The sequence below is a fragment of the Melanaphis sacchari genome, unplaced genomic scaffold (assembly GCF_002803265.2).
Source record: "Melanaphis sacchari strain LSU unplaced genomic scaffold, SCAv2.0 Contig42_pilon_pilon, whole genome shotgun sequence".
Lineage (NCBI taxonomy): Eukaryota > Metazoa > Arthropoda > Insecta > Hemiptera > Aphididae > Melanaphis > Melanaphis sacchari.
Window position 1 is genome coordinate 591,456 of NW_020271275.1, and position 144,179 is coordinate 735,634.

At 27.9% G+C, this 144,179-nt stretch overlaps 6 protein-coding genes across 13 annotated transcripts; 4 read left to right on the plus strand and 2 right to left on the minus strand.

The window, feature by feature from the left end:
• The first annotated feature begins 216 nt into the window (after nucleotides 1–216).
• On the plus strand, nucleotides 217–8,831 carry LOC112597535 (SWI/SNF complex subunit SMARCC2). 2 transcript variants are annotated; one of them, XM_025343615.1, is made up of 17 exons: nucleotides 217–484; nucleotides 607–726; nucleotides 816–929; nucleotides 3,447–3,615; nucleotides 3,683–3,891; nucleotides 4,201–4,299; nucleotides 4,364–4,473; nucleotides 4,533–4,672; nucleotides 4,738–5,046; nucleotides 5,121–5,305; nucleotides 5,386–5,609; nucleotides 5,716–5,936; nucleotides 6,229–6,383; nucleotides 6,445–6,540; nucleotides 6,614–6,868; nucleotides 6,935–7,349; nucleotides 8,663–8,831. In XM_025343615.1, exons 1-16 carry the CDS (start codon nucleotides 368–370, stop codon nucleotides 7,313–7,315), a joined length of 2,904 nt encoding a protein of 967 aa, XP_025199400.1. In that variant the 5' UTR covers nucleotides 217–367; the 3' UTR covers nucleotides 7,316–7,349; nucleotides 8,663–8,831. The 2 variants fall into 2 exon arrangements, with proteins under 2 accessions (XP_025199400.1, XP_025199401.1); XM_025343616.1 differs by having other exon boundaries at nucleotides 816–920.
• Nucleotides 8,832–43,521: 34,690 nt separating this feature from the next.
• On the plus strand, nucleotides 43,522–64,863 carry LOC112597634 (dynein heavy chain, cytoplasmic). 5 transcript variants are annotated; one of them, XM_025343757.1, is made up of 65 exons: nucleotides 43,522–43,838; nucleotides 43,953–44,222; nucleotides 44,306–44,405; nucleotides 44,480–44,653; nucleotides 44,752–45,010; nucleotides 45,080–45,487; nucleotides 45,551–45,672; nucleotides 45,729–45,966; nucleotides 46,030–46,338; nucleotides 46,412–46,547; nucleotides 46,611–46,810; nucleotides 46,870–47,043; nucleotides 47,159–47,185; nucleotides 47,260–47,595; nucleotides 47,666–48,070; nucleotides 48,130–48,251; nucleotides 48,336–48,519; nucleotides 48,579–48,839; nucleotides 48,916–49,141; nucleotides 49,228–49,487; nucleotides 49,660–49,869; nucleotides 50,227–50,373; nucleotides 50,613–50,785; nucleotides 50,863–51,601; nucleotides 51,668–51,950; nucleotides 52,013–52,270; nucleotides 52,629–52,863; nucleotides 52,933–53,119; nucleotides 53,182–53,305; nucleotides 53,371–53,459; nucleotides 53,563–53,592; nucleotides 53,696–53,931; nucleotides 54,023–54,200; nucleotides 54,544–54,768; nucleotides 54,839–54,996; nucleotides 55,068–55,278; nucleotides 55,415–55,574; nucleotides 55,651–55,838; nucleotides 55,910–56,028; nucleotides 56,125–56,284; nucleotides 56,344–56,537; nucleotides 56,656–56,917; nucleotides 56,985–57,176; nucleotides 57,346–57,526; nucleotides 57,578–57,822; nucleotides 57,882–58,455; nucleotides 58,525–58,723; nucleotides 58,784–58,901; nucleotides 58,995–59,210; nucleotides 59,273–59,428; nucleotides 59,500–59,673; nucleotides 59,739–59,903; nucleotides 60,472–60,769; nucleotides 60,840–61,228; nucleotides 61,291–61,689; nucleotides 61,767–62,059; nucleotides 62,125–62,338; nucleotides 62,396–62,590; nucleotides 63,095–63,297; nucleotides 63,364–63,494; nucleotides 63,566–63,897; nucleotides 63,965–64,162; nucleotides 64,225–64,402; nucleotides 64,458–64,554; nucleotides 64,627–64,798. In XM_025343757.1, the coding sequence occupies exons 2-65, from the start codon at nucleotides 43,958–43,960 to the stop codon at nucleotides 64,796–64,798; spliced, it is 14,091 nt and encodes a 4,696-aa protein (XP_025199542.1). In that variant the 5' UTR covers nucleotides 43,522–43,838; nucleotides 43,953–43,957. The 5 variants fall into 5 exon arrangements, with proteins under 5 accessions (XP_025199542.1, XP_025199546.1, XP_025199544.1 ...); XM_025343761.1 differs by lacking the exon at nucleotides 53,563–53,592 and having other exon boundaries at nucleotides 43,523–43,838; XM_025343759.1 differs by lacking the exon at nucleotides 47,159–47,185 and having other exon boundaries at nucleotides 43,523–43,838.
• Nucleotides 64,864–65,949: 1,086 nt separating this feature from the next.
• Nucleotides 65,950–66,893, minus strand: LOC112597592. Its single transcript, XM_025343703.1, has 2 exons — nucleotides 66,435–66,893; nucleotides 65,950–66,370 (listed from the first exon to the last, which is right to left on the minus strand). The coding sequence occupies exons 1-2, from the start codon at nucleotides 66,722–66,724 to the stop codon at nucleotides 66,157–66,159; spliced, it is 504 nt and encodes a 167-aa protein (XP_025199488.1). The 5' UTR covers nucleotides 66,725–66,893; the 3' UTR covers nucleotides 65,950–66,156.
• Nucleotides 66,894–78,435: 11,542 nt separating this feature from the next.
• On the plus strand, nucleotides 78,436–91,730 carry LOC112597614. Its single transcript, XM_025343726.1, has 5 exons — nucleotides 78,436–78,869; nucleotides 83,008–83,094; nucleotides 88,119–88,346; nucleotides 90,179–90,906; nucleotides 91,313–91,730. Exons 2-5 carry the CDS (start codon nucleotides 83,050–83,052, stop codon nucleotides 91,680–91,682), a joined length of 1,371 nt encoding a protein of 456 aa, XP_025199511.1. The 5' UTR covers nucleotides 78,436–78,869; nucleotides 83,008–83,049; the 3' UTR covers nucleotides 91,683–91,730.
• LOC112597613 lies at nucleotides 91,706–94,465 on the minus strand. 2 transcript variants are annotated; one of them, XM_025343725.1, is made up of 3 exons: nucleotides 94,261–94,465; nucleotides 92,001–92,213; nucleotides 91,706–91,931 (listed from the first exon to the last, which is right to left on the minus strand). In XM_025343725.1, exons 1-3 carry the CDS (start codon nucleotides 94,268–94,270, stop codon nucleotides 91,759–91,761), a joined length of 396 nt encoding a protein of 131 aa, XP_025199510.1. In that variant the 5' UTR covers nucleotides 94,271–94,465; the 3' UTR covers nucleotides 91,706–91,758. The 2 variants fall into 2 exon arrangements, with proteins under 2 accessions (XP_025199510.1, XP_025199509.1); XM_025343724.1 differs by lacking the exon at nucleotides 94,261–94,465 and having other exon boundaries at nucleotides 92,001–92,344.
• A 593-nt stretch (nucleotides 94,466–95,058) lies between these two features.
• On the plus strand, nucleotides 95,059–104,009 carry LOC112597595 (26S proteasome non-ATPase regulatory subunit 1-like). Of its 2 annotated transcripts, XM_025343705.1 has the most exons (12): nucleotides 95,059–95,112; nucleotides 99,303–99,521; nucleotides 99,593–99,851; nucleotides 99,913–100,979; nucleotides 101,222–101,342; nucleotides 101,850–102,020; nucleotides 102,086–102,277; nucleotides 102,540–102,802; nucleotides 102,894–103,004; nucleotides 103,226–103,304; nucleotides 103,654–103,843; nucleotides 103,924–104,009. In XM_025343705.1, the coding sequence occupies exons 2-11, from the start codon at nucleotides 99,322–99,324 to the stop codon at nucleotides 103,813–103,815; spliced, it is 2,625 nt and encodes an 874-aa protein (XP_025199490.1). In that variant the 5' UTR covers nucleotides 95,059–95,112; nucleotides 99,303–99,321; the 3' UTR covers nucleotides 103,816–103,843; nucleotides 103,924–104,009. The 2 variants fall into 2 exon arrangements, with proteins under 2 accessions (XP_025199490.1, XP_025199489.1); XM_025343704.1 differs by lacking the exon at nucleotides 95,059–95,112 and having other exon boundaries at nucleotides 98,261–99,521.
• Nucleotides 104,010–144,179: the final 40,170 nt, after the last annotated feature.

Below are 144,179 nucleotides of genomic sequence, written 5' to 3' on the forward strand. Positions count from 1 at the left end.
TTAATAACTAAAAATTATTTTTTAGTATACCAACAGAATTTTGTGCCGGCGTTTTTCAATACAATTGTTAAACTGACAGTATCTATACAATAACAACTACGATTAGTCTAAGAATAAAAATATAATTTTGAATTCGGAAGATTGCATCTGGTAATTTTGGGTTGGCGTGCCGTCAGCCCTGTGCTCAAAATCCAAACAATTCGGCCATATTTATTATCGACGTTTTTTGTTATTGTTTCTGGCTTGTGTTCACCGGGTCTCGCGGGATTAGATATAAACGTCTAAAGTTTTGCCGAAAGCTCGTTTTTGGGTTTTACGACAAACCGGCCCTGTTTCGTCGTCCGATCGTCCCACACTCGACGCTACGATGTTGGCCTTGGGTCCAAAAAAGGACGGTAGTCCGAACGTTAAATTTTTTGAATCTCCTGAAACGCTAAACATGTTGGAGGGCGTTAGGACGTGGCTAATGAAAAATCACAAAAAGGTACGTATATTTTTATTTGACGACATCTAGCCGTTTATGATTTGATATGTCCACGATCCTGCCATTTGGTGTCAGATATTGAACGTGTATGTTGTGACGTGTTTGATCTGTTTCTTGCTTAGTACCTGCAAACGGATCCACCGACCAACAAAACCCTTGCAGCTTTGGTGTTGCAACTCATTCAATTTCAAGAAGACAATCTCGGTAAAAATGTCAGCAAACCACCACTCACTCGCTTGCCTGTAAGTTGGTTTGGCTAATAAATGACATTAACAGATTCACTCATCTGTGATTTTATAACCAACCGATTATTATTGTCATTCTAATGTAGATGCGCTGTTTTATGGACTTCAAACCTGGAGGTGCTTTGTGCCATTTGCTAGCTACTGTATACAAGTTTAAGGTGGAACAGGGGTGGCGAAGATTCGATTTCCAGGTCAGTAAGGTATGATTTGGCGAGACGAGCCTTCATTTCACCTCACCACTAACCACTAATCGGACGTGCACGCCTGACCTGTTGTTATAATCCCACGCTGTCAATTTGTATTGCTATAGCTCGTCTCCAATTTATTATTATTGGTATTATAATATGTGTACAAAATTTGTTCATGTTGCCCGTGTTGTGTGCTTTTTCTGTGGTGACCACAAAATTAATTACATGCCGAGCACGTACTTTCTGCACCTATCTCTCCTTATTCCTATAGGATGATGTCCTAATCCTTTACAATATGTACATCAATGGATTATACAAGTAACACAAACTACTCAAGTACTTTTTTTTGTATATGTAGATTAACAATGTAGCAGTTTATCAATAATTATGTACAGTTTATCTACCTAAGATTTATATATTTTATCAAATACATATTTATACTTAGAGTAGGTAATATGTAATTTTATACATTAAGTTAATTTTTATTTTGCATACTAAATTTACTTTTTAAAATTAAATAATATTTATTAGGTACAACTAAAACTATAATTATGAATACAGTATTTTTTATTTTTATTAATATTCATAAACCAACTTAGGACTATAGAATCATCTTGTGTTATTGATCAGGTATTGAAAGTCAAGTAATGTTACTCATTTTTCACTATTTTTGAAAATTAAATAATCTTGCATAAAATTGGCCTTAACATTACAATTGCCCCTTTCATGTTAAGCTATATTAAAAGTCTTAGATATTAGCAAATTTTATTATTAACTTGCCATTATCTCAAGTGTTAACTCTCTCATACTAACATAGAACAGTACATTTTTACTTTAAAATAGTCAGAAAATCCATTTTACTCAATTAGAACTAATTGACCTTATATTATTCAAGGTTTCATGTTATTTAAATTTATAATTTAACATTAAAGCATTTTTTTTTTTTTTAATGTGTTAAAATAAATTTTAAAATTTTTATAATTTGCTTCAAATTAGAAATCCTAGGTAATGTTCTTATTTTTAAATTTGATAACAGATCGATTTCATTTATAATTTTAATAAATTATATTCTTTTGAGTGTAAAATTTACTATGTTATATGTTACTTAGATGGAAACAAGTCTGACAACTTATATTAAAAATGATTTCCTCTTTAAGTTTCAAATAATTCTAGTTTTTAAATTTTACTTATATTTAGTTAAAAATTAATATTTTTATTATTTCAAGTCATATAGATGGTACAGGTTGTTTAATTGTTTGTATAATATAAGAAATATAATACAAATATTATTTTACACTTAAAATTATCAACAAAAATTTATTTTATGTAAATATTTTAAGCTATACGCCTGGAAAAACGCCTTTTACGCATGATTCAGTTATAAGGCATGTAAGTGATCAGTAACACTTGCTATTAAAAGTCTATTTTTTTTTTTTTACATTTGGGCCATTGAAAGAAAATAAATTTATATTCTATCTATATGATCAAAACTATCAAATAATTTTTAGTCTTATGGTATTTACATAATTACAATTATAATTAATTGTAGTTATGTTATGATGATAAATTCTACACAACACATACATACAGTTATTTTCTATTCATATATATTTGTATGGTTACTAAATGTTAATATTTTATTAATGGTTATTTATCAAAATAATATAGGAGGTATATTATCCAAATACAATGGTTGTACTAAAAAAAAATATTGTTATCAATTACGAACAAAATCTAAAATGAGTTTAAAATGATAGTTATATCAATAATTAATAATAATAAAATTGTTCACAATACACTACTTGCAAATAAATTTAATGGGAATTTATAAGTGTATATAAGTATAATTGGGAAAAGAACTGCTTTATATGTTTAAAATTATAAATATTTTGGTGTGTATAGAAATAGTTCTAACATTTGTGTGCTTGTCCACGTGAACTAATATTTTTCTTCAACGTTCTTGTACTAATTCAGTTATTAAACAACATGTTAGGGAAACACTTGTCAATATTTAATATTATGAATAATAATGTACAGAACTTAAAAATCATTATATCTACAACGTAATCAAAATTTTAAAATGTATTTTACTTACGATCAATATTATTTTATTACTATTTTTTGTTCTTAAACACTGCTATTATTTCATAATATTTTAAAGTACTGTACATATTTATTACTTTGTTTTAACTATATACTAAAATTAAATAAATATAATTTTTTAAATTATGGATAACTTGTATGAAGTATACTAAATTAAAATTCACATTCATACAAACTTTGATTTGTAAATTTGTGATGTTGGTATATTATTTTCTATGTAAAAAATGCTACTTATATATATATACTATTCTCATTACTTTTTAAATTTATTTAGTAGCATTTTTACTTAAATTGTGTATATGTGTGTTATTATTATTTTAGTATACTTCAAAAAAGTTGTTATGTATATTAATGTGTTTATTTTTAAATTTATTTAAGTAAATTTATTTTTACTTGATCATAAAAGTGGTTCTGGTTTATTCACAGAGTCCTTCTAGAATGGACAGAAGTATTGAAATGTTTATGAATGTTGAGAAGGCTTTAATTCATGCTAAATGTTTATCTATGCCTGTTATACTTATTCATCCAGACGTTGATAAAATAGTTCAAAACCGTATAAAAGATATTATAAAAAGGCATCAAGGAACACTTACTGGTATATTTACTAAGTTTATTTATCATCTCACATTTAATTAAATTATTATTTTAAAAAAAAACTTTAGAAAACGAACAAGAAGCTACTCATGTCTTGTATCCGGTTGTGGATCCATTGGATGAAGAATATGCTCGTCCTGTATACAGAAATAAAGAACGTTGGATACAAATGCACTGGTATTATTTTCCTGATTCTCATGATTCGTGGGTGACTACTGAATTGCCAGTTGAACCTCCTGAAGTATTATATGGCAATCAACATCCTACTCCATGGAGGGTAATTTAATTTAAATATTATTTTATATTAATTTTTTAATGTTCTGCCACTGATATTATAATTTTTACTCTTTCTTCAACTTATAATTATAAAATACCTTAATGTATTATAAATGTGTTATCTAATATTATTATATTGTATAATTTTACTATTTAAATATAATTAAAAATAGTTTTAGAAATCAAATTCATTTTACCTAATATTTTCTAATAACAGTTAGATGATAAAACATTTTATGTTAGATAATTATTCTGTTTAAAAAGCATAAATAAATTTATTCAAAATTAATGAACAATTATTATATTTTAGGTCACGGCTTCTTGGGTCTTAGATTTAGATACTTATAATGAATGGATGAACGAAGAAGATTATGAAGTTGATGAAACTGGCAAAAAAAAAGTTCATAAAGTAAAATAATTAAACATAAACCATATTTTATTTATTATTTAATAATGTTTTATTTTAATTCTAGTTACGTCTCTCAGTTGAAGATTTCATGAGTAATGATCCTTCTGGAGGTAAAAAAAAACCTAAAAGAAAGCGAACACCATCTCCACCTTCAAAACCAAATAAACGTAAAAGGTAAGATTATTAATGTAAATAATTTTTAAGTAACTTAATTATATTTATTAATTGTATAGTGGACGTGGAGGTTCTGTGATGAGTGTAAAAAAAAATAAAGTTGATGATGATAGTGATGATCTAACTAGAGATCTTGAAGACCCGATTTCAGAACCCAATATTTCTGAAGTTAATTTAAATATTTCTCAAATAAAAACTGGTAATTTTTAATAATGTTTTATATTATGTAAAATACTTATTAAACTAAGTATATCTTGTAAAAAGGATCATCTTCATCAAAGAAGGACAGTGATTCTCAGCCAATTAGGAGTGGTACTCTTATGGATTTAGATGAGGATTTGGATAAAAGTGAAGATAATAAAAATTATGACAATAACGCCCAGGATGGTACTAGTTGTCCTGCATCTGGAGTTTCTAGTACTGGAGGTGCTTTATCAATAATTAAAGAAGAAGGACCAGAAGATAATGCTACTGAACAAATGCATCATATTGTTATACCAAGTTATGCTGCATGGTTTGATTATAATTCAATTCATACAGTTGAGAAACGTGCCTTACCCGAGTTTTTCAATAGTATGTATCTAATAGTTTTATGTATAATATTTTTATAATTTAATATTAATCTTCCAATGGTTCTATTTTTTTAGACAAAAATAAATCAAAAACCCCTGAAATATACTTAGCATATCGAAATTTCATGATTGATACATATAGACTTAATCCAACTGAATATATGACAAGCACTGCTGCTAGGCGTAATTTGGCTGGTGATGTTTGTGCAATTATGAGAGTTCATGCTTTTTTGGAACAATGGGGTCTTATTAACTATCAAGTAAGTATTTTATTTTAATTAAATTTTGAAAGGTACAATTTTTTTTTCTATACATTAATTTACAATAATAAATAATTAAGGTTGATGCTGATAGTAGACCGACTGCAATGGGTCCACCACCTACATCTCATTTTCATATCTTATCTGATACACCCTCTGGTTTGCAACCTGTTAACCCTCCAAGAACCCAACAACCTTCAGCTGCTAAAACACTTTTAGATTTAGAGAAAAAGCCTGTAACAGCAGATAAAGATATTGGTCATCACCCAGAACCATTATCTAGTTTTGGACTTAAGTTAGATCAGTAAGTGTTCAAGTTTCTGTTTAGTATATTAAATTTATGTTTTCAAAAATATTAATATTATATTTTTCTTTTTATTAATAATTGTTTTTAATTTTATTTTTTTTAGATATGCTAAAAAACCTGGTTTATTACGAAATAAGACAGCTGCTGGAATGACAAGAGATTGGACTGAACAAGAAACTTTATTACTTCTTGAAGGATTAGAAATGTATAAAGATGATTGGAACAAAGTTTGTGAACATGTTGGCACAAGAACTCAAGATGAATGTATATTACACTTTCTTCGTTTACCCATAGAAGATCCCTACTTAGAAGATTTTGAAACTGGTATGAATATTAAACATGTTACAAAATATTTTATGTTATTATTTTATGTATATTTAAAATATTTCTAATACTATTCGGATTGGTGGTTTTTGCGGTATAGCACTTCTAATACCAGCATCTGATTTCAATAACCCTATCAAAGTTTTTCAGAATTTTAATATAATTGTATTATGGTATATCACTGGTACCTTAATAATTAATAATCTAATACAACATTATTATTATACCGTAAATATCTTATGTGTACTTAAATAATCAATTAAAATTTATTAAAATAATCTATTTTTAATAGGTGGTGCTTTGGGTCCTTTGTCTTATCAGCCAATTCCATTTAGTAAATCTGGTAATCCAATTATGTCTACTGTTGCTTTTTTGGCGTCTGTAGTGGACCCCAGAGTTGCTGCTGCAGCAGCTAAAGCTGCTATGGAAGAATTTGCTGCAATTCGAGTAAGTTATTATAATTTTACTATTTTATTAAAAGATGATTTCTAAAATAAATTTGTTCCAGGATGAAGTTCCTTCTGCATTGATGGATGCTCACGTTAAAAACATTGAAGCTGCCACTACAGATGGAAAATACGATCCAGCTGTTGGACTTTTACAGGTAAAGTGATAAAATATTACTGTATATTTAAATTGTATCAAACAATATGTATAATATTTCTACTATTGTATAGAGTGGTATTGCTGGAACTTTCCCAGAAAAAGAAGAAGAAAATGAAAAAGAAAAGAAAGAACCGGAAGATGTCAAAGATCCATCATTGACAACAGAAAATGATAAATCCATCCGAGCTGATAAAGAAGTAGTTTCTGACAAAGACAAAGAGCAACCTATGGATGTTGACAAGAAACCCTGTGAAGAAACTACCGCTAGTACACAGTCTACTACTGTTAATCGTACTGCAGAAGAAGAACCTGAACGAATTGTTAAGGTAGGTTAAAATATTAAATTTATTTTATTCAAATCAATAATATTTATTTTGATTAATTATTATTAGGATTCTGAAGTACAAGCTGCTGCTGCTGCAGCTTTAGCCGCAGCTGCTGTTAAAGCAAAACATTTAGCAGCCGTAGAAGAACGAAAAATTAAATCTCTTGTTGCATTACTAGTGGAGACACAGATGAAAAAACTAGAGATAAAGTTAAGACATTTTGAGGAATTGGAAACAACTATGGAAAGGGAACGTGAAGGGTTAGAATACCAGAGACAACAGTTAATACAAGAACGACAACAATTCCATTTAGAACAGCTTAAAGCTGCAGAATTCAGAGCTCGCCAACAGGCTCATCATAGATTACAAGCTGCAGGTGTTCCTCCTCCAGTCTCAAACCCTGAACATGTTGCTCCTGCATCACCTGCACCTCCAATGGCCACATAAAACATGCAATTCCAGAATTACAAAGCCTTATAATGTGAGTTATCTTTAGTCATTTCACCAGTAATGAAATGCTTATCATACAAATATATCTTTTAGTTGTTACCAACCTAATATTAATTCTATCTTCCTCATTGTATAAATTATTGAATATATTTCATTTTATTTTTTTTGTTTCTTAAATAATATTTTTTGTGTTTGATCATTTTAAAAATATCAATATTAATTTGAAACCATTACAATCACTTACTTATTATTTATAAATAACCATATAATAAAATCAACTATTTTGTCATCAAATATATAAATATTATTTTATATTATTATTTTTATCTTTTATTATTTTTATTTAATATTTATACCAATAATTATGTAAAATCACTTTTTTAAATGTTTTAAATCAAACTAATTTTTATTCTTGGAGTATAATTAATTCACAGTACTTTTTATGTTAATTTATCAAAGATAAAAATAAATTTTGTACTATATAAACTATCATGTCTGCAATATCATATTTTTAATAACTAATATAAATTATTTTTCTTGGTATCATTTTATATATTATGTTAACAGTGTTATAATTATTTTATAGATTGATTTTACCAAAATAAATAAGTCTAGTTTTGTTGTGTCTACTACTTGTATTAAAGTGATATTAGGCAATGATTATCTATACACAGTAGTGACTAATTTACACATCAGGAAGTATCTTAATTATTCAAGTTCCCCCTAATTTGCATTTTGGTTATATTAATGAGGTAAAGTTCTGTGGTTGATTGTCAAAAATAGATCTTGAAAATGACAACTGATATATTGAGTGGTGTCTCAACTAAATTTTAATGAATCATTGCCTAAAATCACTCTTCTATGATACTGACTATGTAGTATTTTATGCAATATCTAAATGTATTTCACATCATATTATTGCTCCTATAATTTTTTTTTCAATATTGAACTTTGACCGGTAATTCAATTACCATTGAACTTTTATGGTAATTTTGTCTTGAATTCATTGGAATTTATTTCTGATTGTTTTACTTTAGTTTTTATAAGTTTTATGTAAATTTCTGATCAAGTTATAAATTACATCATTTAATTTTACTTCTAAATGATAAGAACTATTTAAAATATAATCCTGTAATCTATAGTGTTAAATTGCAAATGGAATAAAAAATTATTATCAGAAGTTTATTAGAAATTTTTTATAAATGTATGTATTTAAAAATCATTTATTGACAGAAATGTGGTATTTAATGTTTTTTATATGAACCAATAAATCTTAATTTTGTATTAAAGTTTAAGCATTATTTTATAGTACATATTTAAACCTTAATACATTCTTGTCAACAGGTATATTATGAATAATGGCCTGTTTGAATTCTGGATTGGTCGTCGATTATTTACAATCAGTGGAAGTTCTGTAAGTACTATTGTATTCACTTGTAAATATTGATTTATTTATAGGGTCTTATTGTAATAGTTGATTTAATTAGTATGTATTAATGTATTATTAAATGTATTCTAGAAAATAATAGGTAAAAATAATTATGTTAACTTATACTGTTAGGATAAAAATACAAAATTACATAATTTATTTGTTTTTATATACAATTCAACAAAAAAAGAAAAATGTTTTATTTAATATTTTAATATTTTTTATGTATTTCATCAATCTATTACTGTTTTGCTACATTACTAATCTAATGACATTTTGTGTAGTTTCTATAACTATTTTATATAACTTAATATACGTTTGTATGGTTTAATACAACTAAAATGTAAGTAATTTTTATATAAAATAGATAGTTTTAAAAAATTTTAAGTCATGTATTTCCTTTTTTTTTTTTTGTATATTGATGGGATAAATAAATATACATACATTTATTGTATTTTGAAAGTACCCAATTATTACTACGATTTGTTGAAGATTTATATATATTTCCTCAACAATTTATTATTTTCTAGGTTGATATATGTGTTTTCTGATATTAATTATTTTGTTTATTTGAATAAACAATTAATTTCATAATCCGTTTGACTAGTAATCACATTAATTAGAAGCGGCTAGAATTTTAATAGAGTATTCATTAAATACAGATACATTCTCAAATAGATAATATATTTACAACCACAATATTTTTAGTTATCAATATAATTATAAAAGTTTTGATGAATTTTACATTTAGTAAAATGGTTTTAGTATTATATATTTTAATATTATTCAATGATTATATATACCTATCTATAAATTGATTTATTATACTGTTTTTGATCTGATATGATAACATAAAAAATATTTCTTTAACAATAAAACAAATATAAATATATGAAACTTTAAGAGTTATTAGGTTTTAAAAATATTAATCCTTTAGAATGGTTTCTTTATATTTTATCTTTTAATCAATTTTCAGAAGATTTCAGAGAAAAATTGATATTTTCAATTCCTAAATTATTGATATAAAACTTCTATGAATTTTGTCTCTTCTTAACTTGTATATTGGAACGTTATTACTAAATTATAAAAGTTTTACAAGCTGATTGTGGAAAAATTTGTTAAAATTCAAGTAAGTGAACATAATTTTCTGCTAAATTGAAAGATAATTCTTGGTAAATTTGTTCTAGGATTAACTTCTTCTACGTTAGTAAATACTTTTGTTAAAACATTAAAGCAGCTACTTTAGGTGGAAAATATAATACAACTGAAAAACTTATAGGTTTAATAAAGTGTAATATTGTAAGATTAAATTTTATCAAACATTTTGTATAATATTTTCTACTGTTGTTGTTTAAAGTAGTATTGCAGGTACGATGGTTAAATATATAAAGTTTTATTTTGCATACTTAAAGGTTTTTTGTCTATTTGGCATATTTATGCACAGGCTTAATTGTACAAATTCATTTCATTGAGCATATTTATTATGTTTTGGTCAAAATTTGATGAAAAATGAAATATTTATATTTTTGCATTCGTATAAAATATATGGGAATTTTTGTAACTATAAAATGATTAAAGCTAAAATGCAGTAGTCATTATTTCATTTGGTTAATCATTAAAATGGACCCACATTAAACAATTAGCGAAAAAAATGTTATATGAAATAATCTTATCTTCCTAATTTTTTTTTACAATGGTTTATTTTTGATTTTTAATTTATTGAAATACATATTTCTAAATGACTTTTTTGTTTAAGTTTATGTTTATTAAGACATTTTTCAGGGTTTAAGTTACAAGTCCTGCTTATTATACATATTACATATACTAATTACATGCATACATAAGATCCTCCAGCAAATAGTTATTACTAAAAAAATTATTTAACATTATTGTTTCTGCATTAAAACTTTTATATGAAATTCTTAAATCACTTTAAAAGTAAGAAATATAGCTAATTTGCTTTGAAGCTGATGACTTAACACATTTATGATTGAAAACACTTCATAAAGGATGAATACAACTACAATAAAATCACTGTTTTGTATTTAATTTAGAAATTCATTGTTAGTTTTTCATGAATCATACATTAAAATTTTTATACAATACCTGTTATTTGTGCCACATCTTTGTCTTGTTGATCTTTAATTTCTATTCGAAATGCAGCAACAATTTTTATTTATTTATAGAAGACATTTTCAATCTTTTTATACGAAATAATATTATAAGTAATTAAATTAAGAATTTGCAACAATTGCTTTATAATTATCAATAATTACTTCAAGTTCTTAAACTGATAGTTCCAACATGCATCACAAACTTTCATTACTTGATCTATATTAGACTAAGTTGTTTTTGGATATCAAGTAGTTCATAATTTATAGGTTGTCACTTGTCGAGAATAATTGACTAATATATTGAATACTTTTTGTGCACTTGGTAAAAAAAAATATTTTTCATTAGCTATAATTAATATTTACTATCATTAATTAATTATTTTTATTGGTTCGCATAAATCTAAAATACTAAATTAAGTCAATGTGCCTTTAGTATGTATATATGGCTGCTGAATATTGCTCTTGAACTTAAACTGTGTTTAAATGATCAGACATGGTACTAGTTCTATCATAAGATTGAACCATTACATGAACAGTTTCCAAATTTATATTTTGTTCTTCAAATGCATTATCACTGGATAAATTTGTATTGAATTTTGATCACTGAAACATCTATAAAACCTTGAAATCTTTTGAAAAATTTCAATCTTACAGCATATTAAGAACATTTCTTTTTATAACTCTTAAGAATATAATTAGTAGTTGCATAATAATTTAGCTAAGTATTGACAATTAATAAATATTATTTATTGGGTAATGTTATAAACGTTAACTTTTTAAGACCACAGTCCTTTTTTATTCACTCGTAAATACTTAGTTATTTATGCAGTCTTACTGTAATAATTGATTTCATTAATATGTATTTATATATTCTAGATAATGATAGATGCAATTAAATATATTGTACTGTTAGGAAAAAATGTTTCATTTAATCTTATGTTATAACCTTATACTGTTTTGCTGCATTATTAGTCTAATAAAGTTTTGTGTAGTTTTCAAAACTTCTTTGTTTAACTTAATACACGCTTGTATGATTTAAAACAACTACAATGTAAGTAATTTTTGTATTAGATGAATAGTAACAAAATATCCATGTAATTTCCTTTTTTTTATTTTGTTTGTTGATGAAATAAACAAATTTACATAAGTTTATTGTATTTTGAAAATACACAATTATTACTACTATTTATTAAACATTTATCTATATTTCCTTAACAGTTAATTACTTTCAAGGTTGATATATGTGTCTTCTGATACTAATTATACTGTTAATTTAAATAAACAATTGATTCCATAATCTGTTTAACTAGTAGTCACATTAACTAGAAGCTACCAGAATTTAAATACAAGTGTCCATAACAAACAAATTCACACTCAAATTGATGATATATATTTACAACTATAATGTTTTTAAACTAGGTATCAATACAATTATAAAAGTTTTTATGAAAAATAGTTAAGAATAACATAAAAATTTAAATTAATTAAAAGGTTGTACAATTTTATTAATTTAGTTGACGTTGATAATTATTAATTATATATATTTACTTAAATAATTTAAACTTATAGTATCTTATACCTAATTACATATTATTACAACACTTGTAGGATTTTACATTTAGTAAAATGGTTTTAGTATTATATATTTTAATATTATTCAATGACTATACCTTCCTATCTATAAATTTATTTTTCTAAAAAGTATCATATACTATAAATCTATTTATATTAATACACATTATAATATATCATATATAAAAGTGTATATTATACACAACAGTATAAACACATACTCAACACACAAAATTAATTTACTTATAGCATTATGCCACATCACAGGACGTCAACCTCGAGGCTTGAATACATACATCGATATATCTATATAATACATTATTTGCAATTTTTTTTAAAATTTATTATTCACTAAATTCTCCAGTGTTTATGGGAGTGGTAGTATTGCGATGACGATGTGACAATTTGTGTGTAAAGTCAACTTAAAATTGAAACCTCCGCCATCACATTCCCGTTATGATTTGTCTGTGGGTAGTCTCAGTCGGTCGTCGATGCGAAATGTGCATTGCAGGCTGGGTCAAGTGCAATATGAGATCGTATACGAATCGCACACGGTGATGCATTTTTAATACATATTGCAAACAACACAACCTAATTTGCTACATTCTTTGTTTTTCGTCGTCGGCGTGTACAGAATAAAAAACCGCCGACTACGTTGGTCTCGACGATTTAGGAAGAATAATCACATACAACAGCAGCCGTTGACTTTTAGCAAAATCCTCCAATTGGCCGGGACATGTGCAATATTAGTCTGATCAAAATTACACAATAGTTGCACAAATCATCGACCAACTGGTGGAACGCTTCGCAGCAATAACCAATCTTAAACGTTGACTAAAAATTTCGCGTGTGCCTGTGTCTCGAAAAAAACAAAAAAAAAAAATTAATACCATAATATTTACGCAGAGCCTTTGATCCTCGTTAAAGAAGTTACCGATTAATAACTATATTAATGTTTTTATTAATGTTATTAGTGTTATTACTTATTAGTTATTACTATAATATTATCCATAGGTACTCTACAATCGGGGGAACATACCGGAACATGAAACATTGAATAAAGAGCAGATTAAGAATGACAATAATAATTAATTTTATAAAATAGGTTTATACTCGAAGTGCGTAGGTACGTGTGGTAACAGCCAACAGGATATGCAACAGAGACATTAAGCTGTGTGTATTAAAAGCTTGTTTTTCTTTGGTTACCGGAAACCGGTAGACAATCGCTCGGTACAATTCTGATCGACGATGATGATACACCGATTGTAGTATTAAACTTGTGTCGATTATCACAGCGATCGTTGTGTCCGGCGATTGTGGGTTTCCAGTTGTGGGGGGAATTATGCCAGACTACTCGTCTGGACGCGTGTCCCATCCACGATCTTTGTATGATTATTGCTATTACCAAGGAATAATATTTGAAGAGCGAGACAAACTAAAATAAAAAAAATATATATAAAAATGAGTTAAAGTTTTTCTATTATAGGTATACATATTGTAATATCAGCGCACGCCGAACACACTAACATTGTAAACCAACAAATAATATACATTTTAGTTTTTTTTTCCAGGCGAATAACACCGTGATCGATCGCCATTGATCAGTAGAACACTCAATGTATTATTTATAATATCGCGCGGTTACGATTTTATTATAATTTTATAATAATTTATAATATGATATGATATGATATTATTGCGATTATTATAATATTATTTAAACGCGATGTATGCGCGTATCTATACATGCCACCACCACCGGGCCATCGATGAAACATTCAAACATCTGCCATCTTCCTTTTGACCACCACGCGACCAAATGTTAAATTTAAAAATACTACGACGAACAATGAATCCGATGCGTGCTCTCGTTTTGGTGCGGACGGAATAATATAAATTGTACGTACGACGTCTGTTGCACACCTATATAACGATGACTTGTGTGTACCTCTATGACAAAATTTTATTATAGCAGCGGTTTACCTATTTAATATTGTTTTATACTGAACACGATATCTGCGGGCGATAAGTTTTATACTGCACTTAGTGATTCGCGCGTTCAATTATACGATAGTCATATACACAATACGCATACTACCTACATATATATATATAAGCATACATATAAATAGTTCACCGCGACTATATCGCAAGTATATCACGCGCTCATCGTCCTTGGACGTATTTTATTATTATAGCACATTGTCACAGGAACGTCCATATGATTTGCGAGGCCCAGGGCAAAAATAATTCCAATGCCCTACGGCCTACATAATAGATATTTTTATTCATGAGACGTGTCTTTAAAATGCCCTCTTTTTAGTTAAAACATCGAGTCCATATTAAAACGATTCAAAATTAAAAACTTCGGAAAAATTGTCCATCTGTCATAAGAAGCAGTAATACAAGTAACAGTGTATTGAATTCAAAGTTATAATGAAACAGGTATGGGCATAGGATGATATAATACACATACATAAAATATTCCAGGAAGTTAATTATTCTAGGGAATGTAATTTAATAGCGTACTTTTGCGTCCCATACAATATAATATTCTCATTAAATTTTACGAACTCTATATTAAACCGATTTTTTAAAACTTAAAGTTTTAATGATTTAATGATTAAAGTGATTATCTTATTATAGTTTCAATTTTTTCTTAGATATATTTATTGAATATTTTAACTACTTTAATACTAATTATCTACAACTATTTTCTAAATTTCCTTTTGCTTAATCAAATATAACTGAAAAATATATTATTGTAGTTCTACATTAGGTGTAGGTACTCTCATTCTCATTTGTATTAAAGAAAAATCATCAATTATTAAAATTTCATTTTTGGACTTGCTATTTTGCGCTTTTAGTTAACTTCACAGTTGGTTATTGGTAAAATGTTTTGCATCTACGAAAAATTCAAACATTACACACTTTAAATTTATGTTATAAGCATAAAACAAAACTAAGCTTTATAGGGATTTTAGGGTATATATGCCCTCTTGATTTTGTTTATTTTCCTCATTATCATATGCTTGACCGCGAAAGTTATTAATTATTACTCATAAACTATTAAGTATATGGACTATACTTTATTTCTTAAAAAAACCCTTCATTATTTCCCTATGAAATATAACATTTTAAATACAATTCAATTTTATAATTTTTGAACACTAAATCTCAAATCTAAACAATAACCACGAGTATCTGTCTCCACCGTTCCTATGAATATACCAATATCGTTTAAAATTAAGATACTTTTTCGTTTTAGTTGAATAACATATTGTCTATAGCTTATGCTGCTCATGTCATTGATAGTGAGAACAATCCGATTACAATTTACAAGTAAACGACGTACAAATGTATGAAACGCGTGTTATACATTAAAAATATACTTTGAACTATTAATGGGAGAGCATATGGGAAGAAGTGTGAGAGAAGATTAAACTATATGATGGGAAGAGATTACGACTGAAAACACTGCATGTGTATTTAGGTATATACGCGATTGGACTTAGGTACTTAATCGATTTATTTAAGTACCGTACAGTATCGCGATTCGTTTAAAGATTAAATGCACTAATTTTCTCGAAAAGTATCGTTTCAGAAAATGTTTGGTGATTAGAAAATAACATTTTTAACTTCATACGTAATATTTTGGAATATCTGAAACTGCTGTATATATTTCTGAGTATTTGTAAGTATAAAAATCGAATTTTAAATAAATTTATACAGGTAAAATTATTGACATATATTGTATTTTACTGTATTTTCTGTATTATAATTTATAAATAAACAGTAAAAATACTTCGGAAAGACGAACGTTTACCTTTAAAAAACCACTTTATATAATATTATACTAGATATTATTTAGTATAAACGCGTGCGCTCGTATTATTTTACATCGGCAAGCAGTGATGAGTTTTCATCAAATGGTTGTGGTTACACACCTGAGATACGACTCGGCCGAGAGAAACTACTTGTTTTTTGAACAAAAATAATACTCAAAACCTATGGAAACCAGTTTTATTTTATTTTCGAGTAAATTTCGAATAGGCGTATTAAAATATTTATAGGTACCACGCGATCTCCCTCAATAATAGATGACTTGCTCCACCTCGTGAGTCTACAATCTTCTAATCAGTAAAACACGAGATTATTATATTGACCACGAACAAATACGTACATTTAATATCCTAACTACGGACATCATATTATTAAACATAATATATGAGCATGAAATATTTGCAAATCTTTACAGCTTTCTACCTTTTACTAGAAAACGATTGTTTTGACATGCTATTACATCGGACCGATACTGTATCAAAGATTCAAAAGATGCGTCGATGCCATACAAAACGCAAAATGATAAATGATAATCGTCTGTAGGTGTAAGGTGCAGTCGAAACAGATATTAAACATTACCCAAGGCCCGCGCAGATGCATTAGCGAACTGAGCTCGGAGCAAAAAAAACAACGTACGATGAGAAAATAATTATGTTATAATATTATCGCGGTACGCGGAGGAGATACGCACAATGTACATATTATCGTCGTGATCGCGGTAAAAACCTATTTCATTAAAGAAACGGTAATACGCGACATCGAGACGACCGAGGAGTTCGCGGCATAATCTTTTCATCGAACCGGGGATACAGTAATATAATATAATATTTAAAAACACGTGTAAAAACTGTACAGTTACATCTATTTGTACATACCTATGGGTAATAATAAAAATAATAACAACGAATGTAGAGTATCCCGCAAATTGCACGCAGTAAATTTTTAACTATTATGTACAATGTACATAATAATAGCATACAGATTATTAATACGTAAACGGTCGTCGCCACTGTTGTGGTCTGTTTTTTTTCACATGATATATATATTATATTTGTGTGCGTCTAATATGTATGTTGTGAGGCTGTGTGTTGAACTTTGCCAATCATCCGAAGAATCTCGTTCCGAACGGTAAAAACCGCTCCTATATTGTATCGTCAACAGGCTCCTGGTTACAGCCCGCAATATGTACAAGCCGCTACCGTCGCATGCACTCACTTTACGTTATTAATTATTATTATACCTATTTTGTTGCTGCTGCTGCTGTTGCCTATCTATCATTCGTCGACGTTGAGTTTTTTTTATTTATTATGAATTATTTCACACTGCCCAGTCCGCCAATCCACAAGTTTCCTCCCTTCCACGAATGAACGATTACGCGTGACATTTCCGTCCAAGTCTGATTTGCAGCGCTAAAACTTAAATATTAATTAATAATCTAATATACAACGGCGCAATTATTTTTTAGAAAAATTATATTTAAAAAAAATCAATTAGGCATTATGCAAAACGTTGCTCCACTACTCTAGCACCGCATATCTAAAAAATTGCTAAATACATAATATTAAGTTATAAGTTATTTTTTTTTCTTAAAGTTGTTTATTCGAATGAACCTATTTACGATCTGTACTAAGGCGCACAATAAGTAAGGAACTTAGCTGAACAATAAGGAAAAACGGTGAGAGACTTAAAGACGCTTCACATATTAAGAGACGCCCGAGCTCGAGTGATTTACTTAAGTTATGCTTCAGAGAGATTGAGTTATAACTAATTATCTAAACGTCCAAAATATGATTTTTATCTATTTAAATTCTCAGAATATGAAATTATAAATGTTTTGAAATCATGTGAACAAATGTTTATATTTCTAGACGAATCAACTTCGCGACCTAATACAATTTAAAAAATACGTCGGTTAGGACAACGTTTGCCAGCGATTTTTTTTTCAAATAACCATAATAATAGTAGAAATAACGACGATGAAATATGGTTTTCAGGGTCTCCGCAGCAGGGCATCGTGCGGGCTTTATGCGTGCATTTATAATTTATAATATACTGCAAATGCCAAATACATATCAAAACCATTGAATTATATTATTATTGTTATTGTGCGTATGGACGATTCCACCAAACGGACGGCGGAAATGCAAGCGCGTCGACCAGGTGAAAAAAAGAACATCTGATCGCCGGGGCGACCCGTGTCACGCGCGCGCGCTCGCGCCAGCCACCAAGCAAACCAACTAAAAACACATCTGTCGTTTTTGGAAATTATATTATTACACATCGTGTGGGCGATTGATGGAGTGTGTATGTGAGTACAAGTACGAATATCGTGTACTTTCTATATATATATATATAATTATGCCTACTAATACGCAGCACGCGATCTAAATCCACGTGTTGTTGTTATAATATACGCGTGATAACGATCATCGTAGTGTCGTCGGCGTTGTCGCCGTACCGTTTATTGCATTTAAATAATAATATGAAAGGACGGAGCGACTATTGCAGCTTATATTTACATATTTTATTATTATATTTTAGTGTCTTGTCCGGTGAAAACGTACTCGCGCGTATCTAGGGGGAGGGGAATTCTTCTATCTCATTATCCTACGGGCTACGACCCAACCATTCATCACAGGGTCATCCAGAAATGTTTTTAGATTTCATCGCGAAAATCTAAGCTGTTTTGTAGAACCATAATGATAATTTCTATGACAATCGCGATATATCGTCCACTCTACTCCACTACAGATTTAAATAAAATATCTCGATCTGCGACGTCGTAGCGTAAAAATATTTTGGTTTTCGCGGGCTTCAAAATTAGTATATTTCGTATACTTGAAAATAATAACAAATTACACCATCAATATAGGTAAGTATTAGGTTATTCGAGAACAATATACCACTACAGATTTAAACGAGAATGGAACAAAAATGTGCAATCCTAGGAATACAATTTTCCCCGCCAACAAATTGGTCTCAAAATAGACGATGAACAAACGTGAAAAACTTATGAATGCCGGTGCCCCTGACGATGATATCCAAACAAGGCTAGTTTGTATATAGATTATTCAGTTGGCGGCAAGCCGGTATATTATACAATTTTTTTTAACTTTATTTCATGAAATTTCTATAAAATTATGGTAATTAGTAATTACGAGTAGCATGTTTTGAATTTAAAACCTAGTATATCTTGGAGTATGATATATTTGTTTAAAATGTATAGTAGGTATCTATCCGATAAATAATTTGCTTTAAGTAAAGAAAAGTTGATGGAAAAAAAAATCCCAGCACTATCCGAATTACGATAAAAAAATCTCACGATGATTATTTTATAATTATTATCATAAATGTTATTTGTACATCGTGTACCGCACAAGAAATTGCTTTTGAATGACCTCATATGCTTGTCATTGTTTTTAAGCTAACGACGATAATCTTGCTCTGAGAATCGAACGCGGCGCGTATAATAAATATATACTATTGAACAAATAGTTTTAAAAAAAATGTGTGCATATTTAAGTGTGTAATATTAACTGCGGTCTATGCATAAAAATTGTTAATTTACTAATTCTAGATAAACGATTTCGAAGATAATGTCTTTCAAGTCACGCGAAAACTCAAAATGGTCGGCGGGGCGGGTACCAATTATTTGTACATAGATATACTATAATAACTTACTTAAATTATTACACACTCATCATTCAGAGCGCAATATATAATACACACACATATATATATATTTATATATACAGGGTGAATCACCAAGCATGCTCAACCCCCTTTTCTCCATTGAAATTAATTAAAACCTTATTTTTGAAATAGATATAAATATCCATTGAATGTTTTATGGTAAAAAAAGAAGTTTTCATTTGAAGATCAGAAGTTTGTATCGCCACAAGACACTCCTTAAGTACTTAGTACAAAAATATTTAATAAATTTGAAAATATGATCTTTTAACGTGCTTGAAAAGTCCGAGTATCAAATTTGGAATAACTACATTATTGAAGGAATAAAGGAGTTTTGTGAATCACACTGTATACATAATAATTTATTATAACGTGCACACGTGTGTAAGTGTGTTATAGTTACGGCTAAAACATAGTGTTATAAAGCAGTTTTTTGTTACAACTCGGCGGTGCACATGCGCGAACGCTTGCGTTATTCGCGGTCGGTCCGAGTGCGGCAAACTGGTTTATATCATTTAGGCGTGACAATATTGTTGTATATGTTTCTATAAACGCGATCGTCTTTAATTTTTTTTCATTTCCTGCTATGCCGGCCTGCAGTAATTTAATTAAGATCGGTTTAGTCTCTAGTGCGATGCTGTTCGTTTGGCACCGGTTGACCCAGGACCGTAATTTTATCGCGCTGTACGTTGTGTGTGTCATGTGTACATACGATATATCCTTGTGACCGCATAACAGGTTCCAGGTTACTCGTCCGCGCTGTTTTAGTTTATTAGATACAATATAACATATAATACAGCCGAACGCGTATTCTTTGTTGCGGGACGGTTTCCGATCTGTTTCTGTCGATATTAAATTATATCGTTGTATATATAATATAATAATTATATACGTATATAGTATGTACTCACAACTCACATGCCGCCTTGGTGTCGAGTTACGCGAGAAACAAAGCGTTATTATTATTATAATATAATGTGTACACAATAACACGATTACGTGTTTGAAGTCAAAATAGTATGTTTTTCGAACCCTGACAAAATCGAATATTTTTAAACCGAACGGGAAATAAAAACTGCTGCATAAACGCATGTAGATACTTAAATGTGCGTATTATAATATTACGCGAGAAGGAAACTGCATACCTATTTAATAAATTATAATAATACAGTCGTACTGACGAAATATCACGAGACCGAAAGACGAAAATGCGTATAATATATAGTGTAGTATACTATACACATTATACCACGTATGCATATAATATAGTACATAAATTAAAAACGAAGGGTATATAAGGGATAGTTTTTATAGAGCGCAATATATTATATGGAGAGTGACATGCGTATGTACATAAGTGTATAGGTATGATATATAATAATATATATCCCCGTACGGAACAAAACTCCAAAAGAAGAGAAGGAGGTAGAGGAGGTGTCCGGGTCTCGGCAGAAGGTTCTTGTCATCTGACACGGCCGCCCCGGTCGGGAGAAGAATTGAATGAAAGACCGCACAAAAGAGACATTAGCAGCGCAGCCCTCTGCAAGGCATACCTATAAACACAATATATTATATTATAATATATATTATACGCGTTCACTGCATGTAGGTACGTACATAGACTGTGAAGTGTGCAGTGCGATTGTGCGAAGAGTGCGCGCACGGACGGAAGATCGACTATACCGCCGGCCCACATTCTCGTTTTCGGTTCACGAAACGAGAATATTACACAATGGAAATGGTTTTTTTATCGAAAAAAAATTAATCCCCCTTTGAGTAGATTTTTTAAGACTTGCTCAGGATACGCATATACATACACACAATCACGTCGTGTACGTTATAACGCCCGGGCGCGGTCGTGGCGGTAAACAAGAGCAGCTGCCGCTGAGATTCGGCAGCGTCCGTTTCCCCCAGCACGCTGCGCAATAACAATATTCAACGGTTACCCCGACGATATCGTATAGTACCTATATATAGTGTAGTTTCAATAAAACGACGAACCTATATTTTTACTGTTATGTGCGTGTTAATGTCGTAGGTAGTTATACAGAATGAGCCACCGATGAGATTTCCTAAAAAAGGTTGTCGCGGGAAAACTGCAAGCACTGCAGGATGCATTGGGGTGCATATAAAATAATTTATATTATTCTTGAACAATATATTAATATTATACAATATATATGAGAGCGTTATCTATATATGTAGGTACGTATATGTAGCATAGATAGGTATGCATAAACGCGCTTTTATCACTCGCGCGAATATTATATTACAGCAAAATAATTATTATAAAATACATATTTTGTGCACGCGCATATTATCAAAATAATATGTGTTACACTGCAAAGTCGATTCGTTTGAACGCTGATAGAGACGCGACAGCGGCGTCGGCGGCTTTTATTTTGAAGTACTACTTATATTATATAATAAAATAATATATCATAATATACGATCTTGTTGTGTCGCGAGTATATGCGATGCAATGTCCCGCCGTATGTACTATATACACGTAAATTATTGCTGGCTGACGTTATTATTACAAGACCGATTATTATTATTATTAATTTTTTTCTCCTGACAAAAAATGTTATATAGTATGTGTCGTTATTATTATTATATTTGTCGGCAGAGTTTTTGTACTGCACTGCGCGCCCGAATGCCGAGGAAGTGAAATTAATAAAAAAAGAAGAAAACATTTTTTTTTCCAAAAACCGTCCACCGTGCATAATTTAATCAGTCATCCGAGCAATGCGCCCTGCATAGACTTGTATCGCGACCGATTTTTTTCTCAAAATCCAAGCTGTTTTTATCATATGTATACATATTATGTTTGTTCATGTCAAAACAATTTTGTGTAATGCATCGCGAGAAGAACTTTACAAAATGTATATTATGTGTAGCGAGTGTACTCGTATATGTCGAAGGCCTACGCTCCATAAAAACGTGCACTATACTCGCCTCTCAATACGCATAAATTATATATTGTTATACAGAGTGAGAGATACGTATTGATGAATTTCTAAAAATCTAACGTAAAATTCTGTTCGACCGCGAGTCCAAAAATAATATTACTTATATATCTTTACAAAACGCACGACATAGGCGAATAATGGGTGCGTTAAAATCTTCTACATCAATAAATAATAAGTATATTTATTGCGGAGTTTAGAATTTTCGCGCTAAATACACATTAAAGTAATATACGATTACACTATTACATTATTTTATATTATATATATACACGCGTGACACAAATTGACTAAAAGTTACTTAAGTTTATTCATCGTTTCCCCTTTTCCTATTTGCATATCGCAAAGTTACCGACACCAGTTTGAATGAAATAAATTAATATAATAATGTATACATGACGAAATCTCACGTGTTGCGCTGCGCAAAACCCGAAAAGCGAGAAGAGGGTTGCAGTCCACGCAGTAGTCTAGTCGTTGCCAAGCAATAATAATAATAATAATAATAATAATAACACTGCATCCTTCCCTCTAGCGAAACAGTACGTTGTTGTGTAACGACGATCGCTATTGCGTACTTAATAAATGCGTTTTCCTACATTGTGATGAAGTATTATATATTTTTACATACATAATATATACTTCACATAATACAATTTAATACGCATAATAATATCCGAGTTAAAATCATTTTTCCTACAACACTTAGCAACTTCATAAAAATAAAGCAACGTAATAAAATTCGAGTTTGTAAAACTAAAATAGTATTTTGTTTTTCATATCGTTTCGTCAAAAAAGTATATAATATATCCTCTAATTTTCCGTTCGGTAGCTGAACTTAAAAGGCTTATACCGGATCGCATGAAAAGTTGATTAAATTTTAAGGTTCAATCATGGACCACTAAATCATGTTCAAAAAGATCATTAGCTCACAATTGATTAATTAAATGTTTAATGATTGTTCATGCAACCCGGGACTATCGATATAGGTATTATAATATGTAACTATAAAATGCATAATATTATAATTAATTTAAAATAATTGTCTTACCGCCATATACGGACAATTAAAATATATAGATGAACACGAAGTGTTACAGCAACTGCGATAAGGACACAACATATCGGAAACATCATGTCTAATGCACTATGATCACTGATAAATAGATCACAAGACGGTGTAGAAAAAAATGTTAACACGACACCGGTTTTAAAATCGTTTGTTGCTAAAAGAACGCGGTTCGATGGTAAATTCATCGGAGCGACGTGGTGATGATGTTGGTGTTGCGGACGACAATCGCAGATGAAATAAAAACGGCGACAGCGCAGTGGAGCGGGTAGCGAACGATCATTGCACGCACGCACCCGCACGCCCATAACCTGGGACAACAGATCGCCGGTTGGGATGCGCGCGGCCTCTTCGTAGCAACAGCACCAGAGGGTAGTTTCGATGAGCTGTAGAAGAGTAAAATAAACGCGTATTATATAGGTATACGTGTACAATAATAATAATAATAATAATAATAATAATAATAATAATAATATTGTAAACATGAACACGCGGTGCGCAACCAAAACAACGAGTTCGCGCGGCAGTGACGGCGCTCCGGTTGCACCCCTCTCCGCGCGTGAGAAATTCGAAGGTTTTTGGTAACGCATATTATATTATACACATTCAGATAAATATAAACTAATGGTGGTGGTGGTAGTGGTTGTGGTGCCCGCCCCGGTCGACAACAACGCCGCACGTGAAACGCGTTCTCTATACCAAGCCAACCCCTCCGCGAGGCGTACGCGCCACCCCTACGAAACCGCGTGGACGAGAGAGCGCGCACACACACCCTACTACGATTTATACTGTGCACATAATATATTGTATTAGGTATGTATTATTACAGCAGCCGACTGCGAGTGCGATTTTCGTAACGGAAACAACCGCCGCCGTCCAATGGTTTCTCAAAATATTTATTTTTATATACCTAATACCTACACATATTTATATATTATATCATATAATGTATAATACCTCTCATTTTCGTGTATACAGCTGCACGGAAAGATAATAAAGTATATACGTAAAAGAAGAATAATAATTGTGACCGCGAACGCTCGGAAATTTTTTTCGCATTAAGTTTCTCCAAGTACTCACTACCTAGTACATCGCCCACTCTATATATATACATAACAAATTTTTATCTAGTGAAGGAATAAAGAGTAGGCACGTTTACGTACAGTTTTTTTTTAATATATACGAAAATGAACTATACACAGGAAATCGTAAAAATAACACGTAATATATAGTAAAGTTATTCGTGAGCTTTTTTTTGATTTATTTAGTATGACATTAAGTTCACTCATTTCGTCACTCATTTTTTTATGCAAATAAGTAAATGTGTCGTGTGTAAAGTTAATGCATTTAATTGACATTATTGAATTTTCCAAATATATACGAAATAATAATGTAGTTTTATCGATGTCGAACATGCGTCGTCGTGGGGAGGTACGTGCGTTATTGGTTATATCGGAACACCGCAGCAGCGACAAAACAAACAATCCCGCTGCAGTCGACGTGTGCACACCGCTCGGCAGATGAAATACAATAATATAATGGGAACCATCGAAAAAGCATCTGCTGCATAGTTGGACCCGAACAGTATTTTCGATTCAATTTTATTCGATTTTCGAAGCCAATACACCACGACTATGTGATTCGAGTTCCGCCCGCACCTGGACTGCGCGAATAATCTGTCATCAGTCATGATTGATCTGAGCGCGCGTGCGCGCAACGAAACCACTGACAACGTATTCTTGCTTGGGCTTAGTAAAATCCTAGGAGGGTTATTTGGCGCATAAACGATATTGCTATATTTATATATTTTCAAAAACCATAGATCATAGTATACATAATTGTATAATATAATATATCGAACAATACATAAAGTATAATATGTAATAAAATATTCTCGATCGGTAAAAAATTTAATATTATGTATATTATGCTGGGCCACCCTATGATAGAATTATCCCGAAAACTTTTTTTTATTTCGTTCATACTTCACGACCGTATAAAAATGACTTTATTGAGGGGAGGTGTAGATTTTTTTTTTTTTTAGAGAGAGCAGATTCGTCTTGATGATCGTTTCAAAACCCTCGCGACGCGCGGCTGGGCCATTAAAGGGACATTATTATACCGATAAAAGTCCATTTCGAAAATTGAAATACGGGGACTCGATTACGTGACACTGAATACTGCACAAAAGCTTTGAGGGTGAATATTTATTTGCACAACTCTTTTTTTCATTATTATTATTATTGTTGTTTTTATCAGCCAACGACAAGCGTTGCAAAATTTATCGAGAACAAAAAATACACCGCATATAAACACATAATATATATATAATATGCGAATAGGGGAAAACTCGATTCGTCATTTTGATTATGAAACACATCATGAAATTAATTTTCTTTATTAAAACATAATGGAAAAGTATTGTATTACACTAGGTTTATTTAATCGCGGTGAAATTATTATTATTTTTTGAATCAGCGGTGCAGTGTAATGTAGGTACTTACTATATATAAAACTAGAAAAACGTAATTTACCGTGTAACACCAGAAAGTAACTTTTGCACATACCGATAGGATATTCTTCTTCGAAAAACTATTTTACGTCAGCGGCATGCAAAACTATATATTTTTTTTTTTTTTTTTTTAAAGCAAAGAATTAAGTTAAAGTCAAAAAATAATAAGATTTACAAGAAAAAATTAATTTACGTACAAAATATATAATAAAAATCATATTATCTTCTATACTATAATATACACTTCACGCGTTACTAGTTAATGTAAACCTAATGTATTAATCCGCGCGATGTGGGTATGTGAAAACATACTTTTAACTATCACAATTTGTATGAGACTATCAGGTTTAATCAAGATAGCCGGTACTCGACACAACGCATACTCGTATAATTAGATAGGTAGTTTTATCGAACATACAAGCCAATTGTCGAGTGTCCAATTAGGCAATTGCATTTCTAACATCAATTCGCTCAATATTTCATTGTAAGAAAAAACTAATGATTTATATTATTGAGACTAAAATAATTATTTGTCAATTGATTTTCGCGCGAGAATCCAATCTTAAGCAGAGTTTATTGTAATAAATAAATAAATAATATTTTATTTTTGCACATGCATACCAAAAAAAAAAAAAAAATAAAAATAAAGTTTAAATATAATGTATTCCACAAGTCTTATTAATTATTCTCCAACTTTTGTATCAGCAAAATTAATTAATTTGTTGATGACTCTGACCTATAAAAGCAAATACTCGTGTGATCATTATATTCGTTTTAATAATATACTAGTTGTCCACAGCACACTTACACTAGTTTAGTGTAGTATTACAGTATACATGGTATATAATACAATTTTTTATACGGTCAACTATACGCGGTAACCACATTTCACATATAATTATAATAATATTAATAATATATTATTTATCTATCGCACACATAATAATTGTATTGATCGTTGATTTTTAATGTGTATAATATTAAAAAAAATATTGAATGAAGATGGATGAACTCTAAAGGGATGCGTATAAAAAATTATTCCTTCGGACCCGTTACCATCTGTCGCCGAGTTGTTGGCCAACCGTAGCTGATTATGAAACTCCTATACATCTGCTCCTTTTTATTATTATCGGCCTCCTGTTCATTGCATTACAAGCTTATAGTATACGTTCTTACAACACACGCTCTCCCCCTTGGTAGGAAGCAACTATTATTATTATTATTATTATATACACGTATATTTTTTATCCAAATAATACTTCCCTATTGGTCAAAACTATAAGTCCTTATACACAATTATTACTCAACTTCACCACCATAGTCAACGATCTGAGATGACAATATCAAACAATCATACAATCAATCAACTTTCAACTTGACGGTTTATAATAGATTTGGTAAAGTTATATAATAAATACAATTTTAATATTTTTATTTTATTTTTCTATAATGTTGTTAATTTAATTAATACTGAATCTTAAAAATAATTAAAAATTATAATTTTATTATACAGCTGAATTTAAATATTGTTTTTGTTTTATGTCATATTATGTCCTGCAATATGCGCCCATCTGTTATAATACCAATTAATAATTTTATACATCATTATATAGTATACCTAGGTTTCTATTCATATTAACTCACATCTCCAATGACAAGTATGATTTGGACTTAGATAACTGTATTACATCTAAAACGAATAATTCATTTATGTATATATATATCACAATATAAACAACGCACGTGTATTAATTATATAGTTTATAACCTCGATAAATTTTACAATAACACTAAAATGTATGATTTATAATGATATAATCATTTAAATGTAAACGCATAATGTTAAATCAATAAAAGTAGGTGGTTTGTACTTCATTTAAATAGAACATAATTGGTTTTTATCAGTATCCCACATAGACAATTATTATACAATGTACATGTATTTTACAGGTTAAAATCTAAAGCATTACATATTTATGTCTATAAACTATACAATTAATTAAGTAGGTACCTATATAACCTATATAATCAACACCTATAGAAGTGATATCGCTAAGACGTAGGTGAAATAGTTTTAATATTAGGTAAATATTAACATTTAAATATAAATAATAACTATTATACATTCAACATTGTCAATAATCCAACTAAATGGATAATAGAAAAATATATATAATATGAGGTTAAATTCAAATTCAACAAATAATCTTTTATAATAAAATTTTATAACGTTATTTTACATTTTAAAATGTTTTCATTACTTATATTTTTTATTGTTCATAGTTTATGTTATTATGCGTATAATATTACCTACTTCTTAAACTATTATAAAGATTATGCATTTATAAGTTTATAATTACCGAAATAATGTTACTGCAGCTGAGTAGATCTTATGTTATAAATTAAAACTTAGATTTACTTTAAATTCAAAATCTTCAATAATTGAAGGTAATAAAAAAACTCAAAAATAGAAAACTGCCACCTTTACTACATAATATAAAATAGGTCGTTTTTGACTTGTCGAATACGTTTAAAGTTTATGTAAATATTTCAGAACGTTAGACACAAAAGTTAAACAACGCTTAGATTTTTCATGACGTCAAAATTGAATAACGCTTTTATTCCAATCGTCTATACATGGGTTTATATACAGGTAGCGCCTAACTGTATGAATTTGTATTATTTATCCAATCCCAGAAACGTGTGATACTAATTCTCAAATTGTACACAAACAATATGCATTTGAAATTTGAGATCGTAAAATATGATTTATAAACTACGTACCTATGCCTAATACATAAACATACAATACGGGATAATAATAATATGTAAATTAATAAATGATGAAGGTATACACACATTTTAGGTTTAAAAACAAAATAATATCAAGTGGGTACGAATAATTCGAAAATGCTGAGAGATTGTGCCAACGACCTGTGGCGATTATGCAATGTTTTTCGTGTTGAATTCAATACTTTTCACAACATAATTTATTTATCAAATACATAGACATAAATATAAATATATATATATATATAAGTACACCCGGTCTATATACAGATATATATATATATATATATATATATATATATCGGTTATTCGGTTATTCTTTATATTATCTACCTGTTGCATAATTCAACTATAGGAAAATGCACGCAAAAAATAACGGCGATCCTCGATTGGTTTATTTTGCAATTCTCATTTTTTTAAATATGTCACCGACTCGTAGACGCAGTTTACAAACAAACAAGATATGCATGTAATCGCTTACCATATTATGTATTAGTAAATTATATACATTAATACGTAGATACTAATACTAGGGGTAACGCCATCAAAAAGGAAAAAACCATTGTTAAAATACAAGATACAGACAAGACTTCCATACACATTAGACGAATGAAAACATACGTTGAACGATGAAATATATACCGGCCAAAAATAATTTTAAAAAAAATTTTCTATATCAGATGACTGAGTTCATTATAGGTGGTTAAAGAAAAAATAGAAAACTACAATAATATAATACTTGTAAATAGCCAGTTTTTTTATGATATTTTTAAATTTGTATGACCAAGGGTAGTTTACAAGTGCATGAGTAATAACTTACGAATATGAACACATATATTATATTAGAAAACGACCTTTGTCAAACCGATGTGTCATATTAACGACATTATCGAATGTGTCCGGGCAGAGCGATTTGTACAATTTCTGGAACTCATGTCGCCAATGACCTCTACGAGTGTCATTAAACTCGCTTATATATACGTAATAATATGTATAATGTGGCATGGCGTTATCTCCCGAAAAAAGAATTGTATACATATGACCTTTCTCGTATGCTTTTTAAAAATAAAACTTTATGTAAGAAATTGAAATATCCATGGATATTGTTATTAATTATTATCCTATTATTATTATTTTGTTTTATTTTCATGTGTTCTACAAAACAACTCTCACTCGTAATCTAAAAGGAAATGTAAAGCTATCCGTTACGGGCGTTTACGTTCGGATATCATGGATTACCAATGTTATAATATATATTATAGTATTTTATTATGCATGTTATGCTCTGTAATGCCGTGGTGACTAAAAGGACATTTTTAAGAAACTATATGAAAACATTTTTTTTTTCATTTTATTTTTTGTGTGAACTCTGATGATACCGGTATAACAAGCAATATACATATTGTATTTTACCCCAATAACAAAACACGTGTTATACCTTATACCTGAATATCTGGCATTGTATTTATCTTCTTTGAACTGGAATCAGAGCAATATATTTGAAGGTTTCTTTTTCTTTCTTTTCTGCTTGGACACTGGGTTCAGGAATTTTGGACCCAGATTTTAAAATAAAGGCAGGCTACCTGCTAGCACTCACCCTTCAGACGGCATTTCCACAAACGAAGAGAAATCGCCATTCAAGAAGCCCCACATGCACCGAATGTTGTTGGCGTTAAACTCCACCATAATACACTTCTGGTCAAAATATTCATAACACCAACACACGTTTAAAGGAGAAAAAATGTTTATCTCAAATATTTTAACAAGTCAATACTTCAATTCACTGTATATTAAATGTAAGTGAACCTAAAGTCAAATGACGAAAATTATGTTTGAAGATAAATATAAATTATAAATAACCTTCTAACAGGACAGCAAAGAAAGAGTACAGTAATATAAACTTTTCTATTGACTTGTGCGATTTGAAAATATGGAAACAAATATTACCAAATATAAATAAATAAATACAACTCTTGAAGTTATCTAAAATAATGTATAAACATTATGGATATGAAAAAAACTATTTTAACGATATTGATGAGTTTTTCTTAATTACTGTTTAACGATGTACAATGTACATATTTAAAAATCATTTGATATTCGGTTTATGAAAAGCGTTAATTGAAAAAAAAACATTCACTTATTAATGAATATTGTACTGTTATTAAAGTAGTAATTTATATTTTCCAAACAAAATAAAAGAGTTATACAAATCTAAATATTTAATAGTATAAATAAGTAACGACTAACTAATAAGTACCTAGAATAAAAATATTATTGTCAAATGTCAATCCAGCAGTATTATCAATTAATTATTATTATACAATATTGTAGAATAGTATAATTACATAATTAAAACATAACAAGATACCTACTTAGAGATACTATTAATTAAAACCAGACAAAACATATTTGAAGCGTGTAAAATATATTAGTGTACCTATCCGATTAGACTGTTAGTTCAGAATAACTTCATTGGTTTAGTCCTTAAGGTAAAAAGTCGAATTTTCGATAACGTCTAGAATACTACGACACGACATACAAATGAATAACGACTGGATTTATATAATGAAAAAATATATTTTATAATTCAAACCTATAAACACTGTTATAAAAAAATTATTGATTGATAGGTATCTACTATCTAGTATCTACTATTACATTTTTTTTTGATTTGATTGTCTAATTTTTATCCCGAAATGTCAATAATATTATTATTACTATACATGACTATAAGAAATTATTTGGTGGACCCTATATGTACAGGAAATATTTGCTCGCTCGTCCGTGTTCTTGTTTTAGCTGGCAAATGAATATACGAATTAAACATAAGCCAATATTTGTTCAAGTCAAACATAATAAACAACAACTAACAGGTAAGAACATTGTTTGTTGATAGCTGTGATTTATAATACAATGCAAGGTTGAAAAGAATGATTTTCTATTATATACATAATATATACTTACTCGTGAAAACATGTTTACAACGGGTCATACCCCACAGGACAGAAAACACGTGAAATAGTAAACGTTTAATAAAAAATATGTTGTTTTCTGTTGCTATATATAGGTATTAAAATTTAAAAGGCTTATTTAAAAACAGTTTATACAAAATACTTAAAATATCTGTATCTCCCTTGATTTTGTCAAAGACCCAAACGGTCAATATTCTTGTATAATATAGTTCAAACACTTCAAACGATTAGAAAAATATGAAAACTTTATAATATTAAATTAAAATAAATAAATATCGAAATTCTCGCGTATATATATATATATATATATTATGTATAGTAGATATGAACAATGTACATGCGTAATTATTGGTTCTGATTACGTATACGTCGCTATTACGGTTAAAATCTATAATATAATATTTTTTTTCCTAATTTTACTAAGGAAAATGGGTCACCAGATATATATTATAGCGGTTTAACATTTCTCGACGACAGCCGGCAGACGTGATCCGGCAATTGAGTTTGTATAGAATGGGCGAGGTTTCCTGTACGCACGGGGCTCGCCTTGTACATGAGCTTCCTTTAAATCCTTTGTTTTTGTCATCGTCCATTGGATACACAATTTGATGTATACATAATAAACGTCCATAAAAAAAATTAGATATTAAACGTCTTGAGCCTCCCATCGACAGGTATATAATATAAACACATCACAAAACACAGCGTGTCATTATATCGAACGGTCTCGTGATTGGTATACATAAGAACACTATATTCAATAAATATACCACCCTGGTAAAGATTATGACATATTGTCGTCGAAAATAAATCGGTTATTAATAAATAGACAAGTGGGACGATATGAGGATTGTGTTTCGGGTAATCGGCTTATCTGTGTGTATGGGTACCTAATATATAATATTATATTTTTATACATATACACATAAAAACGATGAAAGTCATAATATTTTTTTTAGAAGTTAATAATATCATTGCAGCAGTATTATGACACTTACAAAGTATATATATATATGTGTGACTGACAAGTAAACTATAATGAACCCCGTGGAAATGTTCTACTTGGGTTTTACGTATGGCAATTCCTAATCTGTGCAAGAATATGGTCAATACCTCTATATGTATAGTATTACAAAGCTACTGTACACTAAGTATACATGATATACATTTATAAAATAAACAATTAACCCATAAACATTTAATACCTTTATAATTATATTTATAAAAAGTATACAGGACATAGGTACTAGATAGCATTAAACGAAAATCTAAAATCTAGTAAACAATATTGGCAAATAAGGACATTGAGGCGGTGATTTATGAATACAGAGTAAACTAAAATAATATATATTGACAAATAATAATAATTATAATTATTATATAATATAATTCATATTATACAACGGCCTAATCTAAAAGCACGATAAATGTATTATGCAAGTCGAATAATATAATGAGCAATGATGATTTTATTATGCAGATGTGCAGCCTGAAGTTTTGTCACGTCGGACATAGTAATATTAAATACGAGATTGGAGGTTGAAACGTTTTGATATTGTTATTTTTTTTTTCTAACCCAATTTCGACATTTTGTCGGAGGGGGGTTTATGTGAACATAATACACTACATATCGCGTTACGCGGGGCGGAAACGTTTGAATGGAATACTTGGGATTATTACTTTTGGGATACGAAAAAGTACGTTATCTGAAGGCGACGCTCACAAAAGATGAAGTAGCTAATACACATATATAATATACAATAATATATATTTAAATATACTGTACTAGTTTACTGTAGGGGCAGATGCGTTATGTGACCAGTTTTGGTGAGAACACCTGGTTGGTGTTATTGAGGAGAGTCTGATCTAGCATACGATTTGAGCATTATAATATGTCCGCAGCGCAATAATAATTATTAACAGTTATTAAAAAGACGAACCAATATATTATGATTATATACATTTAATATTATAATGCGCGTAATATGCGTTTACTAAACGTGCTCTGATCTTTCAGGCGAAGATAAAAAAATAAAAATATTGTCACCTGAGAAGTAAAGACATATGGACCCGACCCCTGCAAGTTTCACCTGCCAATAGAAAACACGAAAATAGTAATAAGCCCGTCGGTCTCGGACAAAAGTAACAGGAACTCTTCTACATGAATGGCAATAGTGTGGTAACATTAACATATTATTATATTTACATAATTTTTTAAGAACCATGTTAGATTTGTATAGATTTTAACTAGTTATCGAAAAGTTTAAGACAATATAAGATCATACTATTTTAGTGAATAAACCAATTTGTTAATAATAATAAATATTATACCTAGTATAAGCATTATAGTTTAGATCACTAAAGAGCCAATCATTTTGTTAAATACAAAATTAAAAGAAAATAATATCAGAGTCAGATAATGCATTTTTTTAAACGCCGTCAATTCATTATAATGTTAAATGTATACATACGGTTAACTGGTTAATGTTAATTGTTATGCAATAACTAACAAGTGTAGTAACGCGTAAGAAACATTAACCATAGATTTTGGACCGTGTTTAATGAATAATCTACAGAAACGTCAACCTTGCAACTATATATCTACTTTAAAATAATGCCACAGCCACATTTAGAAAGATAATTAATAACTTTTCTGTTCCTTTTATTTTAACACTTGTATCTATTAATATAACTATGATTTAAACAACAACGAAACGTTGTTAATATAAAAATGTAATTAAATAAGAAAGAAAAAATAAGCCAAAAATTGCCATTTATTATTTAAATTATAAGCAATAGCGTCATATCGTGTCATTTTCGTAGCACGCGACTCGATTTGGCACCGAAAGTTTTTCTATAAACATCGATTGCTAATTTAACGAATTGGATTGAATCGCTTAACACTGAACAATATTTATAAACTACACGCCACACTATTATAGTTGTAAGCATAAATTATTTTTAACGTTAATTGCAATCTGTGTTTAAAAACTCTATAATATTGTCAACAATAAATCTCAGTGATTGTCACATTGAAAAATGTATAATAAATAATAATAATGATAAAAATTAAAAATTAAAAATACGCATAACGACGTCAATCACATCATACTGTTATTTTAATTTCTGTATGAACGTACACATGAACATAGTATATAATATTATAATGTATTACTGTAATACAATAAGTGTTATCATTTTTTTTATATATTTTAATGTGTATAATAATATGTATAGAAATCGATGGTGTATAGAGAAGAAAAAAAAATCTTACCGAGATCGGAGAAGAGCTGATACCTCACAAACGACGAGACTTGACGATAATATCGCGTGCACAACTATTATATTGTAATTGTTATTATTATTTTATACTTTTAAGGCACAATCATTATTACTTATTAATATAATAAAATATATATTAGAGATGATGATAAATAGATCGGTAGTGTAAGGGTAAAGTGCGCACCGATGGGGGGGCAGCCGGCGGGGACGGGCAGACGGACGACACGAGCGGACACGTGTTCCGTAGCCGACTACTGCGGGCCGTTTGAGATTACCGAAGCCGACGACGACGACGACGACGACGACGACGACTACGGCGACGACGACGGCGATGACGAATATCAGGATCGCGTATGGAAGGACACGCCGCCGCCGCCGCCGCCGCCACATGTGTCCGCAGAGAAAAAATGTTTTCAATTGGAGGGGGAAAAAATCGTACGTTTACACATAGTATGTCGGCCGCGCGTTTCCGTCGTGTATGTGTGTAAAATAGAGAGAACTTTTTCGCCGCCCGTTCCGATTTCCAGAGATGACGCTGCGACGGATTGATATTTATGGCGAAGACGGTGGTGGTGGTGGTAGTGGAGGTAGTGGTCATTGATATTACTGTGGCAACATCTACCGCATAAAATGCACACTACGCACGTGCGTGACCTGTTAGCGGCCGGCGATCGCGTATTGTATTATTAATAATAATAATTAAATAATAAATTATATTGTACGGGACGATTTACCAAGCATTTAGCATGCTCGCCCCCATTATTTTCGTATACAGAAATTTAATTTCCAAGTCTTAAACTATACCTACTCGGAGACGAACGATCTTTCGAATTCTCGATGTATTTCGAACTATCTATTAGGCATTATAATAAGTCCTCAGTAAATATACAAACTCTGCTATACAAATTAAAAATACATACTCTTTTTTTATACTGTAAATTTTTTATCGGATAATTTTTTTGAAAACATTTATGTATCTGATTCAAAATTCGAACGTGTAGTTTCTCGGCTATTAAAATGTTTATATTAAGGATAATAGTTCTTAAAAATGGTTTTAATTTTACAAAAAATATAAAATAGATGTAATATTGGATTTTGAATTTATTATACTTGAAGTATGTTATAATAACAAATTATAAATGTTGATAGATAAATATTAATATTTCCTCATTATATTTCAAACCAATTATCACGGACTTATTACTTTTAGTAGATGCTAAAAAAAAGTTAATTAACTAAAAAATTAGATACTCGTTAAAATTTTGATTTTTGACTCGTAAACATTTTCAGAAAAATTAATTATCTAATGAATAATTTATTAAAGAAAAGATGTGTTCTCACTTGAAAACAAAAAGTTTGTATCTTAACAGGACATCATTTTATCCTTGTACAAGAAATCTCAAGAATTTAAAAATATGATCTTTAAGTATATTATTTAAAATACCAACAATCAGATTTTTAATCATTATACGTTATTAAGAAAAAAAAAAAGGTAGTTAGTATGATGGTGATTCACTTTGTATATTGTACCTATATAAGGCGTAATATTTATTAATTACGTTTGCAAATAAAATTTCTGTCTCAATGATACAACGTTTATCTATTTTTTTTTCTAAATAATTCTCACTTACATAAAACGTTACGCATACAATGAAATAACGAAAAATGACTACAATCGTCTATCATATTACTAAACAAATATCAAAGCAAAAATAATTAATGATTAATAATCGTACGATAATTTTGAAAACAAAATTCACGATAAACAATACTAACATCAGTAACATCGACATCGTTATTTAAACATGTAAATATTAATAACAAAAATATAAACAATTACAATGAATAGAATAAAATATATACCTATCTATATTTGGTATTAATAATATAATCTTATAAATTAACTTCATATTGTTCTGCAGCTTATTTTCGTATTATTAATTTAAAAATCACTAATATAATTAATTATTATATATATAGTAAATGCCATGTGCGTAAATAAATATAACATATTTTTAGAAATAGATGATGATATAATATAATGCAAATCCCTTTATTAACCTTAGCTATTAGTAGCGCCCGTGTGGCGTGTTAAGGTTGTTTTAAGTGGTAGGCTCGAAAGTGTTAATATAGTATCAAGTGTATGTGTCTACATGATTCAATAAAATCATTCTTTTACAATATAAAATTGATATCGATTTCAGTAGAATATTTTTAGTATATTAGGCAGTTAATATTAAATATATTTTTATTTGAAGAAAAACTTGAGTTCTTATTTTAATCGGTTAATATAAAAAAATTGATAATACCTAGTCATTAAGAATACTTAAAATTAATTAAATAATTAAAATACTTTTATTACCTTTTAGGTAGTTTATATAAGGTTTATAAAGGCATAAATGATAATTAGTGAAACAGAGGATAATTGTTTTAGAGATTATTTGTTTATTATTTAAAGGAAATAAATATCGTCAAATTATAGTTTTATCTTATTTTCATTCTTTGAATAATTAAAGAAACTAAATTGTTTATTATAGATACTATGTTTTTCTATTGTTTAAAAAATACAAACTACAATGCTATTATTTACTGCAGGAAGTACATTTACATGCTTAACAATCGTTATAACTTTTAAAGTAGCTGTACCTATACCTATTATAATGTGTACTGTGTACAAGATTATACATTTATAAACTGCAGTTCAGATTATATTTAAATCATATTATACTAACTCGACCAATCAATAATTTTGTTTCTAGTATAATGGAATTGGGCATGAGCCTTTCTATTCAATATTATTGATATATAATAATGGTACCTAATAATAAGTTAACAACATATAAAAACACAACGAATTGTATAATAATAATCATATAAGTATATATTATAACAATGATATTTTGAATTAATATAAATAAATTATACTGTTTTGTTTAAGCCGATTATTCATATTATATTTAATTTATTTTGCTATTTTTATTTATTAGTTATATACAGTTATCTGAGTTATCACTTATCATTCTTATCAATTACTTTTTGTTTAAATACGGATAATATCGAATTGTAGGCTATTATTAAATGTTTAAATTGAGTTCGTTGAACTTTGACAGATTTGCGATATAAAATTACAAAATATGTTATGAAATACTGTAGCCATTAAACCCCCTACCCTTATGACCATTGGAAAAATTACCCCCAAGAACAAAATTATGATGCCGCCACTGATTATTCATAGCATAAGGCATAAATATACATAAAATAAAAAATACAATACTATAGCATCGATAAAAAATATCAAGAAGTATATTGAAAGACATCGACAGGTAGGTAATATAAGTAGATAATAGATATTTATTTTTGGAACAATTTTGCTTCGACATGCTTGTAAGAAAATTAAAAAAAGAACTGTTAGAACTAGTGGTCATATAATATATCACCTAGTTAATAATGGTACAAATGTACAGTTGAAAAATGAAAATTATTAGGTACTATCGGTCTTCGTTTCAAAATCTGATGATCGCAGTAATCACATCTATAGTTGGTGTAATGGTGCGTGCCGCGTATAGATAACATTCATGCACTCAAAAGTATAGAAAATTTGCGCTAAACTTTCCAACATATTCAAAATTAAGCAAAATAAATTAAACAATATTTATTTTTATTTTTAATACCTATATGTAATCAAAATATTAAAAATAGTATAAAGTGAATTTATGTAACAATTATTGGTAAGAGTGGAAATTGCATTTTCACCCTTGCCACACATACTATTTTTTGTTACGCCTCTGCCTCCTTTATTAGCATTACGTTAATAACGAATTGTTTTAACCGTTCTCAATATCTAGATATTAGATAGGTACTGTTTTATCAAACAGTATAGGAGTAACCCACCTACTAGTAAGAAAAAACGTATTGAAATGATACGTTCATTCGAACATGTATATGTTAATTTGATTATAACAGAAACTTTAAAAAACACTTACAGCCCAACAGTCCAATGAACGGAAAAAGGTAATTTTCCAACGTTTCATTATAAATAAAACTTTCGGTGTAGGCGTGACAAAAAGCAATTACATGATGACCTAACATGTATTAAATAAATATTAATAAAAAGTAGATAATCGCTCTGCAGTAGGTACAGTAGATGTTGAGTGTGCCTCGTCATTTAGTTGGTAAATTACTGTATAATATTGTGTGTGTTAAATTTGAATTTAATAATAAATCATTGCATACATACTAAAAACGATTCTAAGTGAACACTGTCAATACATAATTGTAGGTGTCTAAGTATATTTAATATGTTTTAAAGTATTGCTATTATATTAATATAATGGTCGGCTAAATTGATTTTTGCTGAAAAAATTGCATTCATAAATTATAATATTACTTATTAATATATAATTATTATAATAGTATTTTATTATATAATTTAAAATTTATCTTTAAGTCAATACTGTGACTTTTTAACTTGTAAAATGGTGTGATTAGATTTATGATATAAATATATAATGAAATACGTAAAATTGTTATGTTCTTGTGATTAATATTTTTAAATTACAACAAAATAATTAAAATTATTATTCTTCATTTAAATATCTAATTTTGTCTAGATTTAAACAATTAAAAAAAAAAATCATACTTTTATGTTTCTAAGATATTTTGATTTTAATATAAACTTATAAACTGCTTATTAGAAACTTTTCATTACATTTTTTAATTTTTGATTAAGTAAAATATTTCTATCGATGTTTATAAAAACATAACTAAATAAAACCGGAAATATCAAGTGTCTCTAAACAGCTTAAAAAGATTCAAATTATTTTGAAAGATGTACCATATATAAAAATGTATATCAATGAATATCTGTATCTATATAATTGTTTTTCTTAGTGTAAACTATACTTAAAATGTTAAACTTATAATATTATTTTGTAAGTGTAATTACTATTTTGTTGTAGCCTGTACGTCATAGGTCATTATAATTAAAAAATAACATATTATATAAATTATAATCATATGGCACTTTAAAGTTTACAGTTGACAGCTCAGAATAATTGTAATCGAATCTTAAAAATGCACATACATTTATCAGCTATCACTGCATTCAAATACCTATTTAATTTATATGGTCAATCATTATTAATTATTTATCGAGGTGATAACAACATATAAATATTTTAATCTTTTTAGAAAAATCTTTTATACTTATTGAAAAACATTCTCTGAAGGATCCCTCTAAGGCTAACGAGTTAAATTTTATTAGCACCTGAATAATTATTCTTATCTTACTTGTTGAGAAGTGAACAGAATAATTTGGTCATTGACCATTGTCCAATTGTGATAAGTGCAAATAACTGATAAGTAAGAACTGTTATGTATGTGTACAATGGTGTCAATTTTTGGGGAAAAGAGAATAACAAATAACTAATAAGTAATAAGTAACAACCTACTTACCTACATACATTACCAATTTTGAAAAGTGTTTTACATCTATCTATTTAAATATATATTATTATTCATGATAAGTTTTGTTTAACTGTAAATTGTTCATAATTTTGTAAAGTTAATAGTGTTAAATGTTAATATGTTAGACAGTTGTCTGTTATGTATTTAAGCCCCTTTAAGGTTATATTATTTTAGTTGTATCTATTTTACTATAGGTACTAACCACAATAAAAATATAGGTAGTAGGTATCATTGATTATAATTAGGACTATTTATAATCAATGGTACCTAGTATATATATTCTAAAGCTACAGCTATCATTCTACCAGCTTATGCATCTGTACGCAAATTACGTATGTTTAATTTCAATAAAAACAATAAAATTATTTTATTTTTTTTATATATATATAATACTATTTATTTAATCTTATAATTAATACAATTGAAATTTATTATTTTTCAATAAGTATCTAACAAAAATCATTTAATAGGTTAATGTATAAATATAATTCAATACAATTAAATATAATATTATAGGTATTAATGTATTATTAAATATAAGTACCAACCATGTAGTATATTACTTTAATTATTAACTAATTGGACCTAAAATTATTAAAAATTGATATATTAAATAGTAGATAGATACACAATTTAAAGGATGCATTAAAAAAATAGTTTAAAAAGACTATTATTAGAATGGAAGAATGTGCCAAAATGTTTTTTTCAAAGAATATATGCATCAACTATACTTTAGAGTTTATTTAGCAATTTAGTATTTTAAATAAGTTTTTTATTTATTTGATTATTGACTATTGTGTAATAAGTAAATTGTTCAATATTTTAAATGCGCTTGTATACTTTGAACTTAAATATTTAAAATTATGTTTTATAAATTAGCAATATACATTGATATTATCATTTATATTTATATATAGGTAATAATGTATAGTATAAAAATGATACGATCAATATCTTTACCAAAATATAAAACTAATAGTAGTCATTTTTTAATCCAAATTAAAATGTTTAGAAATAAACTACAGTCTATAAAAGATATATTTTTTTAATTTACTCCTTTAAAGGCTAAAATACCTGTACATATATTACTATTTTTAATATCATTAACTAAAAAACACGGTGGTACGTATAGGTGTATAGGTATTTAGGTACCTATACAATATGAATTATAAAAATTAAAAATTAAATTTTGAAACTAGTTGATTATCATATGTACCTACGTCAAGTGTATAATGTATATTATAGCCATTAATAATGGCTCATTATACACTGCAGTCTCGGTGGATGTAGGATTTTTTGGGTAAGGGGGGCCAATTTTGTTATATTAATTTGTATAAATACGATATTTAAAATTTGGTGTTAGGTCTTGCAAATATAATATAACTGCTAAAAGAGTCCTCCTTGAATCCACCACTACCAGTCAATCTTTATTACATATGTATATAATATATAAATTCTCCACCAGCTTCATCTCATATGTTCACGAATACATCAACTATAGCTGTAGACGACTATCTACTATTGCAGTGTGCAGTTGACATTGTTTTATACTTATGTGTTTGCATCGTTATACCAGATTTCAATTATAAACTTGACAACAGTTTATGGTGCACTGCAATTACTAAAGTATCTATGTTGTGACTATATGGTCTGCGTGTATATATTATAAATTATAATAGGTAATAAATATTAACAATAACAGTATATTATAAACCAAGTACCGTAGTAATTATTAATGACTGTGTGTTGTAGATATCACAATATTCTAAATTATTAAAATATAAAATGTTTAAGCGATCCAAAGAGAAACGTCATAAATTTATATAAACTAATAACACAGCACACACGCTCGTCAAACGATCGCGTTTAATGAGTAATGACGAGTATTGACAAAAATTGACATTTAACAGTATGGTCATAGCATAGTATTAAACCGCCACATAACTGCGTAAATATAGTGCAGACAAATCCATAAAGGTGTTTTCACACTATGTCACTAACAAGTAACATCGCTGTCCGCTGACTATAATATTATGAAATATTTTTATATAAATTGTCTGTAATCAGTGCTTTCGAGTTTGAAAGCGTGGTGTGAAATCACCTTAATATGTCGTAATATTATTTATTTATATATCATAATATCATATTAATTATTTGCTACCTACGCGATGCGACGACTACTGAATACTTAGTAAAAGTAGTAACTATTGTTAGTAAGTACAACAAAATATTTTTTATACGGCTACGCGCCAATCGGTGATTCGACCTGTTTACGTTGGTCACACTGTCGGCGGATCAGAACACCCGCGTGTGATGTAGGCCGACAATCAGTGCAGTCGGCTGACGGATCTCGGACCGATAGTATTGTACACAATATACATAATTCTATAGAGACGTGAATACGGTGCATCAATTGTTGTAGGTTGTCGGTGGTGCATATTATCTCTCTACTCTCATATCTGTGCTTGTGTGTGTGCATATCCGATATCTGTGTGTGTGCTACTCCCCGTCATTCAAAAATTTACGTCTCGTTCTCGTGTCGTCCGAATTAGCATAAATATCATAATTAAAATTTTAGTGTTTCGTCGCGTGCCATGACGCCTTAGCCCGGTTTCTTGTACAAATTTTTACTCGTATCGGTGCTACTCTATTTAACTATATAACTGTAAGTCCGGATAGAACGTCGCTGCTCGGGTTTTTCCCTCTTATCATCAACATGTGAAAACGCGAAAACCGGCCCTCGATTTTCTAGCGTTTTCCCGTCCCTCATCTAACCCCAGTTCCAGATTAGTTCCTGCCCTTCTCTGCCCAGGTAAATGCTGCCAAGTCCAGTCTGGTTCGATTCTGCGGTTGTCTATCGTATCTATATTATGTAGTAAGCTCACAAGACAAGTAATCTTCAGTTTTCGGCGTCCTCAATTTGCAGGAACGATGACGGAATCGCTGGACAGCGGCACAGCTAATGCTTTGTCGTCGCTAGACGAAAACGCGGCCAACTCTTTGTCTATTATGGATACGGCCGTGTTTGTGGACTATTTAAAGAAAACTGTGTCCACTGTCTTGCACGGCGATAAGTCTGCAACCACGTCCATGCTGGATTTGGTTTTCAACGATCCCTCCAATCTTGAATGCGTCAAAAAATTTCTGTCTGATTCGAACACTTCGACTATTTTTGTCCAAAAGAGCATCAATAAAGGTTTCAGTTTTGATGATTTCTATCTAGTGTAGTTTTAAGTTTCGAAAAAAAAATGTATACCCTGGCGTTAATATTTTTTATAGATGAAGAGACGGAAAATGGCGCCGATGGAGATGACGATAAAGATATACCAATATTTTATCTGTCTAATGAAGTTGTTTTCACTAATCAAAAAATGACAAGGTTTACCATGTTTTTCCTTTAAAAATATTTTGAATTGAACTAAATTGATGATTTTTAAAATAACTTTTGTATAGTTTATCCTTTATGAAAAGAGCAGCAGTGATAGAAGCTGATAAACCAATTCCAAGTCAAGTGCGACTTGTTCAGTTTAATGATGGTTCACCATATGAAACATTACATGCATTAGTTAGTAAAGCTATTACTCCATACTTCAAAAGTTATGTTAAAGAATCAGGAAGAGCTGATAGGTATTGTTAAACAATATATTTTTTGCTATCAATTTGTTATGGATTTTTAATTACATTCAAACAATTTTTTTCTAAATTATTGATATATGTTTATATAGAGATGGTGATAAAATGGCTCCATCAGTAGAAAAGACTATGGTTGAATTAGAAATGGGACTTCTTCATTTACAACAAAATATTGATATTCCTGAAGTGACATTAACAATAAATCCAACTGTATTATCTGTAATAAGCAAATTTGCTGATGATCCAAATCGTAAACCCAAAGTATCTGATTTTGGAGCTCTCGTTGAAGATTCCAAGTTTCTTAATCAGCTTCAAGCTGGTGTTAATCGTTGGATTAAAGAAATACAAAAAGTAAATTTTTTTGTAGACAAAATTTTAGTAATATTTTATGTATTTATTAAATTTTATTCTATTTTTTAGGTGACAAATTTAGATAGAGATCCATTAAATGGAACAGCTCTGCAAGAAATTAGTTTTTGGCTAAATAAAGAAAGAGCTTTACATCGTATACAAGATAAGCGTGATAGTTTAGAAGTGGGTCTTACATTAGATATTTTAAAACATGGGAAACGTTTTCATGCAACTGTCAGTTTTGATAGTGATACTGGTCTTAAGGCTGCTTTAGCTACTGTTAATGATTATAATACTTTAATGAAAGATTTCCCTATCAATGATCTTCTAGCTGCAACAGATTTAGATCGTATTCGCACTGCTATTGAACATATTTTTATTCATTTACGAAAAATACGGAGTACAAAGTATCCTTTACCAAAATTATTAAAATTAGTTGAAGCAATTTCCAGAGATTTATTATCAAAATTATTAAAAGTAAGTATTGTTTTTTATTTTAAGGTTTGTAATATTTATATTAATTAAAATTACTATTTTCAGGTATTAGGTACTAGGTTTTTAATGCATATACCTTATGATGAATTTGAAAAAGTCATGAGGCAGTGTTTTAATGTTTTTACCGCATATGATGACGAATTTGATAAACTTCAAGTTATTTTGAGGTAAACATTTATATTTTAAATTTATAATATTTTACTTATCAATGAAACGATTTTAGGGATGTAGTTAAAAGAAAACGAGATGAAACATTCAAGGTAGTCTGGCGTATACAACCAGATCATAAAAGATTACAAACAAGGCTTGAACATATGAGAAAATTTAGACAACAACACGAACAATTACAAGCAGTTATAATGAGGGTTCTTAGACCTACAGCTCAACAATCACAAGTGCGTGAAGACCAAGATCAAGGTCCTGTTTCATTATCACCAGCTCCAGATACAAGTGCTATAGAGGTAATGAAGAATTTGAAGAATAATTATTTTAACTAATTTATAAAACAATACATTTATAATCAGGAAGTGAATTCAGCTTATGAGAATATAAAAGTTGTGGATTGTTTGGATATCAGTCGTGAGGGAGTTGAAGCTTGGGAAGCAGCTGTAGCAAGATATGAAGAAAGAATTGATAGAGTTGAAGCTAGAATTACTGCTCATCTTAGAGATCAATTAGGAACAGCTCGCAACGCTAATGAGATGTTCCGTATATTTTCTCGATTTAATGCTCTATTTGTTAGGCCACATATACGTGGAGCTATACGGGAATATCAAACTCAACTTATTAATAAAGTTAAAGAAGATATTGAAGCTCTCCATGATAAATTTAAAGTAAGTTTTTCAATAATATAATAAATGTTTTTATCATAAATTCATAATAATTTTTTCACGTTGATGTTTCTAGACACAATACCCACAAAGCAAAGCATACTTTTTGAGCCACCAACAAGACATACCACCAATAGCTGGTTCCATTTTATGGGCAAAATTAATTGATAGTCAGTTATCTGCCTATCTACGACGAGTTGAAGATGTTTTAGGTGTGATGCAATATGCATAATATTTAAAAATAAAAATTTTAATAAATTATTTTTATTGAATAGGTAAAGGATGGGAAGATCATTTAGAGGGTCAGAAATTGAAAGCCGATGGTGATAGTTTTCGACTAAAATTAAATACTAAAGACATATTTGATGATTGGGCTCGAGGTGTTCAACAAAGAAATATGGGTGTATCTGGAAGAATTTTTACTATTGAAAGTACAAGATCTCGTACTGGTCGAGGAAATGTATTAAAACTTAGGGTAAGAATTTAATTCAAAAATTTATATGTATTTATCTAACATGATTATGTTTTTATTAGGTCAACTTTTTACCCGAGATTATTACTTTATCAAAAGAAGTGAGACATTTAAAAAATCTTGGGTTCCGTGTACCCTTAGCAATTGTTAATAAAGCTCATCAAGCTAATCAGTTGTATCCATTTGCTATATCTTTGCGTGAAAGTGTTCGTACTTATGAATGTACTTTAGACAAAGTAAGATTTTGATGTATTAATATTAGGCATTACTTTTACCTGTTTTTTTTTTTAAGTAAATTTGATCTGTTTTTAAGATATTTATATGTATTTTTATTATTCCATTTTTAATTAGCTTATCAATAGGAGTTCTTATTTAAAGGTAGTAGTTGCATTTAGTTATAGTTAAAATATTTGTATTAATAAGTATTAAATAACAAAAATATTGCTTCACAGATTGAAGATAAAACTAGTATTGTACCACTAATAGCTGGGTTGCATAAAGACACTCAAGCTCTTATAGCAGAAGGTATTCAAATGGTATGGGAAAGTTATAAACTCGATCAATATGTACAAAAGTATGCTGAACAAATACTAGCTTTTCAAGAAAAAGTTGAAGATCTTTTGGTAGTTGAAGAACAGCTTGACTTGGATGTTAAATCCTTAGAAACTTGTGCATACTCGGCTAGCACATTAGCAGATATTCTTTCTAAAATTCAAAGAGCAGTAGATGATCTGTCGCTAAGACAATATTCAAATTTGCATATTTGGGTGACACGTCTTGATCAACAGGTGTGTAATTACTAGTAATTATTTATTTAATTGTAGTTTAAAATAATCAATCATGATTTTACTATTATAGATTGAAAAAAGTTTATCCTCAAGGCTTCAAGCAGGTGTACAAGCTTGGACTGAAGCATTAGAAGGAAAACAGAAAGATTTGAGTATGGATACTGATGCACCACCTCAGCCAACTAATAAGCTTGGTGGTGATCCTCAAATTAAAGTGCAAATACTTGAAGTTAGAATAACCAATCAAACTATTTATTTATATCCAAATCTATGTGAAGCACGTGTTCAACTCATGCAACAATTTTTTGCATGGCAAGCTGTAGTAACATCTCAAATTAGATTACAAAGTTCTAGATACCAAGTTGGTTTAGATCAACCAACATCTCAGACGTATCAAGATCTTTTAGCCAATTTACCATCTGGTGAGACATATTTAACAGCTGCATTTGAAGCAATGGAAAGAAAAATAAATGAGGTATTTATGTTTAATATATTTAACTATTTTAGTATATTTTTAATGGTATTTGTTTTAAGGCTGAAAAATATATGTCAGAATGGCTTATTTACCAATCTTTATGGGATTTACAAGCTGATAATCTTTACAGTCAAATGGGAGAAGATATCAATACTTGGATGACCTATTTAAATGATATTCAGTAAGAATAATGTATTTTCTGTATTAAATATCACAAAATTATCAAATAATTATATTTTATTAATTATACAATGTTAATTTTTAGAAAATCTCGTAAAACATTTGATACAACTGAAACTCGAAAAGATCTTGGACCATTTATTATAGAATATGGTAAGGTTCAAAGTAAAGTAGCCTTGAAATATGATTCTTGGCATAAAGAAATTTTGAATAAATTTGGAGGATTACTCGGTAATAGTATGACAGAGTTTCATGTTCAAGTGGCTAAAGTAAGTTGTTAATTTAATTTAAAAAGTACTTAATTAATTTAGTAAATTAATTATTTTAGTCTCGAAATGATATGGAAAAACAATCAATTGAAGCTGCAAGTACATCTGATGCTGTATCATTTATTACTTATGTACAATCTTTAAAACGTAGTATGAGAGTCTGGGAAAAACAAGTTGATCTTTATAAAAAAGGACAAAAGATTTTAGAAAGACAAAGATTCCAATTTCCTAGTAATTGGCTTGATTTAGATAATGTTGAAGGAGAGTGGAGCGCATTTAATGAAATAATTAAGCGCAAAGACAAATCTATTCAAACTCAAGTAATTAATACACTTATTTATTTAATATATTTTTTAAAACAATTCAGATATACAAAATACAATTTTGGATTACTAGGTTCAAAGTCTTCAAATGAAGATAATTGCTGAAAATAAAGCTGTAGAAACCAGAACAAATGATTTCCTTTTAGAATGGGAACAGGGTAAACCAGTAGCTGGGAATACACAACCTGATGATGCTTTGTCTCAGCTCCAAGTATTTGAGAATAAATTTACTCGTATTAAAGAAGAAAGAGATAATGTAGCTAAAGCTAAAGAAGCCTTAGAACTTAAAGATCCAGCTGGTTAGTAATATGATTTTTTTGAAAATTGTAACAATAGTTATCATATGTTTAAAAATACATTAGCAAACTCTTGTTCAATTTATTAGGTAGTGCATTATCAAGTGCTGAAGATCGTATGATAGTGGTTTTTGAAGAAATGCAAGATCTAAAAGGTGTTTGGTCTGAACTTTCAAAAATATGGATACAGATTGATGAAATTCGTGAAAAACCTTGGCTATCAGTTCAGCCTAGAAAACTTCGTCAACAATTAGATGGGTTAACTAATCAGTTAAAAGAATTACCTGCTCGTTTTAGACAATATTCTTCGTATGAATATGTAAAAAAACTTTTACAAAGTTATGTTAAGGTATGCTTTTTACTTATTTTTTTCTATTGCAGTTAGGGGTTAAATTTAAAATTATTTTATCATTTATTAAAGTTTTTCTATGATATTTTTATTTTAAATTAAATTTAAATAAATTGAATCAATGCTTATTAATGTAGTTAAATGTACAAGTTTGGAAATTCATGTTTTCCAGGTGAACATGACTGTAATAGAATTAAAATCAGATGCATTAAAAGATCGTCATTGGAAACAATTAATGCGAAAGCTTCGAGTGAACTGGACGTTTTCTGATATTACGTTAGGACAAATTTGGGATGTAGATTTACAAGCAAATGAAGCAGTTGTTAAAGATATTATTATGACTGCACAGGGAGAAATGGCTCTAGAAGAATTTTTGAAACAAGTAAATTAAAACTTAGATTATGTTATTTTATTTGTTTGATCAAATTAAATTTGATTTATATTTAATTTGAATTAATGTATTTAATAATTCAATAATGAATATTAGTTCTTTAGTTTTTATTTCTTTGGAAAAAAAAGATTTTTATTTATTTTAGTTAATTTTATTGATGATACATTTATTTTCAGAATTATATAGGTAAATAGATAAATGATTTAATTTTTATGTAAACCATAGTTTAAATATACTATTAAAAGTTTTTAACATTACACACGAGAACCTATTTTTCAATTTATAATGTATTGACTAATGAATAAACTATAATTATATTTATAGATTAATCTTAACTTCTATTGTTAGGTACGAGATACTTGGCAATCATATTCTTTGGACTTAATCAATTATCAAAACAAGTGTCGTCTAATAAGAGGATGGGATGAACTTTTTAATACTGTTAAGGAACATATCAATTCAGTAGCAGCTATGAAATTATCACCTTATTATAAAGTAATTATCTATTACTCTACTAACTTGCTGTAAGACCGTTTTTACACTTTAAATTTGTATTACATTTGGCTTGCGTGTTATTAATACTATGTTTCTCGTATTTTAAATTTTGTATTATAATGACTCATGTTTTTTTTAAAGAATTTTATAATACACTTTGCTTTTTGAAATATTGTAATAGATCACATGTTGTGGTTATAACATAATTTTGTATATAATATAATTATATGTGAAATTAGGTTTTTGAAGAAGAAGCCTTAACATGGGAAGAAAAACTTAATCGAATTAATACTTTGTTTGATGTTTGGATTGATGTTCAAAGACGTTGGGTTTATTTGGAAGGTATTTTCTCAGGAAGTGCTGATATAAAAACTTTGTTACCAGTTGAAACTTCAAGATTCCATAATATTAGGTAAAAATAATTTTTTTATTATTTGTATATTATATATGTTTATACTATATGCATAATATGTGTTATAATTTTCATAGTTCTGATTTTTTGGGTCTGATGAAAAAAGTTTCTAAATCAAGAATGGTAATTGATGTTCTTAATATTCAAGGAGTACAACGGTCTCTTGAAAGATTAGCTGATTTATTAGGAAAAATACAAAAAGCTCTTGGAGAATATTTGGAAAGAGAAAGAATGTCTTTTCCACGTTTTTATTTTGTTGGCGATGAAGATCTCTTAGAAATTATTGGAAACAGTAAAAATATTTCAAGATTACAGAAACATTTCAAAAAAATGTTTGCTGGTGTTGCCGCTATAATATTAGATGAAACATCCACTAACATTCTTGGTGTGGCATCTCGTGAAGGAGAAGAAGTTATATTTACTAATCCTATATCTACAACTGACCATCCCAAAATCAATGAATGGCTCACTTTGGTTGAGAAAGAAATGCGATTTACTTTGGCATCACGTCTAAGTGAAGCAGTTACTAATAGCAAACAATTTAAACAAAATACTATTGACCATGATGCTTTTATGGCATGGTGTGATAACTATCAAGCCCAGATTGTTGTGTTATCTGCTCAAATATTGTGGAGTGAAGATATAGAAACAGCTTTGCACCAAATTCAAGTGCAGTGTGAAAATGAAAATGATTCTGCACCTAAACTAACTCCCTTGGAAAATGTATTGGCTCAAGTTGAAACATCATTAAACTTTTTAGCAGATTCTGTTTTGCAAGAGCAACCACCATTAAGGAGAAAGAAACTTGAATATTTAGTATGTATTTATCATATATTGATTGTTAATAATTAGTAAAAACTTTTATTACTTTTTTTGTTTTAGATTAATGAATATGTTCATAAGCGAATGATTACTAGAAGACTGATTTCTAGAAAGGTATCAAGCCCTCGATCTTTTGAATGGCTTTGTGAAATGCGTTTCTATTTAGACACTAATCAGACTGACGTCTTAAAACAACTTACCATACAAATGGCTAATGCTAATTTCTATTATGGGTTTGAATACCTTGGTGTGCAAGATAGATTAGTTCAAACTCCATTAACTGACCGTTGTTACTTAACTATGACACAAGCTTTAGAGGCTAGATTAGGAGGATCGCCATTTGGTTAGTATAATTTTTATTATGTATAGAATATAACTCTACTTTTATTAATTTGTTAATTTTAGGTCCTGCTGGTACTGGTAAGACTGAGTCTGTCAAAGCTCTTGGTCATCAATTAGGACGTTTTGTTTTGGTATTCAATTGTGATGAAACTTTTGATTTCCAAGCTATGGGACGCATATTTGTTGGTCTTTGTCAAGTGGGAGCTTGGGGATGTTTTGATGAATTTAATAGATTAGAAGAAAGAATGTTATCAGCTGTTTCTCAACAAATACAAACTATTCAAGAAGCACTGAAATCTCAAATGGATTCCAAGAAAACTAGTAAGTAAATGACAATCTAGAATTGGTGTTTTACTTTGAAAAAATATTTCAGGTTTTTCCTAATTTTTTTATGTTATTTTATTTAATTAAGAACACAATATTTAATGTAGATACTTTTGTGTTTACTTATTTTTTTTTTTTAAATTAAACAATTTTTAATTTTTGAACATGTAAATAAAATTAAAATCTTTATATATTTATTAATTTCTTAGGTTATATCAAATATTTTATTTAAAAATTGTTATTCTTCTTATTAGTCCTTTGCTATGAATAATTTCATAGTTTTTAAATTAATTTAATATATAACTAACTTTATATTTTAGTATTTCAAATTAATAATTTTAATTTTTTCAAATAGATATCACTGTGGAATTAGTTGGAAAACAAGTCAGAGTGTCTACTGATATGGCAATATTTATTACTATGAATCCTGGCTATGCAGGCCGTTCAAATCTTCCAGACAATCTTAAAAAGTTATTCCGATCATTAGCAATGACTAAACCTGATAGACAACTTATAGCTGAAGTTATGCTGTTTTCACAAGGTTTCCGTACAGCAGAGAAACTAGCATGCAAAATAGTACCATTTTTCAAGTAAATAAATTTTTCTTTAATGACATCAACACAATTAACTTAAATTTTAATGTATAATATGTATTTTAGATTATGTGATGAACAGCTTTCTAATCAATCTCATTATGATTTTGGATTGAGAGCATTAAAGTCTGTTTTAGTATCTGCTGGAAATGTTAAGAGAGATCGTATTCAGCATATTAAAGGTATTAGTGCAACAACTGAAAGGCATAGTTTGAATGAAGCTGAAATTGCAGAAAATCTTCCAGAGCAAGAAGTAAAATTCATTTTTTATTTGTTATTATTCTTTTTTAATGTTATTATTTATATTACTTGTAGATATTGATTCAATCAGTGTGTGAAACAATGGTACCCAAATTAGTCGCAGAAGATATTCCACTCTTATTTTCTTTGTTAAATGATGTGTTTCCTCAAGTTCAATATAAACGTGCTCAAATGACAGGTAAATAAAATAATTTTTCAAATGAAAATAAAACTGAAATATATTTTTTTACATAATCGTAATAGAATTGAAAGAACAAATACGAAAAGTTTGTCAAGAAGAATATTATGTTTGTGGAGAAGATGACGAGCTTGGAGGTCCTTGGATGGAAAAGGTAGCATATTTATTATAAATTACTTAACAATTGTTTTTATACTAAATCTCAGTAATTAAATTAATTTACTATTGAGCAAATATTTTATTTCCATGCTTCCTAGTGTTATATGGGGGAAACATGGATTCAAAAGGTATTTTCAATAATTATTGTGCTTTTTAATATTAAATTATTATTCATTGTAATTGTTTCATAAATTATTATAATTTATATAAAATCAATTAATTTAAATTTAGGTACTACAACTATATCAAATTTGTGAATTAAATCACGGTTTAATGATGGTTGGTCCAAGTGGATCAGGTAAATCTAGTGCTTGGAAAGTATTACTAAAAGCTCTTGAAAGAATGGATGGAATGGAAGGACAAGCTCATGTAATTGATCCAAAGGCTATATCTAAAGAAGCTTTGTATGGTGCTTTAGACCCCAATACTAGGGAATGGACTGATGGTTTATTTACTCATATATTAAGGTAAGAATAATATAAAAATATTTAATTTATATTTTAAAATTATATCCTTTATAAATATTATTAATTATTAAATAATAATATTTAATTTTAGAAAAATTGTTGATAATGTTCGTGGTGAAATAAACAAAAGACAATGGATCATCTTTGACGGTGATGTTGACCCTGAATGGGTTGAAAATTTAAATTCTGTTTTAGATGATAACAAATTATTAACATTACCAAATGGAGAACGTTTATCACTTCCACCTAATGTCCGCATTATGTTTGAGGTAAATAGTAGATACTATTGTTTAAATATTTTGTATTAATGATATGATTTAAAGTTATGAACAATTTTAATAAAATTCAATTTTTTTTTTTTTGCTGTTTGGCTTTTTATTTTGTTCTAATAAATACCAGGTTAATGCATTCAAAATAAAACACCATGTTCTTAGTAGTATTTTTATGTGCATTAAATCTAACTGTTGTATATTACCTTATATTACCTAATCTAATGGCTTGTTTTTAATTGAAAAATACATTGACATTTTTTTAAAAATATAATTAAGATAAAAGTAAATTTTAAATTAGTTTTATATCAATTAAATGTTATAATAATTAAAATGTTTTTAGGTACAAGATTTAAAATATGCTACTCTTGCTACTGTATCTCGTTGTGGTATGATATGGTTTAGTGAAGATGTTTTAACTACTGAAATGATATTTGAGAATTATTTAAGCCGTTTAAAAAATATACCTATTGATGAAGGTGATGAAGATTCAATATCTCTTATTCCTCAACCAGTTTCTGCTACATCGGGATCTACTGCTGAACAATTTATGTCCCCATCATTACAGGTATAATTGTATAAATTATTAAAAACAAATGCTTTTTATGATTTAAGTTAAATATTATTTGTTTGTGTAGCTTCAGTTGGATATTGTTACAATGTTACAACCTCATTTATCATCAGATGGTTTAGTTGTTAGATGCTTGGAATATGCTATAAAACAAGAACATATTATGGATTTTACCCGATTAAGAGCGCTAGGATCATTATTTTCTATGATTAATCAAAGCATTAGGTAATTCATCTTGTAAAAGGAATATATTTAACATGAATAAAAATTATTAAATGCAATTTTATTGTTTTTAGAAATGTTCTTCAATATAATAGAACTCATTCAGATTTTCCACTTCCTCATGACCAATTAGAACAGTATATTCCAAAATGTTTGGTTTATGCTTTATTATGGAGTTTTGCTGGTGATGCAAAATTGAAAGTGCGTTCTGATATTGGTGAATTTATAAGGTCTGTAACAACAGTAGCTTTACCACCAATGACTGAAAACATTATTGATTATGAAGTAAGTTTTTGATTTGAGTTAATTTTTAAGTGAACAAATGTGATTAATATTTTATTTTTTTAACAATTTAATAACATAATTGGTAGTTATTGTAAATGTTATTTTAGTTATTTCTTTATAATTTGTTCTTTAATAGATCAATGTTCATGGAGATTGGGTTCCTTGGTCTAGTAGAGTTCCACAAGTGGAAGTTGAAACACATAAAGTTGCATCGCCCGATGTTGTTGTTCCTACATTAGACACTGTAAGACATGAAACATTGCTTTACACCTGGCTTGCAGAACACAAACCGTTGGGTAATTTAATTAATAATTAATATAGTTACTTAAAGTAAACAAAAACATCAAAATTAATAATTGAAAATGTGATCAGTTTTATGTGGTCCTCCTGGTTCTGGTAAAACAATGACCTTATTTTCGGCATTAAGAGCTCTTCCTGACATGGAAGTTGTTGGCTTGAACTTTTCTTCAGCAACTACCCCAGAACTTTTATTAAAAACATTTGATCATTACTGTGAATACAGAAAAACACCTAATGGAATTTTCCTGTCTCCTATTCAAGTAAGTAGTAATTATTTTTGCATAGTAATATTCAAATTTAAGTTAATATTTGTTTTTTGTTATGTATAAAGCTTGGTAAATGGTTGGTACTATTCTGTGATGAAATCAATTTACCTGATATGGATAATTATGGTACTCAAAGAGTAATATCATTCTTGCGACAATTAGTAGAACGAAGAGGTTTTTACAAGTAATTAGAAATTTATATTATTTTTTTTTGTAAATTAAGTTAAATGATTTTTATTATTAGTGATAAAACCTTAATATTTTTTTTAAATAATTGTAGACCAACTGGAGATCAAGCTTGGGTATCTCTGGAGAGAATACAATTTGTTGGAGCATGTAATCCACCGACAGATCCTGGTAGAAAACCTTTATCTCATAGATTCTTACGTCACGTTCCAGTAATATATGTTGACTATCCTGGAGAAACCTCTTTGAAACAAGTAAATCATATATTCCTACATTTATTCATTTAAAATTAATGTATTTATTAATTTTTTAGATTTATGGAACCTTCAGTAGAGCAATGTTGCGATTGATTCCTACTCTTCGTGGTTATGCAGAGCCATTAACAAATGCAATGGTTGAATTTTATTTAGCATCTCAGGATCGTTTTACTCAAGATATGCAACCCCATTATGTATATTCTCCTAGAGAGATGACACGTTGGGTCAGGGGAATTTGCGAGGCAATTAGGTAATTAATTTTGCTAAAAATTTAATGTTTATGTATGATTTGAAAATATTATTTGATAAAAATTGTATTCTATGATAAATGAATCTTTAACAAAAATTAAGCTTAAAAATAATTTTAGGCCTTTAGAAACATTGAGCGTTGATGGTTTAGTACGTCTGTGGGCTCATGAAGCTTTACGTCTATTCCAAGATCGTTTAGTAGATGATGTTGAACGTCAATGGACTAATGAAAATATTGATATAGTTGCCATGAAACATTTTCCTGGAATTAATAAAGAAGAAGCTCTTCAAAGACCAATACTTTATAGTAATTGGTTACATAAAGATTATGTACCTGTTGAAAGAAAACAATTACGTGATTATGTTGCTGCAAGGCTAAAGGTATTTAAATTGTTTCCATATTTAATCATCATTTCATAATTATTATTATTTTCAAACCATTATTCAGGTCTTTTATGAAGAAGAATTAGATGTTAAAATTGTACTTTTTGATGAAGTATTGGATCATGTATTACGAATAGACAGAATATTTAGACAACCTCAAGGTCACTTATTATTAATTGGTGTTTCTGGAGCTGGCAAGACTACATTATCAAGATTTGTAGCGTTTATGAATGGTCTTTCAGTATTTCAAATCAGGGTAAGTATAATTTAACTACTAAATTAATTTTATTATACTATTTTTAATTATCATTAGTCTTTTGACAAATATTTTTTACTATTAATTGCAATGTTTTGCTTAACTAGTTGTCAAAGTAGATTTAATTATAAAAATATTTATCAGGATTATCATGTTACTTTTTTCTTAGGTACATAACAAATACACAAGTGAAGACTTTGATGAAGATCTGAGAGCAGTGTTGAGAAGATCAGGGTGTAAAAATGAAAAAATAACGTTCATACTTGATGAATCAAATGTATTAGAATCAGGTTTTCTTGAACGCATGAACACTTTGTTGGCTAATGGAGAAGTCCCTGGTTTATTTGAAGGTATGTAATAATTAAAAAGTTTTTATATATGTTATTTATTTTCTTTTTTAGGAGACGAATATACCACTTTAATGACTCAATGTAAGGAGGGAAGTCAAAGAGAAGGTCTTATGCTAGATTCAAATGAAGAACTTTATAAATGGTTTACCGGTCAAGTAATGAGAAATTTGCATGTTGTTTTCACAATGAATCCTAGTTCAGAAGGATTAAAAGACAGAGCAGCTACTTCTCCTGCACTTTTTAACAGATGTGTTCTTAATTGGTTTGGAGATTGGTCAGATACAGCATTATTCCAGGTAAATATTTTTAATTAAACTTAAAATTAAATTTTTTGACTTTCATTTATTTCTAATAGGTTGGTCAAGAATTCACTCGATCTGTTGACTTGGATGGACCACCAATGTGGAAAGCTCCTGATTTCTTCCCATCTGCGTGTTCTTTAGTCCCTAGTATTCCAGATTATCGTACTGCAGTTGTGAATGCTTTTGTTTATGTGCATCAAACATTACATAAAGCAAATAGTCGATTGGTTAAAAGAGGCTCACGAACAATGGCAATTACTCCTAGACATTACTTAGACTTTATTAATCATTTTGTAAAATTACACAAAGAAAAAAGAGCTGAACTAGAAGAACAACAACTTCATTTAAATGTGGGTTTGTCAAAAATAGCGGAAACTGTTGAACAGGTGGAAGAGATGCAAAAATCATTAGCAGTCAAATCAATAGAATTGAATACCAAAAATGAAGCAGCCAATGCCAAATTACAGCAGATGTTTAAAGAACAACATGAAGCTGAAAAACGTAAAGTACAATCACAAGAAATACAAGCACAAATCAAGGCGCAACAAGTATTGATATCAGAAAAACGAAAAGATGTTATGGCTGATCTTGCGCATGTTGAACCTGCTGTTATGGATGCTCAACAAGGTAATACACAATTAAATATTTAATTATTAGATTTAAATCCATAACTATAAAATACAAACTTATTTATAGCTGTAAAGGAAATCAAGAAACAACAATTAGTTGAGGTACGATCAATGGCTAATCCACCTGCAGTTGTTAAGTTGGCATTGGAGTCCATTTGTTTGTTGCTCGGAGAAAATGCATCTGATTGGAAAGCTATCAGAGCAGTTGTTATGCGAGAAAATTTCATTAATTCAATTGTTAACAACTTTAGTACAGAAAATATTTCGTAAGTCATTTTAAAGCGAATTAAAAATTTAAATTTTATTAATAAAAATTATTTTTACAGTGATGATGTTCGTGAAAAAATGCACAGTAGATATCTGAATAACCCAGATTATACATTTGAAAAAGTTAATCGTGCTAGTATGGCTTGTGGTCCTATGGTTAAATGGGCTATAGCTCAGGTATTATTTTAAATTTTTTTGTTTTGTTTTCTATAGATAATATTTTGTGAATTTGTGCATTTATCAAATTACTGATGAAAATTTATTTTCTAGGTTAGCTATGCGGATGTACTAAAAAAAGTAGAACCATTAAGAGATGAATTGAAATCTCTTGAAAATCAAGCATCGGAAAACAAAGTTAAAAATGAAGAAACTACAACGCTTATTGCTCAGTTAGAACAAACAATCACTGAATATCAAGAAGAGTATGCACAACTAATTTCACAAGCTCAAGCAATTAAATCTGATCTAGAAAATGTCCAGAGCAAAGTATGATTTTTAATTAATGATTTTTTTTTATTATTTGCTTAATAAATTAAATATATTTATAGGTTGATCGATCAATTGCTCTTTTAAAATCTTTGGTGATCGAAAGAGAAAGATGGGAAAGCACAAGAGATACATTTAGATCTCAAATGGCCACAATTATTGGAGATGTTCTATTATCATCAGCCTATTTAGCTTATGCTGGTTACTTTGATCAACATGTTTGTGCTTATATTTGTTATTAATTTTAATGTTTTTTTATTCTTACTTAATAATTTATATTTTATTTTAGTATCGCCAAAATCTGTTTACTACTTGGTGTCAGCATTTATATTTAGCTGGTATTCAGTATAGATCTGATATAGCATTGACTGAATATTTGTCTAATCCAGATGAAAGACTTCGCTGGCATGCTAATTCATTACCTACAGATGACTTATGTACTGAAAATGCTATTATGTTAAAGGTATTTGTCGTCAATTTTTTATAATTTTTGTACTGTTTTATTAAATATTGTATTTTTAATTCTAGAGATACAATAGATATCCATTAATAATTGATCCTTCAGGACAAGCTACAGAGTTTATTCTCAAAGAGTATGCCGATGCTAAAATCACAAAAACAAGTTTCTTGGATGATTCCTTTAGAAAAAATCTTGAATCTGCATTACGTTTCGGAAATCCATTGCTTGTTCAAGTAAGTACTTCTCTATTATTAAATTGTCGATGCCTGATTGCTGCTCTTTTCTCACAATGTTTAAAGTAATAAATTAGTTAATTACTATCACTATTATCATCTCAAATAATTTTTTTTTGTTTTAGAAAAAATCTTATTGTCAATGGTTGTTGTAAATATTTTATATTTTAACCAGAGAAATGTGTCTAATAATTTACAATGATCTGTTTTTTTATTTAATTTTTGTACCATCGTCTTTTAGGACATTAAAATACCTTGATTTTTAATTATGTGGGTAGTATCTGGTAGTAAATTGGATTTAATGTTATATTGTATTAATATAATATTATCAATGTATTAATATTTATAGTAATAGTTGATAGACTAATAGACCATCTTTGCTCATAATTATTTTTTGTATGCAATGATTTATCATTAAATTTAAATTTAACATGTACATTGTAGTGACTTCTTAATGACAAAGTCCACTAGACGCCTACTATACAGCAAAGCATTTATCTACTTCCTCCCCTTAGTGCTTTTATTTAGTTATGTTAGAGGTATATCATCAGCATATTTAAATTTTTAGGATGTTGAAAACTATGATCCAATTTTGAATCCTGTATTGAATCGAGAATTACGTCGTACTGGAGGTCGTGTTTTAATAACACTGGGAGATCAAGATATTGATTTATCACCAAAATTTGTCATATTTTTGTCTACTCGTGATCCAACAGTTGAATTTTCTCCAGACATATGCTCGAGAGTAATGTTTGTTAACTTTACAGTAACTAGATCATCATTACAAAGCCAATGCTTAGATCGTGTATTAAAGGCTGAAAGGCCAGATATTGACACAAAACGATCTGACTTACTCAAACTTCAAGGTCTATATTATAATAGTTTATAAATTTAATTATTTATCAATGTATATTAAATATAAACTTATTATTTTAGGTGAATTCCATTTACGTTTGAGACAGTTAGAAAAATCATTGTTACAAGCATTAAATGAAGCTAAAGGTAAAATATTGGATAATGATTCTGTCATAACAACATTAGAAAGACTTAAACAAGAAGCAGCAGATATAAGCAAAAAGGTGGAAGAAACAGATAAAGTTATTGCAGAAATTGAAACAGTTTCGCAACAATATAAACCTTTAGCACAAGCTTGTAGTAATATGTACTTTACTATGGACAGTTTAAATCAAGTCCATTTCCTTTACCAGTATTCATTAAAATTCTTTTTGGATATCTTCAGTTCAGTGTTATTGTCTAATCCCAGGTTGGCATCTGTCACTGATCACACATCTCGATTAGATATTGTTACTAAGGATTTATTCACTGTAAGAATTATAAAAATAATTATTTGTATTGATGTTTAAAATAACCAATAAATCATGTTTAGGTTTGTTACGAAAGAGTAGCCAGAGGAATGTTACATAATGATAGGTTGACATTAGCAATATTGTTGTGTCGAATCAGTTTAAAGGGGTCTCCAATTGGCAATATGTTGGACTCAGAATTCCAATTCTTCCTTCGTGGTAAAGAAGGAGTTTTGAGTTCCAATAACTCATCTGGACAGGGTTCTCTTAGTAGTCTGAACCAAGAACAAATTGAAGCCATGATTAGATTATCACATAGAATTTCATCATTTAAAAATTTATCAGAACGAGTTGAGGAGATGCCAGAGTTTGGCCCATGGCTTGCACAGAATACACCTGAACAATGTGTTCCCAAATTGTGGGATGAATCAACTCCATTTAGTCCTGTGGCTACCGCCATGTATCAACTTCTTGCTATTCAAGTATTTCTTAAACATCATGTTGTTAATTATATCATAAACATTTGTGATTTATTTATTTCTTTCAATTCTATAATTAGGCATTCCGACCAGATAGAGTGATAGCATCAGCTAATCTATTTGTTGAAGCAACTCTGGGTACTCAATTAACTTCTTCAGCAGAACGAGAACCTGACTTGGCAACTATTGTCTTAAACGAATTAGACTGTAGTGTACCAGCACTTTTATGTTCGGCCCCTGGATATGATGCTTCTGGTCGTGTTGATGATCTTGCTACTCAACATAATCAATTGTTGTCGTCTGTAGCAATTGGTTCAGCTGAAGGTTTCCGTCAAGCTACTGATGCCATAAATTCTGCTGTTCGTCTTGGACGGTATATAACATAATATTAATTTTGTCTTATCATAAATAATGTTTTGCTTTTTTAAATATTTCAAGATGGGTGTTGTTAAAAAATGTTCATCTGGCTCCTCAATGGTTAGTACAGCTTGAAAAGAAACTTCACAGTCTTCAACCACATACTAACTTCAGACTATTTTTAACAATGGAAATAAATTCTGCCGTACCTGTAAATTTATTGAGAGCTGGACGTATATTTGTATTTGAACCACCACCCGGTGTAAAAGCTAATTTGTTACGGACATTCAATACTGTAAGTATTAAAAATTAAAAATTTATATAGAATGTATTTAATATAATGTGTTTTTAGATTCCGGCATCACGCATGATGAAAGTACCCAATGAAAGAGCTAGATTATACTTTTTACTTGCATGGTTCCATGCAATTGTTCAAGAGCGTCTACGTTATACTCCACTTGGTTGGGCTAAACATTATGAATTCAATGAATCTGATCTAAGAGTTGCTTGTGACACATTGGATACATGGATTGAAACAACAGCAAAAGTATGTTCTAATTTTATATTAAGGAGTACGCTACACCCTCTTGTATTATCTCTGTCTTACAAGTGCATAGCATAAAAAATTGTTTGATCTGAATAATCCATTTAACTCTGTCATGTTTAATATTACAGTACATTGACCTATTATCAAATTTATAAGTAAGAATATAAACTAGTGAATCCTATAGCATCTTTTTATATTTTTATTTGAAAGTGAGTGATGAACATTTTAAAATGTATAAACAATTTAAATTTTTAAAATTCTTGTAACTTGTTTAAATATTAAAAAAAGCCTATGAAGTTCATTAGGTAATATTCTTACTTTTAGATTTGATTATTGAGTCAATTCGCTGTTATTTTAAATATATCAGAGTTAAATTATTGTTCAGAATGAACAATTTGTTATGCTATACATTTGTAAGATGGAGACACCACATGTGAGTGTAGTATCCTCTTAAGTAAAAAAAATAGATTTTAAATTTATTTATTTAATTAAATAAACAATTAGAGCCGTACAAATTTACCTCCTGAAAAAATTCCATGGGATGCATTAGTTACATTATTATCACAATGTATTTATGGTGGTAAAATTGACAATGACTACGATCAAAGGCTATTGACATCATTTTTAAGCAAGTTGTTTACAGCGCGTAGTTTTGAAACAGGATTTGCATTAGTAGCTAATGTAGATGGTGTTGGAGGAGATAATAGGTACTGAAGAACATATTTATTTTTATCTTAATTTTTTAGTTAATTTACCAAACAAATTTATTTTAGGCATATTACAATGCCCAATGGATCAAGGCGTGATCACTTTTTACATTGGATAGAAAATTTGTCTGATAGACAATCACCATCTTGGCTAGGATTACCAAACAATGCTGAAAAAGTACTACTGACAACTAGAGGTATGTCAAAAACTAAAAAAAACAATATTTATTTATAAATTCATTATTATAATTAATTCTTAATTAAATAGGTACCGATTTGGTTAGCAAATTATTGAAGATGCAACAACTAGAAGATGAAGATGAACTTGCTTATGTTACTGAACAAGGCGTTAAAGATGGAGGACCTGACTCTAGTATTGGACTTCCAACATCTGATGGTCGTCCAGCATGGATGAGAACGTTGCACAACTCAGCAACTACTTGGCTACAACTTTTACCTCAGTCACTTCAGACATTAAAACGTACTGTAGAGAATATAAAGGATCCCCTTTATCGATATTTCGAACGAGAAGTCAATTTTGGTTCAAAGTTATTACAGGAAGTTATACATGATTTAAATGAAGTAGTAGCTATATGTCAAGTATGTTCAATGTTATACTACAATGTACATAAATATTTTTGAATTATTTATTAATTGTTATTCATAGGGGGAAAAAAAACAAACCAATTATCATAGAAGCTTGTTTAGTGATTTGGTTAAAGGAAAATTGCCAGTTGGTTGGCGCCGATACACAGTACCCAGCGGATGTACAGTTATCCAATGGGTATCTGATTTTAGTCAACGTGTCAAACAATTACAACAAGTATCACAACTTGTTTCTCAACGAGGTGCCAATCAAATCAAAGTAAGTTATAAATATTTGAGTATAATTTTGTATTACTATTTTCACAATTATTGCTTTTATAGTCATTCCCAGTATGGCTTGGGGGTCTATTAAATCCAGAAGCTTACATTACAGCGACCAGACAGTGTATTGCACAAGCCAACTCTTGGTCCTTAGAAGAATTGATTCTAGATGTAACTATTACTGATGCATTAGAGTATGATTCAGTTCAACAAGATGAATGTAGCTTTGGTGTTATAGGTAAGCTTTAAAAAAAAAAAAAAATTCTAGTGTTATCCTTTTTTTATGATTTTAGGTTTAAAACTACAGGGTGCACAATGTCGTAATAATCAGTTGTTATTAACTTCATCCATAATGACTGATTTACCAGTGACATTGTTACGATGGACACAGTAAGTATACATTTTATTTACTAAACATGTCTTGTCAAAGTTTATTTTCTTAATAAAAATTGGATTTTTTAGTGTATCAGCCGAAGGTCATTTAAGACCTGATAAACTGTCTTTACCAGTATATTTGAATTCTACCCGAGCTGAATTATTATTCACCGTGGAACTAGATGTAGCTCCTGGACAAGATCATCACACATTCTATGAAAGAGGTGTTGCATTATTAACATCTGCTGCTTTAAATTAGGTAAAATAATATGAACTAATAAAATGTTAATTAAAGTATATTTATATATACATAATACATTTAATAAATTTAAATAATCTATTTTGGTCCAAAGCACGGTGCCATTTATTCTAATATATCCCAAAACAAATATTTCAAAAAGCTGTGAATTTATTTAATAATTAAACCTATTTTATTATAAATTTAATTTTATATTTTGTATTAATAAATCAACTTTTATAATCAATTTAAAGATTATTTTATAAGTGCAACGAGATTTTAAACTTCTATTATTTTGTATTTGTCGCTCAGTTTGTAATTGGTTATTATTCCTTTTATTATTATTATTATTATTATATATGAGTAATCTCTTGTTATTAGCCATTGAAGTTTAATTTGAATGCAAGTTACTTATTTTAATTTATTTTTTATGTATTTTAATGTGCTGTAAATGTTTTATTTATTGCTATTTTTTTTAATGTATATAGAAAATGTTAAGAGCTTCATATTAAAATTAAAAAAAATAAATACTAATGTGATTTTGATTAATTTTTAACAAAATTTATTAGGTATGTACATATTTGGAAACCCAAAATAAAATTAGTTTAAACAAAAAAATAAAAGTATTAAAAATATATATTAAATTTTTGATTTCTAACAATAATAACAAAAAAAAAATAATAATAACAAAACTAAATTGAAATATTAAGGAATTTTAAGAGTAATAAATCAAAATCTATGTAATTTATATTATTAACTTCTTTAGCAATCTATATTCTTAAATATTACTAATTATTAATTACTACCAAATTTAAGAAGAAATTAAAAATCAATTGTCAACTGTTTATTACCATACTTTTTTATTAATTGCATATTTATTATAGATAGTTATTGCAAAAATTCTTAAAAATTATTATTTGAAATATTAATTAATAAAATATCTATTTATCTATTAAAAATGGTCAACTTTAACTAATTAAGTAAAACATTTAAAATAAAGTCTTATTTTACTTTAAATTTTCTCTGGTAATTTATTGATTGATTTTGATAAATATTAAATGAATAATATAATCTTTATTCTTTCCTGTATTAATTTTAATCTATTACTTGTGTGTATGTGATAATAATTTATTGATTAAATTTTAAACATATTACTAATAATAATTCACCAGTAACACATACAGCATATTAAAAAAGTTATTGTTTCTTATAAGTATAAATAATATTTTAGAGCATCAACTAGATGTTCCTTATAAATGTCTGTCTACATAGTATTTTTCAAGGTTAAAGCTAATTTTTTAATTTTATATAATATTATATTAATGATAATACAAATCTTGTATTGTGTTGTATGTAAGTAAAAAAATACTTTATTTTTACTAAGATTTTGCTATTCTGTAACCACTGAACGATGTAACTTCTATGCCTTGTTCATGTCTAGCATTGAATTTTTTTGAATTTCCATCCAAATATACAGCTACTTGATCTCCATTTTCTACTTCTAAAAGTATTGTAGCTGATCCACCACCTGGTTTTGTTGCTATAATTGGTGTCCACTGTTTACTGTTGTTTAATCTTTTCTTCAACACCATCCTATGTTATGATTTTATTAACATAGTTGTCTAAAAGCCTATTCCCTTGTAACCAATGCAATTACCTTGTGTTTTCTTCGGTGGAACCAGAGAAAGAGAATTGGTAAAGGCCGGAACAAGTGCACGTGAAGACACCAACCTCACGATCCCACGTTACAGCTAGATTAACAATAGTCTGTTTATATGCTATCAGACCTGTAGAATAGACTGATGTACTCCCAGTTGATGAAAATGCAATGGGTCCTGTACAATCAACATAAGTATTTTTTTCTGGTGACCGTGATGGTAATGGAGTGACTGCTAGTCCAACTGACCACAGTGAAGTACATAACCATAGCACACTTGTCTTATACATTTTACTTTTATAAACTACAAAAAATACTTATTATAATAATATTTTACTGACTGCCTTGTTTTCAAACAAAACTAAATGTTACTAAACCTAGTCAAGGTCGTTTAGTTTAGGTATGGTTACTAATGAAATACTGGTATGTGTATAATACAATTTATTAGTACCTACAACTGATGTTTATTAAAATATTAATGAGATGTGTGTATTATTTCGACCCGAATCTATGAATGTTTAACCCATAGTGATAAAAAAAAAAAAATACATTTATCTAAAGCTCTTAATTAAAGAACAAGTAAATAATTCTTAATTTATTATAATCAGTAATCACATATTCACATAATATGTACACAATTACCAACTAGTAGGTTTATAAATAGGTAATAAAAATATTTCTTCTGGCCTGATGGATTATTTTTTCATTCTATTATTATTTTAGGGTATGAATAACATTTTTACTGACATTTATCAGTTAATTTCAAGGGGAAATAACAAAAAAAAAGTTTAACTATAAAATAATATAGGTACTTTTACCTACCTAATTGTTTATCCATGATATTTTTTAGGTTAAAAGTTAAAGTATAAAGTCCGAGTAATTAACACCTACCTACATATTAAACATTAAAATAAATACATTTATTAAATATTAATACTTTTATTTTTTCCTGAGAGTATAAAATATTAATCTTATTACGAAGTTATAGGAAAGATTGGTAAGTATACTTGTACAATTACAGCATAATAGGGCTCTAGAGGTTACCGCATAAGTTTCAGTCAAAATGTATGATAAGTTGCCGCGCACTGCTCACAATAGGCGCAACTACACCTCAAGTTTTGGCTATGCTAAATAAAGAAAGTAGTATATATTTTATGCAGAGCTTAACTTCGTACTTATTTTCTTATTATTATCCACAATAAAGCATTAACTTATGGTGATTTATTTCTTTGTTGTGAGTAGCAGGGGGGGGGAGTAAATATAATTGATTTTGAATTCATGTCTTAAAGTATAATGTAGGAAGACGTCATGACGTTCTGGATGTTTTATCAATCAAATAATTTACCAGTAACAAATCTATACAATGTTATGAAGAGTATAAACACTATACAATAATCTTTAAAGTTTTCTAAAATTCTAAAGTTAGTGAACATCAAGCTTGTACTAAACATATTATGATGTATTAATCTATATAACCTTATTCTTTGTGTAGGTACGTATGGGATATTTATTACCTTGATACAGAATATGTTTAAAAAAATACATACCTGCTGTAATCGCAATAACATCTAACGTCACTATAAAAACCACAATAATTAACAAAGACCCATTTTATATGGTACATATATAGATATCAAATTATTTTAAATCGTAACTACTTCTATGCGGCATATGTATAGTTTCAACTATTTCAAGTTTGACATTAGTATGTACATTTTATCAGTGAAATCAATGCATTATTATTTTATCATCATTAATGATTTACATCCGAAATTTAAAACAAATATCGTAATTTATTTTCAGTCCTATATTATCGACGGATATTAATTATTACGTATTAGTAATAAGTATATTATATTTAATATTTCACATATTTTGTTAAAAAAAAATAATTAAACGTAATCTGTAACATATAGAATAATATTTTAAACGAACTACCTATATAATATATTATATTAATTTTCTAGAAATTAAAAAAACAGATTAAACTAATAAAATAATCTATCTACTGTGTGTTTTTCCAATTATCTGTGTGTTGTGAAAAACATTAAGTAAGTCGATAAGTAATACGCCGAATACGGTCAGTTTATGACAATTCGTTTATTGGTACCTATCGTATTTATTTTAGTCTGGTGTTAGTATAATATTCTAAACTAGGTACAGTTTTTTTGTTGTTAAAGTTAAATTAAAAACTCCTTGTTTAATAATAAATACATTTGTAAAAAAAAATAAATATTTTTATGAGTATATTTTAGCATTTTTGAATATTTTTAGAGCATGAGTCCCTAGTCCAACTTATTACCAACCATGGACCACTGTTATGTACACGATAAGATAACCATGGTTATTAAATATCGAATATCTTATAAAGTAGATAGTAAATAGTGCTAACTAAATATCAAACATTGTAGCTTGCTGGTTTTGTATTGAATAAACAAGTATTAGTATATAATAAACTACAAGAGACTAGAGAGCCCTATTATACCTATTATTGGTATTATCTATTCAATAGAGACTATTCAATTTACCGACACCTAATTTTCCGATAAAAAAAAAAATCCGTTTTAAAAGTTTTTTGAAATTTCTCAATTTGGTGACAATTTTTTGAGCTCAGGACATAGCAATGATAACACGGGTTAACTTAAATAACTAAAGTAAAGTCAAGTTAGCAGTTAATAGTTAAAAAAATAAAACTCTGAGTAGATTACACTAACTGTAGAAAGCCACTAATTAGATTTTAGGTAAGTTTGTATAAACTAAATTATTAATTTTAGGAATATTATTTTGTTTAATTATAATGATTGTATTTAATTAAATTATAATATTGTGACCAAGTTAAGGCGACGAACAATGTCCAGTTAACATGAGAAAAAACTAGATTATTACATCAAACTGGTCATCGTTTTAACTTAGTTGCACTAAAGTGTGATAATAAAAATAAAAATAAAATATACCTACTACTAGTTATATGCAAACATGTTTTTCAATAAAAAGATGTAAATATTGGAAGTAGGCGCGAATTAGCTGAAAGACACCTATATTCTATTGGAATAGGTTCAATTACTCAGTAGTCAGTACCTGACTAAAGATATGTTTACTATAGGACTTATAAACGTTATAATAATGTTATATTTGACAAAAAATGATTGAAATTTGTAAACGTAATTATAACAGAAAACGATTAACATAAATAATTAAATAATACAAAACAAAACATAACGATTAACAAAACATATGATATATCATCAAACAAAATATAACGCAAAACGTTATATTGTATCATTAAATAAAATTTATTTCCGATTATTTAATGGTTATAGATTATAAAATAAATAAAAAATTTTAATTCTGAATAACGATAAACTCAAAATTTGTATAACATTTTAATTATTGTAAATAATGTAAAACAAATTTTTTTCTTTCAAATGCAAGCCCTGGTTTACTATGATGTTTATCAAGACTCAAGATAGTAAATATCGTTGTATCAATGAGTAAATGTAAATAATTTTTGTTAAAATTAAAATTAAGTATAGGTGTATAATGTATATATTTGTATTTGACTTTAACATTATTCCTTCGCATCACTACCCATCTGTATATATAAATACGCGTATTTATATATTGTATACAGTATACGCAGTAGAATATTATTGTTTTGCACGTGATTGTACACTATATAGCTATATATTAAAAATTGAGAAGGATAACAATACAGCGTGTGAAAAATTCTGACAAAACATTTCACAACACTACACGATGTATAGGTATGTATACGTATACTCATACAAGTACCACATACGTCAACATCGTCTGGCCTCCTGTATTCCTTATATTATATGTATATAGGTTAAATGTGGTATAAATTTTATCGTATAATAATATCGAATACTCAATTTTTGTATACTCGTATTAAGAAAACGCCGCATTCGCACATGTTATCTCCGTCTTACATACATACAACATAGCAAATTTTCGTTCAGCAGAATGCATTTTATGTTATTAGCTTTAACATTAAAAAGTAAATTTACCTGTTATCAAATTTAAAGGTAAACATTTTATCTAAGCCATCACATAGGCTTTTATTGATATTTTAATTTTAAATTGAGTTATACTATATAAAATATTAAAACTTTAAAATGTCCATAACTCACTTTAAAATTATAATATTAATAATAGCCTATATGATGGCCTATATAAAATTCTTACTTTAAAGTTTAATAATAGGTAAATTTATTCTAATAATTAAAATTACAACATAAAATGGATTTTTTCTGAATGAAAATTTGCTATGTTGTATGTAAAACGGAGACAACACATGCGGGTGTGGCGTCCTCTTAATCACATTTCCAAAAATTTAGCAGTCATATCGTATTAAATAAGAAATCGATTAAGAAAGTTCGCGATGGTAGCGTCAATTATGACACACATTCAGAAATAGATGGACCGCTAAGCTGAAATGAAGATAAGAAGAAGTAATTGTATGTCAAAATGTCCTCAGGTGGTCTGTCAAAAATATAATACGTACGCGAGTTAACTCCTAACCATTATCAATCACGCGAAGATAACATGCACTCATACATACTTGGGTGCGTATATTATATGTTACGCTTAGGTACTAAATGTATAAAATAGATCGTAGGCATTGTGAAAAACGAGTTTCAAAATAATAAAAAAATGTATATGTCAGTAATCTACGGCCTAGTATCGACCTTCCCACAAGTCCCAATCATCGTGTATGTTTGTGTGTATTTTTGCTACTAGTTCATAAAATAGCGGTGTTTTTTTACTAGGACTTCTTGTTGAAAAAAATTACGCTATACGTTCAGAGGTCGAGTGCAAATGTAACGTACAAATTCAATAAAGGTCATTATCGCGTAATCCTCTGAAATAAGCAACTGCTAATTGCGGTGAATTGATCACTACAAAAATGATCAATCTGATATAACCAATGCATAAATAACTAATCTAATTACTCATAAAAATATTTAAGTAAGTCAATTTTAAACTATTAGTTTGATTTTTAAATTATAAGTGTCTATACATGGGAGTATATTAGAATGTATCACTATACTCAATACTGTCTATACTTAGTCTTGTTAAGTACCTACTTAAGTAAAAGTATTTAATTTGTTACTTTTCAAGTACTTAAATATGCATTTTAAATATTTTTGAAAAAATGATTTGGTTAAATGTATTAATTATTTTCTCATGATAATTTTTACATTTAAAATAAAATTATTATTTATAAACACTTTTTTTTAAGTTAATATATATTTTATTTTAAATTCAATTAGTTAAAAAAAAATAATAAAAATACATTTTTATATGTGACTTATAATTTATATCCTGGTGAATGATTTATAATTACAATAAACGCAATTATAATTAAATATTATCCTGAATTTTTAATCTTCATTTGATTTTGAATCGTATTCATTTTATTTTGCGATAAAATTTAAATATTTTATGGATTAAAAAGTTTAAATGCTTGTAATATTAGTATATTCTCAACCATTAGCAAGTAACCAGAAATATATTTGTAACAGTTCACAGTTGTAACTCGACAAATTGTTAATATTATTATTATATAACTTGTGTATATAAACGATGTTTGAAAATTGAAATACCTTAATAACTTTAGTATAGGAATGATAAATTGTAAGTCGTAGGTAACTTGTATACTCTAGTATACGCTAAAAGCATTCGTGTTACTGTAGTCATTGATTATAAAAGTACTTTAAAATGTTTTTGTTCTTACTAGCACAATTATATTTGTAAAGTATGTTAAAATATACCTCACGCAATAATATGTTTCTCAATCTTTATATTTTCATTTATACATTTCTACATAGTAATAATTTAATATAGCAAATTACATTCAGTATATATTATTATGATGCGGGTGTTTGGTTTAATACGATGTTTATAGGTAAGTACATATGTATTGTAATATTCATGAAAATTACCATAGTAATAAAGTTAAATCTCACCCAAGGTCTGCACAGAATGCAGATAATTAATCCGTTATTATGACTTTATATGTAAATCTGCTGCAAGTATTTACGTACATATGTAATATAATATTATAAAGCTCTATCACGACATATTATATATGTATAAATTAATTTGTGAATAATCTGTGGGACAATAGGTATACTGTTGTACAATATTTTACCTATACCTATAAAGACAAACACATTCTTATACTTACACATCTTTCTTATGAATATTTAGACATTTCGTCTATGTAGAAGTCGGTATTTGGTAATCCTTTTAGCGCACGAATATTGAATTACACCTATGACCCCCCCCCCCCCCCCCCCCCCCCCCCCCCCCCCCCCCCCCCGGGGTAACGGTGGCCTGTAGCCTGTAGTTTCATGGTTACCTAAATGTGTACTATATTATGTATTATTGTAACCACTAATCAGTAGTCTAAGTTGTACAGATTAAGTGGGAGGACGGACATATAATAAACAACTGCTAGTTATAATTTACAAAAATCATGTTCATATTAATTTAAAAATCGCCCTTTAAGTCACGGTTTTCATTGCTTTGCACATTCTGTTTCGAACAAATAAAATAAAATAATTCAATATTAATATACTGTATTACATAATTTTTAGTTTCTTAACTTTAACTTATAAGTAGGTATTGTTAGACTTATTTCATATTTGATTGTTAGACACTTGATGTAATATTGATTATAAGGTAAGCCCGATGATTCAATAAGATCACGACGTCATCGAGAAGAAGTAAACAACATTTTTTCTTACAAGATTACTATAATTTATTATGATAATTGCTAATTTTATTACTCTCGCAGAAGTCATGAATTTTGTAGTCTGAAATAATGTTCTTGTTTACATAGGTACGTAATATTATACTAATCACTATTTAATTTAATCACTGCGTCTTACGACTTGGATACAATAATATATAATTAATAATTACTATTTATAGATTTAATCGTTAAGATACATAAATAATAATTATATATTTGTTTAGTGTTATACATAGTCAGCTGGACATTGAATTTGTCATACTCGATGACATCAACCATAATGATAATTAATATATTCGTAAATCTACAACCACGTTTTCGCTACACGAATAACAATAATGTATGACTATTGTTACCCGGATATTTTATTACATTATCTTCATTTTTGGCCCATTATTTTAAGAATTTTATTAATAAAAATATTATAATAGCCAATAGGTACTGTAAACTGTAAAGCGTAGGTATTTTAATATTCAAATTTTATAAGCAGTTGTTATTCTGTTAGCTACTGTATCGGTGTGGCCCATCTGGATATCCGACAATTGTCGAGGGCCTATGGATATTTTCTTATATTCAATATTGGTATGGATATTCATAACTATAAGTTTGAAAATTTATACTAAGTCACTTACGAGTCATGAGTGGGAGAGTAGGGCATTCAAATTATTTTTGAACTAACGACAACGTTTGGTTATTTAACACATTAGATATTATGCATACATAGCATTCAAATATTTCAAATACCAAATACCTACTCATTATACATGCTTGTCTGTAATATTTTATATTGAAATTTTATTTACATTTTTTATATCTTCCGTGCAGTCAAGTTATATATAAACAAGTATTTTCAAAATTTAAAATTGTATAAAAACTGAACTATAATCTTTTATAAGCCAATAGGCAACAATAAATTAATCTATTATTTTATTGATAGAAATGAAATTATTAATATTTTATGATCTTAAAATATTAATAATTTCATAAAAAAACTATATAAACATTTTTTGTTTGTGGTTATTTATTACCTATTATTTTATTCATAATAGCATTATAAAAAACAAATAATTTTGATATAATAAATTATTTATACAAATGTATTAAAAAGTGATATTTTTTTAAAAATTTGTATGTATTGTGTCGGGATCCATAAAAAATTACTGAGCCAGGGTCTAGTCATGAGCTAGACTTAAATTACTTAGGTAGCTTGGTAGCTATATTAGGTTAAATATATTATACACCCTAATATATGCTTAAATATAGAGTTTAATGTGAATGTTAATATTTTTACATTTATTAATAATATTGCTATAGTGCTGTTTATGTTTTTTCGCTTAACAATTCTAAATACTAGTAAAGAAGGTGATACCTTCTAATCGTATTAATATATTATGTGTTGATTATGATTTATATTTGAATGAAATTTTTTTTTTTTTTAGTTTAATGGAAATAGTATCAATATTATGTAAAATATAAATATTTTAAAATAAAATCAACTACTGTTTCGTCAGGTGTTATAACAATGTTCATATTTTGTGTACTTAACTATTTAGTATATTAAAATAAATAAAAGAGTATAAAAATACTATGAACTTCGCACGGATTTGTATCATATTAATTATATTATATTGATGCTATCCGCGACTCGCGATAGTCTGACACCGACCCGTGACAAAAGTAAAATCACATCGTCCGAGTCACTCGAAGAACATAGTCTAAAAATATTTTTATTTTTCTAGTTGTCGTTTAAAATTTTTACTTTTCTGGTTATTATCTTATTGTGTTATACAGTAGCCAGTACGATCGCTATAAAAATCTAAATACTAAATACTACATCAATTTATCGCAGTCATATTTTTTTTTTATCATTGTACTCTGTGATACTAACTCTTTACTGCATATTAAAATATATAATATAATTATTAAGTGTTTAAAATTCATATAAATATGGTATTTATGTTTCGATTCAACAAAAGTCACATAATACATATTTACTTGAAGTTACAAAATCTTTCTGTGATTATTAAAATTAAAATTAAAAAGATAAATAATTGTTTATAGTTTTATGAGATATAATTGGAAAATGTTTTTAAAAATCAATAAAAAATAACAATAGGTACCTAGAATAATATTTTGTGATTTTTCTGAATATTTATTTCGATTGTTTTTTTAGCATAAAAAAAAACATATTCAATTATAAAAACTTAAATCAATGTATGATTCTATTTTGAATAACTTTGTATGTATGCAGTTGTATATAAATATAATAAATTAAATTAAAAATTAGATATGTATACTTCTTATACTAGGTATAATATACCTGGTATATATATATATTGTGTGCTGTGTTTTGTAATTGTAATTATCATAATGAAGGTTTTTTCATATATTCATTTATTATTTATAAGGTATCTGCAGTATTTCGATTAATCGTAAAGAATCTATTCTGTATTCATACTTAACATTTTCGTGTAAACTTAAACTCGATCTCGCTGTGGTTAGGTTCATTTTTTAATATATTAGTGTTATGATATAATACTATGTTATTAGTATTACCGTTACAAGTAATAACTATCAACTATCGCTAATAATATACATAAAAAGTAATATAATACAATATATTAATGTATGACGTACGTATGTAGTTCTGTAATAATATGTGATTTGCGGTTACATAAAAAATAAACTTACCTATCGACTAGATTAGCACCTCTAGGTCGTGATATATTTATATAATATGAATACTCAACTTACAAAATGTTACACTTATGTATTGTAATAATATATATGTCGTATATTCGTACCTAGGTATTTTAAAGCTATTACAATATGATATGTATATAATATATATTGTGTACGTATATAACACTGTTTGCTAATAATAATCGGTCGTAAAATGTTATATAAAGTCATTACGGGCTATTGTTGAATACTCGAATATAGGAATATGTAATATTATACAGTATAACTTATAAGCAATAACTGTTTACTACAGGTACAGGAACAATTTGAATTTCGATCAGATGAGTGCAATAAATGAATAACAAATCAAAATCGAAAGTGTCAGTTTTTGGGGCATGGCTATTAAACACACAGACATAAATTAGCAATTTAAATTACTGCATAATGTCGATTCAAATACGTTTCTTGTATTTTTAGATTGTGAGTAAAAGTGAGTATTTATTATTTATTATTGTAGAGCGGTTTACTGTATACTAGATATGATGTTTCAATTTCAGTAATGTTTTATTTTATAGTGCTATAATATTTTTAATACAATAATTTTAAATAATTTGTTGCTTTGGATTAAAAATAATTTGTCATTTTTCGAGGATATTATTTATCTATTATTTATTTTATTTTTATGATAAAAAATGGCGAATTTGATAGGTAGGTTAAACTCCTCGTAATTTGAGATGAATAAATAGAAGAATTACTGTGTTTTTCTTATATATCCTAGTTTATTAATAGTTATTAAATATTATGTCTTATTTAGAAATATATAAATAAAATTCATTAATTGTAAACAGTGTGCATAAGTCTGATAAAAAAAACACCGTATTCTACAGATAGTGTATGTAGGATATAGGATGAGCGTATACGTCGCATAGAAAATATACATACTCAATAACGTATTCGTAATGTTCACATCTCAAAAACGTATGGTTTTTTTTTAGATTGGTTACAATTTGATAAATATTGCAATTCTAATTTGTTGTACAAAATAGCTTAATATTATGATGTATTGTATTTGCCTACAATTCATATTTTGTAATATTCATTATAAATCGATAACTGTAATATATGTATATATTTTCATGCTGATATCGTTTTCAATTTAGAACTCTTTAATTGAAAAAAAAACTACTCACTGTATATTATTGCGTTTTGTCTTAATCATTTTTAATTGTTAAGTTTTGCTCTTTCGTATTATAAAATATAGAATAATCATGCGCATAGTGCACCTTCAACACACCTATTATTATTGCACGCCGCATATTTCACGGAAGTTTAATTTATTTCAAAAGACATATGATTTGCCTATTATGTAGGGCCTTAATATATATTTTATATCCAGACTTATATATGTATAGACAGTACAATATACACGCATAGTTCAATGTTAAACCAATTTATATCTTCAGCGCAAATCTTATGTATATATATACATATTATATTTTAGATATACACAGTAGAAATGTTAGAAAACCACCTGTTGGGTTTTAAAATTAAAAAGACTTGAACGCGCCTTATCTGCATTATCAATATACGAACACACGCGACGCGACGTCGCTCGACTATACTAATTTAACACGTGATACATATTTTTAAATCTATAAAATAACAATAACGTCAATAACTATAATATTATAAAATTGACACGTTTATATTATTTTTACACGCTTCACCCGCTATCCATAAAGTCTAATTTCGTATTTTATTATGTTTATTATAATATGCACTCATAATGTCCGTAAGATTATCGAAGTTTTTGGCACTTTCTCATAGGAATTCGTGGGATCGCTGTTATAGTGTTATGTGTACCTATATAGTAGGTACATTGATAGCCGAAGGGTGAGTTTGATTTTTAATATCACTGAGTGCGCCATTTTATTAATTGATTGTTTTGTGGAGTGCGGTCGCATTCGTATATAATATTATAAAACACATAAAGTATTTGTTATCACTCCATGTAATAATAACGTAATAATACATTTACCGGCAGTTAATACGGCCGGGGTTTTACTCACTGTCCAAGAAAAGTATTTATGATATTGCGGTCTTACACATTTTTATTTTTTGTATATAATATATGCGAGCTATACGTACTCCACACTGTGCAGACGTGCGGTGTAAGTAACTTTACAATATCGTTTAAATACGTTAAAATAATTATTTTACCACGTGTGGTGTGGCTTGTGCGTTTATGTATTATAATAATATAATATTATGCAGACGGTCGTTTATCACTTCGACAAAATAACAAAAAAAGGGAGACCCGACCCCACTCGACCTGGTAACGTGTGTAATATTATACATATAAGACATTGGAAGGATTGCACTGTAATAATAATTATAATTCCGACAATACCGTAAAAAAACATCCAAAACTTTCACGAGTTGAACGGATAAATATCAATGGTAGTGGGGAGGGGCAAGGACGGGCTTCGCACAACACCACGGCGCGTGTGTGTCATCCTCGCCGCGCGACGCACCGCGAAGCCGAGACCGCAGTCGCGTGCCATATGATATCTATCATGTACGCCCGATAGATCTACACGGCGTGTCATACAGCGATCTACAGTATTATTATTTTTTGTTTATATCGAAATAGTATTACACGCAATATTTACAATTATTATAATATAGTGTAAAACCGTTCAACCGTCGTCTGGTTAGCACACTCGCTTCAACCTCTGTGTGGAAAAAACTCAGCATACTAACGTTCAAAAACTGCAATAAATATACCATATTTAAATTTATATATGCATTCCGAACTGCTATAAGTACGATCCAGAATAATTTTACCTGACCGTTGTTAATAGCTATCGTTGTGTACATGCCCCAAGTGTCGATTGTTCAGCTAGAAGATACTTTATAGTGCATAGTGTGTGGTACCTACTTTACCGATCACCTGTAGTGTTCTACGCCGGGTAAGTAACTATTATACCTATACGAACGTTTACATTTTTTCACCTCCGATTAAACTATGCAAGATTTATATTATTACTTAGACTAGGATTTTGATGTAAAGTGCATCGTCTTCCGAAGCTATTATGCGATGCTCAATTTATAACGTGACCGTTTCATATATTGTATAATTTTTAATTAAAATAAGAAGTTTTTATTTATAGTTTTTAGATAGTATTTTAGGGTTTTTTTGGGTATTTTAAAAAAATATTTGTTTTTTATTTTTAATAATTTTTATTTTGAGATTTTTACTTAAATAAGTATTTTTGTAACATACTGAAAGGCTTTTACATAATTGAATATTTTTATTTTATAACCGTAATTTTTCGGAATAGATCTATAAGTATGACTAAAAATTTAAATTACGAGTGGCGTCGAAAAATTGAATGAGAATATTCATTTTTCAGGTTAAAATTTCACGTTTAACATTTAAAATTCTACAGTACTCCCACAAAACTTTTTTTTTTTAATTAAATAAAATATTTTTCGGTTCAAAACTTATTCGAAATTAAAAAAAAATTGATAATTTTATTGGTACATTGTTTTGATTTTGAAGTAGGTACATAAAGCATAATTTTTCTAAATTATTACATTTATAGTCCTAATTAGTTAATTATTACCATATTTATATATCGATCAATATATTCAGTATTATACAGGGAACCCGATTATAGAGAATAGCAGAACTAGAGATTAAAAAGGGTTGAAAGGGCTCCTCAAAAAAGGGACTTCCAGAATATCAATAAACAATATTTATAAAAGTATAAAAATATATATTAAACGTATATTTGATACATCTAATAATTTTTTTTTTATATAAAATTGGAGCTTCCAAAATTGGATAGCACAGTGTCATTTATTACATTAATCCGGTTTTGAAGCAAAGTAATAATAAATATTAAATAATAAATTTAATTAAAATGATAAATAATAAAAATAAAAATCTCGATATAGTTAAATAAAGGTCGATAACTCATTAAGGAAATTTGGCTTATCAAATGTAAGTCTCGTATATAAAACAAATCAAAGTTTTTTAATCTGTCATATTCTCGAGCAACACGATCTAATAGATTCTTATAGCCATAAGTTGTATGATGGAATAGAATTGAAAACGTAGAACAATATCGTGAATTATATTGAGGAACGTTAAAATTTCTAGAATGCAATAAATTTGGACAGGATATAACGATTTTTATTATTTTGGACATAAAACAAATATCAATAGATTTGTGATATTTCCCAACGTCTTCCGTGCGACCATATCATTATCGGCACCGCAGTCTTAAAGTGACGCTGTTTTTTTGTACTTTTCTGCAGGTGAGGTATGTGTCTTAACTATAAATGGTATAAACCTGATGATATTTTAGATTTAATTGAATATTTTTAACTGTCCGAATACACACATAAGTATTTAAATATTGTGTAATAATCAATATCATATAGATCGTTTCGAAAGTATCAAGTACCTTGGATCTTATAATTAAATGAATCTACATTTTATATACACTATAAAATATATATATATATACATAGATTATGATTTTAAGTTTATACGATCCAATCTTTGGTTTATATCTGTTTCATTTATCTAATGTATAAGAAATTATAAAAAATATACTATGTTACTATTTTAATTAACATACAGTGACATTTAAGTTTAAATACGAATTGCTTAAATTTATTGAGAATACTATCTAATTATTTTATATATGTGTTACAAGGTTACCCTTTTTATCATTTCAATTTTTTTTATATCCTTATCAGCTAATTTTCATAAAGTAAAAATATAAAATAGACTTCGGGAATAATGATGTATATATAATATATCATACTATCATAGAATAAAACATTAAATTGCAGGTAATAAATAGGGCGATTATTTCATCGGGAACCGGGATACATAAGATATTTTCAACTATTTTAAAATCAAATTATACTAATAAAAAACGTAAAATAGTATGCTTTTTACGTTTTGAATGTATGTATATAATTTAACAATTTATTTTATTTTTTTTTAATGGTTTACGGTAAAATAATCATCATGTATAACATTTAAAACGATAGCTTTTATAGTAGCAAATTATTATTAAACGTATTTGTAATTTGTAATTAGGGTGTATAATTTAAAGATCCATAACGAGTATTTAGATTTATCGGACACGTATTTAGTAAAATCAAAAAATGTAAGCTACTTATTAATAAATATTAGCATGAAAATATATAAATGATAATTATTAATTTCATACAACATTGTAGTATAATTTGTTCACATATAATTACATATAATTTACTACTAGTTAGTATTTAAACATTTGGACAATCAATCTAAATATTAAAATTTATTTTAAGTATACACATTAATAATTATTATGTACAAAATGTAATACATAGATACGACGTACAGTGAGCGATGGGGGGCTTATCAATATCTCAATTCTTAGAGGTTTATAATAACATAATAATATGTTATACTACTTATACTAATGTATAATATTTACCTAAAAAGAAAAAAATTAAGTGAATTTATGCATTTTATTTTTTGTATAATGGTATGTTTTGACATTTCGTCAATCGTTAACAATAATAATGATAGGTAAACTACTTCAATCTTAATACGTGTGCATAATATTATCATCTATTCCAGTTTAATGAGCAAGACAAAATGCACGCATCATGTATACGCGAGTAAACGATAAGAATAACTACTTAAATTTTATTACCGCACGGAGCATAAGTGTATAACTTTCGCTTACCAAGTTACGCATTCGAAAATACGTTGAATCATTTACTTCACCTAAAAAACTTCAGTACTATATAATACTACTAAACCTATACATAACCAACTATATAATATTTATTTGTCCAAAATATAAACCGAGAACAATAATAATTTTACATGAATCATAGACTTAATATATTAAACAAATAATTTAATGACGTTAACGTAACAATACTATAATTAAAATATTGTTTATATTTTGGGCTCAAATAAATAATTTATTGAAATAGATAATAAATCATACTCATGATTGACAAAGTATATATAACTAATAAGCACCTATAAACTATATGTTATGTAGGTATTTATTATTGGTACCTACTACCTAACTAATTGGTACCTATATTATTTAGTATTTACATATATATAATATTAATTTTTGAATTAAATTAAATAATTAATAGTTTAATAAAGAAAAGAAAATATGTCTAATGTCTATGAAAGATAATTATACTGATTGATTATAAGTTACAACACATAATATTTTAATTACCTTGCTGTCAATATAATATTATGAATTATGGTTAGTATTAAACCATACATAAGTAGTTAGATCGTTTATGATTTATGTTACATAATGATAATATACTTAATATATTGTATAAATCGAGTAAATTTAATATAATATATAGATTTACTGTTGCGTTATATTATATGATATGATATTATATTATATTCAATATGATATGGTATATAACATACATTTATTGATTTTGATTAATTTATAGATATTTTTTATGCTATTAATGACATTTTTGAAATCATGTTTACTTTTTTTATGATTAATAGCATTTTTAAAAGTTAAACTTTAAGGAATAATTTATTTTTAAATTGTAATCCATCTTATGTAGAAAAGCTATTCATTTAATATACTTATAATACATATGTATGTACACAATACGTGTGTATTTTCTAAACATACATTTCTAAATAATTTACATTTCTAAGTTTTTCTAAATCCCATCAAAACTAAATAATTTGAAATAAAAATAAATAAAAAAAAATTATATCTCGCTGAGGTTATGGATAGAAAGTTAAATTTACTCTAGTTAATCAAAATATAATGAATTTAGGTTAGGTGTATGCGCTATATGGTTTATTTGTAGATAGGTGATGTATTTAATAGGTAATAACTAGTAGGTACTACCTAATTGAGTTACATTAAAATTTATTTTGAACAGTTTTGTTATAGTGCATTTTAAACGTATATAATAGCCGACGACAAATAGATTTTATTTTATTTACTGCGAGTGTGTTTATTAACTAACTAGAATCAATTACAATACTATTTTTTTTTACATGGTGCGTTTATAAAATTACAGGTCGTGATGAAATGAGTTTGGTGGAATACCCAAGGTCAGAATATGTCCGTTTGCGATTGCTGGGCCAGTTTCAAGTTTTTTCAAATTGTAAGTAAAATGAACAATAAAAGTATAAACATTAGAAACAATATATTATAATAGTGACAAAGTCCTCATAACATAGGTATTATACATACATGTGAAATAATTATTTAATTATACAATATATTGGCGAACAACCTTCATGAAAATATGGGCTGTGGGAAAATGCCCAAGGTTTTAATTTTTTCTTCATATTACATACGAAAAGTCTCTTCAAGATTATTTTGACAAAACATGTAAATTGCTAAAAAGAATATTTTTATACATATAAAAAACTAAAGTAAACTTATTATAATCGTCATTAATTTTGTCATTTTTATTACGACTTGCTAAGTACAAATTATATTGTTAATAATTCCACTTTTATCTTTTATGCAATCAAACTGACTATATACATTTTTTGCTTATTTTTATTCATATAAAATTTAAATAAATTAAGCGGCGTGTGAGAAAAATAACATGATACAGATATTAACAAGGTATTAATGAATTTAAGTTTAAAAATTAAATTAAATTATACGCGAACATTAATTAATTATTCTTGAAAGTGGTTTCTACTTAGTACTGCTTATAGGCTATAGCTCTATTATACTGTAATTATGCATTATATAATACAATTGGTACCTGCTATATCGAATTCATCGTTATATACATATGTTTGTTATTTAACAGTGTAAAATATTTTAAATTTATTTTACATTTTTATTTAATTTATGCGTATTTTAAATCTCCATCCGTCATTTCAATTTATCAATTTATCCACTTTCAGTTAATTTTATTTTTTTTTAATAATTCATATTAATATTTATAATACACGTATACTTTAATATAACACAAATAAATAAATCGAATTTTGGATTGTGAATTTTGGTAAATGGAATTGATTATTGTCCACTATTAATTATTAAATTAAATTGATAAATAACAGATATCTACGTAAGTACTTTTATAAAGTTTGTTTAAATATGTATATTGTATATGTATAAATTATTGATAGATATAGATGTCATATGCGTTACACTTTATATGCATGCATATAAGCGCCACGAATTGTGTTAAATGTAAATTGATACCTATAATATACAAACATAATATATTTTTTAACGTTTCAAGTTACTTATTTACTGAGCATAATATGATAAACATATACGTATATCAAATTTCTTTTTGTTTGTGGTAAACAAAAAATATGTTTTTTTTATATAGTCAAGTAACTTAGTATAAATATTCGCACAATATAAAACATATACTTTTTTTGAGTGCGTAAGACGTACCTATATTGCTACATCAGAATGTTCATTTCAAAACAAAAAATAAATTATTGTGTATAGGGGATTAGAGAATTTCAAATATTTGCTCTTCTGGTTTTCTATATATATAACTTGGCGGCAGTCGCATTATATATCGTTTGCGAATTGCATATTAAAGTTTAAAGTACTCAGCTCATATATTTCATGTACTATATATATAATATATATATATATATAATATATGTAATATATGAGCGCATGACCGGTATTATATTATGTACTCGTCTGTGATAAACTATTCTTTATCGTAATATAATAATATAGAGATTATATTATAAAGATCATTATTGTTTATGCAATTGTGCCTTGCGGTCGTCGAATGACATGGAAAACCAGTTGAAAATTTAATTAAAACTTCTATGGGCTATATTGAAGTAGATATATATAAATATTATATTATATGGTGTATCACTGATCATACTTATACATTGTAATCTCTTTTTTAACTATATGATACGAGTTATATCATAAACATACTCATAAAACAACAAAAATGTACTTTTATTGAATATTGATAAACCAGTATTATTTTTTATTTTATAAAATTTGTATTTTAAAGCTTACGATTATGATTATTTTTGGAAAGTTAAATTGATTATACTTTATTTTTTGCTGAATAAAATATTTACACATCTATAATTTATGTTTTTAAATTATATATCTACAGTAAAAAACCAAATAATAGGTTTTTATTTTAATCCAGAAAAATGTAACGAATAACAAATTATCGGAAATTACGATAAATTTGTTGTGCACAAACATTGTTGTATATGCTGTTGAAAATTTGACCTAGCAGAGGCAGTAGTAGTAGCAATTATTAACGGATTACAAAAACGTAAATTTTGTACGAAAAATTGTACCAACAAAATTACTCATAGGTAGTACTTTCATACGTATTCTTAAAACAACATTTGATCTTCACTTTAGGTACATAGGTAACTAAAAAATGTGACATACATCAATACATCATGTAAAAGGTTGAAAGTGTAAAAATAACACTTAAAAACTATGAATATAGAAAAATTTAAGTTAATGAATACCACCTATATTAAGTAGAATAAATATAAAAAATTAAATTACTTAAACAGCAATAATATTTTATGATAATTATATAAAATCATCGTAATGTTTTGGTTTTAAATAATGTTTGACTATTCTCAAAAAAAAAAATAAAATAATGTTTACCTAATTTATATGTACTTTGATTTATATTTATCAATATAAATATATCACTTCAAAATTCAGGGTTAATCATATTTATTCCCAGGTCAAATAATTCAATCGCTCTAAAACAAAATATGTGCCTGCGTGATGATATAAATATAATACCTGCCTCAATACTACGATACCTCATAAGTCATAATCCTCATACTGGTATGATATATTTACTTATTTATTATAGGTAGGAACAAATTGCAAAATATGGTACAATTAAACGATTATAATATGTTGGTTATTCACTGTTATTAGTAACTATAAAAGAAAAATCAAAATCGTATTTTGTTGTGTTGTCAGAATACTAATTATTTTGTGAAGTAAGTACCTTGGTATATGTAGAAGTAATTTTATTTTGTTTTAGTAAACGAAGATCTCTTTATACTCAAGGTCTTGAGAAAAAATGAAAAAAATATACAATGTTATACAATTTATTCAATGTCATATTGTCATTTAAAAACTTAGTTTAAAAATTATATTGCGATACTCTCACGTGTTAATAAAGAGATCTACATAGTCTACCTATAGGCTATAGCTATTTAAATTAAATAAATATATTATATTATGATTTTTTTATTCGCAGACCCGAGCTCGCCTATTTATAACATAATATACATATTTTTATTTTTATTTTTTTATCAAATCAAAAATTTCCAATAATATATAGTTAAATAAATAAACTATATGATATATAACTGTATAATTATACATATCATACCTAATGTATGATGTAAGTTGAAAATGATAGCAAAAAACGATAACAATTAAAATTGAAGGATAAAATAAACCTGATTTCGCCGTGTATTAGATTAACCTATATATAAGGATTAATGATGTACGTTATAGGTACTCATCTATCAATAGCTTTATTAATGACTTAAAAACGAATTTTGTACGTTTAATTATCGTGTTTACGTTTAATGTGTATCCGCAGGGATATATATATATATATTTTTTACATCATTGTAGTTATGTCATATGTGGGAGTTGAGTTGACTTCTCGAAAATTCATAGTATCAAACAAAGGCTAATTTTTATTTTATTTTTTATTGCAGAATAGATATCGAACGTTTAGAGAAAATTTTAAGTCTGAATAATTAAGATTTTGAAAATATTAGATAATTTAATCGGATTCGTTGGCTTTTTTTGTGAGAGGGAGAAGGATACATACAGCCATTATGGACTAGGGAGTATTTGTCTAGTTTTTAATACCAGCCGATGACTCTACATAATTAATAATAATAAATAATAACTAAATTGTATTGTTTAATATTTTTTTTTTCATTGTGGGGTTTTCACCAATGAATATCTAGAACAATATAAATCTAAAACATGTATAATTTGTCATTATTAATATTTTTATCATTTTTAATTAACTATATACACGTACACTGTATAAAAGTCAGATTCACACATATCTATATATTATATGCAAATTCATACTTAATTTTGACGAATTGAACAAGTCATAAGTAATTTTTATCATAAGCTTACAAAAGAATACATATTTCAATATACTTATGTTTATGTAATGTGCCTCTATGATTTATAGTATACATTTGTCATGTATACTCGTAATTATTCAAATACAACTGTAATTTTATTTTTTATTTGTAATATAGGTAGGTATGTTTGAGAGATCTTTATACATAAACCTACTGTGAAGAAAAAAATTTTCACAGCTTGCTTTATATCGCAATGACGATAACGATTACCCATTAAAACAAATTAGTTAACGAGACCTCACCTTTTAAAAAGGTGCTCCGTCTTTTGTGTATATAATATCTAATAAGCAATTGTAATTATTGTGAGCAAGGTGATGTCTATTAAATCAAAACATGTTCATTCGTAATAAAAACATTAAAATAGAAAGAAATAATGCGCAGTTGGAAATGAGTACCTATTATGGTCAATGGGTACCTGCCGACCTGTATAATGTACATTAATATGACCAACTAAGAACTTTTTGACTTATGCCACATGAGTATTAACCGTGTTGTAGTTTAAGTGTTGATATTTTCTGATACTTATATTTCATAGCGTGTATATTACTGACGTACATTACGTAGTTATCTACATATCTATTGTGCGCTTGTGCACGTATTATACTAAATATAGTAACTATATTACAATAGTAATACAATAGTAAATAATATGACTTATTAGTTATTATTATACTATGCACCAGGTAACATCGGACATTCATGATTCATGTCGTATAACATAGATACCTATCAAGTCATACAAGTTTAATAATTACTTTTAAAATAGCCAAAAAATATAACCAATATATCCATTAATAATGTTTAACAACTGCAACATGCATAATATTAACTTGTTGGTAGATAAAATCAAGCTTTATAGGAAAAAAAAATACTAAATTTAATTGATTCGTAATTACCTGTATAGTTATTGTTCAACAGAAAAAAATTTGCATAAATTATTATAAAATAATCGTTTGTATTTTTTGTATATTGATCGCATGATGATTTGTTTTTTGTGCAGATTTTGTGTTTGAGTTGTCTACTCTATAAGAGATGGTCGGACGTAGAAGCCACCAGACTGTTTTATTTCTTCGAGAAGTCGTCTAGAGAGTGGCCATTGCTGAACAACATTACAAGGAATGGGGCTGGATCCCTGTTCGCGGATGTTACTTTTGGCGGTTACATAATAATATGCGTCGCGCTATACATAGCGTACTTAATGGGAGAGCTGAAGAATAGCAAAAAAAACTGTAAGACCACCATTCGACCGTATCCATCACAATAGTTATACGTTTTTAAGTATATATATCCATTCTCAAAAAGTTCCACATACATAACGCTTGATGTACAGTGATCCCTTGTTATTCATAGTTAAGTGGGGAAAACCTCACAAACAGTATTATTAAGAATAATTTTAAAATGTATTCAGAATACATGTTTAAGTTCTTGGTGGTGTCATTACTCGTTTGTACTTGAAATACATACTCGAATACTTTCTTTAAAAAGCGTTTGAGTATACTAATAAATAATACGCTTTTTAAAGGTTCCTATTAAAAATATTTTTTTAGTTCAATAAATTTGTTATTGAAATATCTTTACGTAAATCACGTACATAGATAGGTACTTGAACTTCTTTAAAGATTAAAAATGTTTAAACTATATAGTTATTAGTTATTACTAATACATAGTATGTAAATACTAAATACTTAAATAGGTTTAAGAATTTCAGATTTCGGCGTTATTTCTTATTGGTTTTTGAATTTAATAATTTTTTTACAAGTTTTAACAATAACACAGTCTGCTTTTGAAAGAAATTGTAGTTTTTAGTTTTGTAGTATTATACAATTTCATTATAAAACTTATAAATTATAATATTTTCTTACCAATGTTAGTCCTGTGACATACGAAAGATAAGTTTCAACAATAAAGAATATTAAAATAGACTTCAAACTTCCAGGATTCAAACTAATTTATTAATAATTTATGCTGAATAGGATTTTCCGAATGAATAAATTGTTCTACAAACTAATCTTGGATAAATTTATCATTTCGAATCGACAGTTACAATTATAAAATATGTATAAGTATGTATCTAAATGTTTTTATTTGTTTTATTAAAATATTTTTCATTATTTTAATAATAGATGTGTTGTGATGTATAAATTGTATTAAATGTATGAAAGTGGATGAGAAAAAAATATTATATCATATGATATGTATTATTCAAATTAATATATTTTATAGGTATTTGAACAAGGGTGTAGTGATAAAGCCCTCCACGGGTCTGTTTCATTTAAATATGTAAAGACCCTCCAAGTCAAAAATTGAAATTGCGCCCTATGATCATTACGAATAAGTTTATAAACATACTTTGCTACTAGAACTTAATGCTATAAGTACGACATATCTACGTAAGATTAATAACTGCCAATCATTCAATTATATTAGCTGATATTAGTATATGATTAAACGTTTTTACCTAACCTATTAATCTACTAAGTTTTTTTATCCTTTCTTACATAATGGCATGTATTAATTTTATTCTTATAAGTATAAATAATTAATGCTTATGAATTGTATTTAAAAAATTAAACTTACCTACCTAACTTACTTTTTTACAAGCAAATGCTTTACAGTATTTCGTTATCCGCGCAAGTTTCATGAAATGTAATCTCAGCGGGTAACAAGAGATCACTGTACCAGAGTGTACCTATATTACAAGCCATTATAAGTTATTCTAATTTGTAATTATTTAGCTGGCTTACCACCCTACACTCATAGCAATAACAATTTTTTATATTAGATGCCTAATAGGTTCAACAAAAAATAACTCAAGTTTGGCTACACAATAACTAAGATTTATAAAAATTCAAAAATCATACTTATTTTGCGGTACTTATGCGTAGGTACCTTTAATTTTATACCCGTGTATAAAATATAGTGTTTCAACGAAATTCAACCACCTGACCACCATTTATCGCATTACGGCTAATCTTACAAATTAGCAATAATTTCAGCTGCAATATTGTAAAAATAATTATACAAAACCATAATATTAATGATGTTCCGCGCGTGCTTCAGGAATCGTTTCTGTTGGTCATCGGCGCAGCGCTGTTCATCGCCGTCGGCTGTCTGGTATTGACCGCCGTGGACAGCGTACCCGGGAACCTGGTCATCAACGCACTCGTGTTGGGCATCTTGTCCATAGTGACTGGCATGGTGTTCGTGCTGGATACGTGCCTGTCGAACAGGCGAAACGATAAGGAGTCGCACCTGTTGCCGAAAAACACTCGGTACGGCGACATCGCGCGTACTAGGACCGCCGTCGACGGTGCACTGCATGCCAATGGCGCGAACGGAATGCACGCCAACGGGACAAACGGATTGCACGTCAACGGTACGAACGGATTGCACGCCAACGGTATGAACGGATTGCACGCCAACGGGACGAACGGCGTGCACATCAACGGGACGAAAGGAGTTCAAAAGCGGGAGGCGGTGGAAGAAAACAAGGAGAAAAACGGCTTGCTGCGGACGACCGCGGCCGTCAACGGTCGGGTGGTGGAGACCAAGAACGAGAGCGTTCAGACGACGGCGAGCAGGGATCGCGGACGACCGGAAGAAGATTACGACGACGTTGACGGGGCGGTCGCACACCAGTACGGTCGCAGGTACATGGGCGACCGCGGGTTTGACGTGGGTCGCGGACATAGGCACGCCGACTGGTACGACACGGACATGGATCTGCCAAAAATGAAGAAACTCGAGATCAACGTGCCGACAGAAGAGTCTCCGGATTACCGTCGCAGGTTAGTACTCGTATACTCGGGAGTAATGTAAAGCTGATAACGAAATTGGGATTTAAATTGTACCGTTAAAAATTAAAGTCGATGTAATGTCGACTGATGATTTTTGTTTCGTGCTTTAGCAGGACAAAAACACTACTAAAATATAAGACTCGTTCAAGGGGTTTTAAATAGGCAACTTTACTAACTAAACAATAATAATTATTTAACGATTCCTAATAATCGACTTGTGCAGTCAAAAATAAAAAACAAACTAAATTATTTTTCAGATTCATATAACCAACTGAATACAACTTTATCTCTGTTAAATATATCTTTTTATTAATGATAACATAATTCTAATTTAGTAATTAATGCAATTAATCATTTACTATTAGTCCAACTTATACTAGATCGTTGTTGGTTTCAGATTTGTGAATATTAAGAACAGTACTAAACTACAATCACCTAGCATTACGAGTACTGTGCACAATCAACAAGAAAGTCCAAAGGAGGAAAATGAACATGAAGTGAAAAATGCCAGAGTACCATATGTTTTTTCAGAAAAAAAGAGACCAACTAGACCTACTGATCTACCTTTAAAATCACCTGTGGAGAGAGTGAATGATTCATTACAAAAATCGGTTAAAAGTCGATTTTACTTTGGGGCGAACATGGAAGAGCCTAAATCGCCAAATGATCCTGGCTATGTACTGCACACTGCGTCGAGATGGGAAGAACAACCTGCAGCAGCCGTGCCACAAAATGGATACAAAAACTTTAAAAGAAGTCAAGTATAATCTAAGTAAATAAACTTATTTAATTTTGTATAAATTTCAATAATTGTGTAGACTAGATTTTAGTTTGTAATACAAATTAAAATTGTAAAAATTTTCTTTCGGGATCTTTTGAAGAACTTTCTTCTTCAAGTACATGTTGAGTTGGATCAAATGATTCTTTATCATACTCTTTAGTACCCATAACATTAGCACCTTTAATTCTGATAACAGTAGCCTTTTCAACACCTAGCATTCTAGCATACTGAAAAGCTGAAAAAATTATTTCTATTATAACTTAAAGAATAACAATAATAATAATGTAGTAAACACTAAACATACCAGGTGAGAGTTTTGATTCATCGTCTGGAACTAATCCTTCGGATACTACCCAATCAAGGCGACCTTGCTTCACTTGGTATAATACAGAAATAAATGCTGTTAAACTTAAAAAGAAGTATGCCTTTGCGAGTACAGCTTTTTTAGCTTCAGCTTCTTCAACAGTCATTGGATTCATAATTCTTCTGAAGAATCTGCGTACAAAATGAAATCGAACTGGAAAAATTAAACATAACATATTAATTGACATAGATAATTATATTTTAATATTTTAACTTTTGAAGGTTCTATAAATAAAATAGAAATAGTTTCCATGCATTATAAGAAGAAAAATCAAGATATAAAACGAGGTATCAAAAAATAAATACTATTAATATTTTGTGTTAAATGTAAAAATAAAATATAATTTTTTCAATAAAAATAATAAACATTAACTGTTCAATATGGAGACTAGTGTAAAGATAACTTAGTATTATTTGATAAGTCTCTTAATATTTATGAAATGTACACTGTAACTATACATTAATTAGTTGTAATTCTTAATTCTTAGAAATACTTTCTATTCAATTCAAAAAATTATGGTAATTTAGATTAGTTAATTATTTGTGAATATAATAATAAATATTTAAGTATGATTTATTTTGAATATAATTTATATATATAAATATTTATTGTTAAATAACAAGTTGTATTCATCTATGAAAATATAAAAAAATAAGTCTAATTTTCATGAAAAACATTATTATGTATTAATAAAAACGTTCATGTTTTATAATATTAGAATATATTGTTACAAAATAAAATACTTATAGAGAATACATATATATTATGTAATTATTTATTATTTTTATATTTAATTTGCTTTCAATATGATAATTCTAATAACAATTATAGGTGGAAGGATAAATGATTAATAATTCTTAGGAAAAATGTATTAGTAAATAAGTACCTAAAACAAAAATAGATACCTAACTGAAATTAGATGTATTTGTACTTTGTTAATCTTTATAGGAATTATAGTTTCTGACTTTTTAAGTTAAAAATGTTTGAAGTATGCTATTAAAATTATCAAAAACTGCATTAAAATACGTAGTTAAATTGTTTTTTTTTTATAAATAAATGTGAATAACGCATGATCAATAAAATTGAAAAAATTATTTATTATTGATAGAGCTAAGGACATATTATAATCACAAAAAAGCATAAAATATACAAGTCATGAAAATGAAAATTCTAAAATATGCACTAAATATGATTTTATACCATCTATTAATAAAGTACACAATAACCATATTTGGTGGCCTTCAAATAATTAAATAGTATAATGAGTTATTTATTATTTTTATTGAAAATATGTAAAATAGAAATATGCTTCAATCTAAATGTTTCAAAAAATACCAGAATATACAAAAAATAATTACAAATTTGGTTTTGCTATAATATAATAAAATTCTTCTATTTCCAGTCAACCTTTATTTAAGGATTACTCAAAACAAACATGCAATCGCTAGAAGTCTTTTGCTCAAGATATTGATTGTTTAAGTCAAAACTTGTTGTATAAAAAATGGTCGAAATATGCAACTATATTTATAGGGGAAAAATGTGGTAAAATGTATATGCATATAATATTAATACTTGTCGAGAATATTTAAATTGGTCAAAATTGAAGTGCCTTTTTTTTTTGTAAAATATAATTAAATATGTAATCAAAATTCATTTTTGATTTCGCTAAATTAAAATAAAATCAGATCCTAGGATATTCTTTTTCAATCACCACAAAAAATCATGCAAATGCAAGAAGTTCCAGATGTGTTAATAAAATATATGTATACAATGAAATTAGATAATATATATATATAAATAAAAAATATTAAATATATTTTTGTTTTAAAAATATTTGCCTACTAATTTTTATTTTTTACTTATAAAATGTAATTATTTGACAATATCTTTAAATATTTTATTTTTCAAAATATATTCTTAGTCTTTAGAACTTTATTCTTGTCAGCACATTAAGAATATCTAATAAGTATAATAATAAGTTATTAATAAGTATTAATAAAGATTGTAAATCTTTATTTTTCCAATTAAATTATACATATAATGTATAATGCAAATAAAAACAAATAATTATAATGGTGTTCACATTCAGAATAATATAATAATGTTAAAAAATATTTTAGTTAAATACTTAAATATAGGTTCATATTATAATCATATTCATAAAAATAGGCCGAATAAATAATAGTATATAGATACTTACATCCAAACATCTTGACAGACTTTGTTTATATCTAATTGCCAAACCACATTAATAATTATTAAACGATACAAATTTGATTATATTTGTATTTATGTGTATTAAAACTTAAAAAAAAGATTTGGGGATGGTGGACCGTGAACACACAAAGTCACAAAATAGTATATAAATTAATTTTTATTTTCTACAAGAATTAAGAAATACGAATTTAACGTTATCAGTCATTGTCAGCTTATCTCACAAGAATCAAAGTAGCTGATAACAAGCGTGTTTTCACGGTGGTAACGAAAGTAATCGGTTTGGTAACGAATTGATACATTAATTATTGTCCATCGCCAAAACGATCCGAAAAGAGATATTTTGTATTAAAAATGGGTTACCAAACCATTGGAAAAGTCGGCTGATGATAGAAGCAAATATTTTTAAACAATCAGCAGTTTTGATGTAAAATTATCGCCTAAACGAGTTTTGGTCTTGATATTTGCCATTGGTAGTTGTTACCTCCGCGAGATCGCGCCTAATATTCCAAACCGCACAAACTCTATGGACATAATATACAAGAAACGACGGGTAAAAAATAAAATTTCTTGTTAACAAAACACTTGGTTTATGGTTACTTAATATTTATTCAATTTCTAGTACCTATGTATACGAGTATAAGTTAAGACAATTTAAATGCAATTCTATGACAGTGTTTTAATGAAAATGCCAATCCGCGTAGTTGAAAACTTCGTAGAAGTATTTTTGGAAAAGTTTAAAACGAAAACAAGATTGTGTTGAACTTACCTGTCATATGAACATATTATCGTTATTTTCGATGTGAAAACAAGTTAGTCGAAGCATAGCCAGATATAGGTAAACGTAACTTATAAGTAAATAACAATACAATAAATATAATTATCTATATCATAATTTATTGATGAAATGATATATTAACACATATAACTTATAACTTATAAGGTATACCACGGACGAACATTAATGCTGAGGTGTATAAAAATTGATTAATTTAATCGGATTATTCCATGACCCATTAAATCATGTTTAAGGGAACATTAGTTATTGCTTACACAACCCGACATTAACAATATGATTTGACTGTATGAAAATGTAATTTTTACTTAGATTTTTAGAGTAATAATAATAAAATCCGGAAAAAAAACCATTGAATAAATTTTATTTTAGGTCAAAATTGCTCTAGATTGATGGAGGTACCTTATATGTATATCAACAATAATATAATTATTACAAAGCGTGGGTATATTGGATACATAATAATTCGTTTAAAAAATCATTGATTACAAAAACATTTTTATAAATATAAAAGTAATTTAATAATTTATTGAATAAACTTCAACCATTATTTAGGATATCAATATATCCTTGACAAAATCCAATTGGAATATTAGAGTAGATACGATATAACCATAGGCGCAACTAATTAATAAACCTCTAAAATATATGAGGTGCTAAAACTATTAACGTCTCACAGATCTGTGGGGGGCTTGGTCCTCCACACTTCTATCTTTTAACATACATTCATTACATCAAAATTATAAACACAGATTTGTACATTTCATATAAATATTAAAAATAAAATTACAACCCTCTTTTTTTTTTAAAGTGAGTAACCTTTTTAATTTCATAATCATACTAAATAGATAATAATTTACTACACATTTTAAATCAACATAATTTTGCTGAGTTTCGTGCAATATATAGTTTACAAAGTTTCGAGTTTTAGCAGATTTAATATATATTTTTTTTAATGTTCAGCTAAGATAAATTGGTAAACCTTTGCTAAAGCACACTTGATCAGCCAGTTTTTTATCCGCCGCACTGTTGAAAAACTTCGCTCGCAAGTAGCAGAGCTAACAGGAATTGTAATAGCAATTTTCAATAAATAGTTTGGCATGAAAAAAATAAGGAGTGCAAAATGGTCTTTAGCACCCCCTCCCCTAGTTGCGCCACTGGATATAACTAATCTACGTTCCTGTCATTGTAATAGGTTTTCGTTGATTTCAGAATATTCTAAAATCAATGGTATTAGGTAGCACAAAATATATTATGTATGATTATGTATGCCGCGTCCCTTGGAGGCTGTGTTCAAGACCAATGTCGCCCGATTTGGTTAATATCAGATAGTGTCTATACCTGACACAAATTAACTAAATTCTGTAAAAATGAAAAAATAAATTTAATTTAATTTATGCTAAAACAAAATATATATAACCGCGATTTCGAGAGGCTCATATCAAAATTAGAATTTAATCTGTTAAACTAAAATTGAAAAATTATGTAAATACTAATTCTTATTAAACTCCAAACTTCCTTGTTTTTAATATTTTTGATTAGTATAATGTATAAATATAGAAATGTATTGAATATGATAGGCAAGCATCGTATCGACATACTTAAAAATAGGTTATATACTGTGGTCGCTAACTAAATATCCAAGGTACTTTTGTGTAAACAAAATTGAAAATTTCCTTTAATATCTTAAAATGTTTAATATAAATTTGAATAGTAATCACATAATATATCATCAACGATTATCGATAAATTATTGTTCTGCAGAGAGAATAAAACAGATTGGTTATTCAAATGACAAATGTTATACCATTACAACCATTACGTCTATTAGTTGAAATTATTTACCATATACTATTCACTATTGTTTACTACTGTTGGTTACTATACCGTTACTCCGATCAAAATCGTTTTTAGTATGCAAAATTTATTATTTAATACAAAATTAACATGTCTATTAATTATTATTATAGAGATTTGTGACGATCTCCACAGACCCTAGGACACAGCAACATAGATCATGGTTTAAGTTAATATTCATGCTACAAAAAATTGATGATATTTAAATCCCCATCACAAATTTACGATTTAGTTCAAAATTAAATAATGTTAATGGTATTATCATAAAACCTTGATATCCGATAATATAATCATAGAATATAACAAGAATGCCTATTATTTTTGATGTTTAAATAAGTATATTACTTCATTTGTAAATATAACATCCAACCCATTTACAACAACTTACACTCTATGAAAATGGATTTAAGTTCTTTCACTTCTTTTTGTTTCAATATACAGAAATATAAAGTTAGAAATTTATAGATCTTGCTTCTGTAAACCAAGTTGAAAGGGGGCTCCTAATCTCCCGGGATTAGTTTGGAACAATGAGCTTTAAAACAAAATAGATATAGGATAGGTTTATTCAATATTGGTTATTTATAGTCATAGTGGCTGAAATCAATTTTGAGACAGGTTTAGGGAAAAAATATTTTTCGTAATAAATTAGTAATAATTACGAACTAAAATAATATCATTTTAGTTCATGGTAATAATTAATTTAAATTGAACAAATTTACTTTGAAACTAAAGGTGATCTACTTTTTCCATCGGAGTATTGAGGCATTGTAATTTGTAGTTCAGTAGGTAGTTGGCTTGTTCAATTTCTTAGCTTGGTGCATAATCTAAGCCCATAATGCATACTTGTTTTCTGATAACAAAAAAGTGATAAGACATAACTGTTAAAAAACGGTCTTAATTTGAATTAAAAATATTATTTTTAACGAATATTAAATAGCATCTACCCAGTACCCACCTTCAAAGCCATGGATTATGGTGATTGATGTATGATCTAATGTGCAAATGTCTATACTACCGGTTATTAATTATTATTATTATTATTGACAAGTTTAGTAAGAATATCCTAAAACCACCAGTCGTAGTAATTTTCGACACGATGTTCTACGATTGATGATCACTAAATCACACTTTTGCAGAACGACCGCGGAACATTGAAATCATTTTTAAAATTAGAGTATGAACGAAACCAGACATTAAATGGGTACTTTTTGAAATTTATCTTCTGAGACCGTGGTAGTGGTGTCTAGGTATTCAATTTGTATAGATATTTCGATCGTAATCAATATTATCAATCAATCTATAAAAATAGGTACACCATAGTTCGCAAAAATCACTCGTTGAACGGAAACATGATTTTTTTGCATTCGTACGAATTTCATTTCACTGTTTTTTCGCGGCACTTGAATTGTTTCCGTAAATCTAGCTTTGTCACTTACAACCAGCAACATGAGTGTTACTTCAGCGGCGGACGTAGTGATTTTGCTGGAGGAATTAACGTCGAAGTTAATATTTTTTGGAAACAACACGTTGGACAGTGTCTTGAATGAATTTTGGTACGACTTCTCTTGTGCCATTCAAGCCGAACCTGACCTGTTTATTCTTAAGGACAAGACTTTAGCGAAACGGAGTCTAGCTGCCTTGTTCACGAGTAAAGTATACTTGCACGTTGATTCATTACCGAATTCTCTACGATACGCCTTGGCTACTAGCGATATGATTAACATGGAAGCTTGTGATTCATACACGCAAAAAATCATTGCCAAGTGTCTTGATCACTACACTAAAGTTTGTATGAAAGGTTCTGATTACACAGCTTCACTGTTGGCCTCAGAAGTATGTTTGGAAGATGTTATCAGCTGCATTTTTCGAAAGTGTTTAGATGACAAACATTATAAACTTGGATTGAAATTAGCCTTGAAAACAAAGCGTATGGATATGTTCAACAAATGTATTAAATCAGTAGACAATGTAAATGAAATGTTGTCATATGCTAAGCAAGTGACAATGAGCACTTTTGAAAATCGTAGTTTTCGTAATACAGTGTTACTGACTTTTGTTAATCTTTACCGAAAACAATGTGACTTTATCAGTTTGAGCCAATGTTTCATATCTTTAAATGACCCAAAATCAGTTGCTCAGCTTCTTAAAAATCTTATAAAAAAAAATGATAAAAAATCTTGTTTAATGGCATATCAGATAGCAATTGATTTATTTGAATTGGCACCTCAAAGGTTTTTATTTAGTGTTTTTAAATCTTTATGGCAAATAGTTCCCTCTAGTACCCGTACTACTAAAACTATAACTGTTGTGTCAAGCAAAGTTACTGCAATTAAACATAAAAGTAAAGTACATTCTTTTAAATCTCTTGGGTCTAGTGATAAATACAATCACGAAATGGTACAAAAACTTACCAAAATATTAAGTGGAAAATTGAGTATAGAGAAGAATTTACAATTTTTAACTAGAAATAATCATACAAATATATATATTTTAAATAACACAAAAAATTCAGTTAATACAAATATTTGTCACACAGCTATTATGATAGCTAATGGTTTTATAAATAGTGGTACAACAAGTGATCACTTTTTAAGGTAAATCATTAAATATTATAGTATAGCATAACATTTTTAATACTTGAACAGTAGACTATTCTTTGTTTTAGATATAATCTAGAATTAGCTAACTGGACTACTTGGGAAATATTTTCTGCTATGGTCTCACTTGGTGTTATTCATAGAGGCAATGAAACAGATGCTCTGAAACTAATACATAGCTACTTGTGTCTTAAGAAAAATAATTCATCTGAAAGTTATAGTTATAGTGAAGGTGGCAGCCTATATGCTTTAGGTTTGATCTTTGCCAATCATGGTTCGGCTATTAATGATTATCTTCTTACTCAACTTAAAGATTCAAACAATAAAGTAAATTAAAAGTAATTGAACATTAAAATATATGATATAATTATTGCATTTCTTATTTTAGATTGTGAAACATGGATGCTGTTTAGGAATTGGTCTATCCGCCATGGGTACATGTCGTAAAGATATTTTTGAACAACTGAAAATTAATATGTATCAAAACAACTATGTGTTTGGTGAAGCTATTGGGTTAGCTATGGGTTTGGTTATGTTGGGAACAAAAAATGATGATTTTCTTCAAGACATGGTGGAATTTGCTCAGGTGACACAGAATGAACAAATTTTGAGAGGTTTAGCTGTTGGAATATCATTTTTTATGTATGACCGACTGCAAGAAGCTGATCAATTAATTAATGCTTTGTTGGAAAATAAAAATCCTATATTACGTTGTTCTGCTATGTACACAATATCTATGGCATACTGTGGAACTGGAAGCGAGACTGCTATTTCAAAATTGTTGCACTTTTCAAATTTTGATGTCAGTGATGATGTACGTTGTGCAGCTGTTACAAGCTTAGGATTTTTGTTGTTTAGGACACCTGAGCTATGCCTTCAAATCATTAGTAAACTTACAAAGAGTTATAATCCTTACATTAGATATGGTGCAGTTATGGCACTTGGCACTGCGTTTGCTGGTACCGGACATGAAGAAGCTATTCTTTTATTGGTTCCTATTACTAATGACATGGTAAATTTTGTGCGCCAAGGAGCTCTAATTGCTTCTTCTATGATTTGTATTCACCAAACAGAGAGTTCTTGCTCTGAAGACAAATATTTCCGTTCTCTATATGCTAAAGTAATCAGTGATAAACATGAAGATGATGTAGTTAAGTTTGGAGCAATTTTAGCTCAGGGTATTATTGATGGTGGTGGTCGTAATGTTTCAATTTCATTGGAGTCGAAAATTGGGCACACTAATATTTTAACAATTGTGGGTCTACTTTTATTCACACAATATCAGTACTGTATATGTCTGGCCCATTGTTTATCTTTAGCTTTCACACCCACGTGTGTCATTACATTGAACACACAACTTAATATGCCAGTTTTAGAGTTGAAAAGTAATAAACGAATCAATCATACTGTACGTTACAACTCATTACCTCAAGAACTTGCAGAAAAAAGAGGATGGTAAGTTGTAGGATTATCAGTTTACATTTCTTGTAGGTTTAAAACATATTATTTAATGAATATAATTAATAAATATCAATGACATGTATAGTATGAGAATATGAGATAAAAGCAAAAGTATGGTTTTAAAAATAATAGTTAAAGATGTCATCATATTTTGTATTGGCCCTTGTACACAATATATACCTAATAGTATTTAATTAATCTCTTCATTTAGATCATAATATTTTATTTTTTTTCAGGATCCAATACTTATTTAATCAAAGCTTTAAGTCAAAGTCTAATAAACACCGTAAAAAGCACTCAAAACTTGATTATTTTGATTATGGTGTTCTGATTCCTAAAATTGTACAAGATATAGAAGTATGTAGTCTTATATTTAATACATTTTAAAGTGTTTGTCATTAATAACTTTTAATTATCTATAAATATTAAAATGTTAATGTTGAGATGTATTTATAGTTATTTTAAGTAAAATTTTTGGCTTGCCTAAATCCAAAACACAAAATAAAAATAAATTGTTATGAAAAAGTGCAATTAGTTTGTTGAGCTATGTAATTATGATAAATTTAAACTTTTGAGTTAAACTTTAATCAAGTTCACTACTAATAAGTATTCAAATAAGTAGTTGTGTAAGTTTTTAAATTTATGTAGTAGATTGGTAAAATATTAAGTAGTGTGGTATAATATAATATAGACTTTATTAATGACAGAATAAAAAATGTGATACAAAGACAATCTATGTGAGATACTTAGCATGAAATGATTTATTAATTTAATATTTATTTAGTATTTATATTACAATATACATTTAAACACTGAACTAAATTAGAAAAATTAGTTAATAATTTGTATTATTTTAAATTTTAGGATATAAAATTGAATTGGTTGACTGGCCATTTTTTATTACAAAGGATAAATTGTTATTCTGAGAATTATAAAGGTATTAAATGTTTGCAGTATGATGACAATAAAATTGTCGCTGGTTTATGTGATAATACTATTAAAATATGGGATAAACACACGTTAAAATGTTTAAAGGTAATGCATAACAGTTTGAACTATTTTTATTAAACAAAATATTTCACTCATAATCTTATGTTTAGGTATTACTTGGCCATACAGGTTCTGTTCTGTGTTTGCAATATGATGACAACATGATAGTGAGTAGTTCCAGTGATTGTACGATTCGTGTGTGGGATATCCATACTGGTGAAATGTTGAACACTATGATTCATCACACTGAAGCAGTCTTGCATTTAAGTTTTAGCAATAATATCATAGTCACTTGTTCAAAAGTAAGTTTTTTTGATTTTTTTTAGTTATTACTTTTTTTCTAATGCTTTTATTTTTATCAATAATTTTAAGTATAATAATGAAGTTCATACTAAATTCTATTTCTTATACTTAACGTGTAAATTTTACGATAAAATGTGGAAAAAATAAAAAAATTTAAAGGTCATCAGATTACCTAACCAACCTAAGTGGCCCCCCCCCTCTGATTAAAATCCTAGTTACGCCCATGCATATTATTCATATTCATTATTATTTTCTATTTAGGATCGTACAATAGCTGTATGGGTTATGTGGTCACCCTGTGAAATTACTTTGCGCTGTGTTCTGTTTGGTCACCAAGCAGAAGTAAATGTAGTTAATTTTGATAATTTATACATTGTATCAGCTTCTGAAGATAGTAGTATTAAAGTATGGAATACATCAAGTGGTGAATATGTGCGCACTCTTATTGGTCACACTTCTGGTGTTATCTGTCTTCAATACAAAGAACGACTAGTTGTTAGTGGAAGTTCTGATAGAACAATAAGGTATTACTTATTACATATAACATTTTTAAAGTGGTCTAATTTACAATAAAAATAATTATTAAATTAATTTTGTTTTTTATTATATAAATAGGTTATGGGATATTGAATATGGTATTTGTTTAAGAATACTGGACTACTATGAAGAATTAGTACTATGCATTAGATTCAACAGTAAAATAATTGTTACTGGAGCATATGATGGGTAAGATTGTGTATTTTAGTATATTGTTTGTTTATCTGATAAATTTATTTTTATTTTTGTATTATTTTAAAATTTGTCTTGATTATGGCAGTTATTTATAATTTATAAAATTTATTATGATCATTTTCAATTTTATGAAATTAAGTCAATAATGCTTAAACTGTAATACTTTTTGATCAATTTTATAATTTTAATATGTATAATACCTATATGATTTCAAGGAAAATTAAAGTATGGAATTTAGAAGCAGTATTAGATCCTATTGTTCCAGCCTCTAGTTTATGTTTACGTACACTTAAGGTAATTATTGTATGCTTGTTTTTTGATATATAAAACATACTTAAAAATAGAATAATTTGTTAGAAATATTAAATTAATTGATTTAGCAATACTTTTTTGTTATAAAATATTTAATAATCTTAATTTTTCTTTATCGAGCTGCATATAGTTATATGCTATTGTATTTTATATTTAAAAATTTAAACTATAATATTAATAATTATAAATCAAACTAAAATACTTTAAAAAAATCTAAATTAATTTTCTTTGTATACCTGAAAGGCTAGAACTGTATTTTCTTTTATAATACTTAATATTGTTATGTCTACTATTGAAGCATTAAGGAAATTAAATTAATTTTATCTTGCAGATGCACACAGATGCAGTGTATGATCTCAAATTTGATGAGTTTCAAATTGTAAGTTGCTCAAAAGATAGCACTATACTCATTTGGGATTTTCTCAATTATAATGACACAAATTACACGGATCCATGTTCGTCAAATAACATTAGTGTGGATAGTGGATCATAAATACTTTCTACAAAAATTTCTCTTTCGTGTATGTTTTAAATATTATTATTCCTATTGTATGATATGTTATTTCATTGCAAAAATTTACTTATTTGGAATTATTTTTAGGTTTTCAATAATTTGATGGTTATTGTCCAGATCGTGTTTTAAGTAGAACTAATATAATATAGTACACGTTTTAAATAGTGTCATAAGGGTAGAAAATTATTCTATTTTTTTATATGTTATTTTGTTGATTTAAAAATTTTAAAGTTTATAGAAAAGAAAAAAATTAAAATTGATTAGTTCTTTAAATGTTTATTGAACTTATAATAATGCCTAGTTATTTTTATCTGGTGTTTTCTACATAGTATAATTTTTAAAAGTCTTTTTGTATTACATTTATTAAGTATGGATTGAATATTTTTAGTTTATTTTTTTGCTCAATAAGATGAGATGTTTTTTTGAAACTTTTTTATTCTTTATAAATATTTTATGTTAGTTATTGTCAATTTAATTTTAATTTATTAGGTATACATGAACAAATTCAAAACAATTGTGAGTTTGAAAACTTAATTTATTTGTATACTTATTGTTTGTATTACAAATAACAGAAATTACATCAAACTATGACCATTTTGCATTAATAAACTTTTTTATTTGTGGATTTTTTCATAGTGTTTTTATACTCATTTATAATTCTAAATAAAAACAATTATAATGTTATTATCAAGAATACTTAGTATTTTGTACGCAAAACCATTTTCTAAGATTATTGAACTTTGAGAACTACAATGTTATGTTTAATATTTGCTTGAATAAGTCTCTTTTTATCTTTATTATATTTTTAAGAATCTGGACTTGAATGCTTTTAAAATATTAATTGAAATACATAGATTGCAGGACCTATAGACAAATATTTCCATGTCCACTTCCAATATTATTAAATATGGATATATATATACATCAAGCTATTGTTCAAAATTAATACTTAAATTAAAAAAAAAAAAAGAAACAGGAAAGTCGTTCTGCTTTGTAGGATACGAGTGAACTCTGTTATTGAGTAAGTCACTATTACAGTGGCGTACGTATATACGATATGGATGTACTAAGTTTGATACAAAGAAAAATTTAGCCAAGATGGTCTGTCAGTCAATGGCGTCGAAGTTATTTTTATGAGGTATTACAAAGCAAGTACTCACCCAACTATTCACTAATCCACAATAGGTTGAGCGACTGCCCCTCAATTTTTTTTCCTTTCGAAGTACCTAATTTTAATCATTATGAGTAATAAGTAAATTTATAAATTGCCAGCTGGGCCGTGTTAAGGGAAGAGGGGCAGTTCGTAATGTTAACTATGATGATATTAAAATTATTATTATTATTTTAGCTAGTGTATTTCGAAGCTTTACCATACCTACCACCCTTAACAGGTATTGCGACTGCAATACCTGGATATAAGGATTGGCGCCACTGCTGTCAGTCTAAATTTTTTATTAAGTTAGAATTTTTATAGTGGTGTTATTAAGTTCATATTTCGTAGCATAAATAGCTTAAAATTAATCTAAATATTTTGAAAATTTTTCATTGAGTACTTATAGCAAAATAACAGTATACATAGTAGCAAAAAATTTAAATTTTCTAAAAATAATCTTTTTTACAACTAAAATTGCTAAGTGTCTCTTGTGTACCTATGCCAAATGCTAACTAATTAAAAAACTACGAAAATATTTGGTGGGTAAACAAGATTTTAGGGTGCTATGATTTTTGCGTATAGTGTTTTACCAGTCGTGTAAAAACCATTGGCAGTGTCGAAAACCAGACGCGCGTCTCGGTGAACAGAAGGCCAGCATCGGGAGATAAACAAACACGATATTATTATTACTATTACTACCTATTATATTACGGTTCGACGTTTTATATGCATTATAACATAATAATAATGTGTATGTTGTAGGTACACGGCCACTGTATGGGGCATCTGGTCCGTCGGTTTTTATGGCCATTTTTAGTGTCCCGCACGTAGTTTCCTTTAAAACGTGTATTATCATGTGATGTTACGGGTATAGGTACTTAATACGCTAAATGACGTTATCGTGTACCATCGAGTATAATCATGATGGTGTCTGACACAGGCACGTATACAGAAAAAAAAATTGGTGGGTTCATAAGTAAAAATATAGAATGTTCTAATTTGTTAATAGACATAATATCGTTGATTTATCGCTATGGACTATGGTATTATCTTATTATAAGTGTTTGACATCGATCTTTAAAAATCACGAAGGTCTGTGTGCGGATAATGTCTATAAATGAAACATTTTTTTTTTTTTATAGATGGTTGATCTCCCAAGCCTTTTGTATGCATGTCTGATACTCTGGTGTGACGTGTATAGACGTAGATGTGCATTGTATAGTAGGTATGCGTTTAGGTGCACCCTAGTGGTGGCGCCTGGATTTTTTTAATTAGGACCAATGTAAGGTCAACAATTATAAAGTAGGGTACCTAGGGCCACAAAAATGAGATTTAAACAAAAAACTATAAAAAAATATGTAATTTGAAAAACAATATTTTATAATTTTTAAAAATGATATAATATTATGGTATAGAAGTATATTAATCTAAATTACATACAGACTGTATAGTGAACTAAAAAATACAAGTACCATTATTTTCTGCTTATGAAAAATGAAAATATTGGTATGTCTAATGTTAGGCTAATGGTAGGGCCATATATTTTCAGGTAGGGCTATGGTCCTATCTGGCGCCACCACTGGGTGCATCTCTGCTCTTGAAAACGAATAAAAAATGTAAGCAATACAGATTTTCAGCACTGTCCAACAAATGTGGTTTCGTTTAAATTTTCTTTAAATAATCGTTGTAATAATAGACGGTACCACGGGTGTATTTTCATTTAATTTTCCAGGAACACGAGTTGCGTCTAGAAGACTAATATTATGTTTAAAACCTGTTCCCGTAGTAATAATATGTTCTATAAATTGAAAACTAATCGCTTGACGATTGGATATGCGGTCCCAACGCTAACCGGTAGGTAACAAAAATACACATTTAAGCTTAATAAGAGTTACTGTTAAAATTTTGCACCTGATTTCTACAGCTTTTCAACTTTTATGCAGGAAATAAAAATATTTCTAGGATAAAATATAGCCTTAAATCTTAATAACTCTTTGCAAAGTGATCTAGGCTTATAAAAGTTTCGTAAAAATTAGCTAAGCTGTTTTGAAAATCAACCCGGACAAACATACAGATCCTTACTCTACACACTCAAAAATACGTCGAGGAACTCGAAAATCTTCTCAGATATTATATATTCAGATTACAGGATGGTCGTGGAACTCACAATATGTCATACAAAAATGTCTTTTCGTAAGTAAGTATACATTATACGCTAACACTTTTTAAATCTTCACGTTACTTCAAAAGGCAATATGAAAGGGAAGTAAGACTTTATACCTAGTAAATTGTCAGTTAGGTTTATTTGGTTAAATTTTTTTTAACGGTTCTCTGTTTGTTCATAGTTTTCGATTTTGATGAAATCATTGGTCATAAAGAAATGCGTGGCAGAGTGGGGTATCAAGATTCGGTCGATTTGGGTAATTACATATAGAGATTAGTACATTTATGACTATATTTTCAAGATAGTCATATATTATCTATCTGATAAAAACAGGATTGATATTGCCTATAGTCATATACACGATTTTATAGATATACACTTTTAAGTTTTAATATATCTTAAATCGTGATCCTTAGAATAATTACTTAATTAATTAATAATTATAAGTAAAATCAAGTGTCTAAATTCTTATTTGAATAACTAAAAAAAAATATATATTTGTATGCGTTCATTATGAACTAAAACAGCTTTTGACATTGTTATGCCAAGTTATATACATTATTTTAGTATATAAGTAAGTGTACCTAAGGATTCTGTAAGTAAAATTCCGACAGTTGTTAGTTAATAAAACTCCATTCAGGACTTGTATATGCTTGGTACAAATTTTGGTTCAACATTAGTTGTTGAGTTTATTTAGAGCACAGTATGCAGTAAGTGGACACTTTATTTGTTTTGTTTTGTTGGAATTTGAATAAAAAGGCCTTTTTTATATGTTTGTGGTATCTCTTTAGTATATTTTAATCAACTTATAAAATTTCACCATGACTTTTATATATATTTACTTTTCCCTATAAAGTAAGACAAAAGTTTCTTTTTTATTTCTACCTTTCAACTTTTTAAAATTTACTTTATTAAATCAAAAAAAAAAAAAAAAAAAAAAAAACGATTATATAAATCACTATAATCTGAATAATGTGTATTCTAAGTTTCAAAAATATGTTTTATTTAAGTGACTTGCAAGTCTTTAAAATTTAGCGTTCCCAATGTTCCCATCTTACCCCACGTTCATCAGCGTTTTTTTAAACAGCAATCTTAATAAAGTAAATAATAATAATCGCGCAATATTATTTTAATGGCGTCTATATTAGTTATTTTACAGTAGAAATGAAAATCGAAAGAATAAAACGTATATGAAGCTGACGATCAAAGGTTTGTCGATATGCCTTAAATTAAAAAATGTCCCCATTATAACTTGTCGGCTTTATAAATACGAGTATATAAACGACAATAAAATTGATCGCAATATATTTTATTGTCGTTTAAAATATCTCATAGTGATCGTATAGCATAATGTCCCCTATCGATTCTTCAAACGCGATCTGAAAACTTATATAATGTATATTATATTATAGAATATAAATAGCGCGTACGCGTAAGTGTATCACGCACTGCGTAACACGATTTGTCGTACGCGTGTACCGGATATGCTTCGGTACCGTTTCCTTTACAGTCTTGTTATAATTTTAATTATTGTTATTATTATCATTACGATTATTATATACGATTTCACCACGTGTCGTTTGTTTCAGAAAATATGCGATAATGTACGTACATAATATATAATGTCTGTCTGCAGTCTTGCAGGGACACGTGATGGTTTCCTTTTCGTCAGTACTGAACACTGTCACTGTGGCTAGAACTCGGCAGCTATAGCGCCTCTTTATGTATAAAATACAACATCATATTAAGGTTTTATGAACAATAAACACCTCGGATATAATTATCCCTGTGTATGTGAGTGTGTGTGTGTGTGTTTAGTTGACTTGATGATATTGTATATTTTGATCGCCAAAAATAACACGATAAATTCGTTAGACGCGCACACAAAAGAATCTGTCAACGGTGCCGGATATACGCGCATATTATGTTATAATATACGACCGTTCGACACTAACACTAGCACATAAATCTATTGTACAACTGTAATATATAGGTGTTCATCATATATATATATATATTATGAAGAGTGTGTACAGCAATGATGGAAATCGACGAGGGGATTTATCAATGGTGATCTGTTAATTTTTCCAAAATCTATAAAGAATGAGCCCTGAAATGTATTATGATTATTTTATTAATTTCATTTGTTTTATACGACTTAATAATTCTATTTCGATATAAGTTTTACTAAATTTAATACGGAAATGCGATTGGTAGGGATAAGTACTAAACCCATTGTTTATGTGATATGCTCTTAAATTTTGAAAGTTTTTTGACACACCATAGCGATACAAATTGAGACAATTTTAATTTTTATAATTTATAATCAATTATGGTAAATATCTGGAATACTTAATAATAACTAAATATGTAGCGAACAAGACGAATATGCTTTTACTTTTTTGAATAAGTGGATGCGACTAAATACTTAGGAGTTACCATAAACACTAAAAATAATATGCTTAATGAAATTTAATTAAGAACAAGTACTGTGAATAAAGCCTATTTTTCCATGTATAAGAATATAAGATATGCTCATCACTAGGTCACTGTCCAAAGCTATAAAAGAGAAACTGTATACTTACTATCTACTTTCGATTATGTAGATCAAGTTAAAGGTAAAGAAAAGTTTGTCGAAAATTCACAGATCAGTTCGAAATTAAAATAATGGGAAAAACGAAAGACAAAAAACAATAATCCAGAAAGACATAACAAACCAAATATCAGATTTATCTTACGAGTAAAACGATTCTAGGATAAAGAAAATCTTATACGAAATGTCCCGATCAGAAATTCAATAAAAAAGCGACCAAGGGGGACAACCATGATAGCGGTGGTTGAACAAGACGAGGAAGAATATCTCGGATATCGATGAGTCAATACAAACGGATAATGCGATGCAGACGGGACTAGATGGATGATTTTGGTAAAAGCGTACAAAGACCTCGATGGTCTGTATAGCACTGAAAAAAGTCAATAGTGGTATTTATTTTGAGGATCTAATATTTATTTATATTACAGTATTATTTGCTTACAATCATTGAAATATTGAAGCTCATAATGTTTTAGATATTAATACATCACATCCAGCTATATACCTAATGGCTAATGGCACGGTAGTATGCCGTGTTAGCGACGGATATACATATGTTGCTATAGTTGATGTTCACCATTCGCGAAGACTGCGCAGAGTAGTATAATATATACAGTGAGTTATCGATACTATATTTATTTCACGTCATTGTATACAATTTTTTTTGTTTTAGTATTGCTGTACGATAAAAAAAAAAAAATTAATTTTGTGAACTTACACACACATGTATTTACAACAGATTATCAATTATTCAGAGTTCGATATTTGAGCGTTTTTCATGCAATTACTGGAAGTAAGTGGAAAATAATATATCAGTTAAGTGATTCTTGATAATTTTTGGTTCCTTTTAACTTATAAGTTATATTATTTATATTATATTATCACAACGGTGTTTTTATAGTATGTACTCTTGATATACACATATTTTTAGATTTATATTAAGAAATATTATACGTAATGTATTTAGGTACATGTGTGTTTGTGCGCACACAAGTGCATGTTTCATATAAGATTCTATTAAAAAACGAACCTAATAGCTAGACAAAAATAAAGTTAGAAAAAAAAACATTTCCGTTTCAATCGACATTGCCAAAATACCAGTTTTTTTATTTGTTTATTTTACGAATTTGTTTAATGTCAAGTTAATTTTAATCAGCTCGTTTTCTATTATTTGAACTATTTTTAAGTGGGTTTTTAGGTAAACTATACTTTTAGGTATACTTTTACCAGTATTATTTAATATTTAAAAAAAGTGTATGATCTATTACATCATAGTGTAATATAAAATATTAGAAATGTAAGTATAATTTCAAATTATGTTTATTTATTATATCAATGTATTTATTTAATGTTAAACATTTATCATCAGTATTTATATAATTTATTATAAAAGTATGAAAGTTGGCATTTTATTTATTTTGTTATTTTATTACATACTTTTTTACATCGCTTTTAAAAGGTTTTTCAGTAATTATTTTTATTTTTAAAATTATAAATGTGAACAAAAGTGTGAGCTTAAACATAGATAGGTTTTTGGAAAGCTTTAAAATTAACTTTTATTAAAACAACTCGAGAACTACTCGTACAAGAACCCAATACCTAATTTTTATAAATATTGCATGTATATTACATAACTAAGTGTTCTAGACAAGTCTTACTTAGTGTATTGTGTGTATTAATATTATAATTTATAACTATAGCAAAAATGACTGAGAATTTGTAATCATGAGTGTCTCAGAGAAATATGAGAATATGTTATCATGTATGATCAATTTTATATTTTCATTCTCATCAATTTTCGTATTTATATATAATAACACGGATATGATAAATATACATTTTATTTTTAATGTATACAATGTATACATATTATTATACTTATTGTATAGCTTAAGAATTAAAACGCATTTCTGTAAATATATAAATATATACGAACATAAAAAACAGAATACGGTGTCATTTATGTTATAATATTATGTGCTATGTACCTTTACTCTTATACATAATAATAATGCCACTTCGTATTATCCAATGTATTCTATCAGCATTACTGCAATACTGTATTAGATGGTACCCCTTATATACATTTTTACGATCGCACGTGCTATGAACATTTTTTTCTTATTGTTTCATTGTTAATATTTCAAAGTAAAATAATTTTTACCAAACAAAATATCAGGCACCAGGCTATATAGGCATTCATTTTATTTATACGACACTGCAATAATAATACCCAACACTCATTTTACGTTGTCGTGGAAGGCGTCTGAAGGCTGGGTTTGATGAATAAACAGACGATTGTAAATATTTTTTAATTTAACGACTTATTTACAAAATAAAATTATACAAATATGTATCTTTATTGTCTAATACAATATTAAAATACGTTAGAATAAATATATACTAACGGAAACAGTTTGTAATATACTTTTTTTTTTAGGGGAGAGGGACGCAAACAATACTATATGAATGAAAATAATACGATTGTTGTTGAGTAAGGACTAAGGTTGTAATGACTGTTTAATCCATCTTTTTATTTTCTATATATTTTTTTATTGTTGATTAGTATTAATATTATTCATTGCCAAGTATTTTAATATACAGGCCCTCAACGATTAATTTTTAGAAGAAAAAAGTTATTTTCCATTTTATACAATATCCTCGTATACCTGTATTTTTCATTACAATATATTCAATTTTAGTTATACGTTTAGGTAATAATTTTGTTTTTTAAATATTTTAATAAATATGCGCTTTAATTTAACTGGCAATTATTTGAACAAATCTATGTATAATCCTAGTTTCTTGTGCTATATAGTAGTCCTAAATTTAGTTTTGTTTTAATTTTAATGATAATAATTGGTATGAAAATAAGCTGGTGTTAAATTAAATTTTTTAATATTTAGTACTCTCTTACGACTTATTATATTTTGTTTTAATATTTTAATATATAAAGTATTCATAAATTTTAGATACATGTGTTTTTAATTATATATTATACAATTCTGTATAGGTAATAGCTTAATACTTTAAGCTTTTATGTATCACGAGAACAGTGTATTAAATATCACTAATCAAATAAATAATACAGTTAGATATAATTACATACACACCCATATAAATATTATACATACATTTAATATTTAATGTTTATATTGTTTATAGTCTTCACATGATATTTTTGTAACAATTTCAAATTAAGTTACGGTTATAATAATCAATCAGTAAATAGCTATAAAAAAAGATAGAGTATATAATATTATATTTGTTATTATTTATTACCATTATTCAACTATCTTCTAATATTGCCAATGCTTGTTATCGCTTTGTTTCAGCCGCATAAATTAATTTATATTATTTCGATGTATGTATGTCACGTATAGATTTGCCAATTGGACTTATGCCAGATTTGGACGTATGTTTGCAATTTCAATCACTTTACGGGTAATATAATAACTATAATATACGTTATATTATGTAGTATGTCTGTATAGTACCAGTCAGCACAAGCACAAGCACAATTCATATTTATTTTTTAACTTACTCGACTCTAAGTTTCATTACTATTGACCCACTCATAAGAATTTAGTTTAAAGCCCACTACTAATTCTAAAGCCTACTAATTCTGACATATATTTTTCAGGTACCTAATAATTAATAATTATTAATTGAGCATATTATTTATATTAGTTTTTATGAAAAATAATTATTTTGTTTTTTATTTGAAAAAAAAAAACAGTGTTTACATACAACCCGTGGTTGGCGGATCGAGTCAATAACCTAATTTAAGACTGTCCGTTTAAAATTTCAAACGATATAATGTCTGAATGCTTTACTAATCAATAGTTAACTGCTTATTTTTTAAATATGTTATTATCTCTGCTCTTAGAACTTTCAGAACATATGATTCGGCCAAGATATTGCTTTCGATATTTTTTCAGATGCCCCAATGTGCTGACAAATCAGTTGTCGAAACATCGGGGATATCCTATAAATATACTAAAACCATTCATGAGGGGTTCCATACCACTATAGTAACTACGGCAGAGACTGCTGGAGAAATAAAACACGTCCAAGATAAAACAGGTTTAAGTGTTTGACCAGGATTTAAACATTGTATATATTTGTAATTAATTGCTATTTTTAAAAATTATTTTTCTAATAGTACTTGAATAAGTTATTTAGTAACGTAAAATTTACCTTTGATCGGAGAAAGGTGTCTGGAACAGTGCTGCAGTTTGAATACCAAAAACAGATCTCAATGATCAACACATGTTCCAGGTGAATGCCAATAATTTTTAGGAAGGTCGCTATAATTTTATTATTTAATTTACATATAATATACTCTATATTATAGTATTCATAAATAATATGATTATTACTTAATATTTGTTAATTCCAAAAACCGCACACTTTTGATGAAATACGGGACAAAACTGTACACTTTTGGTAGGTTGAAACTACACATTTAATAGATTAAAACTTAAAACCGCTAAATCAAAATAATTGTTGTATCCAAAAACCGCACATTATTATGATTTCGACCCCAAAAAGACCGATAAGCAAAAACAGAGTATTTTAAAATGTATGTGTATAATTTATAACTTATTATTTAAAATGAGAATAATTTATACGTTAAAAAACTGACGATATTAATATAAAAATGTAAAATGTAAAATTCCAAAGTTTGATTAGCTGAAATCGATTGCCGACGTTTTTTAAAAATACATACGATCTCCGTCCATTAAAAATATAAATAGTATATACTATATATAGTAGAATATTAGCATATACTCAATTTTACTGCATGTTGTAAACGTGGAGGTACAATTTTTAATAAAACATTACCACTATTACACACTCTAAATTTTCTATATTTAAAATTGTCAAGTAACAAACATTTGCTCCCTTTATTACTATTAATAATTTTAATACCCATTATAAAAATGTAAAAAATCACTCACGTTTTAGCACTATATAGGTATACACGAGACCGACTACTAATAAAGAATGGTGATTCAAGTCTTAGATGTGCTATCAAGATTATTGTACAGTGTCTTATAATCTTATCTTCTCTTATCCATTATTTAGCATTAAAAATAGTGTGCGGTTTTAACCCACTACATAAGTTTGTGGTATTTTGTTATATAATGACCGATAAGGTGTGCGGTTTTTGTCTATCGACATTTTTGAGGTCAAAATCAAAAGTGTGCGGTTTTTGAACGCAACTTTATTAGTAATTATAGTTAATAGCTACTGACTACTGTCTACTACTCTAATAAATTGGTATTTATCTATTTATTATAATATTTGATTTGGTAGGTATAAAAAAATCATATTAGTATAAACGATAAAATGAGCATTATATTTTATAATGATAAAAAATCGAAAATACTGACTACTTTAATTTTGATAATATGTTTTAGACATTCTTAAAATAATTTTTGAGCAATAAGTTTTCAATTGAGGAGGAGTTATATTTTTTTTTTCTGAACGATCATCTAACAACCTAATCTTGCAACCTAACGCGTTGCAACGTAGTTATTTTGTAACCTGTGAACATTTGAGTTCCCGGATATTTTACGTTTACCATCGCTACATTTATCGCCCCTTACATATCTCCAACTTGGGTCACTATCATCCTATCGACTTGCTAATGCGTCTGACAAGCGAGTTTGCAACCAATACATAATTTAGTTCGTAGCCACCATTCATCATTATCTAACAGTTGTTATTTTTTAAGTCTGGGAAATATTTAAATTAAAAACTGCAGTTTTGTGTTATTATAAGTCACTTATTGAAATTTCGTCAAAATTGTCCAATTAATAATAAATATATAATATATAATATATCTAATATATTATAGGAAAATTCATAGGCAGGTACAAAAAGAGGAGAATGAAAAAAGGTGGTCCTTTTATAGAATTATAGATAGGTACCATTTCAAAGATACTTATCCCTCACATTAATTGATTTCTTAATAAAAGGCTACAATGATAATAATATGCTTTTACAGCAATTCTATAATTGTTTATATTGGTAGTAACTAGTTTATAATTTTTTTAAATCGAAATAATTTAATTTATACTTTTAAGACTTGTACTATAAAGTGCACCTTGATTTGTAATTCTTTGATTATTTCTATAGTAGGGATATACCATCATATATTGTGAGAATAATATTTAATTTCGTGTAATATACAGTGAGATATATATTATAACAAGAATATATTTGTGTACAAAGAATTGGTGGTTTCAGGTTGACTAGGATAAAAACAAAAAAAAAAAGTACGTTTGTACAACGTTGATGAGGGGAGAGAGGGTGGTTGATCTCGTGCTGAACCCTAAACTAGCAGCAGCTGCACTGCAGTCAGCGCACGCTTATGAGTGTATTTTATTGTACAATAATAATATGCCTATATACGACGCGCGTACGTGTTTTTATACCTTTCCGACTTGCACGTTAGTTGTGTACTCAAACGCGGGGACCCTGCGCCGGCGGGGGAGTGGATGTCGTCCAGATTCATCGGTCGACTACGATGGCGGCACATGGCCGTGAATCTTGAACGCTTGTACGTGTGCTTGTGTGTAAATAATATATAATATATTATATTTAAACGTATATAATAAGTCCGTTGCGGTGGCGGTGGCGGTAGCACGAGCACAATGGCAGGAAGTGCACCCGGTTATCAAAATTCAAAACGCGGTGGTCGTCGTCGTCGGCGGCGGCGCGAAGGCAAACGTACTTACAGATAGATAATGTACGACTGCTTTTTTTCTCCATATTTATTTGTTATTATATGCGTTCATACTTCTCTCTCACTCGATTGCTCTCACTATTTTTCTCTCTTTCTCTTTCTTTTTCTCGGTGGATTTGAATACACATATATAGGTATAGGCAACGTGAACGCGTGTTGTATTATAGCCTATAGGTGTACGATAATCGACCGCTGTAATAATATAATCGTATCATGTATCAAAATACAAATACTTATGAATTATGACCTACGACGATAGCGCGGTTTCGGCCAATGCGATTTGCTTATTGTTTGTATATTATATTCTATGTGTATGGTTTCGTACTGAAAACCCGACGGCAGAACGGAAACGATTTATTGCTACCGCCACTACATCTTTCCGGACAACGCCGCCACTGTGAGAGGGTCGTTTACCCGGAACCGTGGCGGGGGGAAAAATACGTTTTCTTACGTCGGATGTTGTTTTAAAATTTTTTTTTGTTATTATTTATCCAGCGCACAAACGGACGTACAATATCGAGTCGCGTATAATATTATAAGATGATTTATCACTGTGACGCAATTAATATAGTAATAATTACTCTTTTTGATTCCTATATAAGATGTCGTACAAAACGCGGGACTACTAAATTATAAACTCATATTTTATTATGTACGATAATATCAAAGTAAAACTGTGCTGCACGTGAGCACTACTATTTTTTTTTTTTTATTGAAAATTTTTTTATCACATTTCTTTTACGGTTTACGATCATATATCGTTTGCTTCATAACTTTAAAAATAATAATAACATTTTATAATAAAACGTAATAGTATTTATATAATATACCTACGCTTTTGTAGCTCCCCCGAGAAACGACTGCAGTGACGGGTAAATAGTTTGTATACCATATTATATGTATATATATATATATATTAGCGCAGCGTAGTAAACGAAAGATTAAATTTTTTAATTTTATGGTGGTTTATTTTTGTTTATGATTTAGTGCCCAATAGTTGCATCGTGAGTTTACAATGCGTCTATATTATAATACATACCGCGATCGTTATAGTATTTATTTTTTATGTATTGGTTAATAACTGCAGCTGATAAACATGTCATGTACCGCTTATTCCGGACACCAACTTAGGTTTAACACACGTAAACCGTTTTTATAATCATATCTATACATAATAAGACTTCCATTAATCACATTGACGAGTGGCGTTGTTGGTCATTAAAACGTCTTGTAAGCCCGAACTCGACTGCTCGTAGAGCTTGTCAATCACGAGACATTTACTTTTATAGACTTCGTGGTGACAAAACGTCAATAATAAATGCATGCGCGCACGCCCGCGCGGTAAAAGACCTTTGGCGAATTGTCAAAAGACCGCAGGGAGTATTAAAATAAACGCGGTGCTCTTTGTTTTTGATTGACAGTCCTAAACCTTCTAAACCAAAGAAAAGAAATTTTTCTTTGCCATACGTCACTTAGGTAAATAGTTAAATTGTTGCAAGGACGAGTTTTAAATAACTATAAAATTAAAAACATTGATAAATAAATAAATAAATTGATTAAAAACACTGTTTCACGTAATATTATTAACCACATTATTTGATTTCGAAATTTTTCGTGACCAAAAAATTAATAAAAATAATATTTCTGAGCAGTATAATAATATAATAACAACATATTTTCTAATTATTACAACACATTATGTTAAAAAATAATGATATATATAATTAATAATTATTCGATTTTGTATTTAAAAGTTTCTAAGGACTTCGTAGAAATAAAGTTAACAGTATATTGTGTTTTTGTATCTACTTAGACTATTTAGAATAAAATATTATACCATTATTATAATAACAATGCTGGTAAACAATGAAATGTTTTTTAACTTTTCATTATTTCCATTAGGTGTCTACTATAAATACCGTTATGTAATTATGCATAGTTTTTTTTAAGATTATTATTATAGTATAGAAGAACTAAAAACAAGTATGCAATAATTCAATTTTTCTTTAAAAACGTGTCTGTTCTGTCCCATTGCCTTTTAGTTTTCAGTTTGTGTACACGCGTGTACAAATAGAACGGATACGACCGAAAAAAAGTTAAAGAATTCGTGGGCGACACGATTCAGTCGATTTGCACAGTTTCCTTGATCTAACGAGACTCTTCCGTTTAGTTTCTTTTGACACACACACATACGTAGACGAAGATAGACATACACACACAAATAATAATAATAAAAATATTTTATTTTTTGTTTTAAACGATACACATGAAACAATCTTTTATGAAAATAACTTTTTGAATTGGTAGATCAATAAAAATTACCTACCAAAGTATATACTTTGGTATACTTTAATGTATAAACGACTCGTATTTATTTAGATATCTTGATGTATAAATTACTTTAAAATTTAAACAAATTGTCTTACGTTTTTTATTTGCTGTATGTGATATAAAATGATATCAGAATAAGTAAAATTATTATTGACTACTGAGTACATAACACATGATATTATTCACAAATGTATTAATCTGGCAAACGATATTTTAACAATTCGATTATTTTTACGCTTACATATGCCATATTGTCCATATTGTAACAAAATATTATTATTATATTTTTAATCTTTTATAAATAAATCAATACAAAATTGATTTCAGTTTTATAGCTAAGAAGGTATTATGAGTAATATTGTTATATATAATTTTACCATACCGTTTTATAATAATCGTTTAGGGGTTGTATTTTCCAAACAGGTTTTGGAATGTTGATAAACCCTAAAAGACAAATCCATAGGATCGTTTTGGTTAGTGTTGTAGGGTGATTGCTATTAAACTCAAAAGAATTTTAAGTGATATAGTACATACTTAGCTGTTAAAATTCTACCCTTGTTTCGATGGAAAACACGGTTTGGGCAGAATTATTGTTATAGCTAAACCGCTGTTTCGTTGTACGCTGTATTATTATATCCATCAGTAAAGATTTATATCCTTAATGTTTTTTTTATGTATCATAATTATAATTTACAAATATACATTAACCATACAATAAAAATAGAATACACATAATAATTAATTGCACATGATAATATAAAATCATGGGTTAAAAAATGGGTAGTAAATACACAAGTGTGTATAATAAAAAATGAAATGTATACGCATAAATTCAGAAAGCATATACTTAATGTTTATTTATATCAGTTTTATTTTTGAACAGTCGTTATAAGCCAATCAACAACTTATTGATATTGAACAAATAATAAAACAAATAATGTGATATATGTACAGATTATTTAATTATATGTTGTGGAATACGAATTTTATAGCTATACAAATTTATAAAAAAAATCTTAAGAAAAAGCTCTACAGCAAATATTTTCCGTTTTAGTTTGGCATATATTTAATATAAATATTTATTTAACTTATGGATCTATATTTAGTTCATAACAACATAAAAGTTTAAAAAGTATTAGAAATAAACTATGATTGAAATTTTTAAAAAGGGTTAGTTAATTTTAATTTTTAAAAGCTTTTATTTTAAAAAAAGGAATAAAAAATCACAATTTACTATGAAAAATGAAATAAATGTCGTTAAAATTTTCTTCAATATTATATGAACTAATTACTTATTTTCGAACTTTTAAATAACTAGACTAATTTAATATATAAAACAATAAAAATGATAGTTTGATATCTATATTTTCGATATCTACTCATTGAAAAATATTTAATAATAGTGATAGTGACAGAATTTATTACTATTTTTTGCCAAAAAAAAAAAAATAATAATAATAATAATAATAATAATATTAATGTATTATTTAATTTAAAGTGTTTGATTTTTAACATAATTAGATATTTTATTATTTAATTAAAAAACTCTGAAATAGATTAATATACAATTAAATTTTTATAGTATACCAGATATATCATTATGTATTTATATATTTATATGCATATATATTATATATATACATTTTTGCATTGTTACATTATGTATGAAAAATTTAAAACAAGTAAAATTGTAGATTATTTCAAAAAACTTCTGGTTTATGAAAATCTTATTCAATAATATCTGTATTTATCAAAAAAGAATTACTGACTGACTGTTTTATAATTAACGTAACAGCAAGATCTATGATAACTATAGATACTTAAAATCTTTATAGAACCTTTGTACCACTATGCAATTACCATCAACTTAATAGTGTACTAATAAAGAATTTTGTAAAATTTTGATTTTAAAAAAGGGGTTTGTTGGCTCGCGAAAAATAATTTTTTTTGTTTATAATAGTTTATATAAAGAGTTACCATTGATTACAAATAATAAAAGAATTATTTGATTGGATGTTATTTTAGACTTGTATTGTTTGGTCAAAACCACCTAAATGATAGTGTTAAAAATTTCTATAATTTACATTTAATGGATTTTAAAACGGAATAAATCTATTGGAATTATTTTATTTGTCTACTGTCTGAGTAACGCTGTGTAATATTAGTTTAGCAGTGACTCCCAACCTTTTTTTTATTTTACGTCCCTTTTGTAGATTTTTAATAATTTTATCCCTCCACCCTTAGGTTAGAGTTTAGAATATTTTAAAAGTAAAATATAAAATACATCAAATTTTTAGGTGGTTAAAAATATTATTTATTTATTTTTGAATACAATTTTATAAACATTTTTATATTAAATATTATAATTACATTTGAACTCCATTATCTGTTATTGGAGGCCGATAGACAACCGTACGTCGTGTGAATTAAACGTTGTACCTATCAATATTAGATTACCTGCAAAGAGGTCAATCATTATTAAACACTCCTAAAATTGTTATTGACGGACAACCGTCTCAAAATTAATGTATCGTTTTCAATTTTACTGATAGTAAAATGGCATAATTATTTTAACAACAAAATTCTTGTTATTTCATCATTATATTCCCTCCGTACAGAATCTAAATTTCCCTTCTTCCGTCGCCATTTTTGGGTGAAAATCATTAATTTATAGTAATAATATATTATAAATTGTAATTTATTTATTAATATTATTACGAAAAATTAACTAACACAGTTTGATAAATCAAACGAATAAATTTTGAAAAAAGTTTTGTTGGTATATTATAAGGTGGTATATAATTATAGACTATTTTAGACTTTTTTTTCGTTTGGACGAATGTTTGTCGCATTCATAAAAATAGCTGGCTTCCGAGAATCTCGGTGCAGACGTGTGATGGATAAAGACACGTGACTCGTTACATACCTATACATAATATGTAGTACGGTCGAGATGATAATCATCTCGAGTGTAACGCGATTATGTAGGGGAGAAACGGCAGCGATACTTGGCGGTAAAAAAAAATCAAAAATATTTAGATATAAGTGGATTTGTATTTCGTATATAGCTGTATATCATCCATCGTTCGTGTATCTATATACAACATAATAATTTATTGTTACGAGTATATTATTATTGCCTGGGCGATTTTACGGTGCGAGAGGGAGCATACCTTAATCAATTATTGATACGTCTATAATATTATTAAAAAAAAGCCTATACACCAGATGAGAGGAAAAAAAAATTCTTACGACAATCCTCCCCTTATCCACTCGAGACACCACAGTGAGTACACGTGTCTAATTAAAAACTGTCGGGCATCGGGTACGAAATTACATACATACAATGTTATATGTATATAACTTATCATAATAAGTGTGTATGTAGTATTGAGCACAGTGCCCCTGCCCCGATGTTTTTATATATTTATGTGTGTGTTTTAATTATAATATTATATTATATATTGTGGCATAGTTGTATAATATTATGTAATGTATGGTGATGATGAGGGCGGAAGATAGTTGAAAAAAACGACTGTCACCTAACTATATGACGTATATCATAGTAATATATTATATACATAGAGTATATATTTATGGGTATACAGGGTGTTATAACACATTTGTGTCCTTTGAGGTTTTGATGACTATTTTAAAATTAATATTCGTGATTATTTAAACGATTTCAGAAAATAACTGCTGCAAAATAACAGGAGAGTCACTTTATGTTTTGGTTTATTTACACAAACCATTTTTACCATAAATTCGTAATAAAAAAATTATGATATTTGTTTTCATGTTTTTTAAAAATGTGAATATAACATAATATAGAATGTAAAATTGAAGCTGTATAGTGTATACATATTATTATACTGAGCTATTTTTAAAGTAGATTTTTGTATTGAATTTAGTGTACTCAAATTGTTGTGAATGTTTTAAGGTTTGAACAAGAGGTAGGTATTATAGGTATATATTAGTTATAGGTTACTATATTATATTAAGCACGCGATCGCGATGGATAGATGATTTCAGATTTTACGTGTTTTTATTTTTATTTTTATTCTATTCTATAAAAAATATATAATAACCTACGCGATACTAACAAAAAAGCATTTGCGTTTTTTTTTTCAGAGTATGATATCTATGTATTACATGCAATTAATGGCAAGGAAAGCTGACAATCATTAAAATTCAGCTATAAAATAAAAAATTAAATCCTATCTTCTGATATTATCTATGCTGCAGATGAGTATTAGTTATAAGTTGTTAATGTAAATATATTATCATTGTTTTTGAAAAATTTCTTAGTTCCAGAGTGTTCACAGTAGACGTGTACGGTGACAAAAAGTATGACAAGAAAATTTATGTATAACATATTATGTGTATAATATGTATTCGGTATACCGTATATCTAAGTATATAATATTATTATATACGAATACGGTGCCTGCGCAGTCAGACGTGATACCCTAAACCTATTACGGCTGCATTCGTGTAACATTATGTCAGTATAACACCTTCGATATGGGTACACCAGCTGTAGCCGTGCAGTTAGAATATTATAGCTGTTGTCGCATTATATTTTAAAACTCAGTTGTAGATAATATTTTATTCGTACGTATCGCTGTTTGAACAATTAATTTTTTGATAATTCACAATTATTATTATTAAAGAAAAATAAGTCTATACAGAATGTGCCCAAAGCCCATAGGCGTAGGTTAAAACGAGACAAAAGCTATATTTATTATTCGACTTGTCGATTGAAGCAGAAACATTTAATAAGATCATAAAATTTCCAAAACAGAAAAATGATATTTGTTTTCGTTTTGAATTATATAGTTTTTCCATAAGACTCAATACAATTTGTTTACACATTGCCAATAATAAAATAAATTCTGTTTTATTACACCATACTAATGACATGTGTGTCTCGTAAAAGGATTCAGTGCAGAAAGGGTCAAGCGGGAAAAAAAGAGTGAAACTCGTCTTGGGGGTTGCAGGAATGACATGCCGTTTAGATTTATATAATAAACAATAAATTGTACGAATTTTGAAACATCATGTTCTTCATAGTATTTTTATGATCATATTATTGTCCAAACATCAAATGTACAAAACTCATCACTAAATATAAATGTATGCACGCGCTCTAAACCCAATAACACTTACATAGCCGATAAGCATAATATTACATAATATAACAATTATTGCTATAAACGCACATGCATTATTAGTATTACCCATCGTTAATGTTGTTATGTCGAAAAGTATAATAATATTTTATGATTATTCAAACACAATAATGCATTACTATTTGAAGGTATGTACTTTTTAAAACCTTTAAATGCATTCGTCGTGTGTAATAATAATTACATTACTCCGTACTCGTAATTACATATAGTTGTGATACATTTATTGTAACCATTATCACTATTATTATTCACTCTTCTTATACATTAGATATTAACGATACCTGAATTCAATTTTTCTTTTAAAATGTTTTATTTTTTACAATAGTTTGACATTTTTAAAACTATAAATATCAAGAACCACGTATAACCTTAAGGATACGGATAAATACTGACTTAGTGTAGTTGGCATTTTATCTACTCTCATGAATAAATTCTTGAAGTAACCAATGAGTGTGTGTGTGAGAGTGCTCGAATAACATCACCATCGCTTTAACACTGAATTTCTCAAAACGTCATATGAATACACATGTGTGTTCAGCTGGACCTTTGAAATATCCTATAGAGAAAACACATATATATACATATAGGTAAACGGTAAATCTAAAAAATGATTTAATACTTGCGTTATGAATTATGATGAAAATCATATCAAAAATAGGTATTATGTATTTTTTTTAGTAAACCAGACGTTGGGTGTTAAATATTGATTTGATTCCATCGTGGATGAATAAAACACGGACTATGAAATGTGATAAATTGCAAAATAATCTTTTATGATAAATGTATAGGTATATAAAATAAAATGAATTTGATCTTGCAATAAACAACAATATTGTTTTTCAAACCCATAAATCTCTGAACAGGGGAAATAATAACAAAGAAATTCAAAGAAATATATGGATCAAAAGAACCGAGTTCCACCAGGAAATATAAAAATAACACGATTGTGTTTGTTCATGGACAGGGAATAATATAAGATTCGTTTATTAGGGCACGTGTTAAACTTTGTGATATCGTCTAAATATGTAACAACTGCCGATATCAAAACGCGTTGGTAAATATTTTAATTCATTTTTTAAGTTTACTCTATAAGTTTATAGATAAATAAATTATAAATTTATAAGTAATATTTTTTAATAATTGTATATAATACTTTTTGTTTGTTAAAATATGTAATTTTTGATTTTAAAATGTCATAATACTCATAATAATAATAATAATAATAATAAATATTTATATATACAAGATTCATATTATATTGTGTATAGATACTAGTTATATAATAAAGTTTGCTTATATCTTCTGTGACTGAATATGAATTGATAGTTATTGAGGTTAATCTTAACATTCTTAACGATAGTAAGTAATGGATATATTTATTAGTTTATTATAATTACAAGTCTTAAGTACTTTGCTGTCTTTACCGATGTGCTAATTATTTGATGTCATGAAATTGTAAGATCTTAATTACAATAAGTCATTTCACTTTTTTCAACAACAAACATTAAAAAAAAAAATGAGTATCATTCATTTTTTTTTTTTTTTTTTTATGAGAAGTGTGAGTATAGGTACTTGGTACTACATGATACTCAAAATGTTATACTGTTGTCTAATCTTTACTTCTGTGGATTGGCTTACATTTTTACAGATTAAAAATTATACATTTATGGATATTAGTGATATTACCAATATAATATTATAATATGAAATCGTGTTTTCTTATTTAATTATTTTAAACAATATACAACAGTGTTTTCCAAAGTGGTTAGGTATCGCCCTTATGTAGAGAGGCAATCAAAATTACAAGCTTCATTGGGAGGCATTGAATTACAAAAAGAGGGCGATCACTGCTTCATTTTTTTTTTTAAATTATGTAATACAGTTATTGATTGTATGTGTTTTGTAATTTTAAAATAATCGTTCATTATTTATTGAAAAATAATCGGTCGTTATCGCAATAACAGCAACAATGTACATTGTTTCTATTTTAGAGTGATTTTTATTATTATACGTTGAGTAATAATATTATCTGAATTTTATTTCTATTTAGTATGCTTGAGGATGTCGACTTTGTTGGTAGTCTTTTAATGTTTTTGTATTAATTATTGTATTTATTTGTTTTCTATATCATGGCTGAATCAAAGAAAAAATGTAGGCAATATAATGTTAAATATTTGAAGTATGGTTTTATTCAATCACCTACAAAATATATTACATAATCGATGTGCCTTATTTGCCAAAAAGATTTTACAAACAAAGCTATGAAACCGTTAAGACTGTAAGAATATTTAATTTAATAGAAGTTCATGCTAATAAAAAAAATATGGATTTATTTTATTTTAAACACTTGAAAAGAAATTTTTGAAACTTAATGCAGTTAATCTACTCATAAAAAAATGACAACGGTTACAAATACCAATCGTGTCAATCGTGGAGACTAAAGAATGCTTTTTACGTAAATCGAACCAAACATTAACTGACTTCAAGCTAAACACTAGATACACCCTACAGACTACACCCACCTCATTAGGAGGATATCTTTTTTTATTTGTACGTATACAATATACATGCAATAGTATAATAAAACATATACTTATTTATAAGCAATAAATTAATATTTCGATGTATACCTTTGTATCGATATTTTTTTTAAGAATTTTTTTTCAAATGAGTGTTGAAGATTAAAAGTTTGGGAATCATTTATTAACAATATTACAATATATGCCAAAACAAGTCGTTGTATAGTTACTACTTACTTCATAAAAAACAAATAATATGTATTAAAAAGCAAAATAATTGACCAAACAGGATCGTCTGACTTTGTTTTACTATTAGTTTTTCAAAATTATACGTCTTCATGCCTAGATGTAATCTACGAGGGTATGCATAAATTCTGCAGTTTTTTTTATCGATTCGAATGGCTTGCTGTCAACTCTTCTGGTTAATATTTAGAATTATAAAATTTTAATCTGTTAATAGTTGATTCTTTGAACCACGTATGAATCTATAATATGTCAGTTATTTTTTTTTTAGTGCATTTTTTATTAATATCATATTAGAAGAGAACGATTAACACCATGTATATGCATATTTTCGCACTATGCCACTAACCTGTATGCCAGCATTCATATTTATATTATTTTAAGAATAATAATTAAAAAATAAAGTTTCATATAATATATATTTTTTATTTAATACATGTAAATTAAATCAAATACATTTTTATGTATTTACAATACTGCGAGTTTCCAAGTTTGTGGACATTTTTAAACTGTAGCCTTTCCAGTCTTTTCTAAATTCGGCCTTGGATTTATTACTATATGAATTAACATTTAACAATTTAAATAGTGAATTTGATTTCGGTCTGTAGCTAATACTATTGATTTTATAGTAATTACCTATTATAGAAAAAATAATAATACATACTGCAATGATCATTTTATTGCTTTTACTTTATAATTCCTTAGAATTCAGAATTGGATTCCACGAGTCATATTTTTTTATATTCACTTAAAATTTGAAGAGATACCTATAATGTAGTTGTAATTAATGTGACCCAAACTCTTGTATTCGATTCGTGCTAATTAAATAATAATATATGTATAATCGTTCTATTACTAAAGATATAAATCGGACAAAATATTGTATTAAGAATTGGTTTAATTAGTTGATGACTTATCTGAATAATTTCATGAACAAAACCAGGGTACCTACTATAAATAACCATTAGATTTCGTGTAATGTTCCGTTGTTTTACAAAATTATATAAATTAATACAAATTTAGTAATAGTAATCGGTTAGTTTTTTGAATTATTTAATCTGTTAATTTTGTATAATAGTAATAATATGACGCAAATACGCAATCTAATTTAGATATCCAAAATCCCAGTAATTAATATGGCACATTTTGTTGACTACTGTATTTATATTTCATATTGTAATTTAATCTTATATTTCGAATTTCAGAGTTGGGATTATCAACCGGATATTTTATAATAATATACCTACCTAAAATTAAAATATTTTAATAAAATGTGCACATGCATCATCGTCACTTAGGAATGCATGTTTGGAATAGCTTTCTGTGTTACAGTATATTAGAATATGATATACAGCAGGAAGTTTGAATTTGTTTTCGGTTTTTTTTTTTTTTTATTAAATTGATTTATGGGCGTATATCATACAGTTTTATGAGGAATATTTATGACCTCGATTTTTGTCTATTATTTTTTTTAACACGTTACATTGACGGACTGGCTAGAATATAATATTATATCAAAAATTTCAGTCAATATAGTAGTCGACACTAGTCACTGTGGTGCACGTTGTCCGTTGCAATATGTTGTTATAATAATATTATACACTATATACACCATACAGTCATCTCGCGCGCGATGAGCAATATTTTCAATTTGTCTAGCTCGATTGACGAGAGGGAAAAAAACAAGACTTAAACACACGTGTTTTCGAGTGTATTCCGCGGTGGGAGCACTGCACGTGTCGTAGTTATCCGGAAATTACTAGTTGTACACACACTACGAAAGCGGACGTGAGCGCTGTAAACGGGGTGGAAAAAAAGCGCCGTCCCAACTCGAGGGTGGGCAAACGTTCACCGTCACGGTGATGGCATTGAAACGGACTGCGTATGAAATAACATAATTTTTTTTATATTATTACTATTATTATTATTATTTTTATCATAACATACCTACTGTCATACTCAAATTTCTCGCGTATATTTCACGAAGCGTATTTTCTTGTATCGAAACAGGCACGTAAATATAGAAGCCAGAAAACGTCGTTACATTAAAATATTCAAATTGGTCAAACACCGCCTGACGAGGGAGACGACGAAAATAATATCTCGCCTCCGAAAATAGACTGTCATTATTATTACGATTCTAATTAAAACGCGTGGCCAACAACCGCGATGACGTTTTTCTCTTTATTAAATTATATATATCAACATTTTCATCACACGTCGCGTCCGTCGAACCGCGAGCTTCGAAAAATAAAAACATTCCATTACAATTTTCGGGATGGCGTGCGCCGCGCGTACCACACATATTATTATAATATAACAGTCAACAGAGTACTGCAGACGTCTGCAGATTTAGTGGTACGCGAATTATGCGCTTTGCTGAACAGATGACTTATAAACATACTTCCTACGCGATAATTATGGATTGCAGACCCACAGATTAGATTTAAATATACATTCTATGATTGAACATTAAAAACCATAATAAAATATTACGTTTTACGATACTACTGTAGTTGAAAAAAATCATTACATTTTAATATTAATTGTTAAATCCGGTTGTCGTTTGAGTTTTTAAGATGCCAAAATTTCAGTAAGCCAATTTTTTTCATCGTTGGCCCACTTTTCTTTCATCATAATAAATACATATAGAATATGTTACGTATGGGGGTTGAAAAGCTATATATTAAATATTATAATGAATTAAAAAAATATTAGAAGTTTAGAAGTTGGATGTAGTAGGTAAATCTATAAATAATAATTAATACACATTATCTCCATAAATATATTATATTAATTGTATTATGATTTTCATAATATATTTTAACTTTTTATGTTATTGCGCGTTTGTAAATTTAATGGCAAATGAATAAGACGTGGATACAATCGAGGTGCCAAAGTAACCAAATGGCGACTCTGGTTAAACCTTTAACACCAAAATTCGATGGTTATTTACTCTAATTTAGCTTAAAGATAAATACAAGTTACTACGTTTTAAATCTAATGACAACTTCTACATTTTCTTTTTTCTTTTACTATTTTTGGATTACGTTTAGCTTATGAAAACATTCATAAAGGTCGATTCAGTATTTTCTTCATAGAGTGCTTAGTGTTATAAAGATAGATTTAATGTAGGTGTATTTAAGGTTGTTGATCACTATGCATTTAATTAGATTGTTTTTTTTTTTATACATACTTCAAAAGTTGATGCTGGTTATTTGGATCACGACATGGAGTATAGGATGTATAGGAAAGATTACGGGTGATTTCAAGGCTGTAGAAAAAAAAATTATAAAACACCGATACCTACTTATTATTATGTATATTTTTTTCACAGCATTAAAATATTTTACGAATTTGATCAGCGCTGAGTAATATTATCGTACGCAATGACTATTACTTAATTATTATTTAGATTCTTGCAATGTCACAGAATGATTTTTTTCATCTATTCTTATTTTTAATTTTGTATTTCTACTAGTTATTCGAATAAACAAAAAAAAAAAAAAAAACTAGTACTGAGTTCAAGAACTTTTTGTCGCTACAGGGTGAGAAAGAAAAACAGCTTGGCAGCAAAAAGAAGCATATTTAGTACCTATCAAATACAGTAGTATTAAAATTAAATGTATAAATAATAATAATAATAATAATATATAGTTTACTATATAAATTATATGAACAAAATTTTGAATATAAACGTATAAATTTAAATTTAAAAAAAAGAGATTATAGGTGACAGATGTGTTTATTATTATACTATTAAAAACTACATGTCTGCATGTATCATATTATAAGTGAGACTATGAATATAGACGATGTACAAATATCGAAAATTAAATTCTATACTTCTTAAAATAAATAATAAACAAGATTGATTAAAACAAAATTTCGATTGTATTACCTAATAAAAATATATTAAGAATTATAAAACGTGTATTGAGTTGGATATATTATTAATTAGGTATTACAACGCAATGCACTATTGTTTTTAAAATAATAAAATAATATTATGTACCTATATCCTATCGGCTATCTTAATATTTATTAATATTATTCCTAGTCAATTAAAGAGACTCTATGACGTAGCTGCGTACTTCAAGCTAAATGGAATAAATACAGTTATTTTTAGATTAAATGGATAACTTTTTATATTAATTAACAATTTAGTCATGTATAAAAAGTTAAAAATAAATAATACGTATTTAAAACGTTGATTTAAAAATCATGCATTCATTTCATATATCATTCTTATACTATTCTTAGACCTTGGTGTACGTTATAAAATGCATAAAGATTAAAAAAATCAATTAAACAAATTATAATTTACAATGCATGTATGTTGAGTTATTAACCAACTGTCACTGACTATTTGGCTGTATGTTTATAGTTTTAAACTTCATTGTTTTAAGTATGAAAAGAGTAGATCATTATTAATTTCTTTCTTCATTTAACTTCTATAAATGATCATTAAAATCCTCTTCTTATGTTGTACACAATCTATTATTTCATACTCTTTTATTTTTACTGTTCTAACCTAACACACTAATAAAATAGCTGTTTCTTTTTTTTTTTACTACGTGTGTTGGCATATTTGATGTCCAAAAGCATAAATTGTCTTGACTATCTTTATATTTACAATAATCCAAGATACTGAAATTATCGATTAATTTTTTTTTTATAGTTTTTGATTTATATATGTGTATGTTATTTTAATATTATAAAGAAAATGACCAACATTTATTATAGTTTCACTGGCTTCAAATATTATTGTTTTAAAAAAGAGCCAAAAAAAAAAAACAAAAAACAATTGTTTACTACATAACCTAGGTAGGCGAGTTTTTTATTACCTACAATACAATCAGCGTCTGTTAAAACAAAGAACAATTATTAATAGGTTAATAAATATCTTAGTTAATTATTAAAACATAATATTTTACATTAAAATTATGCAGACACGTGTGATTATAATATAGAATAAAATTTTAATATTAATGTTAGTTTCAAATTTCAATATGCATGCGCGTGACACGAATGATAAATATGTATCATTATTGTATTTTTTCCTCAATAAAAATAGTTTCTCATTAGAGTGAGATTATTACTACAATAGTACTGCATTATGTTCCGTAAGAAAATAAATTATATACACCCGAGATGAAAATATATATTTCGTCGTAGGCTCGATTTCTGACACTTTTGGTGAAATTCCAAGTACGTTGGAGTGACTTCAAATCCTTCATCCTTCCTACTAACCCTTCGAAGAAAATCGTACACACAAACCCTTAACACGGTACGTATGTTAGCTATAATAAAACATAATTATTATAACAATAATATGGTGACGATGCAGTATTAATTCGCGCTGTAATAGTGGTCGTGTTTTTCTACATAAGAATAACGTTCAATAATATTATGCACAAAACGTTTAATATTAAATAGAATCATTTCTAGCAGAAGCCGTGTACATTGTGCAGCCTCGCCGCATATAATAATTTAATAGTTTGTACATGGGTAGACGTTTAATTAAGTTCAATCAGATCAGGCATCGTGTGTTAATTAAGGACAATATTTGAAATCGTCAATCAGACTGCGGCGGTCATACGCACGACCGAATCCGCGGCGGCGCATGCACATGGGTCTTGGTGGCTGGAGGGTTACACTATACTATACATGTATAATGCATGCCGACATGTCCACAAATCCAATGGCGACTTGTTTACACACGCGACCCAAGACGAATGTTATTTAATAATAACGAATGCAGCCGTACATTACGCGTGTTTACATACGTTTTTCGTTTCCATAATGTATATATCGTACTGGAGTAGTTGTTTTCCCACATTTTTGACTTGTATTTTCGAGCTAAGAATTTTTCTACAATAGGTTATATCTATGATGTTTTTTTTTTTATATGTATCTAACCATAATATAAATGAGCTTTTACACTGAACACTGTTATAACGTATTCACTACCTCGATTTTACGTTTAAAGTAAAATATTCAAACTCTGATTTTTACAATTTACAAGTAAATACTATAGGTATACATTACACTAGTATATAATATTCTATAAATCTAAGGTAGGTACTTCACGAAAAAAAATTAAAATCCACACCACAGTGTTATTAATGCCAGAAAAATATTATTAATTTTAAATATGGTCTTTAAAAGTAAAAATTATACTTGAACATTCTAAAAACCAAAATTCGATTGAATACATAGTTTAAGAGCGAACATTGAGCGAGCGTGATTGAAAATTTATTTTGCGTATAACATATTGTGATTGACACGACGGCGACGTGATTGATGAGTAATTCGATTCCTAAATCTAGATTACTGTACATTTTTTACTCCTACATTGTATTATAATAATAGCGCACATCTGTATGATTTGTGCGGTTTTTTTTTTAACATTGCAGGTGATTAGGTTTATCTGGATCGAGATGCTTGGAACCCGTAACAAGCCGACAAGTCGTGATATCGATGACATTATTCGATCTTTTTCTCCTTTTCATCATTGCGAAATAATACCTTACTAATACCTCGCATTTATACTTAAAACCAAAAAACCACAAACTCGCCGATCAGGTTAAATGGGCGTAAAAAATGTGTTTGCAGTACAATGGAAAATGTCTGCGGGAGTGTTCAATCATTCGGCTTCTTTTGAGTCAAAGAGGCCGACGCACGTCGGGCCCGTCACACGTTTTGTTTGGTAGAAGAAAAGGGTAAATCTTCAACCTCGTTCCTAAAACACATTAGTCACACATATACCTATTATCGGTTTTGTACACATTTTTTAACGCTCGTTTGTTTCCAAAAAGTTTTTCAAATATTTGTTTAAAATTTCATAATCATCGGAAACCAGTAAACGTACGCAGTAGGCACGAGCCACGTCGTTTTAGAGATTATGTGATTGTATAATTCGGATTGGGGGAGGTGTGAGTTTAAATAATAAAGCCTGCGTACCACCTGTTGTGTTTTTACGACCACCATACTAAGCGTATTTTTATTCTTTTGTTTGAATAATTGAGATTTAGATTTTTACGTTGTATAGCTCAGTTGGTATTATGTTGATTTTATTTTAAAATGCCAAAGAAAACCACATAAAAATAATAAACTTACATTTATTGTGTGTTTACTGTTTAATTTGAAAATAAATTTTAAAATACCATTGATATATTTGAAAAATCTACAATATTTTTCCAATAAAACATTACAAAGAAAATGTTTTAATAGAAAACCGGTAGTCGTGAAAAAACTCTGAAAACATTTAAATAGTTACAGTTATTGAAAAGATTTCACTTTGAACAGTTTACTGTTTATGTACAGATCAATAAAATCTAATTCTATACATAGGTAATGTAAAAATATATAAACGAATATTTAATAATTTTTTTGTGTGTGTTTACCCCACGTATATCTTCATTTCTATAACAATCCGTAACGTACTTTATAAATCGAATTTAATAAACAAAAATTTTACTGATCGCTCCGAATTTTTTAATTAAAATTTTAACGAAAACGGTTTCCTCAAAGTAATTTCTAATATTAATGTTGATATTATATTTATTTAATTTTCTAATAATTTTATATAATACGACATTTTTATTTTTGAGTTAAGATATTGCACACAACTATATAAGATATCCTATAAGGTAAATAAACTAAGTTTAAATAATGCCAGAACGAAAATTAGTTGGTATAGTTCTAAAGATTATTTAATTTACATACTTTGTATAGTTCCGTTTTATTATTCATTTTTATGTTTTCAAAAGTGAATAGGCTTTCAAGTTAAATAGCTAAGTGACTTTAAAATATTAACAAATTATATAAAAGAGTAATAGACTGTAAATATTTCTTTGTACATTTTACATATTCATATAATAGAATTCGGATTTTTTTTTATTACTAAAATCAGATTTATGTTATTGTTTTGTTAGTTTATTTAATATATAGGTTTTTAATACGCGTTTTAGTATTACATATTGGGTTTCAAAATAGTTCTAAAATAATATATTTTGTTACTCGAAATGATCATAACAGAAAATAATAACATAGATTTAATACATAACATATATTATTTGACTGCAGTTAAATTTTAATGAAATATATTTATAGGTACAATGATCGAAGAATGGCGGAAATGTAATTACGTTTATCAGTTTTGAGAGACAAATAATAACTCTACTTAAAACTGTTTTTTAAATAAATATTATATAGTTTATTGTAATTACGTTTTGTCCTATTTATAAATATTTTGTACCATTGTTTTAAGGAACATCATTCATCGGCGAATTCATTTATTCTATTTTAAGTGTAATAATTTATAAATATTTATATGTATGACTTATGGTCCGTTTATTTTTTTTATCCACACATACTAACTTAACTCGACGTGTTTAAATCTTATGTATATCACTATTGTTTGGCAACCTATGTTTTAAATATGATTGTTCTTTTGTTAACAATGTTTTTATAATTGTAAGTATATATATATATATATATATATATATATATAGGCAACGTTAATGTATCGATTGGCAACAGTATTTCATCGATTGGATGGTCGTAAATTTAAAATATATATTTTGATTCTAGTGGGAAAAGAAAACTGTAAGTAACGAAATCTGAAACAATAATGAGCGTTATAATCTTACATTTCACACACATCTAATAATATACCTATATATTATAATATTTTTATTTCAATACGGTGGCTCTTCGAAACGTAACGCGAGTCTTACGATAATCTCAGATTTTCGAATCGGATTCAAAACTTCAAAGATCATTTTTGATACTACTGTTCATATTATTAAACGTAATTATATCTTACAAAGAAAGTTTGAAGAAATCAGATCAGACAGTCAACGTTTTGGTTAGGAAATTATTTTTAACGTGTCAGTTTTTTTTTTGTCCACACAAATTTGTACCAACGGTTTATTCCTTTCCGGATCTATCCATGTAGTTGGCACGTTGCCTTAGTAAATCGTAGTCTCCTGCGGACGAACTGTACGTACTACGTATGTAATATGTATATTACAGCAATACAGCACTAGACACTAGATGGGGTTTAAGTTTTAATTAATTACATCAAAACTCATAAAATACCTTGAATTCCAACTTCCATCAACTGTAATATAGCAATAATGTTCTCCATCTAAATTTAATTGACTTTACAGAATAATTTCAGTGCTATAAGAATAATATCAATAAAGTTTAAACTTGAGAGATGATTAAATTAAATGTTTGTTGGTAAAAAATAGTAAGTAATTAAATCTAATTATACTTTGTGATATACTTAAAATAACCAGTAATTAGTGGTGCGATAGATTAAATTAAATTATGTTTAATTTAAAAAAATGCCATACATATAAAATGTTATCATAAAATATAGCCTGCACATCAATATATTTAAACAATTATGGTTATAATTCAACTTTTAACTTTAGTAGAGAATTTTAATTATATACAAATATCAAATTATACTATAGAAAATAAATTATATAGAATGGTTACAATTTTTTGTTCTGAATATTATTAGTTATAATAATTTTTAGATGTTCAATGTAACGAGTAAGAATTGCTTTTATAATCAATAACAAACATTTTATTTTAGGAGTCTTTTAACGTTTTATGCATAAATTTTGGTGAAATCTATTTTAAAATACTATTATAATTCTGAAATGCTAAAACTTTATTTACAGTATAATATTAAAGAATAATCCACTTAAAAAATTGTTTTTTTTTTTTTTTTTTTTTGAAATATTATTTACCTGTATTCTAAAATATATTACACTTTAATGTGAATAGGTATAATTTCAGAAATAATATTCATTAAAATAGAATTTGTTTAATTTATTTGGCTTATTGTCTATTGAGATTTTGAAGTTTTAATTACTTATATGATTTTAAACGGTTTTAATAGTTTTCATTTATAATATATAAACACAAAATGCTTTTAACTTTTAATTTAAATGGTTTAGTTTAATTTAATGTTAATCTGATGAAAACAAAGTCATAATGTTGCTATATTTGTTTATGTTTCTATATTACTTTGCTTTCGGACAAATCCTAAAAGCAAATTTAAACCACTGTCGGCAGATGCTAAAAATAAGCTTTGATGTATTACGTATACAAATTACATCTGTAAATGTTGGTTAACTATTTTATACCTTAAATGCTTTTCAAATATTAATTTTGAATAATTAAAGTATGAAAATATATTGTAGTGAATTATTTGTGATACTCAAAATTCTTATATTGAAAATTATAACTTGAAGGTATGTATTATTACCGGGGCTTGCATTTGAAGAAATATGTTGTTATACGTTATTTACAATTCAAATGTTACACAAATTTTGAGTTAATCGTTATTCAGAATAAAAAAGTTATTCAAATTTTGCGTTTAACGTTATTCAGAGTTAACATTTTTAGTATATTTTATAATTTATAACTATTAAATAATTGGAAATTAATTATTTCTTTTAATTATATGCTATATAAAACGTTACGCGTTATGTTTTGTTTTATGATATACCTATCATATATATTGTTAATCTTTATGTTTTGTTTTGTGTTATTTAATTATTTATGTTTATTGTTTTCCGTTATAATTACGTTTACAAATTTCAATCGTTTTTTTTGTCAAATATAATGTCATAATAACGTTTGCAAGCTCTGATTGTTATTTAATAAAATTATGCAGTTTGATAGAATTTGAATGGTTTAAAATGTGGAATGAGAACGTAATAATTATTCTATCATATTATCGTTCATTCAAAATTATGTATACTTACGTATGAATTAAACTATTTGAACATTCATTTATTTTTTTACAATTATTAATGAAAATAATGTTTAAATAATATTGGAGAAAAATTTATTTAAAAAAATTGTTTAAATGAAAAATAATATTAAATATTTTTATATAGGTGGAACTTATACATACATATAATAGAATACATTACAACAGTTACTATATGTAATAGCCTTGACACTGTTCACACGATTCCTTCATATTTTTCAACCACTGAAAGAAATGATAAATAGCACTGTATTTTGTTCCTTTTATGTGCGGAATTTCGGCGTGATGCAAATTCAAACGGACGAACAGATCAGTCACCACTTTCCGGGTCAAATACGCCATCAATCCACCCAGATGTTTGGAGGATTACATCCTGTTCCTTTACAACATAATCATTTAGTTTGTTTGGACCACTGGAATAGTGTATAGTTATTATAAATCATCATAAGATTGCAACAATACGAGAAAAAGAGCGTAAGTATTCAAAAAATAAAAATATATTCTACTTAAACGTCTAAGATACTAATTTTGTGTGATTAAAAATATTAAATCGCACACAAGAATATTATTATACTTAATGTTTAAATTTTTAATCAAGTGTTTTGAAATCAAATATTTTATAATTCGGTTGATGGATTTTTTTTTATTAATCATAATTATAATAAACGAATATGAAAGTAAATTTAATTTAATGGCGATCGATCTTAAACTTTGTATACTGAATTAATATTCTAAAGAAGTTTACGGCTATTAAATTAAAATCAAACAGCTGTCTTCCACTGCATATACATAATACAATACGTTTTAACTGGACATTTATGCAGCATCATAAGAATATACTGGAGGAGAAGATTATAGAAATAAGACCCACCGTAAAAAGGCCGTAATTGCACCCGAATAACATGTCTACTCTCGTTGAACATAAATTATAGATCTAAACTGTATATCTAGCAATTAGGTATAAAATAGGACATAGCTGCGTACAGTTGATAACACTACATAAATCGACGACGTCAAGTGGTACGTATATGTAGAAGTTGGTTATAGCTGCTTAAAAAGCAGTGGTGGCTGTAGCCTGCGAGACCGAATTAGTCGTCCTCGGGGATTTATATCCGACGGACACGATTTGGCACTTAAACCGTTTGACCGTTTACAAACGAGGAACACGAGCCGGCCGCGATGACGAAGGGAGACGCCAACAACACGTCGGTATTGCGAGTTTACCAGTTGTTGTGGTAATAATGACGGTTTCTCAGGACTTCAGGAGTATCTATATATATATATATATTACCGTATAGGTACTATACATCGGAGGGAAAACGGAGTTTAAGCGCAAGAACACTACAAAAACTTCTCTGCTAGATATGCTAGATCATCAACAATCGTCCCGGACGTCCGTGTCATTCGTCGTCCGTACACAAAATAGGTATATAGGTAGACACGAGAGTATATATATATAATACACATACACATATGTGAGAGTGTGTGTGTGTGTTTATTAAATACAACGTATTTGGCTACAGACGCGTGACGACGGCGCTAGGGAAAAAAGTTTCCGGCTTCCGAAAAGCTATTTCGCTCCGCTCGTTTATTATTAACTCGGTTGCTTTTGGTTACAAAACCACACGTATATAATAATAATATAATACAGAACATTATAACATCCGAACAGGAAACCGGCACGGGACGATGGTGACGATCTTACGGTTCACAGACAGACGAGCGGATGATGGCCGTGAAGAAATATAATCATTCGGGACGATGCTAAAAACAACACGCACGCACTAGTTGTTATAATATATAACACGTAATATACAAACATTACAAATGAGTGTAGAATACTATTTGTATGATATATAATATAAAGACTGCAGTAAAGCGTGCGCAGAACTCGGCGAAAGGGGTCTTGTAGGAGGCGCGCGCCCAACACCCTTTTATGTTCTTAAATGGCCGCTGATGCGTTTTTAGTACACGTGTTATGCACGGCAGGCATAGGTGCCGGATAAAATATAATATTAAACGTATGCGAGAAGAGTTGAACCTGATAAGTTGTATAAAGCGCGGAGAATTGACTGATTTTAGAAGAATGAAAAATCTAAACCGGCCGCAGATGTCATACTTTAATTCAATATAATTTAAAAAAAATCTAGTTAAAACTTAATCACTGTATGTGAGTTATGCGTTTTTAAAGATGAGTTTAAAACACCTTATATTATGCTCGTCGTCCCGTAATTAATGAGTGCATAGTTACGAGACATAATAGCTAGCCTTCTTAAAATAAATATTTTAATAAGCACTACAGTCAAGCAGTCTACAGTTAATTAAATAAATAATATTATATCAGTTTATTTATTTTTATTCTATGTAAATTCATACTGGCTAATACACAATTTTTAAAGATTAATAAATTCTATTTAGATAGTATTTGGAATTATAGTTTATTACATTGTATAAAATACGATAAGAAACTGGGAATTTAACACACGCTCGCCGAGTAAGATTTCCTAACATGTTTTTTTTTTAAATTTTGTTAAAATTGAAAGAATTTAAATTGAAAAATATAATATTGACGGTTTTATTAATTATTCACACTATTGCTATGTATTTACACACGTTGATTTTTTTTTTATGATGAGGGTAAGTAAAATACTAAAAGCCTGCCTTCGTGATAGGTTTTCTTGTTTCGCATCGTGTTTGATAATAATAATATTAATAATATAGTCCTAAGTTTTACAATCTTAATCTTCGTAGTGTTTCTTCATAGAAGATATTCCGTGACTATAAAATACTATAAAACGAATGTCCTCGATTAAATATACAAAACCCATATAATTAATGTTATATGTTTATATTATAATTTTAAGTAAATTTCTAAGAAGAATCAATTTTTTTTCTAAATATCTTCTAGTATATTAAACATTATTTCACTAGTTAGAATTTCACCGATAAAAAATCTTTTTACAATACTAAAATTTAATAAAATATATTTTATACCATTAAGTAAGAGTTACTTAAATTTAAATCATTTTGAAATTCCTTTAAATTAATATTTGTCACATATTATTTAATAATAATTAATCACAGAAGTACAGAATATTAATACATTGGATTTATGAAGTGTATATTATAATTTTTAATAAATTTTTAAAAGAACATAAAAATTTCATATAGAATCGATTAGGAAAATATTTTTCAAATAAAACAAACTTCATCATATTAATAAATATGATACAATGTATATTATAAATAGGAAGATAATTTATTTTTATAGTATTGGTAATAGAGTACATTAGTAACTGTAGTCCTACCAGTTGCCATCTTTGTGATTAATAAATGAATAAATAATTATATTCAAATTTAAAATGATAAATATATTAGATACTCACTCATGTAGAAATCGTGAGGTATAATTCGTAATCATATTCGTGTGTGTGTCGTGTGATCTACGTGGTACATATATAGTATATACTTATATTGTATTTAAGATCAATGACTTTAATATTTATAACATTAGTTAAGTGTTGACATTATTGTTAACAGTTGGTAAAGATTTATATCAGTCAACTGCAACTCGATTGCGGCAGGTTCACAAATCATAATAATTGTTGTATGAGTAAGTCAGATATTGTTCGTTAAGTCGTTCTATTATTGGAAAAGTTGATATAAATGATATTATACTCGATAATATTATGTGTATACCGTTCACAATTCTTTAAGTTCGAATAAATTGTTGGTAAGAATTTATTTCTAAAGAAAAATTTAGTTTATTTACAATGTATTATATTATAATTTTTATTTACATGATTCATATATACATTTTTTTATAATTCGTTTAAACTTTAAAGTAATATAATTTCGTACACAGATTGATCAAAAAATATTGATCATAGGTATACACGTTCAAAATATCGATTGAAAATAATTTATAACATATAATTCAACCAAAAGCCTAATATTTATTAAACGTATCGAGTTATTTAAATAAATAAATGAAAAATTAGATTTTTTCTGAAGCACTTTATGATCTGTGATAACTAAATGATTTCTGGTGCGGTGGAGATAAAAAATTGTATTTTGAGACTTTGTGGTATGTACTGTTTATTAATCATATTATTGACTATAAATATTAATATTATCATTTATAACCAATGATGAGATGTATAATATAATAATAAAAATGTTAAAACATCATTATAGAATATTATATGCTGTGGACTCGTGGCCGTGGGACGTAATTTTAGGCTGTCAACTGCCGAACATATTTTCATCAAGAATAATATTGGCACTAAGACTGTCGTCAATGGTATTGTGACGGTTAGTATTATTGTTTTTTTATTTTTATTTCGGCTACCATTATCGTTGTAGACAGCACTTTTCACGAAAAACAAGACAGTAAAAACTAGTATTTTTGACATAACACAGTGATTCCTTATACGTGTGTGGGTGTATATTATAATATTTAATAAAAATATATAATAGTATTTAACAGTCATATTAAAATAAAAATAACGTTTAGCCAACAAAACGAATGTTTAATTCTCTCAATGTGAAGTTCTTACAATAATAATTGATACTGCGTGTGCAAATATTTAATAATACCTACACAACGCGTTATAATCATTAAGTGCTTAAAATAAATTTCCACCAATAACGCGTATGAATCAGAATGCCAATGTTATTTATTATAAATGCAGTATTACAGAGTATAATAATTATATTGATTAAAAAGAGTATAGTAAACTTACGAAAACAAAAACAATTGATGAGATAAATTCAATCGTACATACCTACATGGCTAAAATATTATTCAAAACTAGCTGATGAAATAAATATAAAATTTGATTGAAAGTTTTCTTAAAACTAAAAAAACTATAATATTTTCTAATTTCTGAAAATATTTGGAGTCTGCCCAGATGTGTATTTATATAATATTTCTCTTATTGTTATGTTTATAATAATAAAAAAGGTAAATTACAAAAATTAAAGGAACATCATATATGTGGTTTTATTAAAAATGTGTGTTGTGTTTAAATATTGAATACATTATGTGTTTAATTTTTATATACTTAATTTTATAGTTCATATATATATAAAGATTAAATGTACTAAAAATGCATAATTTATTATAAATAATAACTGTGTACACATGATGTATACATTAAAATTGGTTGTATGATGTACTTACGAATTAAATAAGAAACAAAATAAATATTTTAGTAACATAAAATTGAAAAAAGGTGCTTGTAATTTAATTGAAAAATATTAAAGAAAACATAATAAGGTTTTTGTCTTGTAATTATCTTATTTTTTATTGGATATACTTCAATAACATTTTATTTATGTGTATAATACGAGTATTTTTATATTTGAGGTTTTCATTAGAATTTTCTTTATTAATTTATAATATTTGACATATTATCATTTAACAAGTCATAAAATTCACCGGTCTGAATCGTTTTTATTGTATACAATAATTTATCATTGAATCCAAATTTAATTTGTGGGGAGTAGACTGAGAACATAACAATTTTACCATATGTAATAACATATCAACTCGAAATTTAATAACAATAACCAATAATATAATATGACAGAAATAAACACTATTATAATAATTAAATATTAATTATTGTCTACATTCACCTACTTTTTTTTTAATTTTGTAAAATCTCACATGGGGTTATTTTTTCCATAGTTATTTTTAAGGATTTTTTAAGAATTAAATTTCTTAGGTTATTTTTCGCGATACCTCTGATATGGCACAAATTATAATAGTAATAGTTATACGTTTTATAAATAAACACTTCACGGGTAATAGACATTTCAAATAAACATTCATTTAAAATTATTTATTTTTTTAATAGAAATATCTCGATTTTTTACGAAAAGAAATTATATTTACCTATTGTTTGTATTCTATAAACTTATTTTTCGAACATAACTTATTAAAAAATTTAATTTAATTTTAACTGTTCTAGTATTGCCTTATTCTATGGTATAGTTTGATAGTAAATCTATAGTTTTATTTTGGGATAGATATGCAAGAATACATTGACTACAGATTTTAATATCTTGACTACAACTGTTAAATATAAATATACATTTTTGTTATTAAATTATTTATAATTTAGCGTTTTTCACGTACTCACTTGTTGGATGACAGGATGGCTATATGTAAATATTATTTATTATATTCAAATGGTTAACATTAGATATTCTCATGTCGTTTTTTGTTTTCAATAAATTACTATAGGTAAATATTAATTGTTAGAATGTTTTTACAAGCATAAAATTCAAGGTTTTACATCCACATATATAAATGAAAAAAGTGCAGTTTTAATATAATCTAATAAAATACTTTTATTCTATCGATGTAACTTAATTATTTGATTGTATAGTAAATAGGTACCTACTATAGTTTTTTCCAGGTTAATTTTTTATTATTGCGTTTAATTATATTGTTCCGGTAATGCCATAAAAGACCCTATACGTTTGTTTTATAACAAAAGAAAAAAGAAAAAATTTATGTAACAAAATATAATTGCATAAAATTAAGCATAAAACGTGAACTAAAACTATTCAATATA

Bases quoted from the DNA above. Each gene is read 5' to 3' on its own strand.
- LOC112597535 (XM_025343615.1), top strand. From the start codon at position 368: ATGTTGGCCTTGGGTCCAAAAAAGGACGGTAGTCCGAACGTTAAATTT. The intron at 3,892-4,200 runs GTAATTTAATTT...ATTATATTTTAG, and splicing joins AACATCCTACTCCATGGAGG to GTCACGGCTTCTTGGGTCTT. The intron at 4,474-4,532 runs GTAAGATTATTA...TTAATTGTATAG, and splicing joins AAACCAAATAAACGTAAAAG to TGGACGTGGAGGTTCTGTGA.
- LOC112597634 (XM_025343757.1), top strand. From the start codon at position 43,958: ATGACGGAATCGCTGGACAGCGGCACAGCTAATGCTTTGTCGTCGCTA. The intron at 50,786-50,862 runs GTAAAAATAATT...TAATTTTCATAG, and splicing joins TCAAGATTCCATAATATTAG to TTCTGATTTTTTGGGTCTGA. The intron at 52,271-52,628 runs GTAAGTAAATGA...TTTTTCAAATAG, and splicing joins AATGGATTCCAAGAAAACTA to ATATCACTGTGGAATTAGTT.
- LOC112597592 (XM_025343703.1), bottom strand. From the start codon at position 66,724: ATGTATAAGACAAGTGTGCTATGGTTATGTACTTCACTGTGGTCAGTT. The intron at 66,371-66,434 runs GTAATTGCATTG...ATCATAACATAG, and splicing joins TCCACCGAAGAAAACACAAG to GATGGTGTTGAAGAAAAGAT.
- LOC112597614 (XM_025343726.1), top strand. From the start codon at position 83,050: ATGTCCGTTTGCGATTGCTGGGCCAGTTTCAAGTTTTTTCAAATT. The intron at 83,095-88,118 runs GTAAGTAAAATG...TTTTTTGTGCAG, and splicing joins GTTTCAAGTTTTTTCAAATT to ATTTTGTGTTTGAGTTGTCT. The intron at 90,907-91,312 runs GTTAGTACTCGT...TGTTGGTTTCAG, and splicing joins TCTCCGGATTACCGTCGCAG to ATTTGTGAATATTAAGAACA.
- LOC112597613 (XM_025343724.1), bottom strand. From the start codon at position 92,247: ATGTCAATTAATATGTTATGTTTAATTTTTCCAGTTCGATTTCATTTT. The intron at 91,932-92,000 runs GTATGTTTAGTG...TAATTTTTTCAG, and splicing joins TGAATCAAAACTCTCACCTG to CTTTTCAGTATGCTAGAATG.
- LOC112597595 (XM_025343704.1), top strand. From the start codon at position 98,374: ATGAGTGTTACTTCAGCGGCGGACGTAGTGATTTTGCTGGAGGAATTA. The intron at 99,522-99,592 runs GTAAATCATTAA...TCTTTGTTTTAG, and splicing joins ACAAGTGATCACTTTTTAAG to ATATAATCTAGAATTAGCTA. The intron at 102,803-102,893 runs GTATTACTTATT...TTATATAAATAG, and splicing joins AGTTCTGATAGAACAATAAG to GTTATGGGATATTGAATATG.